Raw genomic sequence first — 144,179 nt, forward strand, 5'->3', positions numbered from 1 at the left:
GTTTTTCTGGTTTCTTTATCAAAAATCAGGTGTACACGCTTGTGTAAGTTTATAATCTGGATCATCAATTTTATTTTATTGATAAATGTGTCTGTTTTGTGGCAATACCATACTGTTTTCACTACTATAGCTCTGTAGTACAATCTGATGTCAAGGATAGCGATACCTCCAACAGTTGATTTACTATTCAGAATTGTCTTAGCCATATTGGATTTTTCTGTGGTATCTGTTCAAGTTCTATGAAGAATTGTGTTAGAATTTTTGATGGCGATCACATTGAATCTGTGGATGGCTTTTGGTAGGATGGCCATATTTTTTTATTATTTTAATCCTACCAATCCATGAGCATGTGAGATCTTTTCTGATTATCTTCTTTACCCTCTTTCTTCAAGGCCTTTTTATTATACAAGTCTTTCGCTCGATGGGTTAGTTATTCTAAAATATTTAACTTCCTACCCACAGGTCATTGTGAATGGTATTATTTCACTGATTTCTTTCTCAAAGTGACATTAGTAAATAGAGAAAGGCTACTGAATGAGCAGAAAGTCCATCTATACAGTCACAACTTATAAGGTATCATCATTCACATACTACTCTCTATAGCTCTGTGCCACATCTTCTTTAATCATTCACCAACTGATGGGCACATACATGGTTTCCAGTTCTACGCTACTGTGGTTAAACATGCTAGTGTAGAGGTCTCTCTGTATTCATTTTGTTTCCTTTGGAAACGCAACACCAGTAGAGCTGTTGAATCATATTCTAACTCAGTTTAAAAGTTGCCCACGGTCTTCAATGTCGATGACCATCATGATATAAGGATTGACCTAGCCAGGGCAACAGGGGAAAGAGGAATAGATAAACACATAAAAAGTTAGGATTGGGTAGGTTGCGTGATTTGATGGAGCTGAAGGAAGTACTTGGCATGTTTACTATGTACAGCACAAAGTAGAGTAGGATTACCTGATCTCCGTGGTCTGTCTCTGCGTGGGAACAGCCTCAGATTAGAGTTATCTGCTAGCAGGTTGATAGTTTCTACATACACTGGTTTCAGCTAAAAGTCAGTCACCGGTAAATAGCCACAGTCTTACCAGTGTAAGGTTTCACCACTCATCTGAGCTTTATCTGTTGAGTAGGTCTGAGGTATTGGGGTCTTTCACATGATCATGATCATGTCCATAATTCCCATTAACTCAGGACTTCATCTGCATCCCACATTTAATATTTTCTATGATGGCTGTATCAAATTTTATTCTGAATGATTGTGTTCATACCCTCCTGTTTCTTCATGTCCCTGTTAGTATTTTTTGCTTTAGCTCTCGACTTTGCTGACTTTTGTTTTGCAGAAGCATTTTAATTTGATACAATCAGCTTTTGTGTTCTAGGCTTTAAGGTTTTAGGAAAAGATATCACACCGGATGTTGTAGTTTGACTATTAGTGTGTACCAGGCTCTAGTGGAGTCTTGCTGCAGAAAGTGAATGTCAAGAGCTGAGCCTAGGGGTTTGATAGCCTGGCTATACTTGCTGTTCATAGCCTGCTTACTGACTGCTGAAACAATGTGACCTGTTCCAACCACCAAGCCACCATGTCACAAGAAACTGTGTCCTGTTGAACTGTAAGCCAGAATACCCCCCACCCTCTTCTCATCATGTATTTGGTCAAAGCAACAAGATACATGATGAACTACATCGGGAATGCAGCTCAGGACCAGAGAGCACTTTCTTGAGATTCTCGATTTTATTCTCAGCACCACTAAGGAAAAGTAGCCTCTCCCAATGTCCTGAGCAGAACCCTTGTGTTCTTTTCCAGGATTTTCTCAGCTTTGTATGTTACATTTGGATTTTAATCTAGTTAAAATTGATGTTTGTAAATTATGAAAAATAAGGGTTTTGTTTCATTCTTCTGCATGTAACCAGCTAATTGCAATACCATCATTGACTAAACCTGTTCGCCTTTTCCCAATGTGATTCTGTCACCTTTATCAAACACTGATTCGATTTGAAAGAAAGGTTGAAAACAGGGATATAATTTATCCGTGAATACTACTTAAAAGATCACAGGGATATGTACTTGATCAATAAATAAATGAATTAATTAAACTGTAATTTCTAAACTCACATTTTATTATAGAGGAAATTGAAGTTCTTCAGACTGTAACTTACTTGAGTGGTCAACGGAGGAATCGAAACTTAATTTAGGATCTCTCATTTGTATTCAAAACAGCAACTGCCTGTGATTCTGAAATAATGTCATATTTTAAATCATATGAGTTCGCTATTCCTGAAGACACTGCACTGAATCTTTCTGCAAAACTAAAGTTCTTTCGAGTATCTCCTGTGCTAGGTAGATTTTTTTCAGGCTTTCTAGACTATCTCTATTGTGAGGTTTTGTGTAACTCTATTTTAGAAGTGCAGAGCAGCCCAAAAAGGCAGGTTTCATTCTAGTGAAGGAGTTGGAAAGATAAGAAAGGAGTAGCGTGGCTTTTGATATCAGACAGTATTAGACTCTGAATGAGGATATTTTCAACTGACAGCTACTGGAGTTTAAGGAAAGCAGTTCACTTCTCTAGTCCTCATTTTTCCATTTCCCTGCAAAGAGAAATAATGATGTCTCCTCTCATCCCTTCACGGAAAAGTAAACACGAAATTAAATGGTAAACACGCTATGCAAACACATGGACCATTCTGGCTCAGCTGTGAATTTCCCTTTCTCCAGATCAGCTTTTATGGCTGAGACAGTTGGGGAACTGACAGGCTGTGAGTAGCTGAAGACAGGAGCATAGGCTAGACTTCAAAAGATGCCAAATATAGACAGCACTGTCAGTTGGCATCTAGTGACAATGACCACACTTATAACTGGGAAAGGGATAGAAAGATGATAATGGTTGGCATCAGGAATAGACCAGTCAAGTCTATTTTGTATTTTTCATGTTCATGACCAGTTTCATTAATAGGAATAATGAAATATTAACCAGGGACCACTGTCAGAGTAAGAAAGAGACACTGAGATGTTTCCAGTGTCTGCTCCCTAACGCCTTTAAAGTGACTTGATATTTTTAAATAGCTTTATTGACATATAACTCTCACAACACCTAATTCACACATTAAAGGGTATAGCTCGATGGTTTTTATTATATAGAGTTATACATCTATTAATATAAGTGTAGAATATTTTCATTGTACCCAGAGGGAAAAACCCATCCATCTGTCATGGGCTCTTAATTCCCCCAGTCCTATTCTTGCAGCTCTAGAAAGCTGCAAATCCATACTGTGGTTCTATTGATTTGTCTGCTCTGAGCATTTCATATAAATGGAATTATACACTATGTGGCAATCTGCCTCTGGTGTATTTCATTTTGCATAATGCTTCTGTGATTCATTGTGTGGTATGCGTCAGTATGTGTCAGTACTTGTACTGGTTATTTTTCTCATTACTCTGACCATACCTGGTAGCATGCAGTTGGTGAGAGGAAGGGATACTTCGGCTCATAATTGTGTGATAAAGAAGACAGGCAGTGGGAGAAGCTCCTGCCTATGACAGCAGGGACTTTTGGCATAGCTTCTGGGCATCCCGTGAGACTAGCAGGTGGAGAGATAGACTGGAAGTGGACTCGGATAGAATTCTCAAGTCCCTGGCTATGACCTACTGAGACAGCCCCTCTTCCCAAGATTCTAAGCCTCCATAAACAGTCAGTCCTGCTATCTGAGATCAAAGCCCATGGGCTACCATTTCATATTCGAACTGTAGCATTATTTTGTGGATAAATAATGTTTTCTGTCTTACGTCCAACATCATCTAACCTCAGTCTTCTACTTCATTTTCTACTTCATTTTCTACTTCATTTTCATAATCGTGTTTAAGACAAAAGGCTACCTGAATCTCATTTTTGCGTCATATTTTAATTTGAAAGGAAAATCTGTGTTACAAGATGCCAACATTATACATTTCTCTGTTCATTTGATAACTCAGGCCCAACTTTGCCTGAGTTAGTAGGCTATGCTAGGTTTCATTTAGGATATACTCTAAAATGTTCGGGTCGTCTGCTTCATATACTATTCTTAAAATATTTTCCTTTAATTTTTGAAGTTGTAAAATGAGTATATCATTTATCTCATTCCTTTTTCTGTCTCTAGCCCCTCTCTTATACTCCTATTGCTCTCTCTCAGATTCATGGCCTCTTTTTCTTTAGTTGTTCATATATATATATATATATATATGCATATATATGAAAGAACATATTATTTCTAATTGTGTATACATATATACATATACATATACATATACATATATACACAAATATACACATATACACACACAGACATATATATGTGTATACACACACACACACATACACACACACAACCTGCTCAGTCAGTATAATGTTACTTGTATGTATATGATTTCAGAGTGACTACTTGGTATCAAGTAACATATTAATCACTTATAAAGACATCCACCCTATGAACTCACGGTCCTTGTCTAAAATGTATGTTGGTGAATAAGAAGGAACTAAGGTGCTCATGCTCTTTGCTTTTCTCTTCTCTGCTCTCTTGCCCTCTCCCCTTTGTCCCTTCTCGTCCCATCCCCCCTTCCCTCCATGTCTCATGGCTGGCCTCCTTTGTTTCTCCCCTCTTCTACTCTTTTTCTATCATTAAACCTTTCCATGTAGGAATAAAAAAGAGAAGTAACTAGGTAACTGATATATGAGATATAACTTCTGGCCCAAATGATAAACAGATACCTTCAAATTATCTCCCAGATAGCTTGTAAAACTGACAAAAAATTTCCCTTAGACTCATAGATGACTTAGTAAAGTGTACAGTATGATGTTCTTACACACCCTAAAAACAAGATCTGTAAACACACACAACTGTCTGGGGCCCATGGCATAGCACTTCTGTGCTGACAGGCTGGCTCTGCTTTAGAGCTGTGGGAGCTCAACGTCAAAATAAGGCTTTCCCTTTCCTCCCATTGCATGCTATAAATTCTCCAAGACCTCTTGTACCAAAGTGACCCAGAGCATATATTTAAATGTGATTGTTGAAGTTTGAAAACCTGGTAATTTAATATCAGTACTGACGGGATATAATAGCACAGTCACATGATCGTTTCTACTGTTTAAACTAAAGCAAGAAACCCAGGGTGAGTAATGCTACTGTCTCTTCAAACCCAAAGGTTAAAATCTTATTTCCTTTATTAAACTCCTCTCCATTTTTCCTTCCCCGCAATACCTGTGTGACTTATTATGTCATTACTGGAGTACTCTCTGACCTCATTAACATTCTTATCTCCAAAGGGAATATGAAAGACCTACCTGGCTGTAATCTCTGCCACATAGGACTTTACTGTCATTTCCATACATAATCACTTCAAATATCTAAGGTTTCTCTTTGTGAGTGAATTATTTCCTCAAATATGTCAAGTTCTGATGTTAGTTATCTTCAAAATTTGCTTCTGTTTACATATAAAATTCATGATTCTTCTTTATAGAAAATACCACCCAAATAGTCTGTTTTGGGGAGAGGGGGTGCAAGTCAGTCTTAGAAGAGCCAGTCTTGGAGTATACATGAGAATGAAACTATAGCAAACACGTCCTGGCGTGTTCTACTGTTAGATACATGTGAAATTGAGTTTTACAGAGTAAATTAGAAAGGTTTTATTTTAATCCCATTCAAGATACTATTCATGGCTTTCATACAGCCCAAATCACTATGTTTTAAAATGCTAATTGAAGATCAACATGTACACTGTAAAATTACAAAAAGAATATCAGGCATGTTTTGAGATTTATCAAACACATCCTGAGATCCTTTTTCCACAATAATCCCATGCTTAAATCGTGCTATTTAATATAGGGACTGTGTAGACTAATGGGTCCATTCTCAGCATCATTTGCACCTTTATATGCAAGCACTATATGGGAAGACCTTTTATACAACCTGAAATGGCTATGAATGTGTACACAAAGAACAAGTGTAAGAGATGAGGAAGAAATGACATTTCCAAGCACACAAATCTACTTCCTTTATAAAATCTCCCTAGAAAGACATTCACCCTTGGAAATCATCTTCTTGATGTGAGTTCTTCATGATGGACGACAGTTTGATATACTTGTAACCTGGAATTATTCATTAATAGATACATGTGCATTGATTCTTTCAATTAAAGACTCCACCATACTTGAAAGGTTTGATATCTCTCCACAACAACTCACATATTAGCAGAGCAATACTTAAAACACAAAATGAGTAAGCCTAATTTCTTAACCCCTTTATAATTGATGTCTTAAAATTAAATAGATCAAATCTACCTGAGTGATAGCTCAAGATACTGTAGAATTTTTGGTTCTTTTTTTTTTATGTTTCCCATATATCATTACCATTTTTTTAAATTAACTTGAGTATTTCTTATATACATTTCGAGTGTTATTCCCTTTCCCGGTTTCCAGGCAAACATTCCCCCTCCCCCCTCCCCTTCCTTATGGGTGTTCCCCTCCCCACCCTCCCCCCATTGCCGCCCTCCCCCCATAGTCTAGTTCACTGGGGGTTCAGTCTTAGCAGGACCCAGGGCTTCCCCTTCCACTGGTGCTCTTACTAGGATATTCATTGCTAACTATGAGGTCAGAGTCCAGGGTCAGTCCATGTATAGTCTTTAGGTAGTGGCTTTGTCCCTGGAAGCTCTGGTTGCTTGGTATTGTTGTACATATGGGGTCTCGAGCCCCTTCAAGCTCTTCCAGTTCTTTCTCTGATTCCTTCAACGGGGGTCCTATTCTCAGTTCAGTGGTTTGCTGCTGGCATTCGCCTCTGTATTTGCTGTATTCTGGCTGTGTCTCTCAGGAGCGATCTACATCCGGCTCCTGTAGGTCTGCACTTCTTTGCTTCATCCATCTTGTCTAATTGGGTGGCTGTATATGTATGGGCCACATGTGGGGCAGTCTCTGAAGGTGAATTTTTGGTTCTTAAATCTTCTCGTTATATTCAAGATTTGAACTATTACTTCTAAAAGTTAACTTTACAGAATAGAGTGAGTTACCTTCTCTATTTGACTCAAATCCTCCCCTACTTATAGAATATAGACATAAATGAGAAATCACCAAACAGTTCTCCCGTGTTATCCATCAAAACTCATATGAATCAAAATGAAGCAAAATAAAATGTTAACTTTCAGAGGTAAGATATTATACGTTTTAAATCTAAAGCACCGTGTGCTAAAAGCAAACACTCACAATTTGCAATGAGGTTAAGTTTGTTGGTGTGTTTGTTTTTGAGACAGAGAAAGAAAGAGAGGGAGAGAAAGAGAAAACAAAGTAGGTAGGGATATTCTGGGAGGAATTCAATGGAGAAAAACATCAAAAATATATTTTATAAAAATGCCATGACAATAACATATCATTCACATTGGAAGAAATATAAAAAAAGAAAGGAAGAGAAAAATTAAATATTTCATAACTAATAACCTAGATGTTTTTTGTAGCCTATGGCTTACCATTTTTATTTGATTTTGTTTTGAGATGATAAGTTTAGATGTTTCAGTTGTTTTAAAACTGAATTTAATCAGGATATTCTCTGGACACGTTTCATACCCACAACCCATTATCCACAGATGATTTCTTTGCTTAGCAAGTTTGTGGCCTTTTCCTCTTTGAGGTTTTTAACATTTAAGCTTCACCTGCTCGCTTTGAATTCTCCACGATGGTAGGATTGCTTAATGTCTCTGAACTATGGCAGTTGTGTCCCTTTGAAAAGACCAAGCTACCATTAGAAATGGGTCATGAAGCAAAAGTCATTAACTCACGTTTAAAAGGGCAGAGCCCATCAATGCATTACTGACAGACCTCCTTCCTCGCGTCCATTTGCTTTATTAAATACCACATTTAATGTCTGCCGTCATGCCTGAGAGAGCCTTCAGGTGTATGACACCAAGAGAAAACATAAAACCATTAGGAAACGATTTTACTTTGATGCTTTTCTTTACATGAGCACCCCAATTCTTTACACAACACTGTACAGATATTATATAGTAAACTATGCATTTGTAATCCTTGGTAATATAAAACCTGACACCCGAGTGGTTGTTGGAAAACACTTGTGGGCTCTTGAAGAATGAAATTCAATTAATAAAGGCAATCATGGAAAACAGAATAAGGAAGGACCTCTCCCACCGCCATGTTGGTAGGGAAAATGACAGCAGGAAAGAGATTTGTGTCTTCACCACTTACCAAATGAAAGGTTTATTTAAAAATCAATATTAAGATAATAACAAAATGGGAGGGAATGAGATCTCTTTCCATGTGGCTAACTTCCCAGACTAACCTTGAGAGTTGCATTGCACAGCGATCAGCCTGCAGCATCCAAATGGAAATTTTGTATAATGAGCAAAGATTATCCACGCGCTGTAAATTCCGTTCTTGGAAGGAAGCTTTGCGAAGTCAATCTTTACATCTGTTTTCCTTCGTTCTAGCGGTTAGGTAATAAAGACTTTATGAATTTTTACCACTCTGGGCTGCGAAGCCCTGGTGTCATGGCAAACGAAGCTAGAGCCAGTTGGGACAAAAGCAGGATTCAACCCTGCAGAGTCCCCCTTCAGGATCTCCAGAGCAGGAGAGACGGAGGCCGTGCTGTCCCGAGTGTCACCATCCTTCAACAGAGCCTGGGACCCGAAGCCCAGGGCTGGCAGGTTGATCTGCTGCATCAAATCACTCACATCTTCACTTTTATCTATATAATTTCAGATGTATTTATAAAGAAATTAGTAGCCTTCCAGATGTGCATATCTTTATATAGAGACAACCCAGGTAGCACATAAAACATACATAGAGATATTGATAGGCAAAGAAAAATATATAATTGTGAAACATGAAATTTTTGTTTCTTAAAAATAGATTTGATTCTTAATTGTAAAATTTTCCCTCATTTTCATTCATCTTTTACCCTTCCTTCCTTCCTTTCTTCTTTTCTTTCTTTCTTTCTTTCTTTCTTTCTTTCTTTCTTTCTTTTCTATTAGTGTGTCTAGCATTATTATCCTCATTTTTATTTTACTTTCTCTTTTATTTGGGACTAGTCACATACATATGATATATTATGTATACATTATATATTATACACATATTAATAGCGGTTATTAAAATTAAATAATCCATCCTGATCCATTCTAATAGATAGATATATTAGGTATGTATGCATTTATTAACTTGTGTGCACATATGCATGCGTTATTCCCTACTTCTTATATACAGCAGGTATTATATTTTTCATTATCACTTGGGAACCATCCACAGCCTTCTTTTACTTGAGTGTAATCACTCCACACATGCATCTCTGTACTTATTTCTCTGAGCCTTTGATGGAGTCCCCTGGTCCTGGATCCTCCCAGGAGTTGCAATTTCAAACCCATGATGTCCCACAGGCGTGGCAAACCCACCATGGTAAGGGCTCTGATTTCTTTCCCAGCTGCCACCATATGCTTTCCTTTTGTGCTCTCTGACTCCACCAGGCTGTATTGCTGGCTTGGCTCCTGCCAAAGGGTCCCTGCTGGATGTCATGTTTCCTTAGACTCAGAGTTGCTCGTCTGTTTCCCATCCTTCTCATCTAACCTCCTAAGCTTCTGTTGCCACTATGTCTCTCCCAGCAGCCAAGCTTCTCTCCTGATCCAGAGGCTGTGCTCACTTAATTGGTAGGTTCGTTCCCCGTTTTAGCATGCATAATTACTATTAAATTCAGTTTTATTTCTGCCATTTTAACTCACCGTGTCAGTGTAAAGATTGAGCCACGATTACTGCAAAAGTGATATGCTTTTCTGTTGGATTTTTTTCATTTATTTTCTTCTCTTTAGAATTTCTCAGTGCCTCTTCTCTTTATGATACAATTTTCTCAAAAGCTACTCATTTTACTTTTTAAAAGGGACGTTTTTAATGGGACTAGAACTGTGTTGCTTCCTCCCTTCCATTCCCCCCTGCAGCCCCTTCCGTGTACTCTCCCATCAATCTTGCCTATGCTGTCCACTTTCAAGTTGGTACCCTCCTTTTTAAAAAATCACCAGTGTGTACTGTGTGTGCATGTGTGAGTGTGTGAGTGTGTGAGTGTGTGAGTGTGTGAGTGTGTGTGTGAGTGTGTGAGTGAGTGTGTGAGTGTGTGAGTGTGTGAGTGAGTGTGTGTGTGTGAGTGTGTGCATGTGTGAGTGTGTGAGTGTGTGTGAGTGTGTGAGTGTGTGAGTGTGTGAGTGAGTGTGTGTGTGAGTGTGTGCATGTGTGAGTGTGAGTGTGAGTGTGTGTGTGAGTGTGTGCATGTGTGAGTGTGTGAGTGTGTGTGTGAGTGTGTGAGTGTGTGAGTGTGTGAGTGTGTGAGTGAGTGTGTGTGTGAGTGTGTGCATGTGTGAGTGTGTGAGTGTGTGTGTGCATGTGTGAGTGTGTGAGTGTGTGTGTGAGTGTGTGAGTGTGTGAGTGTGTGTGTGTGAGTGTGTGAGTGTGTGAGTGTGTGTGTGTGAGTGTGTGCATGTGTGAGTGTGTGAGTGTGTGAGTGTGTGTGTGTGTGTGTGTGTGTGTGTGTGTGTGTGTGTGTGTGTGTGTGTGTGTGTATTTAGACTCTGCTGAGTCTGGTTGACTCTGTTTTTGCTGTTTTAGTATAAACTGTTTCAGAGATGACCATTCTGCATTGGACAACTAAGAAACTAAGAAAGGAGCTCATCTCATTTCTGGGAGAGTCTAATCATCTTTCTTCTAATAGTCATTAGCTGTCTTTTTATCTGGGGGCGGGATCCTGTGGAATATGTTCCCCTTTCACATTAAAATGTTCATTACTATTGCCTCAGTTCTAGTCTTCTTTATGATGCGGGTTTTTAAAAAGTATGATTTCAGATGAAAAGAAAATTACATTACTGTCCTTCCTCTACTTCCTCCCTTCAGAATACCAAGATGTTCACTGTGATACGGCCTCGCCTAGAAATGGCTAACAACATGGGCCAGGGTGTAGAGAAACAGGAGCACTCATTCACTGTTGGTGGGAAGGCGAACTGGTATGATGACTCTGGAAATCACTACAGAGAAATAAAATTAGAATTTGAATGCAGAGTGGTCATCTCTGAAATGGTTTATTCTAAAACAACAAAAACAGACTCAGCAGATTTTACACACATGTGGGCACTCGCGCGTGCGTGCGCGCGCGCGCGCGCGCACACACACACACACATACACACACACAAATAAGTTTTTTTTTTTTTGGTTCTTTTTTTCGGAGCTGGGGACCGAACCCAGGGCCTTGCGCTTCCTAGGCAAGCGCTCTACCACTGACCTAAATCCCCAACCCCAATGATAAGTTTTTTAAAAAGAGGCTACCAACTTCAAATTTCCTCCTAAGAAACTAAAGCTACATTTCCCATATGACCTGGCTTACTACTCTGTAGCATATGCACAGATATGGATGAAGATGCTTGCCCGGTCAAATCCATTGCCTTCCTAGCCATAACAACTAGGAAATAGAAATAATCTAAATGCCCCTTAACAGATGAATGGATAAGGAAAACATGGTCCACATACATAATGAAATATTTTACTTTTATTATGATGACTACTTATTTTAATATCGATGGATATAGATATCATTCTGTCTTTATGGTTTGCCCAAATTTATAAGTGTTTTCTTCTAACACAGTACTGGATCCTTCCTATGCAGTTTATCTTGCCTCGGCTGTGCCTTATTATTCTTATCTTTGTTTCAGATTGCTTAGGACAAAGTACTTCTTATTCATGTTCTTTTCATTCACAGGTACCTTTATTTGCCTAACATAATAATAAGTAGTATTACATATTTATCCATTTATGCTATGTCTTGATTCAGGTCTTAAAGAGGTATTCTAAGTTAGGACCATTTTATGATAAAACTCCCAAAACCTTTAATGTTTAAAATAATTTTAAGCCCTCCTCTTGTCAAGTCTATTGGTAAAGATCTGTAATCCCAGCCACTTCGGTTTTAGGTGAAAAGATAACAAATTCAATGCCTATCTAAGGTACAGAGTGAGTTCAAAGCCAAGTTGGGCAATTTAGTGACCTATTCTCAAAACAAAAAATAAAAATCTCACTGGGGATTTAACTCTGCTTGCCTGGGATCAAACAACAGTACCAGGGAGAAAAAACACTTTATTAATTCACTCAGTTCTAAAAGGTTAAATTATCTGTCCATATTACAACTTTAAAGACAATACTGTGGTGGTTTGAATATGCTTGGCCAAGGGAGTGGCACTATTAGCAGGTGTAGCCTTGGTGCAGTAGGTGTGACCTCGTTAGAAGTGTATCACTGTGGGGGGGTCTTTGAGACCTTTCTCCTAGCTTCTTGGAAGTCAGTCCCCCTGTATGCCTTTGGATGAAGATGTAGAACTTTCAGCTCCTCCAGCCCCAAGTTTGCCTGGATGCTGCCCTGCTCCCAGAGCTTTGATGATAATGGACTGAGCCTCTGAACCTGTAAACCAGCCCCGATTAAGTGTTGTCCCTTATGGCCTTATCTGATATCAATGAGAGAAGAGGTCCTTGGTCCTAGGAAGGCTCGATGCCCCAGTGTAGGGGAATGCCAGGACAGTGAGGTGGATGTTGGTGGATGGGTAGGGGAGCACCCTCATAGAAGCAGGGGGAGAAAGGATGGATTAGATGGTTTCAGAGAGGAAGCCAGGAAAGGGGATAGCATTTGAAATGTAAATAAATTAAATGTCAAACAGAAATCCTATACTAATACTAAAAGACAAATACTAAATGTCCTTTTTTATTAGTTTAATGTTGAGTGGTTTAATGCTAAAACTATTTATAATTCTTTGCAGATTCTCTGCTAATCATCCTTATTGTCGAAACTCTGCTTTTTGCCATTGAGGTCATATCTTATTTAATAGTACAATCTGCCTAAGGTAGCCTGGATGACATCAAACTCACTCCAGCCTTCCTACAGGGTCTGAGCCATCATGCCTAGCTCTCCTGCTGAAATTCTTTCAATTTCCCCTCCCCTTTGAAGTCTTAGCTCCCATTAAAATTGCCAAATGTGAGTTTTTCATCATTCCTCCATTTGGTTTTCTGTAATCTAGTCATTCAAAGTCTTTGGAACATCTTTAATTCTGAAAGATGTTCGTGAATTCTTCACATTTTCTCCTCTCCTTGGCCTTGCTCAGATGTTGCTATTTAGAATATTCTCTGCCTTTATATCTTCCCTTATTAACTTCTCCTCAAAGAATTCCTTAGTTTAAGACTTACACTCATTCATTTAGTTGTACTTGACGAAATATTTATACTACCTATTACACTATTAGGTCAGCCTTTCCATTTTCTCAGTTCACATTTAATTGCCATGTTACTTCGTGGGGTTTGTTCCTGTTTCATACTATTCTTGTCTCAGCTTATTATTTTAAAGCTATCACTCATATTTTAAAATCCTCAATCTACCTATCTATCAATTTAGAGAGTGTGAAGCATTAATTTTTTTCCATCTCTTTTCTTTCATCCTATAAGCTCCCAGTTATGATACGGTCCATGACCTGTGCCTATCTCGGGTGCTTTCAATGGGAAAGATGGTGATTTGGGATAGCATCCGAAGCTCTGGCACCATGATATCTCAAATGTGCAAGGACAACGTTACAAACCCATCTTCAAGGACTGGACTTTTATATAAGCCTTGCATCAGAGCTTTAGTGAGAGAGGTCTAGAACCGATGTACAGAGTGATGAAATACCAAAGAAGGACATGCCTTAGAAAGGCAGGAACTCACAACTTAAAAACAAAACAAAAAGAGCAACAACAACATCAATAGTAACAACAAAGGGAAATAAAAAACAAAACAAAACAACAACCACACACACACACACACACACACACACACACACACACACACACACACACACACACAAAACCCTCTCCTTCTAGGAAGACTTATGGCCAACCTTGCTATAACTTTAGTTTACAAATATTGAACAAGGCTCAAAGATGATTACACTATCTAAATTTATATTTTTTATAAACATTATTCATCCCCTCCTTACCTCATCCTGAACCTGTGCTCTTGTGAGCATTATTCAACATTCAGGCTGGGGTTATTTTTTGTTGTTGTTTTTTGTTTTTTGTTTTTGTTTGTTTGTTTGTTTTTTATAGTCCAGTCATTATCCCCCACCTGGTCTGTCCTCCAACAGTTCCTCATCCCATTCCTCCTCCTCTCTGTCTCCAAGAAGACATGCTCACTCTCCCAACCCCCACTCCACCAAACCTTCCTACTTTCTGGGGCCTCAAGTCTCTCAAGGGTTAGGAGCATTATCTCTCACTGAGGCTAGTCCAGGCATTCCTCTACTGTATACGTGTCAGGGGCCTTGGACCAGCTAGTGTATGTTGCCTGGTTAGTAGCATTGAGGATATTTTTTAAAAGTTTTCATTCATAAGAATCAATTCTTGCCATTTGCAACAAAATGAATTGAACTACAGGATATTATGTTAAGTGAAATAAGACAGATACTGGAGGAAAACAAATTATGTCTTCTCTCTCACACGTGCTACTACAGCCTATTATTTTCTTCTAATAAAGAAAATCTTCCAGCCATTTTTCATCTCAAGAAAAGATACTTCCCTAATCCATATCAATTCAGCAAACCCTGTAGTCTCACAAGGAATTTAGGCTTCTTTTCTTCCTCCTTTCCTTTCTCCAGCCCCTTCTCCCTTCCATCCTTTGTCCTTCCCTCTGTCTTCCCTACCATACCCTCCATAGCCTTCCTTGCTTCCCTACCCTTTCCTTTTACTTACCCCTTTCTCCTTCCATCCCTTCTTCCTCCCTTGCTTCCTTACTCTTTCCTTCCACTTACCCTCTTCCTTCCTTCACTCCCTCCTTCCCTCCTTCCTTCCTCCCCTCCTTCTTTCCATCCCTCCTTCCTTCCCTTCTCCTCCTTCCTTCCTTATTTCCTTCCTTCCCTCCTTCCTTCCCTCCTTCCTTCCTTCCTTCCACACTTCTTTTCCTTTTATTTCCTTTTTAGCCCACTTCAGGAATTGTACTTGAGAGAACTTTCTTGCCTTTAGGGCCCTACTTTTTGGTGTTAGCTCTCTTTAGGTTGCTTTTGGTGGAAGCAATGGTAGCTATATATGGATAGGGAGACAGAAAACATGCTCTTGCTTATATTTTTTAACTAAAATGTATGTATTTTGTCTCTCTGAAATGGTCATAGAAAAATCAAAAAGTAAATCCATCTTTTTTTTTCAAACCAGTCTTAAACAGATTTTGGGTTTGATTGTTCTGCTTTCCTAAGTAGATCTCAATATTACATTTAGGTTTGCCTGCATCTTCCCTCATTGTTGCTTATGTCTTCTGTCTACCTATAACCTCCAATAACCCACACAATAAATATCTGCAGGGAGCTAATACAGTGCATCTTGCCCAAGTCATCACAGATGCTCTCTCAGTTTGGAATATCCCACTCCTCTCACTAGCAGTCACTTTTCATGTCTTTACATGCTATGTTCATACTGAAGAAGCTTTTGGTGTTAATCTGCTTAGACATGTTAAAGGGAAATTTACTTGGCTTTTTGTTCCTGGGCATGCATGGTCTTTGACGTCCAAGGCTGAGATCACGCATATTTTCACACCCAGCATTGCCCCTAGCTAGTCCTTAATGCTAATTGGAAGGAACCATTCTTTGGACTTTATTGAACTGTGCTCTACCATGGATTTGAATTCTTCAATCAAGATCTTAAGGTTTAGTGTTAAATTTCACCTAAAGTTGTTCCTCCACTCCTTACAGTTAAATTATTATGGTAGTGAATTTTAGTAAGGCTCTATTCTATGGTTCTCAAATGTAACTAATTGTAGTTAATAAAAAAAAAGTCTTGAGACACTAAGTGTGTATGTGTCTCTGTGTGTGTCCACGTGCATGCATATATTCGTCTGTGTGTGTGTGTTAGCATGAGAACAGATGTCAGCACGTCCATATGGAAATCAGAGGACACCTTGGGGTATAGCTTCTTTCCCTTCACCATGTAGGATCAAGCTCAGGTTTTTGACTGTGGGAACAAAGTCTTACCCAGCACTGCTGGCCCAACCAATAACAAATGCAAAGCACTAAAGCACCTTTTTAGTAAAGGAAGTTATCAATATATAATATTGATAATAGCTGTAAAGCAAGCTACCCATAAAATATCAATTGTTATAACTTGTAACAATTAGTGATTACAATTTGAGCTCAAGTTACTAAAACAAATAGTAGAAAGGGAGCTATAATGGGGGGCTATAATTCAGCATTGAAGAGGCACTGTCAAGAGAATCAGATCTCAGGTCAGCCTGGAATATGCAGTGAGATAGATAAAGATTAACTTTGACAGTTTCAAAATCACTTCCCTATCTTTGCATTAGCTTCTCTTTATGTTCTGTGGCACAGTCAGGTGACTTCGCTTGTCAGAGAAGCCAGCACTTCAAAGAGATTTAAATAAAACATAATTAAGACTGACTTTCTGGGATATCATTGGTAATATAATGTTTATCCAAAGAAGAAAATATGCAGTTATGAATATCAGATGAATTGCAGGAAGTAGTTGGTGGCCTATTTGGAATCATCCTAAACATTTTACTATATAAGTAATTGACTTATTCATTACTGAATTCCTACTTGATCAAATATTTTTCTAGTTGTGGAAGATTTTAGGAATATTTTTTACATTTTTCTCAAATGTTCTCCTAAGTTACACAAGTTATATTGTATTTTGTATTGCTTTAATCTATACATAATGCACAGATTATAACATTTATCTTGGGATGAAGATTGGGAATTTTATTTTCAGCATTCTGTTTTGGGTTACCAAGGTGATGAAATCTAGATTAAAATGCAGTTCTCTTTAACAAAAGTCTTCTCCCAATAATAAAAATTCAACAGCTAAATAAACTTTGACAGGCATCATAAGTATCAAAATACTAAATGTATTCAGATGAGAAAAATAATCACTCTTGCAGTTAAGTTAATTCATGACAGTTTCAAAAATAAGATATTCAGTCCCAGGACCCTGGAGGAACATACTGGATACTGGTAGACAGGAAGGGTAGCTACGACTTTTTAAGACTAGAAGAAAAACAGGAACTAAAGATTGAAAGAGAGAAAGCAAATCCCCCCAAAGACCTAATGTCCCAACTGAATGGAATAAGGGATAAGGGAGGGAAAGAGGTTGGTGCTATTTCAAATACAGGTTGGAACTAGGACATAGGGAATTGTAAGTTTGTACTTATTTTTACCCAAAGCCAATAGTTCTCAATCCTGGCTAAGCATCAGAATCAATTTTACAGCATGTTTGAAAGGCTCACCCCCTGGCAGCATTCCCAGAGATTCTAATCATCAGATCATAAGGCTATGGACATCTGCATGGTTTAGAATTCCTCTATTGATTCTGCATTTCAAGCTTTGTAAAGAGCATGTGTCATGATGACTGAAACAGAGCCCACTCACTGGTGGCACACAGACCAGGATAGTCTTCAAAATGTTCCTGTCTCTGGTCAATACAAGATTCTAAAATATGGCTAGCAATCTGATGTAGTAATGTTGTAGCTCTTGAAGTATGTAACTTAAAAATACAGTGATGTTTTGTGTCTTGTCATTGATGTTCTTACCCAATTCCTTTGCTATGTCTGGAAGAGAGTTTCCATAAGAATTTGAATTTACAAACAAAACTAGGCCATCATAGAATCATTTTTTAAATGCTCATCTCTCTAAGCTATATAACATTTGTAACCAAGTATGACTGAATTAACGCTAATATGGCTCTGAGCAAACTGGATAAATGGAGTGAGGTCCAATTAGAAGTACCCAATCACAACATACTTGGATTCCATCATGTCAACAGAAAAACAAACAAACAAACAGAAGAAAAACTTAGGAATGTATGTCAATAGATTTTTCTGGTACTTCATACTTGTGAAACAAAGAAAGCAGACTGCTAATGTGATATATGTAGATACTTGAGGTGAGAACTGGAACAAGATTGATAATGGAGACGGTAAGCCAACTTTAGGCATGATGAGCATTGTACTGTATAAACATATAGAATTATATGGAACAATTGAAAACAAAAATATTAAATAACTATTAAGTTAAAAGTTTTTATCCCACAAAGTCATCTGTTGGGAGAAAGAGGCAATTAAAGTGTAACAAATAAAAAAGATGTCTGACATAGGTTGAATAGAAATGATGCCAAAGGATAGATATGGAGTTTGGATCTGGTTGGACAGAAGTGAGGAATAGTTGTCAAGGTGAGGTTTAAGGCCTGTGAAAGTAACAGGTATAAAACAACACTGACGAAACTGAGAATGGACAACAGCCATCAGCTGAGAACACGATACAGTCACTGGCTAGTCAGCCAAGAACAATGATATAATAGCAGTCGGGAAGGGGAAGGGAGGGCTAGGGCAGTCAAGAAGTGAAGCTCATGATGACTTTGTCTTTCAGATGTTAGAGAAAATAAAATCTTTAGGAACAACTCTTGACGAATGTGTGTGTGTGTGTGTGTGTGTGTGTGTGTGTGTGTGTGTGGTGTGTTCCTACTGTAGAAAAAAGATTCATATTGAAAAATGGGAGTGAAATACAAAATTTGTGTCTATCTACAGTAAGAGAGATTACTTAGGATGAAACAAGGAAATGGTAATTATTTGGAGACCTACAGAAATAGAGAAATACAGAAATTTGGAGAAATATAGAACTATAAAAATCACAATAAACATTTAAATTTAGTAAATGGGCATAATGAGGAAAACAAAGGGTACTGGGTGGTTTTGCCTGTCAATGTGACGCAAGCTGGAGTTATCACAGAGAAAGGAGCTTCAGTTGAGGAAATGCCTCCATGAGACCCAGCTATAAGGCATTTTCTCAACTAGTGATTAAGGTGGGAGGGCCCAGCCCTGGGCTGGAAGTCTTGGGTTCTATAAGAAAGCAGGCTGAGCAAGCCAGGGGAAGCAAGCCAGTAAGTAACATCCCTCCATGGCCTCTGCATCAGCTCCTGCCTCCAGGTTCCTGCCTTGTGTGAGTTGCTGTCCTGACTTCCTTTGGTGATGAACAGAAATGTGGAAGTGTAAGTTGGATAAACCCTTTCCTCCCCAGTTTGTTTCTTGGTGTTTCATTGCAGCAACCAAATCCCTAACTAAGACACAGAACAATGAGTCTTAATATGTCAAGTCTAAATAAAATGTATATCAATAAACATTGATGTTTCTATGTGGGTACTATGACCAGATGATGTCCTGCTATAATTCACGTTTTGAAGCAGTTTTCAATGTGATCATAGGGATAAGTGGGGTCATTGTGAGGTGCTTAGATCATGAGACAATGGACACTACTGTATTTCTATGGCAGTACCATTAGAATGCACCCACCTACAAACCAGAGAGTGTTCTTCAAAATTCAAAGGTCTCAGCATCCAGATTATGAATATTCCTAGGATGCAGAACTATATGAAATGAATTTCTATTGTCAATGTCATCCAGAGTACCGCCTTTGCTATAGCAAAAACAACTTAAATTCTGCATACTAGAGATGGTGAATGAGTTCTTCCTGAATAAATGCTAGTGAAAGGTAAGGTTTGACTTGGAGCTGAAGGTGGGAGAGAGCAACAAGGACAAGGATTAGGTACTAATAGCAGAGTTCTTCAGATCTAGTAATTGGAGGGAAAATTGTAGATACTGGAATCCTAAGAAATGCCCTGCAAGTGAGGAAATGAATACTTTCATGCATTCTAATGCAAACACAGAATATCCCAGTGTGTGAGAACATAAAGATCACTGAAATGAATATGCTGCGTGAACTGGACATGGCTTCTCCATAGACTGACATGAAACCAGCAAGGAGCTCAGGGACGTCTCAGCCATCCATATCCCGTGGTAGCCTCAGTGTGATGGAGGCAAATGGGAATGTTTCAGAGGTGTGGCACTGAGTTCCCTACTGAAGACACGCGCCCCGCCCCAACAGGTGGAAAAGTGTGATGTGTGAAGACATAAATAAAGGCAGAAACTTAAGACAAGGCAGGAAAGGAGGTGAACCGTTTAAGTCCCTGCCAGTTGTCCAAAAGCATAATCATGTCTTGTAGATTTTAAGACAGAGAAAAATGGAAGTGCGAACTACCTGTAGGAAGTGGGAAAGAACCTGAACTAACCTGTGCCGTGTACTAAATAGGATGTGACTTGAGGACTTTTGTATGTTCAAGGACTGCGTTATGCTGATACTGAACTTATGTCAGAAAATAATCATCAGGTCATCATGAGAGTGAGCAGAGGTAGTATTTTTTGATATTTTCCCTTTTTATTAATAATTTTATTTACATTTAAATAATATTCCCCCTTATCGGTTACCCCTCCACAACACACAACCCCTCATTCCATCCTCTTTCCGTTTCCCTTTGCCTCTATGAGGGTGCTCCACCCACTCACCCACTTCTGCCTCACCGCTCTAGCATCCCTCTATGCTGGGGTGTCAGACCACCACAGGACAAAGACCCTCTTGTCCCATTTATGACAGATAAGGTCATCCTTTGCTATATGGCTCTTTAGTGGTTTAGTCCCTGGGAGCTCTGGGTGGTCCAGATAGTTAATATTGTTCTTTCTTTGTGGTGGCAATCCACTTCAGCTCCTTCAGTCCTTCCCCTAGCTTCTTCCACTGGGGCTCTAGTGCTCAGTCCAAAAAGAGAGACATGCTAAGAATATATAGTCTCTAAGAGAATCGAGGCCATTTACACGTTAGCTCAACACTTATTTTCTGTATATTATTTGTTTTCTGCAACTATATTTTATTACTATTTAAAATTATCTACATTTTAATAATGAGGAAACTCAGAACTGCAGGTTTGTTGACTTACCTTGACTCGAAGCTGAGGTAGGGAGAGTGGTAATTTCTATGGCATCAGCAGCCCCCCCCAAAAAAATGAGTTGGTGAAAGAGTAATGTTGGTGAAAGAGTAATCCATCTTATGCAAATAAGAATTGAGTTGTACTAACTTTGGCATGGTTGGGACACAATGCTTGACGGCACAGGTTGGGGTCATGAAGATTTATGTTGGCTCAGGAATTCTGAAGATTTTGGCACATCAAGACAAGGGAAGGCTTAGTAGAGAGGCTCACTTCATGGCAGGGGCAATGTATGTCGATGATGTTTGCCTCATAGTGGTCCAAGAAAAGGAAACTGTAGGCTCATATTTTCCATTTCTCTGTTTTTATTCCATCCAGAAGAGAGCCATGGGATGTTATAGCTCACTTTCATAGTAAGTTTTCCTTCCTCACTCAATACGGTCAGTAAAACACCTCAGACCCTTCATCTCCTACATGACACTCAGTTAAGTTACACTGAGGACAGTGTTTAAATGTCACAGCAGTATATGTCTACTATGCATCAGGAAATTAAAATCAAAGTTAGGAGAACTGAGAACATCCGAAGTATTGAAAAGTAAGGTGTAATCTCTATTTTCTGCAATCCAAGTAGTCATACCAATAAATCCCTTTTACCTTCAAAGAACTAAACTTTTAATTCCCTTCCTCCCTTTTAGGCTGCACTGCCATAACGCCCCTGTGCTTATCTTTGATATTACAAGTGTCTATCATCTTCTTCTTTTCCCTTGGTTTTATGTCTTATTAGACTATAAGGATTTCTATTCTTTTTTAAAACTGCAATTACCTGCTATTTGCTTTTCATCATTTCTTTCTCTTCATAAGTAAATATGTCTTAACTGTAATTCAGAGGACTTAATGTTTCATAGGTCTAAGATTTTGGTTTAGGACTCGTGCATGTTTTGACAATCTTATCAGAAAGAGGTCAATCACTAAATAGTCTCTTACTTCTTGGCATAAGTAAGGGTCAATATTGCTCAAGCTCAAGCTCCAGAAAGAGTATGGGTTTGTGAACAGCTACTGCCAGCCTGTCCTTTCATGGGATAGGAACATGATTCTCCGAACCAAAATTCACTTTTGTCCTGGAATTGCAGCCTGTCAACAACGATCACCCAAACTATTATTTTATAAAAAGCAAAATATGTGACAATAATGGCAGCATATGCCCGGGAGCGCAGAACTCAGGAGGTAGACACAGAAAATCGGGACTTAAGACCAGGATCAGCTACTCACTGGTTTGAAGGTAGTCTAAGACCCAAAGATAAAACAATAACAGAAAAGATAAAAGAGTACATGTTCATTGAAAATAGTAAAATATGAGAAGACAGCTACAAAAATATTTGCAGAGTGTAAGTTTTAAGGAATATGGCTAATTATCATGTGTTTTAATAACCCTGAAGCTGGACCTTCAAACTAGCACCCCTAATCTAAATGAGGACATCCGTCATCCAGACAGAGCATAAAGCAATATGCAATTAACATTTCCCCAAATTAAACCTGACATGGAATATTTTGATTTACTCTAATTATACTGTTAGCTAATTTTATACCTAATACAGAAATGCCTTTGCATTTAAAAAAAAAAGAGTCCTTTAAAGGTCTCCTTCTAATCTGTAACATACTTGTGTTTCTCTCACTTAACTGCTTGTAATATTGCTAAGAAATGAAGATTACTAAGAATTCTAATCCAACAGATATAAAGTATAGATTATGGATGTTCCCACAAGAAGAGTTTACATTGCTTATGCTAAGCTGAACTGGAAGGAAACTGCACTAAGCAGTCCATTTCATCTGTCTCTAGGTACTTGATAGAAGTGTCTTACAGGAAGCTAAGAACCCATATCCCTGGATTCCCTATGAAGGGTTGTTCTTTATGCTTTTACCATTCGGTCTATTTCTGTTCTAGGTGCCCTATGAACCTTCCAGAAACACTGGTGCTGAGCACTATAGCCTATACCATTTCTAGTGCAGGCCAGAGAACACGACAGATCCTTTTGACAGGTTGATAATCTCTGTACATATGATATTCAGAGGATCTCAAAACTATCTCACTAACCTGGAAAGTTTAAGTCCTGAATTAGTAAACCCTATTGGAAATAATCAGTAGAAAGCAAAATCATGCAATGTACAATATGGAAAGCAACTGGAAGATTAACTTCACCCAACAGTATTTTGTATAATAACCACATCAGCTCTATTGAACACTTAGACATTTCAAGTCAACATGAACAAGGTTCACACATGATTCTCACTTAACGGAGGAACATGAGCAGCTTACCACATTGATCCTTGGTTTCCTTTAAAATGGAAATCCACGATGCCACATTAGATGATATATAATAATCAGCAAGTCTATGATGTCCCACAACAGTTGTAAACAGTTTTTGTCAATGAAGCTTTTTCTTCATATTTAATCCTGGAAGATAATGAAAAAGATATTACTCTGTGGAAATCGAAGTACACTGTTTATAATTTAATTAGGATGAAAATTACATTCTCAGATGCAAATTTACTAACAGCTCTGGAAGTACTAATGGAATAAATAGTTCACTTTGATACAAGCTGAGGATTATAATAAGTAACTGGAAACAGCGAGTGTTAACAAAGGTACCATAACTTTAACTAATAACCATACTCCCTTCTTAAATGCTTAGATAGATACATAATGGTCTTAATGTCATAAATTAAGTACATATATCATATATCTTGTTCCCACAGCCTGACTTAAGGTTGTAAAACATAACCAAAATAAAAACTTAATAGTGGGACTTACTATAACTAGCAAATTTACCTATTAACTATCAGTGTGTTATGTATCCTTAGTGAATATATCTCTAATTCTTAAGCATGTAAATTTGGGGATATTAAAAGGAGCAAAAAGTGATACCACAAATCAAAGAATAGACATCTCAGTAGAGCTTCATCTAGGGTCCCTCCCTTTGAGTCCCGAGATTCTCTCACCTCCCAGGTCTCTGTTACATTAGGGTCCCCCTACCCCCTCCTCTCTCCCTAGGTTGCCTGTTTCCATTCTTTCTGCTGGTCCTCAGCTTCAGTCCTGTTCCCCACAACACCCCTTCTCCTCTCATACTCTCAACCATGTCCTTCTCTCCCTCTGCCCCCTGTGATTGCTTTCTTCTCCCTCCCAGGTGGGATTGAGGCATCCTCACTTGGGCCCTTCAGCTTGTTAACCTTCTTGAGTTCTGTGCATTATATCTTGGGCATTCTGTACTTCTTTCACTAATGTCCACTTATTAGTGAGTACATACCATGCGTGTACTTTTGGATCTCATTCACCGCATTCAGGATGATATTTTCTTGTTCCATCCATTTGCCTGCAAAACTCATGATGTCCTGGTTCTTAATAGCTGAGTAGTATTCCATTGTGTAAATGAACCACATTTTCTACATCCATTCTTCCATTGTGGGACATCTGAGCTTTTCCCACCTTCTGGATATTACACTTAATGTCACTATGAACATAGTGGAACATGTGACTCAGTGGTATAGTGGGGCATCTTTTTGTCATATGACCAAGATCTACCTGGGTCTTCAGGTAGATCTATTTCCAATATTCTGAGGAACCTCCATATTGATTTCCAGAGTGGTTATACTAGTTTGCAATCTCACTAACAATGGAGGAGTGTTCCTCTTTCTCCACATCCTCGCCAGCATCTGCTGTCACCTGAGTTCTATATCTTAGCCATCCTGACTGGTGTGAGGTGGAATCTCAGGGTTGTTTTGATTTGCATTTCCCTTATGACTAAGGATGTTGAACATTTCTTTACGTGCTTTTTGGCCATTCGATAATCTTCAGCTGAGAATATTTTGTTTAGCTCTGTACCCCATTTTAATAGGGTTATTTGGCTCTCTGGAGTCTAACTTCTTGAGTTATTTGTATATTTTGGATATTAGACCTCTCTCAGATGTAAGATTGGTAAAGATCTCTTCCCAATCTGTTGGTTGCCATTTTTTCCTAAAGACAGTGTCTTTTCCTTACAGAAGCTTTGCAGTTTTATGAGATCCCATTTGTCGATTCTTGATCTTAGAGCATAAGCCATTGGTGTTTTGTTCAGGAAATTTTCCCCAGTACCCGTGTGCTCGAGACTCTTCCCCACTTTTTCTTCTGTTAGTTTGAGTGTATCTGGTTCAATGTGGAGGTCCTTGATCCACTTAGAGCCTGAGCCATTGGAGTTCTGTTTAGGAAATTTCCCCTATGCCAATGAGTTAAAGGCTTTTTCCCACTATCTCTTTTATTAGACTCAGTGTATCTGGTTTTATGTTGAAGTCCTTAGACTTGAGCTTTGTGCAAGGTGATAAGTATGGATCTAGTTTTATGTTTCTACATGCAGCCTTCCAGTTAGGCCAGCACCATTTATTGAAGATGCTTTCTTTTATTCTGTCTTGTATTTTTGGCTTCTTTTTCAAAGATCAAGTGTCTGTAAGTGTTTGGTGTGTAAGTGTGCAGTTTTCTGGGTCTTCAGTTCTATTCCGCTGATCAACCTATCTGTCTCTGTACCACTTCCATGCAGTTTTTAATCACTATTTCTCTGCAGTATAGCTTGAGGTCAGGGAAGGTTATTCCCCCAGAATTTCTTCTGTTGTTAAGAATTGTTTTTGCTATTCTATGGTTTTTTTTATTTTCCAGATGAATTTGAGAATTATTATTTCCATGTCTTTGAAGAATTATGTTGGGATTTTGATGGGGATTGTATTGAGTCTGTAAATTGCTTTTGATAGGATGGCCATTTTTACTATGTTAATTCTAACAATCCGTGAGCATTGGAGATCTCTCTCTCAGCATCAAATCTTAATGGAAAATATTTCTATAGCTATCATGTAAATTTTCAGACACCATGAGCTTAAGAACTTCTTACAAAGTACTACTCTTTCAAAAACTAAGTTTTTCTGGTGATAATTTCCTTTCCTATAAGAAAAATTAAAATATTACTTAAGAATCTCAATATTATTAACACAGTATTTTGTATAATTATATTCATACAATATATACAAGTTTTTCCAAAATATATGTCTATCACTGTATTTTAAATACTTCCCTAGATGTTAGTCCATTATCTGTTAAGTAACTGTACTTTATTTTATCTAAGTCATAAGTTACTCAATCACTTTCTGATTTTTTAATATTTTAATTATATCCTTATGATTATAATAAACAATGTAAATGGTATTATTTTAGATTATCTTTCACCAATTTCCTAACAGTTACTGCATTCCAAAGTAAAACTCAAGGCACTGTGAGAGAATTGTAGCTGAATGCTCTGAAGGATTGAATGGAGAAGCCAAAATTTGCAAAGAATTGCTATGAAGTATGACACACCCCTGTTCCAATGGATTTGTTCCCTCATCCTAAATGATAAAAGAAATTTCTAAGAGCATGTGACAAGGCTCAAGCAACTTGGGGGTCTACCTATACTGACTAATATGGGAGAAATCTAAAACATGAAAGGTGGCTGTGGGCCAGCCAGGAAAGGTCAGTGTATTGTTGGACAGAAGATGTATGAGGAATACCTTAAATTCTGTCTACTTGAAATCAAGAAAGAAAGGCTTCCAGATGTTTCAAAGGCAAGCAAAATTACTAAATCCCGGGTATAAAGATGCTCCATGAATATAGCAAAAGGTGGATCATTGAAAGCACCTAGATGTAAGTGGGTCTTCAAAGAGGACACTCAACGATGTTCAGTTTAAATACCTATCAAGCCTAAGGAATTGTTGAATCCTCTCTTAACATTGGCAGCCAAGTAAAGCTTTCTGTCTAACTGAGGAGAAAATGTGTAACATGTGAGGAATGGAAACAGTGGATAGAAAGCACAGGAGGGAGAAAAGAGCAATATGCATGGTTAAGATTGGTAAGTCTGGAATAATTTGGGATAACTATGAAGTTGAAATTACTATTGTCTTATTATTCTAACCAGAAACATCATAGAAATTACTATTGTCTTATTATTCTAACCAGAAACATCATAGGATGTTCCTTTTACTCCTGTTTATTTTCTCTCTTTTCTTTTGAAAGAGAGACTCTTTCAATGGCTCAGGCTAGCCTAACACTTCAGAACTTCTCTCAGTGCTCCAGATACTGTGACTATAGGTTTGCACCACCATGCCTTGCTTGGGCTGGACATTTTGTAAGAGTGAATAGGAGAATTGTGAGACCTGAGCCAACTGTCACCAAAGGTGAGTCACATAAGCTTCACAGGATGTTTCTACAAGAAATGGGCAAGCAGTGTGTTGATGTCTGCTTGCATGCTGTGCCTCTGGCTTTTCCAGTAAAACAGGCTAGACAGCAGACCACTTGTGTTCTGTTAATGTGTTTTCTTTGCATAGATTCATGCAAGGAAGATTGCTGAGGATTTCAAGGAGGTGCCATCAATTACTAAAAAGAGAAAAATGTTATGAGCATTCTAAAGATTGTTCTACCTGTATCTTTATGATAAACAGATACTGATTCATCTGTTTATACTGTATAATCTGATACAGATTATAATTTTACATTGTGGGTCTTTCATACTTTAGGCTCATTTAGATAAACAAATACGTATCACTGCAGTGCATGGGCCATGGTGTGTTAATTACTGTTGTCCATAATGTGCATTGCAGGTTTTTTTTAGGACATTTTCCCTCTGCTTTTAGCTGTAGCATGTTAGCATTTGTGTGTCATCAGAGTTACTTAGCATCATTAAAGTGCAAATTTCAAAGACATAAAATGATACCTAACCTTTAAATTGAATCTCCTTATTACTACAAATTATTTTCACATAAAATGTTTTACCATTATTGCCAACTTATCACAGTGTTTTGTTGTTGTTTTGTTTTGTTTTATTGTTGTTTGGTTTGGTTTATTTGTTTATTTTGGTTTTATCTTTCTGATCTCAGTATAGCTATCCATGGATCACCTTGGGATTCCCACTTGCATTTGTACAAAGAGAAAGGAAGACCAGGGTAGAAGGGAGAGTCCAGAGTGCTGCTATATAGGTTTCTTGTTACTCTGGACTCTAACAAGTACACCAGGACAATGACAAAGAAACTATTAGGAAGACCTTCTTCCTGTGAAATAAAGTCATCCCCTTTCTTTCGTAAGACATGCATTATTAATTTCATCTGTCTCAAGGAAACTCATTACTTTTATGCTAAGTTAAAAGTTAATTTTAAAAGCAGGGATTCCCCATTCACCCACCCCACAATAGATGTATACACTTTAATTACTGCAGGGATGAAGAAAACAATAAAAAAGGAATTTCACATATTTTCAGCAAAGCACATCTGATAAATTTCATCAATGTCAGGCTTAGAAGTTATTTTTCACTTGTAAAGAATCCAAGTATAATGTTGAATGGTTTCTTAATTAACATAAAATGTTGCTGTGAAAAAGAAAACAAGAACAGGAAGGAAAAAAAGAGTAACAATGGCCTTCTGAATCACAATGGTGGGTTTTTTTTATTAACTTAAGTATTTCTTATTTACATTTCGAGTGTTATTCCCTTTCCCGGTTTCCAGGCCAACATCCCCCTAACCCTTCCCCCTCCCCTTCTTTATGGGTGATCCCCTCCCAACCCTCCCCCCATTGCCGCCCTCCCCCCAAGAGTCTAGTTCACTGGGGGTTCAGTCTTAGCAGGACCCAGGGCTTCCCCTTCCACTGGTGCTCTTACTAGGATATTCATTGCTACCTATGAGGTCAGAGTCCAGGTTCAGTCCATGTATAGTCTTTAGGTAGTAGCTTAGTCCCTGGAAGCTCTGGTTGCTTGGCATTGTTGTACATATGGGGTCTCGAGCCCCTTCAAGCTCTTCCAGTTCTTTCTCTGATTCCTTCAACGGAGGTCCTATTCTCACTTCAGTGGTTTGCTGCTGGCATTCGCCTCTGTATTTGCTGTATTCTGGCTGTGTCTCTCAGGAGCGATCTACATCCGGCTCCTGTAGGTCTGCACTTCTTTGCTTCATCCATCTTGTCTAATTGGGTGGCTGTATATGTATGGGTCACATGTGGGGCAGGCTCTGAAGGTGTTCCTTCAGTCTCTGTTTTAATCTTTGCCTCTCTATTCCCTGCCAAGGGTATTCTTGTTCCCCTTTTAAAGAAGGAGTGAAGCATTCACATTTTGATCATCCATCTTGAGTTTTATTTGTTCTAGGCATCTAGGGTAATTCAAGCATTTGGGTTAATAGCCACGTATGAATGAGTGCATACCATGTGTGTTTTTCTGTGATTGGGTTAGCTCACTCAGGATGATATTTTCCAGTTCCAACCATTTGCCTACGAATTTCATAAAGTCATTGTTTTTGATAGCTGAGTAATTGTTGAATGGTTTCTTAATTAACATAAAATGTTGCTGTGAAAAAGAAAACAAGAACAGGAAGGAAAAAAAGAGTAACAATGGCCTTCTGAATCACAATGGTGGGTTTTTTTATTAATTTTTTTTACTAACTTAAGTATTTATTATTTACATTTCGAGTGTTATTCCCTTTCCTGGTTTCCAGGCCAACATCCCCCTAACCCCTCCCCCTCCCCTTCTTTATGGGTGTTCCCCTCCCCATCATCCCCCCATTGCCACCCTCCCCCAACAATCACGTTCACTGGGGGTTCAGTCTTAGCAGGACCAAGGGCTTCCCCTTCTACTGGTGCTCTTACTAGGCTATTCATTGCTACCTATGAGGTCAGAGTCCAGGGTCAGTCCATGTATAGTCTTTGGGTAGTGGCTTAGTCCCTGGAAGTCTGGTTGCTTGGCATTGGCGGGTTTTGATGACTGCATTCCTAGGTCCTGGAAGACAGAAAACCACAAGTTAGACATGAGCCCAGACTTTAGTTTTTAAATATTTATGAGAAATAACAAATCTTCTTCCCCAAAGACTGATACTATCTTAAATAGATAAACAAACAAATAAGTAGCTAGCAAAGAAAAAAGAGAAATTTTAAATCAATGTCTTAATAGATATGAAAATTTATTGCATAAAAAGAATTTGTTTTATATTATTAAACAATCTTACATTGTTTTCTAAAAGAAAAATCCATTTTTTTAATCCAAGTGAAGATAATATATGGAAACTTTGTATCTTGGTCAGGGTTTCTATGGCTGCAATGAAGCACCATGACCTAGAAGCAAACTGGAGAGGAAAGGGTTTATTTGGCCTACACATCGACCTTTCTGTTCACCAACAAAAGAAGTCAGGACCAAAACTCATACATACCAGGAACCTGGAGGCAGGAGATGATGCAGAGGCCATGGAAGGGTGCTGCTTACTGGGTTGCTTCCCTTGTCTTGTTCAGCCTGCCACCACCACACCACCACCACACTACCTTCTCCTCCTCCTCCTCCTCCTCCTCCTCCTCCTCCTCCTCCTCCTCATCCTCCTCCTCTTCCTCCTCCTCCTCTTCCTCCTCCTCTCCCTCCTCCTCCTCCTCCTTCTTCTTCAACTTCTTTATTTTATTTATTTATTCACTTTACACCCCATTCACTGCCCTCATCCCAGTCACTCACTCCCACAATCCTTCCCCTTGCCACCCTCCCCTTCTTCTCTGTGCCAGTGGGGGCAACCCTGGATATCTCACAAGCCACTGACTCTGGCATTTCAGATCTCTGCATGGCTAGGCACTTCCTTCCCACTGAGGCCAGACAAGGTAGCCCAGCTAAAAGAACATATCCCAGTACAAGCAACAACTTTTGGAAAGCTCCCACTCCAGTTTTTCTAGATCCACATGAAGATCAAGCTGCACATCTGCTACAGATGAGCGGGAGGCCTAGGTCCAGCCCATGTATGTTTTTTGGTTGGTGGTTCAGCCTCAGCCTCAAATGTTCAGGTTAGTTGACTCTGTTGGTCTTCCTGTGGAGATTTTATCTCCTTAGGGACCCACAATCCTTCCTCCTATTCTTCCGTAAGAATTCCCAAGCTCCATCTGCTATTTGGCTGTGGGTGTCTGTATCTATCTGAGTCAGCTGCTGGAAGGAGCCTCTTGGAGGACAACTTGCTCCTATCTGCAAGCACAACAGAGTATCATTAATAGTGTTTGGGATCGATGCCCATGTGATGGATCTCAAGTTGGGCCCATTATTGGTTGGCCATTCCCTTAGTCTCTGCTCCTTCTTCTGTGCCTGCATTACTAGTAGACAGGATAAATTTATGGTTGAAAGTTCTGTGGACAGGTTGGGGTCTCTATCTCCACTGGAGTTCCTATCTACCACATCCATAGTAGGTGGCTACATCCCCAATGTAGGGAGTCACATTTAAGGTCACCTACACTGATTCTTGGGCACCTTCCTTTTCCAGGCCATATCTCATCCTGGAAGTGCCCACCACCTCCTCATCACTGTCAGTTGCAGATTTCCATTCATTTTCATGGCCCTCTAGCCATCTCTCCTGTCCTTCCCCACACGTGATCTTGAATACCTCATTCCCCTCCCCATTACCCCCCTTCCAGTTTCCTCCCTCCTTCTTCCTCTTAGGACTATTTTATTCCCCCTTCTAAGAGAGTTTCTAAAGTCATTGTTTGGACCTTCCTTCTTGTTTATCTTCTTTTGGTCTGTGGAGTATAACATAGTACTTGTGTTTTATGGCTAACAACTACTTATAAGTGAGCACATACCATGCATGTCTTTTTTTTCTTTTATTTTTTAAAACTTTATTTATTCACTTTACAGTCTCATTGCTGCACTCCCTCCTGGTCCACCATCCCACAGTCCTTCTCCCATCTCCATCCCTCCCTCTTTTCTTCCCTCCCTTTCTCCTCTAAGAGGGCGGAGGCTCCCCTGGGTATCCCTTCACCCTAGCACATCAAGTCTCTGCAGGGCTAGGCATATCCTCTCCCACTGAGGCCAGACAAGGTAGCGCAACTAGAAGAACACATTTCACAGATAGGCAAAATCTTTAGAGTCAGCCCCTGCTGCAGCTGTTCAGGGCCTACATGAAGACTGAGCTGCACATCTGCTACATATGCATGCATGTCTTTTTGAGACTAGGTTACCTCACTTGGGATGATATTCTCAAGTTCCATCCATTTGCCCGCAAAATTCATGTTGACTTCTTATAGAACCCAGGATCACCATCCTAGGGATGGCACTATTCACAATGGTCTAGGACCTTGATCACTAATTGAGAAAATGCCTTACAGCTGGATCTTATGGAAGTATTCCCTGAACTGAGACTCTTTTCTCTATGATAATTCCAACTTGTGTCAAGTTGACACAGAAAACCAGCCAACACATTTTGGAAATATTCAAAGCGCAATATTCAGGATCTCACAGATAAAAATCTGCAAAACACTGGAAAGTGAAGAGATAATGATTCACAAGTGATTAGAAAGGCTCATCATGATAACATCCAAGGAGAATAAACACTTCATTGTTATTGAGATCATGAAGCAGGAAACATGTAATCAAAACTCATGATATTTACCAACCATTTCACTCTTAGTTAATGATATGTTTTTAACCAAATGACTGTTACAATTCTATCTGCATGGCAGCTGCCAAACTGGGCTAGGATGAAATTTAGCTTCTGTGATTGGCAGCTGCTGATTTATTTAGTTTCGGTAAATAACGAAGACCAGAAATAGCAATTCCAGAACATGTCTGGTTTGTAATGAGCAATGCTCACTAACTGTAGTTTGCATTCTTAGACCTGTTCATAGTTCCGAACCATTAGGATGCAACCATAGAAGCTGTAATTTGCCCTGGGGTTTGCCTGCTAAGGTGCAGAACTGTCTTCTATCACTTTTCCTTAGGTAGGAGTGGGGAGTCTAAGTAAGGTAGGACGCAGGGATGAGAGCAGTTTCCAAGAGTTTTTCTATTTCAGGACTGGAGTAGGCTTGTCAGCTTGCTTAATTCTCTAGAATCTCATCGGCTTCACCCAGTCTTTTTGAGTTTTAGAGATTAAAAACAATTGTAGATAATTGTATGCATTAAAAACCAACAACAAAAACAAATAAAATAAAACCAAAACCAAACAAACCATACAAAAAGAACTTGCCCTGTTTGCTAAATGCAACAGCAATAACAAGCCTGGCAAATCATAAAGCAATTATTCAGTAAACAAAGAGAAAAAGGCAACCTGGTAACATCATAGCCACCAGCAACGTTTAATCTAAATTATGCATGACCCAAAATATTAGAAACACCATTATTCTGTAGTTTAGCAACAAGATACATATGCTGTCCACCTCCAAGACTCTTGGACAATGCATTAGAAGTCTCGAGAAATAAAATGTAAAGATGTGAGTGACAGTTACCAGAAACCGAAGACAAGGTCTGTCTGAAAAAAAGAGAAAATTAAGAAAAAAAAAGTCACATACTGATAAACAATTGTAGTCAGCCATACACAAATTGAAAATGTAGCTAAAGAAATTCAAATTATGCTAGCAATGCACATACTAAAACAGGGGAAAAAACTAATTGTAAAAGCATGGATCTCCGTAAAGCAAATTATAACACTCCACTTCAAAACTTAAGGGAAGATGCAAACAAATGGCTGTATATTCCCTATCATGTTGAGTTCAGGGTGATTGAAATGCCCATAATCCCCAAATCCATCAATTCAGTGAGATCTTTTTTAAAATTAACAGTGCTCTAGAAAACATTATCAGAGATTGCGGGCTTTGTCTAAAAGACTGAAATTTAAAACATAGAAAATGGAAATTTTAAAAGAGACCTAGAACTATGAAAATGTCGCATGAAATTATAAAAACTAATTGTTAATATTTTTAGAAGTGTAAATTTGACCCAAGCAAAGAACAACAAAGGAAGCAGAAGGCGGACAAAGGTAAATGTCCTCACACGGAACCCACCTGCAGGATGACAAAGGGCTCTCCAATAGTAAGAAAGGAAGACAAGAGAGACTTGGGAAATCTACTAGCAAATGCAGTTACCAATGTTACCTCACATACGTGAATAAAGAAGTAATATTGCCAAGGAAAACTTTATATTATTTAAGCTATATTTTACTATAGAAAGCCTTTTTAAACCACGAAAGCATAAAACAATAAAGAAAACTGCTGACAACTCTGTCTTTATCAAATATAAACTTTTTATAATCATAATGTTCTATAAAGGCAAGAGGAATGGACTTGAAAGTTCTACCTTATAAAGCACATAGGTAGGCGATCATTTGGATTTATTTTGTTTTGCTAGTGATGGTCTCATGTGAGTTCAAACTGGGCTCAAAGCCCCTGTGTAGCAGAGGCTGGTCTTGAACTCCTTGGCACTCCCATTGCTCCAGTGCTGGGATCACAGAGATGCACCACTATGCCTGCTATACACACAATGTTTAGAGAATGGTAGTCCTATTGACTGTGACCTCCATCAAGATCATATTACAAGTTTGTTGAGTAGAGATCCTGCTTTGACATCTATTCTTGGAACCAACCACATGGTTTTAGAACTTTGGCATGCTGGTGACCTTTGGTGTAGTGCAAGCATCCCTTACTGTGTTCTTCTTCATGATACTGTGGGCTTATTCCTTACTTCATGGATTTATAATACACCTCCTAGGTTCTGAATAGTGTGACAGCTAGAGAGTCATGTAAATAAGATCTTTCCTTTACAGACGTCTTAAAACTAGTAAGTATCACCTGTGCCCATCCAGGACACTACCTTTGGACCTTGATAAAGGCACAGTGCCTTGGGAGGTTTTCTTTCCCCATTCCATGTTTCTTTTGCTATACCTTTTTCCTGGTTTTTCCTTGATATTGTGGACCTTCTTGTGTGCCAGGCACACCATAAGGGCCTATCTCCTATAATCTTTAAGACCTGAAATTGTTCCATTAATTTATGTGTTCCATTAAACTGTCCCTTCTGTATCCTGCTCATCAGCTCACTTGAACTTAACTTCCTTACAGGTCTGTGATGTCCTACAAGGTGCTTCTCTAGGTAACAAAACATTAGATACAGGCCAGTTACAAGAGTGTGAGCCAGTATCAACATGCTTCTTGTGAAAAGGATTACAAATTGGACATTTAAGCTCAATTCTGGTCATCTACCAAGATAGAGTAGCATACAAAAGCCCACTGTAAACACACATGACCAACTTCCTTCCTTCAACAGAGACAGCTTCCTGAGCCATTCCAGCAAAACATCTTCCAGACCAATTAGAAAAAAAATCCAACAACAACAACAGAGAGAGCAGAGAGCAGAGCAGAGGAGAGCAGAAATGGGGGAGGGGAAGGAGAGGGAGAGGGAAAAGGGAGAGAAGGAGAGGGAGAACAGAAAACACACAGTAGGTCTTCTCCTCCTTTAGCTCTTTCTTCTTCTTTATAAAATGGAGAAAGATATGTCCTGTTCATTAAAAGTAACTCTATAACTAGAGCAGAATAGGAATTCAGAACTTCTAGCTGCTTTTGTGATTGCTGTATTCACTGGTATTATGCAAGGTTTGGCTACATAAGCAACTTCTGAAATTTATTTTCAAAGGAATAAACAATAAAGGCAATTCACACAAAAAGAAATGTGGAAAATGTATCCATAATTTAATGAAAATAAAGGCACAACACACTCAGACTTATGGGACACAAGGAAAGCAGTGCTAAGTGGAAAATTCATAGCTCTGAGTGCTTCCAAAAAGAAACTGGAGACAGCAGACATTAGCAGCTTAACAGCCCATCTGAAAGTCTTAGAACAAAAAGAAGGAAATACACCCAAGAGGAGTAGAAGTCAAGAATAATCAAGCTCAGAGCTGATATCAACCAAGTAGAAACAAAAGACTGTACAAGGAATCAACAAAACCAGGAGCTGGTTCTTTGAGAAAATCAACAAGAGAGATAAACCCTGAGCCAGTCTAACCAGAGTGCAGAAAGACAGTATCCAAATTGACAAAGTCAGAAATGAAAAGGGAAACATAACAGAACCTGAGAAAATTCAAAAAACTATAAGATCCCACTACAAAAGCCTATACTCAACAAAACTGGAATATCTAACTGAAATGGATGATTTCTAGACATATACCAAGTACCAAAGTTAAATCAGGATCACATAAACCATCTAAATAGTCACCTAAGCCCTAAGGAAATAGAAGCAGTTATTAAGTCTCCAAAATAAAAAATAAAAATAAAAAAATATAAACCAGAATCAAATGATTTCAGTGCAGAACTTAATCAGACATTTAAAGAAGACCTAAGTATTTCATAATCTAGAAACAGAAGGAACACTACCTAGTACATTCTATGAAGCCACAGTTATACTAATACCTCCACCCAACAAAGAAAGAGAACTTCTGATCAATTTCCCTTATGAATATTTATGCAAAAATACTCAATAAAATTCCTGCAAATCAAATCCCAGAACACATCAGAATGATCATTCATCATGATCAAGTAGGTTTCATCCCAGGGATACAGGGACATTTCAATGTATGAAAATCCATCAATGTAATCCACTATTTAAAAAAACTCAAAGAAAAAACACATAATCATCTCATTAAATGCTAAAAAAGCCTTTGACAAAATATCACACCTCTTCATACCCTCAATACCCTAAAGGTATTGGATAGAATATGAATTCAAGATCCAAACCTAAATATAATAAATGTAATATACAGAAAGCCAATAGCCAACATCAAACTAAATGGAGAAAAACTTGAAGCAATCCCATGAAAATCACAGACAAGGTAAGGCCCTCTCCTCCTATCTATTCAATATAGTACTTAGAGTTCTGCTCAGAGCAATTAGGTAACAAAAGGAGATCAAAGGGATACAGATTGAGGAGAAAGTCACCATATCACTATTCGCAGATATACATAAGTGACCCATAAAAACCACAACAAAACTCCTACAGTTGATAACTCCTTTAGCAAAGTGGCTAAATACAAAATTAATTCAAACAAATAAGTAGCTTTCCTCTACTCAAAGGATAAACAGACTGAGAAAAAATTAGGGAAAGGATATCCATTGTAATAGTCATAAATAGTATAATATTGGTGTGATACTAACCAAGCAAGTGAAAGAGCTGTATGACAAGACCTTCAAGTCACTGAAGAAAGAAATTGAAGAAGATCTCAGATGATGGAAAGATCTCCCATGCTCATGGATTGGCAGGATTAATATAATAAAGATGGCCATTTTACCAAAAGCAATCTACAGATTCAATGCAATCCCTATAAAATTTTGACTCAATTTTTCACAGAGATAGAAAGAGAAATCTCAAATTTATCTTCTATAACAAAAACCCAGAATATAAAAAAAAATTCTCAACAATAAAAGAACATCTGGGGGAATCATCATCCCTGACCTCAAGCTATACTTCAGAGAAATAATGATAAAAATTCACATGGTATTGGTACTCAGCAGACCCAGACATGAATCTACACACCTTTGGTCACTTATCTTTAACAAAGGAGCCAAAACCACCCAGTGAGAAATAGACAGCATTTTCAACAAATGATGCTGGTTCAACTGGCGTTCAGCATGTAAAAAAATGGATCTATCTTCTTGTACAAAGCTCAAATCCAAGTGGATCAAGAACCTCCTCATAAAACCAGATATGATGAATCTAATACAGGAGATAGTGGGAAAGAACCTCAAACACATTGGCACAGGGGAAAATTTCTAGAACAGAACACCAATGGCTTATGCTCTAAGATCACGAACTGACAAATGGAGCCTTATAACATTGCAAAGCTTCTGTAAAGCAATAGGACACTGTCAATAGGACAAAACAGCAACCAACAGATTGGGAAAAGATCTTTACCAACCCTACATTCAATAGAGAACTAATATCTAATATATACAAAGAACTCAAGAACTCAATATGTTAGACTCCAGAGAACCAAATATCCCTATTAAAGAATGGGGCACAGAGCTAAACAGAGACTTCTCAACTGAGAAATCTCACATGGCTCAGAAGCACTTAATGTTCAACATCCTTAGTCAACAGGGAGGACATTAGAAAGGGGAAATAGAACCCATAGAGACCATATCTAATGGTTAGGTATGGTCCCCAGTTGAGCAATGGGGCCACCCTCTACCTTAAAAATAATAACCCAGAATTCCTCCTGTCAAAAGGAAATGCAGGGACAAAGAGTGGAGCAGCACCTGAAGGAAAGGCCAGCCAGAGACTGCCCCACCTGGGGATCCATTCCATGTGCTGACACCAAGCCCAGACACTACCTGATGCCAAGAAGTGCTTACTGACAGGGGCCAGGTATAGCTGTGCCCTGAGAGACTCTGCCAGAGACTGACCAATACAGATCAGAAGCATGTAGCCAAACATCAGACTAAGCATGGGGACCCCAATGTAGAAGTTAGGGCAAGGACCGTCGGTGCTGATGGGGTTTGCATCCCCATAGGAAGAACAGCAACATCAACCAACCAGACTGCCCAGAGCTCCCAGGACTAAACCACCAACCAAGAGTATACGGGGTGAGGTTGTGGGGGGACCTATGGCTCCAGCTGGATATGTATCAGAGGATCGCTTTATCTGGCATTACTGGGAGAGGAAGCCCTTGGTCCTGTGGAGGCTGGATGACCTAGATGGGGAATGCTAGGGCACTGAGGCAGGAGTGGGGGGAGGGGCACCCTCATAGTCGCAGGGTGAGAGAGGAGGGTATAGGGGGCTTGTGGAAGGGAAACTGGAAAGGAGGATAACATTTAAAGTATAAGTAAATAAAATAACCAATAAAAATGAAAGTAAAAGAAACAAGGGAACTGAAAATTAAATAGCAATGAGATACCAATTTGTGCCAAACATAGTAGTGTATGCCTTTAATCCCGTCACTTAGGAGGCTGATGCAGGCAGGTCTGTATGAGTGTGAGACCAGCCCATTTTACATTGCAACTCCAGGCCAGCCAGAGCTATAAACAAGAGGATGTCTCAAAATTGATGATAGATAGTTAGATAGATAGATAGATAGATAGATAGATAGATAGATAGATAGATAGATAGACAGACAGATAGCTAGATGATAGATAGGTAGAAAAGGAAAGAAAGAACAAAAGTTGATAAATAGATACCAATTTGCATCCTATTACTTCCTATAGAATAGCTATTGTGCTAGGGAATATATATAGGGAAACAAAAGTCAAGTCCAATATTAATGCCTACAAAATGACACTTTCTTGTCTTGAAATACTTGATAGAATCCTTTAAATGTGTAACTCTTTGCCCAAACAATACCATTTCTTAAGGTCTGACCTAATAAAATGTTCTAACCATATAAAAATATAATTGAGTATAATCAAGAAGGAAATTATTCTCTAGAAGCTCAAAAAACTAAATACACAGTAATTTGAAGCTTAAGGTATGTCCACTCATATTGCCAATTAATTTTCCTTACATTTAAAGATCAGTTGAATAATACATAATCATGTGTACCTTTAATTCCCTCTCTCTCTTTCTGTCTCTATATATAGTATTTCATATACATATAAGCAGATATAACATATAAAATAATTACAGAATATCTAAAATATACATACATATAAAAATTTATGAACAGATAAATCAATATTTAAGTCTTAAATACAGGTATATGAGAAAGGGATTATAGATACAGAGACTTACAAAAGTCGAACTTTATGTTCAGAGACTAAATTTTATTTAGAATGCATGAACTTATTTATTTTGAAAAATTTAAATTAAAAATAACTTAATATATATTAAATATATATATAGAATAAAATATATATTCTGCATGTAGAAACATTCGATAAATAATTATTAATACTATATAAATGGATGATTACACATCATGAAATTGTAATAATCTTTTGATTTTACACACTAAGAATCTACTTTTCTAAAATTCATAATCCAATCCAACATATTAACACATACTTGACTATGTTTAGTTTAACGAGAGCATAAGGGGAGCTTTAGAAACTTTCCTAGTGACCAGAAACATTGGTCTGGATTGAAGTAAAGCTTCCATTTCACTCTACTTGAATACACTTGCACCAAGTAATGTAGAACTTGATATTTGCAAAGGGCAAGGTGGGAATTAACATTTTAAGGGTTGTGTATTTTTCACTTTATTTATTCATGCTTTGTTATTACTCTTAAATGAATCATGTTAATATCTATTTATCAGCCATCGATGTAATTTATTTGAGAAAATCAAAATCATATTGTCATAGGTTATTACTTTGTTATAAGGATGGTACACCTAACACTGACTTGAGGTCTAAGCAAGTCCAAATTATTTCTCTGTTAAATGTTAAACTTTCTATTAAGAAGTACCTCAAAAAGATCAGTAGTTCTGGGTCTGCTCTTCAGCTCCTGTGATTAAACCCCTCAGGCTTTTCTGTGATCTGTCCTTCAGTAATTGGTTGTAAGGTCAACAGTTTAGCATATTATACTTAATGTAATGCTTATATTCAATTGATGCCTTCCTCTTCTAATGATAATTCTTAATAATGTAAGTACATGGGATAGATGGACTCAGGCCAATCATAAACTCCCTTGACTGTAGTTCTGAAAAATACTCTACCTCATAATGACAGAAAGTCATATCTGGAAAATTCCGAGGGTGTCTTCAACTTGGAAGTTAACTTCTTCAAGTGAATTAGGACTGTCCTTGGCAAATGGTGAAGGACCTCATTGAATGAAATTCATAATTAGATTTACAGTGACATTAATATATGTCTCTCTGCTTCATTTTTTTAAGTGAGGTTTGATTAGATCATCTAACCCTGTCTTCCAGTTACAAGGGAAGAAAATCTAAATATATGATGTCCTGTGGAAAACATTCCAAATGAGCTTGCAATGGTGATAAATTAAAAGTCAAAGAAAAACACAAAAGGATGAATATCACTCTGATGAAAGGTCAGAATAGATCTGGTGGGCAGAATGCCCATGAATAGTTGACAAGTAAAAACAAGTGATGGTAAAACTATAATAAACAGTGGTAGAGCGCTTGCCTAGCAAGCGCAAGGCCCTGGGTTCGGTCCCCAGCTCTGAAAAAAAAAAAAGAAAAAAGAAAAAAAACTATAATAAAGTGTCTGTCCTACATGTAGGAACTCTGAACTCAGGACCTTCCAACTCACATAAAAAGCCAGGCATAGCAATGTACCTGAAATCCAGCCTTGGGAGGTTGAAGCCTGTTCACCAACCATCTTGTCTGAAAATTAAATACATGTGAATATACTTAAGAACTCACAACCACACACCACACATTTGCCCAATATTGTACACACACCCAATATAAAAAACAAATATAAGTATTGCATTCCTCTAAGTGATTGGCACAATTAAAGGTCTTTTTAATTAGACTATGGGCAGGGAGGAGTTAGAAGGTGACTTGGGGCTTGTGAGATGGTAAGGTGTTACCCAGTTGGGAGGAAGAGATAAGATTTTCTTCAAGATTCTTTGTCCAAGGCCCTTATTCACTAGCTACTTTTTCGATAATAGTTTGAAAATGCAGAGCATGAAACTTAGAGATTACTCAATTTCAGGAGTCTTGGATAGTACATGCAGTTACAAAACTGGGATTCAAAGCATAGTATCCTTAACGCATGACATTGAACCATCCAAGCAAGGGGGTTGGAGAGAGGGTACAGCTGGCTGCTCTTCCACAGGACCTGGGTCAGTTCCCAGCAACCACCTTGTCACTTACATCTGTCGAAAACTTTAGAGTTCCAGGACATCTAATGCCCTCTTATACTCTGTGTGTGCATTACATGAGTGCACACACACACACACACACACACACACACACACATACACACACACACACACAGAATACACATGTGCAAAGGAAATATTTATGCACATAAAAATGTAAATAAATCTAACTTTAAAAAATAAGATCCAGCCAAGCAAAACGTAGAAGGAATAATTTAAAGCAGTGGTTCCCAATGTTCCGGATGCAGCATTCCTTAATTCAGTTTACCACGTTAGGGTGACCGCGAACCATAAAATTATTATTGTTGCTACTTTATAACTGTAATCATGCTACTGCTTTGAACTGTAATATATATCTATGTTTTTAGATGGTCTTAGGTGACCATTATGAGAAGGTCATTCAACCTCTACCAAAGGGTAGTGACTCATAGGTTAAGAACCACTAACTTAAAGGCCTAGTCATTATAACACACTGCATCCTGGCACATTATAAACCATTCCCATGCACAAGACACTGCTTTCTTTGTTCCTAGTATATGAACCATTGCACTTTTGTTGCTTCTTTCCAGCACTAAAACAAAGACTGTGATTTAACCTATCATTATTCAGGATAACATATGTTTATTTATAGGGACTTGGTGTACATCTGGAAATATATTTCCCATATTTAAAGTCATATTGTACATACTGTTAGAAAAGGGTGGTTTTAAGCTTGGAAATTCGATGGAGAATGCGTCACAGATAGAATTTACAAACACCTTTTAAGCTAAAGCTGTGGGAATAAGGTGTATGCATTTGGGAGTTTGCATACGAAAGATCTCCTGGAAGCTCTCAGAGTGAGCATTTATCCCCTACCTGTCAGCACTTTGGAGAGGTGATTGGATCATGAACATATGAACCTCTTTATTGATTAAGCCAGTCGTGAGTTCACAGTTGAATGAGATCATAGATGATAGAAGTAAGACAGTGGTCAATGAAATGAGTGTCTTTGATCCCCCTTTGATTTCTTATTTTGACACAGGTCCACAGCAATGAAATCAAACTGCCACGGATTGAGACCCTTCATCTGTGAGCCAAAACCCACACCTCCTTTGTTCAGTTGCTTTTCAGAGATGCTTTATCATGGCTGTGAAAAGCTAACATCCCACAGGTTGTGTGAATGCCTTTGGAGAAGTTAGTAGTGACACTAACTGCAGGATAAAAAAAGAGGGGAGGGGTCACCACAACAGAAATGCCCTCCAGGTTATCTCTTTAAAAACAGTTTTGTTTTACCTTTTTTTTTTTTAATTTTTTTTTATTAACTTGAGTATTTCTTATTTACATTTCGAGTGTTATTCCCTTTCCCGGTTTCCGGGCAAACATCCCCCTAATCCCTCCCCCTCCCCTTCTTTAGGGGTGTTCCCCTCCCCATCCTTCCCCCATTGCCGCCCTCCCCCCAACAATCTAGTTCACTGTTTTACCTTTTTTAATCTTCCCCTTTTGTGGCAAGAAGACTTGATCTTGAGTCCTTCCTTATGCGATGTATTTACTTTGTCACTTCAGTCCACTTATTTTGAGACGAGATCTTACAACGTTGAACATGCTGACTTGAATTCACTCTGCCGCCTAGACTGGTTTTAAACTTCTTATCTTCATGTCTCAGCCTCTGGAGAAGCAGGAAATTAAGTCCTGTGTCAACAAGCCTATCTTATTATCATTCCTTGTTTTAAGAGATGCTTATTTATTTTTCTTTGTTCAAATATGCAAACAGCGGTTATGAAAATATGCACTTAGTAAATTAGGAGATAGCAAAATAATAAGAAATGTGGATGGAAATAGGTGACATAATTGTCCATAATTTAAGCATAGTCACTCAAGGGAACTTGGGTTGCAAACTGTCTTGTCTATCAGGGAGAGAGGTTAATACAAAAATGTAAAAAGGCTGAAATTTATGGTAAGAGTTTGGTAAACCCTTTCTGCATATATAAGTGGATTATGCCAATTTGACTTTATTTGCAAAATCAGAATGCCCTTAGAAAGGAAACAAAATATTTAATTTGAATGGTAATTCACTGTTTCTCTTTTGTCGTGAACCACTGACTCCTTTCTCCAGTTTTGGCAATGTACCCAGCCATTAAATTAGACCATTTTAAAGCAATATTTAGATATTCCACTTGGAATTTTCACCTATATAATAATTTATTTTCAAGTGTAGTTGGTCTCTTTTCTCCTAAAAGTGTTTTGATGAATAAGCAGCTATCTTCCAACTCAAACTTATTCACTATGTTCATTCTAAGACTTCTAATTCTGCAATTTAGAAGTTATGTTCTCTTCATTTCATTTTTCCTTCTGATAAGCAAATAAATTAAAGTACTTAAGCAATATATAGATATTATTGGGAAACAAATGTGGTATTATTTGGTCCACTAAGCTAGGAACTATTGCTAATTGGATATTGGGGGAATAAAACTTAAAATAGCATTATGCTTGTCCCTGGCTGTTGCTAGGTAACTGTTGGTCAGAGCCTAGAGGAAATGCTAACATTGAGAAATTGCCTAGGTTCTATATCTAGTTCAATTTAGATCAATAATAAAATATTAAGTAACTTTAAGAATTTTATAAGATTATAAATGCATGTGTCTTTTCAAAATTTTCCTTTGAACAAGTTTTCTAATCAAAGGTAAATCGAAAATGATACAAAACTTTATTTTAAAACATAAAACAAAAAAAGTGGTAAATCTTTGACTACATCAGCAAAAGTTTAGGTGTAAAATCAAAGAACATTTTGATGTTAGTTTTTATTAAAATTTAAGGATTCTTCTCTTCAAAGGACATTTTCAAGAGAATGAAAAGAATAAACTAGCAGGCTAAGAGAAACTATTTTTTAAAAAATGTAATAAAGATTGCATAAAACACAACCTACAAGAAATTCTAAGGGCATTTAAACCTCAAGGGGAAAAGAATAACACAGTTATAAATATTGGCAAAAAAAAAAAAGCAACTGTGAACAGACATGTGTTCCAAACAAAACAAAGCATCAAAGAGGCTCAAGAAGTGATGCTCAGTATGATGTCATCAATGGAAAATGTCACTAAAATGCCACTGCCATTGCATGCCCATATGCATCGGGATGACAAACACTAAGTAGCAGGTCCTGCAGTGCTTGTGAGCAGGTGAACACGTGGCTTCCATTCATGTCCACTGGGAATCAGAAAGCTTAGTCACCTTAGCCGGCAACTGACAAGCTAAACATAGCTCCAGTATGCGTCACACTATCAGGTATGCACTCATCTCATTGGGAAACCATACGTCAACACAGAAATAGTAAGTAAATATTTATAAGAGGTTAACCGGATGTAGATCTCTCCTGAGAGACACAGCCAGGATATGGCAAAATACATAGGCGAAAGCCAGCAGCCAACCACTGAACCGAGAACGGGACCCCTATTGAAGGAATTAGAGAAAGGACTGGAAGAGCTTGAAGGGGCTTGAGACCCCATATGAACAACAATGCCAACCAACCAGAGCTTCCAGGGACTAAGCCACTACCCAAAGGCTATACATGGACTGACCCTGGGCTCCAACCTGATAGGTAGCAATGAATAGCCTAGTAAGGGCACCAGTGGAAGGGGAAGTCCTTGGTCCTGCCAAGACTGAAACCCCAGGGAACGAGATTGTTGTGGGGGAGGGTGGTAGGGGGGAGGATGGGGAGGGAAACACCCATATAGAAGGGGAGGGGGGGAGGTTAGGGGGATGTTGGCCTGGAAACCAGGAAAGGGAATGACAATCGAAATGTAAATAACAGGCCTGAGACACCGCTGGAACCTGAAGGAAACAGACCGGATAAACAGTTCTCTGCACCCAAATCCCGTGGGAGGGAGAGCTAAACTTTCAGAGAGGCAGACAAGCCTGGGAAACCAGAAGAGACTGCTGTCTGTACATACATCTAGGACGCCAGAGGAAAACACCAAAGGCCATCTGGAACCCTGGTGCACTGAAGCTCCCGGAAGGGGCGGCACAGGTCTTCCTGGTTGCTGCCACCGCAGAGAGCCCGTGGGCAGCACCCCACGAGCGAACATGACCCTCGGGACCACAGGTAAGACCAACTTGTCTGTTGCAAGAAGGCTGCCTGGTGAAATCGGGACACACAGAGGCAGAATTCCTCTAGGACTGGGCACGTCCTGTGTTTACTGGAAGTCCCACACCTGCGGATCCCGGCCAGCAGCAGCTCTCTGCTCCCAGACCCCGTGGGAGAGAGACCTCACCGCCTGGTCAGGTGGGCACTCCTGAGGCTGCATAAGCTCCCGGAAGGGGCGGCACAGGCCTTCCTGGTTGCTGCCTCCCCAAAGAGCCCGTGGGCAGCACCCCGCGAGCAAACTTGAGCCTCGGGACCACAGGTAAGACCAACTTTTCTGCTGCAAGAAAGCTGCCTGGAGAACTCAAGACACAGCCTACAGGAACAGCTGAAGACCTGTAGAGAGGAAAAACTACATGCCCGAAAGCAGAACACTGACTGAAAGCAGTCCCCTTAACTGACTGAAAGAGAGGAAAACAGGTCTACAGCACTCCTGACACACAGGCTTATAGGACAGTCTAGCCACTGTCAGAAATAACAGAACAAAGTAACACTAGAGATAATCTGATGGCGAGAGGCAGACGCAGGAACACAAGCAACAGAAACCAAGACTACATGGCATCATCGGAGCCCAATTCTCCCACCAAAACAAACATGGAATATCCAAACACACCAGAAAAGCAAGATCTAGTTTCAAAATCATATTTGATCATGATGCTGGAGGACTTCAAGAAAGACGTGAAGAACTCCCTTAGGGAAACACAGGAAAACATTAATAAACAAGTAGAAGCCTACAGAGAGGAATCGCAAAAATCCCTGAAAGAATCGCAAAAATCCCTGAAAGAATTCCAGGAAAACACAATCAAACAGTTGAAGGAATTAAAAATGGAAATAGAAGCAATCAAGAAAGAACACATGGAAACAACCCTGGATATAGAAAACCAAAAGAAGAGACAAGGAGCTGTAGATACAAGCTTCACCAACAGAATACAAGAGATGGAAGAGAGAATCTCAGGAGCAGAAGATTCCATAGAAATCATTGACTCAACTGTCAAAGATAATGTAAAGCGGAAAAAAGCTACTGGTACAAAACATACAGGAAATATAGGACTCAATGAGAAGATCAAACCTAAGGATAATAGGTATAGAAGAGAGTGAAGACTCCCAGCTCAAAGGACCAGTAAATATCTTCAACAAAATCATAGTAGAAAACTTCCCTAACCTAAAAAAAGAGATGCCCATAGACATACAAGAAGCCTACAGAACTCCAAATAGATTGGACCAGAAAAGAAACACCTCCCGTCACATAATTGTCAAAACACCAAACGCACAAAATAAAGAAAGAATATTAAAAGCAGTAAGGGAAAAAGGTCAAGTAACATATAAAGGGAGACCTATCAGAATCACACCAGACTTCTCGCCAGAAACTATGAAGGCCAGAAGATCCTGGACTGATGTCTTACAGACCCTAAGAGAACACAAATGCCAGCCCAGGTTACTGTATCCAGCAAAACTCTCAATTAACATAGATGGAGAAACCAAGATATTCCATGACAAACCAAATTTACACAATATCTTTCTACAAATCCGGCACTACAAAGGATAATAAATGGTAAAGCCCAACATAAGAAGGCAAGCTATACCCTAGAAGAAGCAAGAAAGTAATCGTCTTGGCAACAAAACAAAGAGAATGAAAGCACACAAACATAACCTCACATCCAAATATGAATATAACGGGAAGCAATAATCACTATTCCTTAATATCTTTCAACATCAATGGCCTCAACTCCCCAATAAAAGGAAATAGATTAACAAACTGGATACGCAACGAGGACCCTGCATTCTGCTGCCTACAGGAAACACACCTCAGAGACAAAGACAGACACTACCTCAGAGTGAAAGGCTGGAAAACAACTTGCCAAGCAAATGGTCAGAAGAAGCAAGCTGGAGTAGCCATTCTAATATCAAATAAAACCAATTATCAACTAAAAGTCATCAAAAAAGATAAGGAAGGACACTTCATATTCATCAAAGGAAAAATCCACCAAGATGAACTCTCAATCCTAAATATCTATGCCCCAAATACAAGGGCACCTACATATGTAAAAGAAAACTTACTAAAGCTCAAAACACACATTGCACCTCACACAATAATAGTGGGAGATTTCAACAGCCCACTCTCATCAATGGACAGATCATGGAAACAGAAATTAAACAGTGATTTCGACAGACTAAGAGAAGTCATGAGCCAAATGGACCTAACGGATATTTATAGAACATTCTATCCTAAAGCAAAAGGATATACCTTCTTCTCAGCTCCTCATGGTACTTTCTCCAAAATTGACCATATAATTGGTCAAAAAATGGGCCTCAACAGGTACAGAAAGATAGAAATAATCCCATGCGTGCTATCGGACCACCACGGCCTAAAACTGGTCTTCAATAACAATAAGGGAAGAATGGCCACATATACGTGGAAATTGAACAATGCTCTACTCAATGATAACCTGGTCAAGGAAGAAATAAAGAAAGAAATTAAAAACTTTTTAGAATTTAATGAAAATGAAGATACAACATACCCAAACTTATGGGACACAATGAAAGCTGTGCTAAGAGGAAAACTCATAGCGCTGAGTGCCTGCAGAAAGAAACAGGAAAGAGCATATGTCAGCAGCTTGACAGCACACCTAAAAGCTCTAGAACAAAAAGAAGCAAATACACCCAGGAGTAGTAGAAGGCAGGAAATAATCAAACTCAGAGCTGAAATCAACCAAGTAGAAACAAAAAGGACCATAAAAAGAATCAACAGAACCAAAATTTGGTTCTTTGAGAAAATCAACAAGATAGATAAACCCTTAGCCAGACTAACGAGAGGACACAAAGAGGGCGTCCAAATTAACAAAATCAGAAATGAAAAGGGAGACATAACTACAGATTCAGAGGAAATTCAAAAAATCACCAGATCTTACTATAAAAACCTATATTCAACAAAACTTGAAAATCTTCAGGAAATGGACAATTTCCTAGACAGATACCAGGTATCGAAGTTAAATCATGAACAGATAAGCCAGTTAAACAACCCCATAACTCCTAAGGAAATAGAAGCAGTCATTAAAGGTCTCCCAACCAAAAAGAGCCCAGGTCCAGACGGGTTTAGTGCAGAATTCTATCAAACCTTCATGGAAGACCTCATACCAATATTATCCAAAGTATTCCACAAAATTGAAACAGATGGATCACTACCGAATACCTTCTACAAAGCCACAATTACTCTTATACCTAAACCACAAAAAGACACAACAAAGAAAGAGAACTTCAGACCAATTTCCCTTATGAATATCGATGCAAAAATACTCAACAAAATTCTGGCAAACTGAATTCAAGAGCACATCAAAACAATCATCCACCATGATCAAGTAGGCTTCATCCCAGGCATGCAGGGATGGTTTAATATACGGAAAACCATCAACGTGATCCATTACATAAACAAACTGAAAGAACAGAACCACATGATCATTTCATTAGATGCTGAGAAAGCATTTGACAAAATTCAACACCCCTTCATGATAAAAGTCCTGGAAAGAATAGGAATTCAAGGCCCATACCTAAACATAGTAAAAGCCATATACAGCAAACCAGTTGCTAACATTAAACTAAATGGAGAGAAACTTGAAGCAATCCCACTAAAATCAGGGACTAGACAAGGCTGCCCACTCTCTCCCTACTTATTCAATATAGTTCTTGAAGTTCTAGCCAGAGCAATCAGACAACAAAAGGAGATCAAAGGGATACAGATCGGAAAAGAAGAGGTCAAAATATCACTATTTGCAGATGACATGATAGTATATTTAAGTGATCCCAAAAGTTCCACCAGAGAACTACTAAAGCTGATAAACAACTTCAGCAAAGTGGCTGGGTATAAAATTAACTCAAATAAATAAGTTGCCTTCCTCTATACAAAAGAGAAACAAGCCGAGAAAGAAATTAGGGAAACGACACCCTTCATAATAGACCCAAATAATATAAAGTACCTCGGTGTGACTTTAACCAAGCAAGTAAAAGATCTGTACAATAAGAACTTCAAGACACTGAGGAAAGAAATTGAAGAAGACCTCAGAAGATGGAAAGATCTCCCATGCTCATGGATTGGCAGGATTAATATAGTAAAAATGGCCATTTTACCAAAAGCAATCTACAGATTCAATGCAATCCCCATCAAAATACCAATCCAAATCTTCAAAGAGTTAGACAGAACAATTTGCAAATTCATCTGAAATAACAAAAAACCCAGGATAGCTAAAGCTATCCTCAACAATAAAAGGACTTCAGGGGGAATCACTATCCCTGAACTCAAGCAGTATAACAGAGCAATAGTGATAAAAACTGCATGGTATTGGTACAGAGACAGACAGATAGACCGATGGAATAGAATTGAAGACCCAGAAATGTACCCACACACCTATGGTCACTTGATTTTTGACAAAGGAGCCAAAACCATCCAATGGAAAAAGGTAGCATTTTCAGCAAATGGTGCTGGTTCAACTGGAGGTCAACATGTAGAAGAATGCAGATCGATCCATGCTTATCACCCTGTACAAAGCTTAAGTCCAAGTGGATCAAGGACCTCCACATCAAACCAGACACTCAAACTAATAGAAGAAAAACTAGGGAAGCATCTGGAACACATGGGCACTGGAAAAAATTTCCTGAACAAAACACCAATGGCTTACGCTCTAAGATCAAGAATCGACAAATGGGATCTCATAAAACTGCAAAGCTTCTGTAAGGCAAAGGACACTGTGGTTAGGACAAAACGGCAACCAACAGATTGGGAAAAGATCTTTACCAATCCTACAACAGATAGAGGCCTTATATCCAAAATATACAAAGAACTCAAGAAGTTAGACCGCAGGGAAACAAATAACCCTATTAAAAAATGGGGCTCAGAGCTAAACAAAGAATTCACAGCTGAGGAATGCCGAATGGCTGAGAAACACCTAAAGAAATGTTCAACATCTTTAGTCATAAGGGAAATGCAAATCAAAACAACCCTGAGATTTCACCTCACACCAGTGAGAATGGCTAAGATCAAAAACTCAGGTGACAGCAGATGCTGGCGAGGATGTGGAGAAAGAGGAACACTCCTCCATTGTTGGTGGGATTGCAGACTGGTACAACCATTCTGGAAATCAGTCTGGAGGTTCCTCAGAAAATTGGACATTGAACTGCCTGAGGATCCAGCTATACCTCTCTTGGGCATATACCCAAAAGATGCCTCAACATATAAAAGAGACACGTGCTCCACTATGTTCATCGCAGCCTTATTTATAATAGCCAGAAACTGGAAAGAACCCAGATGCCCTTCAACAGAGGAATGGATACAGAAAATGTGGTACATCTACACAATGGAATATTACTCAGCTATCAAAAACAACGAGTTTATGAAATTCGTAGGCAAATGGTTGGAACTGGAAAATATCATCCTGAGTGAGCTAACCCAATCACAGAAAGACATACATGGTATGCACTCATTGATAAGTGGCTATTAGCCCAAATGCTTGAATTACCCTAGATGCCTAGAACAAATGAAACTCAAGACGGATGATCAAAATGTGAATGGTTCACTCCTTCTTTAAAAGGGGAACCAGAATACCCTTGGCAGGGAAGAGAGAGGCAAAGATTAAAACAGAGACTGAAGGAACACCCATTCAGAGTCTGCCCCACATGTGGCCCATACATATACAGCCACCCAATTAGACAAGATGGATGAAGCAAAGAATTGCAGACCGACAGGAGCCGGATGTAGATCGCTCCTGAGAGACACAGCCAGAATACAGCAAATACAGAGGCGAATGCCAGCAGCAAACCACTGAACTGAGAATAGGTCCCCCGTTGAAGGAATCAGAGAAAGAACTGGAAGAGCTTGCAGGGGCTCGAGACCCCATATGTACAACAATGTCAAGCAACCAGAGCTTCCAGGGACTAAGCCACTACCTAAAGACTATACATGGACTGACCCTGGACTCTGACCCCATAGGTAGCAATGAATATCCTAGTAAGAGCACCAGTGGAAGGGGAAGCCCTGGGTCCTGCTAAGACTGAACCCCCAGTGAACTAGATTGTTGGGGGGAGGGCGGCAATTGGGGGAGGATGGGGAGGGGAACACCCATAAAGAAGGGGAGGGCGAGGGATTAGGGCGATGTTTGCCCGGAAACCGGGAAAGGGAATAACACTCGAAATGTATATAAGAAATACTCAAGTTAATAAAAAAAAGAGGTTTATTCATAACTGTCAAAACTAGAAGCAAGCAGGAAATCCTCCCATTGGTGAATAAACAAACAGCAGTAGATCCACACAGTGAGCTGTTGTTATTCAGTTACAAATAGAAACGTAGGCATCCAATTACAGAGACAAAGGAAACAAATACTGCCCCAGTTTTGATAGTGGTCCCAAAAGTTTCTTCTGTTTGCAGGGTTCATCATCAGCGGGGGATAAGTTAGTGGAACAAGTTAATTTACTGAGGCTGCCTCCTTGGAGGGACTACAGAGGCCCAAGCCTCTTCTTTTCTGTTGTTACCAGAAGGTATAACCATGCTCTTCCACAACCACACTATAGTGTGTCACCTTACCACATCCTCATGAACATGGCATCAACTCATAATAAACCTCCAACCATGAGCAGAAAAATAATATCTCCTCCATATGAGGTTGTTTATGTCAAATCCTTAAAGTGGTGTTTAAAATTGAGTAAATAAATGGATATTGCTCAATGAAGAAATCCAGGTCTAGCAAGCAATGTACCGTTTGATTACTATTATATGATGTTTATAATAGAAAAATATACACCAACAGCAAATAAGCAGTGTTCTAGGAAAGGCGTGGAGGTGGACAGGTACATGGACAGGTGTAGTACAGGGGAAATTATCCAGTGGTGAATTCATTCTGAGCAATAGCATAAAAGAGAATGCATATTATTAGAACGCTCAAAGTTTTAGCCCCGAGTGAGTTCTCACATATGCACATTGAAAGATATGAGGGCCCGCTTGTGTTAAATGACACCCTGTTACAAAATAGTGAAAGAAAAATCACATCTAAAACGTAGCCAGAGTCTATTTAACTCATGCTAAGGTGGGGTCCACAGTAGGATTCTGGAGTAGCACTCTAAATGAAAAATCAAGGCAGCTTGGGCAAACTATCAGTTAATTTAATATGGATCTTATGTCCATATCTCACTTCTCTGGGATGCCATAGACTGGGAGAATGGTTCGGTAGTTAAAAGGACTTGCTGCCCTTACAGAGGACTTGGCTTCAATCCCCAGGAGTCTGATGATGGCTAAATCCAGTTCCAGAGGATTTAATGTTTTCTTTTCTTTTTTTTTAATTACTAACTTGAGTATTTCTTATATACATTTCGAGTGTTATTCCCTTTCCCGGTTTCCGGGCAAACATCCCCCTAATCCCTCGCCCTCCCCTTCTTTATGGGTGTTCCCCTCCCCATCCTCCCCCCATTGCCGCCCTCCCCCCAACAATCTAGTTCACTGGGGGTTCAGTCTTAGCAGGACCCAGGGCTTCCCCTTCCACTGGTGCTCTTACTAGGATATTCATTGCTACCTATGAGGTCAGAGTCCAGGGTCAGTCCATGTATAGTCTTTAGGTAGTGGCTTAGTCCCTGGAAGCTCTGGTTGCTTGACATTGTTGTACATATGGGGTCTCGAGCCCCTTCAAGCTTTAATGTTTTCTTCTAACCTTGGTTGGTACTCAACACATACAGTATACAGATAAAGATGCAGACGAAGTACCCAAGAGATTCTGTTCTTCTCAGGACTTCTCACACATGTCCTCTCCCTAGAACACTTATTATTCTGCCCTTCAACAATCTCAGCCCCAACTGTATTAATCATAGTAATGTTTAATCACTAGATCTAACCTAAAACCAAACTCTTCAGAGAGACTTAGCTGTTTTCAGTCAAAGCCATTGCCTTCATCCCTTCCTATAATTCTTTCTTCCCAAGGCACACTGTATTTATACCATCTGTTCTGCTAATGAATTGAGATCTATCACTTCTATAGATGATATGCTTCAGAAAAGGAAGAGCCACATTGGTTCCCTTAATCTAGACTGGAAAACTATAATCAATATTCAATAAGTTTAATGAAAGAATGAGCAGGTAAATTAATCTTGACTTTTAAATGATTATTTACTTAATTTTGCTTCTTTCTTGAATGACTGTAGAATTATTTACATTTTAAACTATTTGTAACTGACTTCCTTATTGTCAATGAGGACTTTAGGATGTATCTGAATAATTCATATACATCTTAGCATTCGAATTAGAGATCTGTAAGCACAAATGCCCACTTACAGTCTTCTTAAACAGGAAGTATTTTAGTTCATATTTTCTATTATGTTAGTGTAAGCACTGTACTGAAACAGAATAGGATACTTTTCTAAAGTGTTCAAGTGTTTTAGAAATGAAAAACTTTAATTTGTCTACCAAAGCAGCAACCGATCAATGCTAGAGTTGTTAATTAGAAAATAAACAGTATCCATTTTTTTTCAAAACAAAGGAAACAATTTAGTCAGATCATACCAAGGGCATTTTATTGTATAACTATAGCATTCAGTAGGCGTGAATTTGTTTAGTGGCAATAATAATATTGCTAAGAGAAGAAAATTTTCTACTACGAAAACAGTTTTTGAAATTTCTGATATCTGTTTAGTAAGAATATGTTGTTTTCTTTCGTCATTTCTCTTAGCTTAAGATTGGGCTAATTCTAATAAACCACTAGGGATACACACATTCCCATTCAATTATTTAACTATCAAATTAGAATTCTTTATATATCCACAACCAAGTGTCTTTTGGTTATTTTTCTTGGTGTTGTGATAAAATGACTGACTAAAAAAGCTTAAAGAAGAATTGGCTCACACTGAGGGTGCAGCCCATCATGATGGGCAAAGTAAAGACACAAGGGTCTTAGGTCAAGTTGTCTTCACAACTAGGAAACAGACAGACACGAACGCTAGTGCTCAATAGCTTTCTGATTTTTCCTTAGTCTGGGACCTCAGTCCATGGCTTGATGGTAGTCACAGTGAGCATTCGTCTTCCCACTTCAATTAATGTAATCTAGGAAATGCCTCACAGACATGCACAGAAATGTGTGTGTGTGTGTGTGTGTGTGTGTGTGTGTGTGTGTGTGGCGTGTATAAATCCCATCAAGTTGACATTCAAGACTGTCACAGTGAACTACTGTTAACGCTTAGAACCATGTGTCACATTATTGTTAGAACTGAATGTGGACTACAAAAAGGAAAAAGAAAAAACCAAAAAGGGAAATTGTATAGCTTGTGAGAAAATAGAATTGTTAAAATTATGTAATGACCACTAAAGCCTATGCTATTAGACAACATAAGTAGTTTATATCAGAAAAAATCTGTTGTTTGCATGTGATATGACTTTAATCTGAGTGTGAGTAGTGACGTGATTTTGCCGGCATCAGGATGTGGATCTATATTTAATCCCTTTCGGGCAAACATTGATTTACTTAGTCTTTTCTACAAAGGATATATAATAGTCTTTCTTTTTTTAAAAGAAACACCCACAACTGAAAGACAGGAAATATGTCATTTTTCTCCCCTGAGGATTTTTTATGAGATTAGAGCAGAAGAGGTAATGTTAGGCTGAAGGAAATTATAATGGGCCATGGTGTTGCAAAAAATACTAAAGGAAGCATTCAGACTCTGCCTAGGTATTAGGTATGAGCACACTTATTATCTGTCCATGCAACAGATTTCAGACAAAAGACGGAAGCTAGGGGTTGGTAGTCTTTTTGTGAGAAAGCGAGGTGCACAAAATAATATTCAAAGTCAACACACTGGCACACTTTTAGTCTTTGCCTATTCCTATCATGTTTCTCACTCAGCCATGGAAAGCTTGGCTCTCTACTGGGGCTGAACACAGCATTCTTCTGCCATCCTGTTCCTACCTGCTCCCAGTGGGCGAAGCCTTTCTGCTCCATAGTCTCAGAAGCACTTCCTTCTGCACAATTGCAATCTTGCTGTCTTCCGTATGTCTCCCAGCAAATCATGCTTAAAGCTCTATGTGCCTTTGCAGCTAAACATTGCAAAATAGTTGAGGAAGAAAAGGGAGACTTTGAAGTTCTCAGTGCCGCACTTGCTATTGAACAAATTTCGCAAGTCAATGATTTAGAATTTGCCTGGTTCTCAATTTAAAAGCGACTCTGATGATAGATGATCCCAATGAACTACAGGTTCAAAAGCAGAAAACTTACTTTTCCTAGATTAAAAAAAAAAAGGATTACGAGCAGTTCTGGACTCTTTACAGTGATAAGTAATATTTCAACAGTTCTTACTTCCTGGGATGGAGAGGCTAAAAATACCAAAGGAACAATACTCATTTCTAGAATTAGCAAACACCACAGACTTAGCGGCTGGACGATGGGTTCCCACAGGAATTCACAAAACTGTGTGGCATACCATTGCCTTTAAATGGCCCCAAATCCTTTCTTAAAATGGCCTCATGTGGTCTCTATTTGTAGAATCCTTCTGCACGAAGTGCTGTTGTGGGGCGGTATATGAATATATCCTTAATGACAAGTTGCCAGTTTGAAAATGAATACCTTATACATGAATTTGGGTAAACTCAGTTCCATTGTCCAGACATAATACAAATTTTTAGGAGTATATGCGTTATTATTTTGGGTAGCTAGATCCTCGGGCTTTTGAGTACCATAAATTTTAATTTACAAGTCTAAAATTAATCATTTAGCATCAATAATAATTTTGCAGTTTATAGTTTGGACAGTAGAGAGAAATTATGGTTGCAGATCAATGTGTGTCTTAGAGCATATTTCTTTTTCCTAGAAAACAATTTTTTAACCATTAGCAATGACAACAAGCATGTGACTTATGAGGTATGAAACAGTTCGAAGTAATCAAACAGATACCTTTGCTTCGGTGTAGCCCAGTGATAGATTGCTTGCCTAGCCTCCACATAGCCCTGGGCCCAAATTCCTGGCACCACCAAACAAACAAACAAACAAACAAACAAACAAACAAACAAACCAAAAAGCCAAAACCCCTGCTAATTTCACATGCGTTATTTTTTAATGTAAAATTCTAAACTATGTTATCTTTAAGCAATTCCCTGTATTATGCATGAGACTTCAGCATGAGTCTTGGCTCTCTTGCTTGTGGACCTGAATAGTGCCCAATTTATGACTGTGGATTAAAGATGTCAGTACAGATGAGTGTGCATGCATGCGTACATATGTGTTTGTGTTCATACATGTGTGAAGAAACACCCGATCCCCTGGAATTGGAGTTACACGTGCCTATGAGCCATCAGTCCTGGCTTCTGAGAAGTAAACTCAGGTCCTATCTAAGAGCAGGTCCAGAATGTGTGATGATTTTTAACTTAATAAATTTTGTACAGTGGTATTGATGATTGTAATAGTGCTAATAACTTTATTTCTTTACTTTCAACAATTTGTGTAATATTTAGATTTTTTTCCAATTCTTGAGATAGCAATTGCTTGGAAAGACATTGTCCAAGTCTGAGCCTGTTGCTTTTTAATTTTTCTGGAGCCTTGCCTTGTCCCTGTCTGTGGTTGACAGTTGCCTTGTTGGAGGTTGTCTGTTTCACAAATAAGACAAAATGATGCCTCTCAATGAAATCATCAAGTCTGGCATTCAAAATGATGGCTTGCTAGATTACAATTCTTGTGAAGAAATAAAGAGCATTTTATGGCATCTTAAGTAGTTTTAGATTAGTGACCTTTATTGTACAGTATTGACAACAAACACCCTGGGACTGTTCTTTCAAAAGTACATTGCCAAGTTTGGCTTTCTCATCCACTTTTCTCATTAAAATCATTGATAGCTGTTTTCTTGTCCTCTTCTGACTCTTTTGTGCTGCAATGTGTACTTTTTACATATCTACCCTACCATTTTATGTTATTTTGTGGACATTTTAAGACCATCTTCTAAATCTATTCTAGTAATTTATGCTTCAGTTTTACAGGATAAATTATCATCATAATTTCCTATAAAGTATATCATGGCTAAAGTCAGATATAGACAATCAGAGGTTATATATTTCCTCTAAGATATTTTTCCAACACAGAGAAAAGTCAATAATTTTTCTAGCTTGGTGTAAAGTGCACTAGCTTTAACCACAATATTATATCAGTGACAGACAGAGAATTTGCCTAATGTAGTTCAAATATGTTCCCAGTTCCCAGCATCAAATATAACACACACACACACACACACACACACACACACACACACACACACACACACACATCTACTTTGCCAATGTGGTAACCCTCTGCAAAATTCCATGGAACTAAATTACAACTTCAACAAGCATTTCTGCCACTTTCAGTATTTCTTCTATTGAAGATAGTTTAAACAATTCTACTCAGTCTTTTCCCTTTTCTATGAGTGCAGTAGCCATGCTATCTCTACCCACCTTCTGGCTGCCACTGCAAATCTCTCTGCTCACCATTGCCTGGATGCAACGATTCATCTCCATTGCAGTATTTTATCTGAGCTTCAAATAATTCTGAAATGCAAGCATTCACTAAACATTTTAAGGAAATTCCTCTTTTGAGTATTAATATAGATGTCAGTATCCATAACATATCTGACTGAGTAGTTTATATTTCATAATTATAGATTAATAAAGGGCCAATCAAAACATGCTTTAAAGTTTTTATCAAGTATAGAGTTTATTGCCTAGAATGTAAGATATTCTGAAATACGTTGATAACTGTGGACAAAGAATTTTCTCCTGAAGAAAATTCTAGTTAGCCTCTTCTGAATTCTTTCTCTACTAGGCTCCACCCTTTGTCTGCAAAGACTAACAACATCTCTCATGATGTCTAGCAGCTCAAGTCTTCATGCCTTGGTTGACACTATCCTTCCTCAAATGCCTACCTTAGAAAAGGCTGCCACAAGACATTTCTGTTTGAAATGGCTGCTTACTCTTTGTTACCACCAGTACCTGTCACTCAACCTCTGTGGGAAGATCGGAAATTTCTAGTTAACAGATTCCAGTTGGTCATGAACCATTGTTCTCTTCCTGTTTTTTGTAATTTTTAATCCCTTAGCCCTGCTGAGTAATATTCATATTTTTGAGTGTAAAATGTTATTCACCTTTGTACAAATCAGTGGAGCTCAGGCCACTTTGGATCTTTGTATTGTTGAGAGAGTTGGTTACCAGGTCAAATCAGTTGTTGCCATGGTAACTACTCATCTTCGGTTATTTTTGAAAGTATGCAGTGTATCTCACCAATACAAGATCCCCTCTGCTCTTTATAGACAATAAAATTAGGAAACTGAACCAAGAGTTTTGTCATAGAAATCTCCCTCTGGACTCCCTGAAGCTCTGCTTCTGACAGTTTTCAAAAACAGAATTTGGATAAACACAGATTGGCAGAGTTCATAATGGGCTGAAAAGATGAGAGTGGACAGTTGCTAAGGGGACCATTGGGCCAATCTGCTAGTTAGGTGGGGTTTATATACTCTTTCTAAATATTCTGGAGCAGAAAGCTTTTCTGTGCATTCTTTCTGTGCAGGTGATTGACGGGTCCACTAAATCTGGTGGACATATCAATGTCATGTAATGCCTCCTGCTAGATCATTCATTTCATAAGGTTTAAGGCTTCTGGAACCAGAGCTAGAAAGCTAACAATTAAATGACCATCTGGGTCGGTCAGAATCCCATATCTCCTCCTGGAAGCAGCGATATAACTTAGGCCCCTATTTTGAAGAGTCACTAGAACTCTTCTTTCTGTTCTTCTTTCATAAACTGTGGATTATAAGTCACATGCCAGATATGGTGTCTTTTAAGCCTGCTAATATCTCTCTACCAAACCACTATAAATAGTCCAAATTCTCACTGTGATACACTTCAATGGCTTTTGTATACCCTGGCTAATTATCAGGGTGCACAATAAAATGAAGATTAACCTGTAATTTTATGTACGTGGTACAGTTACCTACCTGGAAGACCTGTTCAGCAAAGACTCCTTTGAAGATAGGACTGGAACATGGGAACAAGCCTAGGCAAGCATGATTTTTGTGGGTACAAAAGGAAAGAGTCAATCAAGTTGACAAGATTGAAGAAAAGTATTCTTTCTAACATTAAATGACAACAAAAAAAAAAAGAAAAACAACCCTTGCTTAGAGAGTGTGTTTCATGCCCTACTCATTGTGATTGTGAGTTTTCACTCCTCTCTTAAAGTTTATGGAATTTGCCCTTCAACTCTCTCTCAAGTTTACAGCATGAGGGGTGTTGTTGCCCAGTCTCTGGTTTTCATTGATGCAAATTTAGAACTAACCTCTTAAAAACTGAGATAAATCTGGGGAAATGAAGTAAGACAGGAATGAAGAGGGCATAGGCACAATATGTTCTTCTAAACTCTCGTTGTGGGTCTGTCACTGCCTACCATAGTGCTTCTATTCTATTACTATGATAAAAGACTATGACTAAAAACCATATGAGGAGAAAATATTTTATTTCACCTTACAGCTTAGGGTTCATCATAAAAAGAAGTCAGCACAGGAACCAAATCAGGAGTTATAAAGGAGTGCTGCTTACTTTCTTGCTCTTCCTGGTTTACTCAGTTTGCTTTCCTGTGTACCCTAAGAGCAATCCTACTGTATAGGATTGATGCCACCCATGGTGTAATGGGCCCCTCACACATCAATCATTAAAATCCCACAAACTTTCCAACAGGCCAATCTAATGCAGGCAGTTCCTCAGTGGAAAGTCCCTCTTCCCAGGTATGTCTAGGGTTGTTGACAAAAATCAACCAGTACACCAGCTTAGAGTAAAAAAATCTCCAGCAAAATTATCATCTGCTCTGCTGTTTGCCTAGAAGGAGATAGTATTCATTTCGTACAAGCATATTTCCAATAATCTTAAACTAGCAATGAACCATGCTTCAGGCCAAAACACAGATGGCCTTTCTTCTTTTCCAGCTATAAACTTGCAATTTCTGGAAATTTCACAAATAGGACTATAAAGTTCATTTACAGTATGATTATGCTTGATTTCTCTTGTGTAGCCCATGTGACCTACAGTTTGCCTTCTCAGCTATAACTCTACTCAGTGTATCTTAGAAATCCCTCTATGTTGTCATTTTATCAAAGAAAAACATTTTTCAGCAAGCCTTTGAGACGTTATTTCAGGAGCCACTCAAGTCATTTATATGATTACTCTGAAGATGCTCTACTGAAATGCTCATACCTCTGCTTGGATATGGTGTATCCTTTATGTATCTTTTTTCTATTAATCTCATGTTTAAATGTATGTCAAATCTCCTCCCAATACATCTCAAGTCTACTTCATGCTGGCTGATCCTGAAATACATTTCTACAGCACAGCCAGCAATCCCAGTTTCACTTGTGTAAAGATCACTGAAAAACAAAATCTCATGCTGCCACAGCTGACAGCATGGATCTGGGTCTCCAGCTGCTGCCCCCACTGCCACTAAACTATGGCTCTCACTGGACAGAGAGTGGTTAATGGCAAGCAAATATAAGCTTAGTGTCTAACCACAGAGGATCAGGGACGGATGCCCTCATTCCCAGTGGTCCTTCTCGGTCAACTCTGCTGTGCTATGAGGAATAGACACAAAAGCAATTGGCTCTCAGTTTCTCCAGTTTGCTATTTCCTCTTCAAAGTTGATTCTGTCACTCAAATCTAGCGAAAATTTTCATCTCAGTAGCATTATATGGTCAAACTATCAAGGAATAAGTATCCTTATATACTTGCTCTATAAGGTCAGGTATGCTGGGGCACTTCATTCATGCCAGTACACAAGAGGCAGGTGGATATTCTGTGAGTTCAATGCCATCCCAGTTTACATAGCAAGTTCCAAGTAAGTTAGGGCTGCATAGTGAGACCTTGTCTCAAAAAAATTGCTTTTCCATTAATAAGCCTTATGAACTTACTCCACCATTCTAAAACAACAAGGGTCGATTACCAATCCCTATCCGGTATTGGTCTATTCGTACCTTCTAAGCCTGTAGTGAGCCTGTGGTGTTCTGCACCTCTCTTTTTCAATGGATAGTTGGATAAGAAGACATTAAAAATTTGGTCTTTTGCCAAATGCTGTCTCTCTCTGTACCAAATGAGATCCCTCCCTTTCTTTCCCATGTGAACAAAATTGAACTTATCTCAAACAGAGTATTTGAACTAATTAAATAGCTGGAGTCCCACAGGGATGAAAATTTATTCACACTAGAAATACTGTAAAATTTAAAAGAACATAAGCTCTCAAAATAAAAGACAGAAAGTGCAGGCATGGATAAGACATTGCAAGTGCTGTGAATTATGGTGCTCAGGTTCAGAAACAGAAGTATTATTACAATGACAAAATTTGATTCCTATGTATGTGTTTGAAGGGCGATGCTAATGAGACCTCTGGTGGCTCTATATATTCATGTATACATTCTATACCATTTAAATAGTTTGTCTAAGGACATCTGGTGAGTCTATTGGCGACGGAGTATAAGTTACTAGAGAAACTAGGTTCCTGCATTACATTAATTTGAGCTGTAGACTCGGATTTCTAGGTAGACTAATCCAATATTCCAAGATTTCTACTCTAACAGGTGTAAGTGAAGAAAAGAAGGTGAAAATCTTATATTCATACTTTGAAATCCTTGAAAGTCAATGAATACTAAAATGCTTCAGTCTGGATTCAGAAGAAGGGGTTTGTTCTCCTAGAGGGTGGCTCTGAGTTATTGTAAATGAGGTGAAGACACAAGACAGCCAGCGGCCTCCTGTTATAAAGAAAGTTAGAACTTGGCTGTCTTTTCACTGGGGCAGGTGGCAAAATGTACCCCTTATGGAAGAAAGTGGGGATGACAGGTGTTGGAGTGGAGGAATGGCTTTTGGATTTGAACGTTCTCCTTGGCTGCCACGTTAAGATCTTCCACAAAAGCATCTGCTCACCTTTCCTCTTGGCTAAGAAAGGGATTGTAGCAAATGCTTGCGGCTTGAATTGGGGAGGGTGTCGAGAATTCAAGCAATTAGGCAATTCTGTGTATCTGGCAAATAAGGAGGGAGAGAACGTTGCCCTGGAAAAAGAAATGTGTGGATTTAAATATGATTTTAACACTATAAATCACATTTTAGCTTTTGAAAGTTTTCTCTAACAAAACTTCACCAAGAGCAGTAGAGTTCCAGTGGCTAGGGCTTTGACGTATTCATCGAAGAAGTTCTTCTATCTGATAATTAATGGTTTTGCAAAATTTTCATCTTTGTTCAAACACTTGGAATGTGAATCACCTTCCTCAGGTTTCAGTTATCATAGAACTATATTATTTAGACTTGTAACAATTTACCCCAGGATTTTATTTTATGTCTTCATAAAATAAACTAGAATTTGTATGAGGAAAATATGATATTTAATTTAGGTGATGGGAATTATTTTTTGTCAACTGAAACAAGTAAAAATTTACTAAGCAATATACTGAGATTACTTATAGAAGTCAAATATGGCTTTTTTAATCCTATAGAAATCTTACTGCATCTTTGTATTTTATGTAAAAACTTTCTTTAATTATTTTTGTTGGTTTGAAAGAAGAAGCATTCTTTGCTTATATTTATTGTTTTGAATAGAAGATTGGATGATTTCTACAAAATTTATAGCTTTACTTTTAAACTTAACAATCCACTGTAAGGTTGAGGATGTCTCTTAGTTGGTAGAGGTGTTAGTTTAGTTCCCCAGAACTAGATAAACTAATAGGGAACTCCTGAATACTAGTATTTAGGAGGTAGAAACAGGAGAATCAAGAGTTCATGGCCAGCCTTAATTAAACAGCCAGTTTGAGTCCAGCTTGAAGTGCATGAGTGAGAGCTTGTGGCTTTGTCTTTGATGCAGAGAGGACCAAATATGTATGGATTTCATTAATGAAAGAAAATTAGAGCAGGAAGTTTGGAAGGAAATTCTCTACCAGACCTCCTTTTCACATTCTCTTAAAGAAACCTGGAGCAATGAAAGGAACCATACTTTTGATAGCTCAACAAAGCACTTGAACTTTCATGGTGAGTGTAGTTCATTCCCTTAGAAAAGAACATCAATATTTTAGACTTGAAGGAAATGGGCCCCTTGGGATTATTTAAGGACTGTGGGATTAGAAGAATCAACAGAAAAGACTGCTTTGTGTAAATAAGGAAGGCCATGTTAAGCAGATAATGCCATTCTCTTTTTAAAAGAAATGCATGGCCAGGTTCGTGTAGCACAGTTGACAACAAGCTAATGTGATTTCTAAGTAGTTCACAAAATAGGCACGGAAAAACACAGTGACGGAAGACGGACTGTGCAGGTCAAGCCCACATTCTGCAGGCTTGGAGAAGCCGTTGATCTTCTGTTTCTGGCTCCTATGAAAGTTGTCAGAGGAGAGTGACAGTAATATTAACTTTGAGGGAATTTAGTTGTGGCGACAGCATAGATAAATGCACCATATCAGGGCCGTATTCATCTTTGCAATCGTGGCGCTCAAGAATTCAGCAGTCCTGATGTACTTATTTATTCCATACCAGAAAGGATGACTTGACTACAGGTTTCCCATTTAGAAGAAACATGATCTTTTGGAAAATTTGCCACCAATTGCTTATTCTTCGAATTCTATCTATCAATTGAATGAACTGTCTATACTTGTAGAATGTGCGTCTGTCCCTGTCAGCCCCTCGGCAGCTCTGTAACCCCATGAACTTCTACTACTATAAACCCTGCAAGTGAATGAAGGAGCAACGTCTGTGCCTTGTCAGGTCTTAAATCCTCACATAGCTATGAGTCAACCTGTCATGGCTTATAAGTATTTAGCAAATAGGCATTGTCAGCATAAATTAGAGGTTGATTTTTAGTATCATATTTAATTTTCTTTGAAACATGTGAAAATGGAGTTGAGATTTTTGAATATTACTTAGTGAAATCAGAAAACTCAAAAAAATCAACTAATAGATAGATAAAAGAAGATGTGTGTGTGTGTGTGTGTGTAAAAACATTAGTTACTGTACCTTAAAAATTGACCCATACTTTAAAATACCTCAAGAGGCATTGATTCTTTAAATATAAAAGCTTCTAGTAAGAGTGCAAAGCAAGGTCATTATGGCTTCAACTTTAATATCATCTCCCATGCTGGGGTAACTAGTAATGTATCAGTTTCTGCTGTGGTGGATGGGGCTTCTGTACATTTGAAATTATGAGTAATATCTCAATACCATGATGTTCTTGATGGTCTTAAGAAGTTCAAAAGCCTCCTTTGAGAATTCTTTGTCCAAAAGGATATGTCAGAGAGTAGTTCATGTTTTAGGGGGCATCTATCTGTTGACTGGGGGATAGAAAAAGATTGTAGTAAAAGGTGGGCAGGTAGCATAGGACTGCCATTTTAGAATTCAGGAGGCAGAAAAAGGAAGAGCAGCACAGTCCAATGCCAAGGGGCTCTACAAAGTGAGTTCCAGGCCAGGCAGGACTATAGGTTTCAAGCAAAAGACAGAAAGGATGAAGGAAGAAGTGAAAGAAGGAAGGAAGGAAGGAAGGAAGGAAGGATGGAAAGAAGAAAAACAAGAAAAAGGAAAGAAAGAAGAAATTGAAGAGAGGGGGAATAGAAGCAGAAGAAATTGCTAGTTCATTCTATACCAAACTCCCAAAACGTACTAAGTTAATGTCAAAATACATATTATATGTAGAGAAGAGTAGATATTCCATGATTTATATTAGTACTAGGTTTCCTGACAATAGAAATGTATAAACAACAAAAGCAAATCAATGGCTGCCTAGAGATCAAGTTACCTATAAAAAGAGCACACACCTTTAACCCCATCACTCAGAAGACAGAGGGAGGGAGATTCTGTAAGTTGAAGGCCAGCTTGAACTACATAATGAAAATTTGTCATGGTTATGAAATAAATTCTAAAATTGGTTTGGCTCATGGATGAACAACTTCATAAATTAATTCATACTCCATGAACTGGACTCATGATGAGCTCTGGACATAATGATCACCCTTGCTAAGATGTACTCTAGGTCATTCACTAAGCTCTGCCAGGCTACCTCATGGGGCATCGGGAAAAGAAGTTGGCAAGTGTGGTTCAGAGTACAGACCCTGGCATAGGGAGGCCATCCCAGATTATCATGGTATAACTTTATTTTATTAGACAAATCCTGAAAAAAAAATAAAGACAAAAGTAGATCTCAAAATTTCAACCTGAAAATAACATAATCCTTTATTTCCATCTTTGAAAATTCAAAGAGGAGCAAGAAGTCAAGCAATATACTGTCTACACACTTCCAATGGCCGTGCTGAAGCCAACAAGGACTCAGTTCCCTAAACATCTGAACTGAATTGTCCTGGAGAGCCTCCATGAAGGGGCATAGAGCACTGACACTTCCTTTTAGTTTGGTGACATTTGAACTAGATTTCTGATCAGGTAAACTGTAACAGAGTAAATTTATGTCTTTGGAACTTCCATGTTTGTGATAAATATGCAAATGTAGCAATGGGAAAATGGATACATGATAGAATAGGGAAAAGTTAAGAGTAGTAAAGAACTTTAAATAAATGAATAAATAAGCCATATTAAAATGACGTGGCATGTTCTCCATGGAATGATTAGGCTATTATATACTCTTGAGAATAATATTTCATCTATTTATTTATTTATCTATTTATCTATCTATTTATTTATTTATTGTGTCTCTTCATTAATGTGCATCCATGATATATGGCAAACCTGTTGGTCCCAGAGATTCAAATCAGATCCTTAAGGTTGGTAAAGTACACCATTACTTATTAAGTCATCTTGCTAGACCAAAAAAATTCTTTATTATATTTTATTGTTTAGTCATATTGAGTAATCTAATAACATTCATTTAGAATAAGCCATGTTTAACATTTAATTAATTAGTTAATTATTTAATCAAAGATCTTGTTGTACAGCTCGACTGGTATCGAACTCATGATTCTTCTGTCTCATTCTAAATTTTGTGCTCAAAAGTATGTAACCTCATTCCTATCTTATGATTTTCAGATTTTGAAGCATTGGAGCTAGACAATCGTAATACTCTTAGGGTTGAAGCAAGTTTGAGATGAGCTAAATTACATTCACTGTTGAAAAACAAATGAGAGTTAACAGATAGTTTTAGATGAACAACATCTGAATAAAAACAAAACGAACACAGTTTACTTGATGCTTGAGCAGAAAAACTTTGATAATTTTGCCCAGAATCTCACCAAGTATGTGCATTAGCTTTAATACTTTCATTCCTATCTGTGAAGACAAGATAGAAGAAAGTGGCACTGTTTGAAATGAAATTGGGAAAATAGAAGTAATGGGAACTTTAACCCTCAAGAGATCTGCTGAAGAGGTGATGGCTTAGCAGCTAAGAGAACTTCTTATTTTGTAGAGCATGTGGTTTCCGTTCCTAGCACCCACATGGTGCTCATGGCTGCCTATCACTTCAGGTCCAGAAAATCAAACTGCCTTCTATGTTCTCTGTAGGCACTGTCTGTATGTAGTGCGTATGTATGTATGTATGTATGTATGTATGTATGTATGTATGTATACACATACACACACACATACAAATACATATGCAGGTAAAACACTAGCACATATAAGAAATTATTTAAACAAATTCAGAAAGCATTACAGGTAGATAGTTCTTGTGGTGCCAACATGATAATTGTGAAAAATTCTGTTACTCACTAACTTCTTTCTAAATGTTCAGAGAGGTCTAGAGGTCTAGGTAATAATTTCGACAATTTCGATTTTTCACCATGATTACTTCTCTTTTGACAACAGCTCCCCCAGCTCCCAGCTATTGTTTCTGTTCTTTTTCTCTTCCTTCCTTCCTTCCTTCCTTCCTTCCTTCCTTCCTTCCTCTTTCTCTTTCTTTCTTCCTTCCTTCCTTCCTCTTTCTCTTTCTTCCTTCCTTCCTTTCTTTCTTTCTTTCTCTCTTTCTTTCTTTCTTTCTTTCTTTCTTTCTTTCTGTCTGTCTGTCTGTCTGTCTGTCTTTCTTCTTCTTTTTGTACTTTAGCACATATCCACCGACATGTGTCTTTTTTGTGTCTGTCCGGTCTTTGGTTTATTCTGCTTTCTCCCACAAACACGCCTCCTTTTCCCTCCCATCCCTAACTCAGTCCCCTCTCTTCGTGGGTGTCCTCTGATGAACGTATGTCAAGCTAAGTCAGTGTCTCAAGCCCTGGAAACTGAATGTCCTTTAACTTATCCACTGTGCCCATCTATAGAGAGAGACCCATATGGCCACCCTTAGGATGAAACAAGTCACTAAGAAAAAAGTCAGGGAATTCTTTTCTACCGATGAAACTTCCATTTTAAGCCAAGCTTGTCTCCTCTTGGACTACCATGTCTATGCTGCCATTGTCAGCATGTATCTCATCCTCACAGGGTGCCTGAACCATAGGGCGTTCCATCCTCAGAGCTAGCTGTCTTGTTAACAGGGTTGCCTGGCTCCTGTCACACCCACAGCATCCATATCCAGCTCTGTCTGATTCCTGAAGATCTTCCATTTCCATCAACAGAAGCCATATGGGAAGCTAAGGCTCTGGAACAAGTCTGGGAACCAGAGTCAACTGTCTTTCTACATGTTCATTTCTTTAACACTAAACAGAGTGTATCCAGACTGCCACGACACATGTGAATGTAACATACTGGGCTGTGTTTGTAATGTGTCCAGTTTGTGCTTATCACGAGACCCTCTCCACATTAAAGTTCAGACATATTTACTCCTACCTCAGGGATTTGCTTTTTTTTAAAAAAAAACACAAACAAAACAAAACGCAAACTAACAACAAACCTACCTGTATCTTCCTACTAAATCCTTGTAATAAGAGCGCCAGAGGATTTACCCCAGACTCTTATCTGAATGCATTCAACAAAGTCACATTTTATGTTGCAAACAAATACTGGAATGTTAGGTTAGAACTTCAATTAAAATAAGCAGTAGGAATAATCACTTTAAAAGTCTCCATCAACATCAACACATTGTGTGGAGAGAGACACAATCACTCCCGCAAGCCTCGCTCAGTTGAGCGCTGGTTGTTTAACATATACTAAATACAGAATAATTTCTGTTTCCGTAACTTATGAAAACATTGCAGGAAATTAGAAAAGACAAAATAAAACTAAAGCAGGAAGGAGTAGATTGTGGTACATTGAAAGACTCCATACTGAGAGGCAAAACAACCAAAGCCAAACCAAAACAAACAAAAAACACTGCTTGAGATTGGACTTGAAATAAGCCACACGGACACGCGTAGAGGTGGGTATAGCAAAATGTGATTTATGTGCAAGGTGGTTTTCCTTACATAATTTATGAGACAAAGTGTGGAATCCAGTCCACGTATGGTGACTTAATTTGCAAGAGAAAGTTTAGGTGTAATAACGCAGCCTCTAGCTGATGACATATTTGAATAAAGTGTGTGTCTGTCCTGTGCCAGCGCACTGGCGTCCTTGCGCCTCCTGCACCGTCTCCACTACTTTCATTATTCATTAGTTCCATCCTTTCAAAGCAACGCTCTCTTATTCTGCACTTTTCTTTGACACAAGCGAAGCAGAATGTACTACCCTTCAATAAGATAAATAACTTGCAGGGCTGGCTTGTTTTTATTTATTTATTTTAACATCTCAGCTTTCTCCGTGCTCTTTGTGAGGGAAGGAGGAAGAACAGACAAAGCAGGTTCTGGCAACTTGGCTTCATTATTTCAGACATGCCTGGCCTCCTACATAATTTGCTTATTGATCTCAGTAATGAAGACCAGAAAATTACATCCTCTCTTGTGCACGCAGCTATGAATCACAGATTGCTCACCCTCTGTCAGATTAAACAACTCGACTGACTGCGAAAAGACTTCACCGAGAAGCACACTGATCAGGAGCCCTTCTGTTCAGCCAGCACCTCACCCTTGTTAAATACTGTCACCGTCACTCTGGACAGCTGCACCCTCCTTCAGTCAGTTCAGATAATTGACTTCAGACCCTTGTCCTGCCAGTGTCTGAATCCTAGCGTACAGGAAGAAGGTTATACCAGGTCCTTCTCAGTGCTGGAGTGAGAAAACTGACAATGCAAATCGAAAATAGAACCGAACAAGGGACAGAGAACTGTAGCTCCTGTCTTAAAGCTCTAATTGATATTATTTTCTAAAGTAACACTTGAATATGCAGAGTTGTAGCAGTAGACATATGTCATCTAATCCTGACGGCAAATTCTGACTCAGGCAGACCAAGAGATGCTGATTCTCATTCAAAGCAACCTAAATGTTTATAGAAGCCCCGTCTTATCTAGTGGCTGAGAAATAGCACGGACCGTGGACACCTAAAGCATGTTTCCTACAGTGCATGCCAGAAAGGAGAGTGTGTGGCAACACCCACCAAAGGGGTGAAATCTTAAGCTTCTCTGATCTTAAGCTTCTCAGAACATCTGGGATAAGAAAAGAAGTTGCAACGTTCTTGCATTTTCCCCTTGAAACTAGAAAATCATTTGAGACAAGTTTATTGGAATCCTAGCACTTTGATTTCCTTCTATAAATCCAAACTTTTTGATGTCTTAGATGCTTGAACACTCAGGACTTTGTATATTTTGTGTACCTTATTCTGTAAGGATCATCTGAATTTTATAATTTGAAATAATTCTAAGTTAAGATGGTAAGCTTCATATTAATATTGACACTTGTTTATTCAAGAAACAAATTTAAACATGTCTACCTCTTTCAAAAAAAATCTCTAATTTGGATATTCATTGGCACTGGTTAGTGTTCTTAACCAATTCATTGGTATCAATGAAACCCAATAATATCTAGAAACAGACTTTGTTCTAGTGTGATTTTTGTTGATGTGATAGAGCAATGTGACTAAACGAAACCATGTGATTGTGAGGTGGGGATAGGAACTTGAAGGGGTTGTGGGTGAGAGGGCTTTTTCAGCTTTATACTTCATTGTGAAAGGAAGTCGGGCGGGGCAGGGTATGGGGAAATACGGGGAAAGCTTTACAGATGTCCATCCAGGTCAATGTGATAGAAGCATTTTCGCAGGTGAGGTTCCCTTCTTCCCAGATAACCACAAGCCTGTGTCAACTTGATTTTTTAAAAAAAGCAAAGCAAAACAAAACAAACAAATAAAGCAAAAACAAAAACAAACAAAACATATCATCTCGGTAAGGAAGTTCTTCTTTATTTGTATAAATTTCTAAGTTTCTGATTAAACTTCTTTCCTGTGAATGATGATTATTTATCACTGTATTTCCAGATCATTATGTTTACATTTCTTTGGTAATTAATTTATATGTCCTAGTTTATTAACATAACACCATCTATTTAATGAAATAGAAACGTGATATTTTAAGATGAGCCTCATAATATTAAAAAGAATTGTAATGAGGAGGATTTGATTGCTAGGCAAGTTAACAATTTTAGAGGTTTGAAGACAACAATGACTTTTAAAACTATTCAAAAGTACCAGTAATCAGAAATTCTTCACAGCCTACATGCTAATCTTGATTTGATACCATTTCCTGTCTCTGTAACGAAATAGTCTAAGCATCTTTTTTTTAGAAAATTGTTTGCTATTTAAAGCTTGACATTTTAGTTGCCTAGTGACATGATTGGTACTGATCTTTAAGCTGCAAGAGTTATGACATCATAGGCTATATTATTAAATTCATATTAAAGATGGTTTACTTGCTGGGCAAAGCCATATTTCTTGAGTGCATCTTGGTGAACAATCAACTTAGAGGTCTCTTGTTATGACAAACACTCCTTAATTCCTAGACCCTACATAGCCAACTGGAAAACAGTGTGATAGATTCTATAAGATCTGACTGAAACATGATTTTATGTCAGATTATGTTGATTATGTGCGTAGTATGCAGGAATAGATTACAAATATCCCTGAAAGGACTGACCCTACTGCTTTATGAATCTTTCTTCCATTTGCATATGTTAAAATACTTACCTAATTCCACCTGAATGGTAAATGGGGAATGTAATTCCTCTATACTGATTTTGAGTGATTTTATTATTATTAATTATTATTATTATTATTGGTAGAAGTTGTGTTCTCTTTCTTGCTTGCTGTATTTCTTTAAAAAACAAATAAGTTCAGATATGTACATCTCACTCCTGCTCCCAAAGCTCATGGATCATTGCAGAAAAGTGGGGAGAAAGATTGTAAGATAAAGAGAGGCTGACTTGACTACCGTGAAATGTTTCTAGACACAGCAGGGCAGTTGTACCGATGACCTCACCAATTGTGACAGCATCCACAAGACCTGTGCAAGATGAGGTGAGATAAAATCCCAGAGTGGAGGAGGCAAATTGGTCATGCATTGCCTGTTCTAGCTAAAGAGCCACTACAAATGATGGCTGCTGGTACAGACAGAGACCGTTTCTTCAAGATTTCCATCCCCTTCTCACAAAAGCTAGCCACATCCCCATGGTTGCCCCTACCCCCAAGCATATGGTAGGTGTCCTAAGTGAACTCTGTTGTTTTTAAAGGAAACAACCAGAAAAACACAACAAAAGCCATGAAGCTGATAGGAAAGAGTGAGGCGATAAGTGGAAGAAATAGTGGATGTACTTGATCAAAACACATCATATGTGTACAGTAAATTCTCAGACATCAACAAAACTTCTCTTTTAAGTCACTAAAAGTAAAGTTGAAGTTGAGAAGAGCTAATTTAAAGAAAATGGTAATCAAGTCTTCATCCAAGTCCTTTGACTCAACTTTTTCTCATTACTAGTTATGTTCATTTAAACTTCCTTATCTGCCAAAACAAAGAAAATGAAATTTCATTCTCCTTTATTTCTTTATAATATTCGTTATTTTTTGTTCTTATATAGTACATCCCAACAAAATTCCTCTCCCTCTACTCTTCCAGCCCCTTTCTCACCTCTCTTCTCCCCCAGATCCGCTCCTCATCCATTTTCCTTCAGAAAAGAGCAGGCCTCCCAGGAATATCAGCTGAACACTTAATAACAAGATACATAAAGACTAAACACAAAGTCTCACGTCAGGGCTGGATCAGGCAACCTGTAGGAGGAAAGAGTGCAGCTAGTAGATAAATTGAGATGCTTCTAAATAAAATTTTGTAAGAAATAATTAGAAGTGTTGTTTATATTTTTGTTTTTTAAAAGAATTGATTGCTTGTCCTTGCATGTTGGATGGGTTCTTTGTCAATGGGAACTACTACATAGTTCAAAGAGGTGGTTTAATTAGCATCCTCACTGGCCAGGACAAGACAGTATAGGATATTGGTTTTGGTTTTGGTGTTTTGGATCCAAACAGAGAATGAAAGGGAACATCAGTCAAAGTGTTTTGCCTATTGCTATCTAACTATATAAAATATGTCCGTAATTATAAAAATATTTTATTCATAACAGTGTTTTGCCTTTGTATTCCTAATTATTGCATGTATTTCTATTTTTTGTTGGATAAATCCCACAGTTTTAACTAAAGAGAAAAACAATATTAAAAATGTGCTTCAAGACAATACAAAGGGGCCTGAGGGATGGGTTCATACTGGGCGAAAATGTGATAATTGTCTTTCTGAGTCTGGACTGACACAAGGATCCCCACTTTCAACATTCACTTAAAACATTCCTATTTTAGGTAGCACCTGTGGTCTTAGCTTGAGAATTCATACAAGAAAATAAAAGTGAATAAAAACAGGGAAACGAGAAGCTAAAGTCTCCTTTAATGGTTCTATAATTCAATGCCTCGTAGTCTGACACACCTCTTTAACCTGCAAATCACTTTTACCAAGTACCACACAATGAAGGAGAGCCACTTAGTATGAGGAGGAGAAGAAAGACCCATCAGATCAGTCTGGAAGGATTTTCAGGAAAATTCATGGACCAGTTTTCATGGGAAAACACAAAAATGACCAACAAACATTTATAAATTAGCTTATATGGATATAGAGCATTTATAGAGGGTTTGGATCGAGGGTCATTAGTTTTTTTTTTATTATTATTAACTTGAGTATTTCTTATATACATTTCGAGTGTTATTCCCTTTCCCAGTTTCCGGGCAAACATCCCCCTCCCGCCTCCCCTTTCTTATCGGTGTTCCCCTCCCCACCCTCCCCCCATTGTCCCCCTCCCCCCAACAGTCTAGTTCACTGGGGGTTCAGTCTTAGCAGGACCCAGGGCTTCCCCTTCCACTGGTGCTCTTACTAGGATATTCATTGCTACCTATGAGGTCAGAGTCCAGGCTCAGTCCATGTATAGTCTTTAGGTAGTGGCTTAGTCCCTGGAAGCTCTGGTTGCTTGGCATTGTTGTACTTTTGGGGTCTCGAGCCCCTTCAAGCTCTTCCAGTTCTTTCTCTGATTCCTTCAATAGGGGACCTATTCTCAGTTCAGTGGTTTGCTGCTGGCATTGGCCTCTGTATTTGCTGTATTCTGGCTGTGTCTCTCAGGAGAGATCTACATCCGGCTCCTGTCGGTCTGCACTTCTTTGCTTCATCCATCTTGTCTAATTGGATGGCTGTATATGCATGGGCCACATGTGGGGCAGACTCTGAATGGGTGTTCCTTCAGTCTCTGTTTTAATCTTTGCCTCTCTCTTCCCTGCCAAGGGTATTCTTGTTCCCCTTTTAAAGAAGGAGTGAACCATTCACATTTTGATCATCTGTCTTGAGTTTCATTTGTTCTAGGCATTTAGGGTAATTCAAGCATTTGGGCTAATAGCCACTTATCAGTGAGTGCATACCATGCATGTCTTTCTGTGTTTGGGTTAGCTCACTCAGGATGATATTTTCCAGTTCCAGCCATTTGCCTACGAATTTCATAAAGTCGTTGTTTTTGATAGCTGAGTAATATTCCATTGTGTAGATGTACCACATTTTCTGTATCCATTCCTCTGTTGAAGGGCATCTGGGTTCTTTCCACCTTCTGGCTATTATAAATAAGGCGGCAATGAACATAGTGGAGCACGTGTCTTTTTTATATGTTGGGGCATCTTTTGGGTATATGCCCAAGAGAGGTATAGCTGGATCCTCAGGCAGTTCAATGTCCAATTTTCTGAGGATCCTCCAGACTGATTTCCAGAATGGTTGTACCAGTCTGCAATCCCACCAACAATGGAGGAGTGTTCCTCTTTCTCCACATCCTCGCCAGCATCTGTTGTCCCCTGAGTTTTTGATCTTAGTCATTCTCACTGGTGTGAGGTGAAATCTCAGGGTTGTTTTGATTTGCATTTCCCTTATGACTAAAGATGTTGAACATTTCTTTAGGTGTTTCTCCGCCATTCGGCATTCCTCAGCTGTGAATTCTTTGTTTAGCTCTGAGCCCCATTTTTTAATAGGGTTATTTGTTTCCCTGTGGTCTAACTTCTTGAGTTCTTTGTATATTTTGGATATAAGGCCTCTATCTGTTGTAGGATTGGTAAAGATCTTTTCCCAATCTGTTGGTTGCCGTTTTGTCCTAACCACAGTGTCCTTTGCCTTACAGAAGCTTTACAGTTTTATGAGATCCCATTTGTCAATTCTTGATCTTAGAGCGTAAGCCATTGGTGTTTTGTTCAGGAAATTTTTTCCAGTGCCCATGTGTTCCAGATGCTTCCCTAGTTTTTCTTCTATTAGTTTGAGTGTGTCTGCTTTGATGTGGAGGTCCTTGATCCACTTGGACTTAAGCTTTGTACAGGGTGATAAGCATGGATCGATCTGCATTCTTCTACATGTTGACCTCCAGTTGAACCAGCACCATTTGCTGAAAATGCTATCTTTTTTCCATTGGATGGTTTTGGCTCCTTTGTCAAAAATCAAGTGACCATAGGTGTGTGGGTTCATTTCTGGGTCTTCAATTCTATTCCATCGGTCTATCTGTCTGTCTCTGTACCAATACCATGCAGTTTTTATCACTATTGCTCTGTAATACTGCTTGAGGTCAGGGATAGTGATTCCCTCTGAAGTCCTTGCATTGTTGAGGATAGCTTTAGCTATCCTGGGGTTTTTGTTATTCCAGATGAATTTGCAAATTGTTCTGTCTAACTCTTTGAAGAATTGGATTGGTATTTTGATGGGGATTGCATTGAATCTGTAGATTGCTTTTGGTAAAATGGCCATTTTTACTATATTAATCCTGCCAATCCATGAGCATGGGAGATCTTTCCATCTTCTGAGGTCTTCTTCAATTTCCTTCTTCAGTGTCTTGAAGTTCTTATTGTACAGATCTTTTACTTGCTTTGTTAAAGTCACTCTGAGGTACTTTATATTATTTGGGTCTATTATGAAGGGTGTCGTTTCCCTAATTTCTTTCTCCGCTTGTTTCTCTTTTGTATAGAGGAAGGCAACTGATTTATTTGAGTTAATTTTATACCCAGCCACTTTGCTGAAGTTGTTTATCAGCTTTAGTAGTTCTCTGGTGGAACTTTTGGGATCACTTAAATATACTATCATATCATCTGCAAATAGTGATATTTTGACTTCTTCTTTTCCTATCTGTATCCCCTTGACATCCTTTTGTTGTCTGATTGCTCTGGCTAGAACTTCAAGAACTATATTGAATAAGTAGGGAGAGAGTGGGCAGCCTTGTCTAGTCCCTGATTTTAGTGGGATTGCTTCAAGTTTCTCTCCATTTAGTTTAATGTTAGCAACTGGTTTGCTGTATATGGCTTTTACCATGTTCAGGTATGGGCCTTGAATTCCTATTCTTTCCAGGACTTTTATCATGAAGGGGTGTTGAATTTTGTCAAATGCTTTCTCAGCATCTAATGAAATGATCATGTGGTTTTGTTCTGATAGAATTCTGCACTGAACCCATCTGGACCTGGGTTCTTTTTGGTTGGGAGACCTTTAATGACTGCTTCTATTTCCTTAGGAGTTATGGGGTTATTTAACTGGTTTATCTGTTCCTGATTTAACTTTGGTTACTGGTATCTGTCTAGGAAATTGTCCATTTCCTGCAGATTTTCAAGTTTTGTTGAATATAGGCTTTTGTAGTAGGATCTGATGATTTTTTGAATTTCCTCTGAATCTGTAGTTATGTTTTTTTAACTCTATAAATTTGTGCCTCTAATGATGTAATCTGTCGAGTATTTCCTCTGACTCCATAGACTGTCTCTTTACTGATTGCTTTACTTGCTATACAGAACATGTCCTTGTAACAGCTCAGTGTTAACTCTCAAATTCAGATCCTCAACATATTTTAAATTTTTTTCCAAAGGGATAGATATGAATCAATTTTGTGCATTTATACTTGGATATCCTAGGGGTATTTGTTGAAGAAGTTGTCTTCTTTTCATTGCATGTTTTGATATTTTGGTCAAAGTTTAGGTAGCTGTGACTATGAGTTCTTTTCTGCATCCTTGACTCTAGTCTATTGATCTACAATCTGTTGTTGTGTTGGTACCACACCAGTTTTCTTTCTCTGGCTCTGTAGAATACTCTGGAAAGTATTGTGGTGACACCTGCATTTTTCATTCTCCTTGGGATTACTTTGGACATTCAGAGTATTTTATGCTGCAATATGAGTTTGGAATTGTTAGCTGTGTAAAGAAGTCCTTGGAATTTCGATAATCATTGGTTGACTCTGTTGACTTTTTTGGTAAAAGTATTTCAGAGGATTGAGCCTGCCTCTCCTTGTTTATAGGAGGTCTTTCATCTTTTATAATGTGGGGGGTTGTTTTTGTGTTTTTTTGGTGTGTGTGTGTGTGTGTGTGTGTTATAGTTTTTCTTATTGAGGTCTTTTTGATTTAGCTTATTTGCATACTAAGGTATATTTTAAGGTACTTGAAACTGGTATTTTTACTGATTTCTGGTACACGAAACGCCAGTATTAATGACCATGTCCTAAACAGAAGGTCTCTAACCAGATAAATACAAAGATTGTTATTGGGTAAACTGAAACCTAAATTCAGCATTCTGGATTTGGAAATCTCATATGGTATATCTCTTTTTACCAGGAAAGGAGATCTCTGTTTTATGTAAGATCTGTGTTTTATGTCTAAGAAAATTTCTTAATCCATGAAAAGGTCAGATACCTCTAGCAAGAGCATTATTTTCCCCAATCGCCCTCTCTCAGTTCAAAGACCCTTACCCTGCTGACTATCACATAAAATCCACTTGTGTTTCTGCCATTTTGCTCTCACCCTCCCAGAGGCAGTCTTGCAAGTTTGATTTCCAATAAACTTTCATTCTGTCCACTCACTGGTCTGGTTTGGTGGTCTCAATGTGCCTCCCTTACAATGTTCTTCTCACTGAATTTGCTATTGCTATACAGAGAAGCTTCTGAGTTTTTGAGCATAGCTTTGATGTCCTACAAGGCTAGAAGTGTTTATCAGTTTTAAGACTTCTCTGGTGAATTACTTAGGATCTTTTAGTTGGAGTTTCATGTCATATACAAATAGACATAATTTGACTCCTTGCTTTCTTGTTTGTATGGCCTTTATTTTTATTTCGTCTTCATTCTCTAGATGACTTCAACTACTATACTCAGCAAAAGTGATGAAAGTGGGCACTTGTGCCAATTACTAATTTTAAAGGAGATGTTTTGACATTTTTCTCTTTGATTAAAGTTGATTACAGGTTTGTCATATATTGATTTATTACAGTCAACTAAGTTTCTTCTGTTTTCTTTGGATTTTGTCATAAATAAAAGCTTCTCTTTCTAGTTTTTAGGGGGATTTTATCATGAAAGAAAGTTGACAAAGATCTGTTCTATTTCTATTAATAAGAAAGTTTGTTTATTTACTACATACACTTACCTATTTTCATGTTTCATTTCAATAATAAAAAAATTGGAACATGAGGTGAGGGGCTCCCTGCGGGTTTCCAGGCAGTGAAGCAAATCACTCAAGGAGATAAAAATGAAACCCTGTGTAGATTGACTTTATCAACCTAGATCAGATTTGTGGAAGTCTAATAATATGTGGTTTATTTCCAATGTATTTAAGTCAAGTATAATTTGGGAAACACTTTCCTGTAGTAATACAATTCCCATTGCACAAAGAGTAATTACACTGATACTATACTTGGGATCATTTCTTCCAAAAATATGGGTTTTAGATGAGAGCCTAAGGTTCTGGTCTCAGTCACACTGATAGCATAGAGGTCAATTTGGGCTATTATCCACCCTCTGGTCCTGGTTGGGGGATCCTCTGGCTATGAGGGTCATTTAGATTACTAACCGCTTCTGGGCCTAGTTGTAGGAGCTTGATATAGCTTGGCTCAACAGATAACACAGACTATTAATTACCTCCAAATCTCAGCCTTCTGGAAGAATAGGTATATATCCATTCCTTTTGAAGGCAATCCAGTGTGCTTAACATTGCTGGTTTCTCTGGAGAACTGTGTGTGGAGTAACATTCATGTTATGGTCCCACAATGGAGTATGTTCCTTAGAACATGTTCTTGAATTTTATGTGAAATAGTCCTAGTGAGAACTTCTGTGTCTATGTTCAACACAGTAATTGTTCTGTATTTTTCTTTTTAGCTGTGTCTATATCTAGTCTTAGTATCATACTGATATCATCTAGTCTTAGTATCAGACTGATATCATCTAGTCTTAGTATCAGACTGAGAGCATACTGATATCACAACTGGGAACTCATAATATTCCTTGCCTTCTTATTTCCTGGAGCACTGGCATTATATCATCTTGAAAAGTTTCATAGAATTAACAGTGAATCCATTCAGTTCATGGAGTTGGTGGAAGGGTTGTCCCTCCTTATTCTTGTGTCAAAATTTTTGTTCATATCCTCTTGTTTCATCTTGTTTGGTCCTGTGTCTCAGAATTTATCTACTTGTAGATTTTCTGATTTTCTGCAATATAAATCTTCAAGACATTTTCTAAGGATCTCTGAATTTTTCTCCAGTTTTATTAATTGGGGTTTCCCTCTATGTCTTCAATGAGATTGGCAAAAGTTTGTCAGTATTTTGAGCTTTTTTCAAAGGACAAGCTCTTTGATATGGAGTTCTCTTGGTCTCCATTTCATTAAGTCCTTCCTTGATGTACACATTATTTCATGCTGCCTACTTAATTTTAGTTTGGCTTGATGTCCTTTTACTATAGTAAACTCTCATATTTATGAACTTTACCTTTAGAAGTGCCTTCAATGTATTCCAGACCCTTGGTGGTACCTTCATTTTATTTTTATTTTTTTCTTGGAAATTTTAAATTTACTCTCTGATTTCTTCAGTCACTCATCACTCTTGGTCAGTAGTTCTCAAGCTTCCTTATGCTGTGGCCCTTTAAGAGACTCCCTCATGTTGTGGTAAACTCAATCATAAAAATTATTTCATTGCTACTTCATAACTGTAATATTGCTAGTCTTATGAATTGTAATTATAAATATCTGATAAGCAAGATGTCTGATATGTATCCTCAAAGGATATGTACCCCAAAGGGATTGTGACCCACAATTTGAGAACCACTGTTCTAGACTGCACAGTTCAATTTCCTAAGTAATTGTGGGAGTTTTCTTGATAGACATTTCAACTTTCCTTCCATCCCAATCAGGAAAGATGCTAAGGACTATTCTGATACTTCTGTATTTGTAAAGATTTGTTTTGCAGCCTAGAATGTGATATATAAGCCTCCATGGGCTGCTGAGAAAAATGTATATCAAATATCATATAAATGGTATGATCTATGCTATGGTTATACTGAATTCCTTAAAACCTAGTGAAATTGTTTTGCTTGTTTTTTGTTTTTTTGTTTTTGTTTTTGTTTTTTTATATTTTTAGTGTGGATGACCTATCTAAAGATAATAGTGAGACATTGACGTTATCCACTATTATTCTGTCAGGAGATATCTGACCTTTTACACCCAACAGTGTTTGTATTGTGAAATTTGGAACGAATACATTCAATGACAATATATTCACAGTTGTATCTTTTTGATTAGGTGGTCTGTTTTAACAGATGAATAGCCTTGTCTTCTACTTTAGCTAGTTTTGAAGGAAGTTTAGTTCATCTGAAATTAGGATAGGCCAATGAAGTTGTGACTTCTGTTGCTTAACTGGATATCCCCAGTGTTCATTTACATTTGAGTGTCTTTGTAAGAGAGATATATGTTTTTATGTAACATACATCTATTATCCATTTAAGTGCATAATATAGACCACGACTTTTTGTAATTGGAATGCTATTTGGTTTTGAACTTATTTTTTCTCAATGATTTATTTATTTTATTAACTTTACAACCCAGTCTGAGCATTTTGGAGATATCAGTACCATGGAGTGACCAGCCAATCTGAGCCTGTAAACTGTGTGACATATATTGCAGATGGCATATTCATATTCAGAGAGGAGGAGCTATACAAACCTTTCGAAGCCCAGAAGATCACGAGTCCCAGACCTCTGGCACTGAGCTTTACACTGTTTGACTTTGGTTTTACATTGATATGAACATAACTCTGTCTTTGTTCTTCCCTCAGATTAAGAAAGCACATGACTTGTTTTGATTTACAGGAACCCATAGTTGAAAGACTGAGTTTTGCTAATAGATTGATTTTTTTCAATGTTTGAATTTTTTAGACTTATAAGTTTTAAAAGTTGGGAAAATGGAATGTATATTCTTATTTTATATAATTAATTAATTGTTATCTAATTGTTCAATAAAACAGATATATTATAAAAAGAAGTTTTAAAAGTTGGGATATTTTATTTTGTGTTAATTGGTATGAGGATGAAACCTTCATAATATACAAGGAAAAAGCCATTGTTTACTAATGCTGCATTCCTGTGTCAAGTAGCCTAAGGATCAACATAAGCCTAGACATGATGGGGAAGAGGAGCCTCAGTTTAGAAAATGCTTCCATCAGATTACCTTTAGGAAATTAATAGGACACTTTGTAATTAATGATTGATATAGGAGGGCTTAACCCCTTGAGAATCATGTCAGTCTTGGGAAGGTGGTCTTGCGTTGTAAACAAGAGCAGGCAGAAAAGGCCACAAGGAGCAATTCAGTAATCAGTGTTATTCGATGGCTTCTGCTTCAGTTCCTGCATTCTGGTTCTGGCTTTGAGATTCTACCCTGACTTCCATCAGTGTTGGAATGCGATATTAGATTATAAGATGAGATATATCCTCCCTCCTACCACCAATGTATTGCTTGGGTCATGGTGTTTTACTATACTGGAATACTTGGTCACTTGAGAATATCCTGGTGTTCTTAGATATTGTGGTCATAGGCACATCTTATTTTCTGGATGGAGGGTTGAATGCAGCATTTCTTTGAGTTTTCTTAGATATGGTAGCTTGAATGAGAAATCTTCCCCATATCCTCAGCAATTTGAACATTTGGTCTCCAGTTGGTAACATTATTTAGGCTTGTTTATAGACTCTTTGGGACACAAGCCTTTGTCGAGCAAGTGCATTATTGGATGTAGGTTATGAGAATATATAGCTTGACCCATTTACAGCTCACCAACTCTGCTTCCTGTTCATTTGTAGAAATGTGATCTCCCAGCTTCCTGTTTTGGCCATCTGCTACAGTACCTCCCCATCATTAGGAACTTCCTGTCTGGAACCATAAGCCAAATTAAACTCTTTCTTCCATAACTTATATTTGGTCATGATATTTTATAGAGGAACAACGAGTAATTAAGACAGTGGCCTAAGTTATAGTGTTGAGAAGGTCAGTTTTACTCACAAAGTTTTATACAAGATATTTTAGGCTCACAGTGGATTTACTAAAATGCAAGATTTTAGTAGACAATAGGGAGGTAACACTACTATGGAGCTATGGACCAGGTGAGAGGAAGTAGATCACTAGGGGAGTGTTATTGGGGTTATATGTTCCCTCTGTCATTTCCTATTACTGCTACAATGTGCTTCCTGCCCACTGTAATACTAGCTTTTCTACCAAAACTTCCCTGACACGATGGTTTAAAACTAGGAGCAAAATAAATCTTCTCCTATGTTTTTTCTGTTGGCCATTCAGTCACAGCAATAATAAACCCAAACAATGCAACCTTGACAACAGGAGAAAAGAAAAAGAAGTAAAATAAAACCAGAAAAAGAACATCTATGAGATTATTAAATATGCGAATATGTGGTAAGTGTTTTATGCTACTTATTTAAAAAACACCGGCATTTAGATCCTTTGGGGTCAAGTTTTAAAATAGACAAAGAATTTGATGAATATTTAGTGAAGCAGCCTGTGAAGGTTTCCTTGAAGACAAATAGCCCAAGAAAGTTGAGTACGAAATTGAACTAAATGAGCTTTGATGCCAGTAACTTTCAGCCAATAGGTAGAGAAGAAGAAAATACCTTTTGTAGCTTTTTATTTATTTCTCTTTAAGTTTTGCACATGTATAAATTGTACCTGAAAGCATATTCATCAGACCCAACTGAAGCTCTGTAGATTTCTATATTACAGATTTTTCCAAAAACAATTATATATAATATTTCAACAGCATCGTTCACAGAGCCTAACAATTTTGGAGTAGAATAACTTGCAATCACCAGGCCTCACTGCCTGGCTCTGGTGAAGCATGGGAATCATTAACATTAATAAATTGAAGGGTCAACTAACTCTACCTACACTGACAGCTAGATGCAGCCCACTAGGGACTGTGTACACGCCACTAGTCTATGCGAACGGTTAGTATCCTCACAATGAATTAGTAATACTTAACAATTCAAGAGCAGTTTTATCTTGGACATTAGCTACTCAATAGATCATTCACTAGTAAAGATATTTACTAGTTATTCCTGTTTACCTTCTAATTAATTTGAAAAGATTCCTGCTTGATTTAGCTTACCTGTATATGCTAATTTTGTATCATTTTTATTTTTCTTATTTATTTGGTAATTCCCTCTCATGGTTCTCTACTCCAATCTTTTGCTTTTTCTACATCAGTATTTTAGGGAACTCTACCCGCCCCTTTACTGTTCCATTTTTAAAATATTATCTGAGTAGCTATACACTCAATTGGCTTTCATTTAGCTCCAATGTACAAATCTCTATTTACATTCATTTCTGTTTCTTACAAGCATCTTATGTTCAGAATCTTGTTAGAACATATGTTAGTCAAGTGGGCAGTGTCTCTTATAAATCGTGTTAATAAATTTAAATATACACACAGAAAATAAAACCGTATGTCTGCAATGGAATAGAATTGAAGACCCAGAAATGAACCCACACACCTATGGTCACTTGATTTTTGACAAAGGAGCCAAAACCATCCAATGGAAAAAAGATAGCATTTTCAGCAAATGGTGCTGGTTCAACTGGAGGGCAACATGTAGAAGAATGCAGATCGATCCATCCTTATCACCCTGTACAAAGCTTAAGTCCAAGTGGATCAAGGACCTCCACATCAAACCAGACACACTCAAACTAATAGAAAAACTAGGGAAGCATCTGGAACACATGGGCACTGGAAAAAATTTCCTGAACAAAACACCAATGGCTTATGCTCTAAGATCAAGAATCGACAAATGGGATCTCATAAAACTGCAAAGCTTCTATAAGGCAAAGGACACTGTGGTTAGGACAAAACGGCAACTAACAGATTGGGAAAAGATCTTTACCAATCCTACAACAGATAGAGGCCTTATATCCAAAATATACAAAGAACTCAAGAAGTTAGACCGCAGGGAAACAAATAACCCTATTAAAAAATGGGGTTCAGAGCTAAACAAAGAATTCACAGCTGAGGAATGCCGAATGGCTGAGAAACACCTAAAGAAATGTTCAACATCTTTAGTCATAAGGGAAATGCAAATCAAAACAACCCTGAGATTTCACCTCACACCAGTGAGAATGGCTAAGATCAAAAACTCAGGGGACAGCAGATGCTGGCGAGGATGTGGAGAAAGAGGAACACTCCTCCATTGTTGGTGGGATTGCAGACTGGTAAAACCATTCTCGAAATCAGTCTGGAGGTTCCTCAGAAAATTGGACATTGAACTGCCTGAGGATCCAGCTATACCTCTCTTGGGCATATACCCAAAAGATGCCTCAACATATAAAAGAGACACGTGCTCCACTATGTTCATCGCAGCCTTATTTATAATAGCCAGAAACTGGAAAGAACCCAGATGCCCTTCAACAGAGGAATGGATACAGAAAATGTGGTACATCTACACAATGGAATATTACTCAGCTATCAAAAACAACGAGTTTATGAAATTCGTAGGCAAATGGTTGGAACTGGAAAATATCATCCTGAGTGAGCTAACCCAATCACAGAAAGACATACATGGTATGCACTCATTGATAAGTGGCTTTTAGCCCAAATGCTTGAATTACCCTAGATCCCTAGAACAAACGAAACTCAAGACGGATGATCAAAATGTGAATGCTTCACTCCTTCTTTAAATGAGGAAAAAGAATACCCTTGGCAGGGAAGGGAGAGGCAAAGATTAAAACAGAGACTGAAGGAACACCCATTCGGAGCCTGTCCCACATGTGGCCCATACATATACAGCCACCCAATTAGACTAGATGGATGAAGCAAAGAAGTGCAGACCTACAGGAGCCGGATGTAGATCGCTCCTGAGAGACACAGCCAGAATACAGCAAATACAGAGGCGAATGCCAGCAGCAAACCACTGAACTGAGAATAGGTCCCCCGTTGAAGGAATCAGAGAAAGAACTGGAAGAGCTTGAAGGGGCTCGAGACCCCAAAAGTACAACAATGTCAAGCAACCAGAGCTTCCAGGGACTAAGCCACTACCTAAATACTATACATGGACTGACCCTGGACTCTGACCCCATAGGTAGCAATGCATATCCTAGTAAGAGCACCAGTGGAAGGGGAAGCCCTGGGTCCTGCTAAGACTGAACCCCCAGTGAACTAGACTATGGGGGGAGGGCGGCAATGGGGGGAGGGTTGGGAGGGGAACACCCATAAGGAAGGGGAGGGGGGAGGGGGATGTTTGCCCGGAAACCGGGAAAGGGAATAACACTTGAAATGTATATAAGAAATACTCAAGTTAATAAAAAAAAAAAAAAGAAAAAAAAACGTATGTCTGTTTCTTCGTACACATAAAAATTAACTCAAACTATATTGAGGACGTTAAATATTTAAAACTAAAAAAATCAGCATGAGTTAACCCAGAAAAAATGTTTCAATACTATTGCAGTACCACAAAATAGCCACAAAATAGATTATCTCTCTCTTCCTGCCCAATAGATTCTCTCTCTCTCCCTACATGCTCTTTTTTAATACTATTGAGCCACAAACACATGAAGTTTTGTCAGCTGTGATATTAATATACTTTTTCTATGGTAAGTGGTGTGAACCATGAACAAAAGCAAAACAACCCAACCCCTCATTCATGTGAAAAAAGTTGACCTTGTAGAAATTTGGACTAGAGAAGTGATAGCCAGAGGCAAAAATGGTGTAAGAAGTGGAGGCCAGAAAATGACCCTTATCAACAGGCACTAAATTGAATTGGATAGAAGAAACGGGTTCTTGTATAGTATCCCATGCAATTATAGAAAACTGTGTATATGTCTTTTAAAAGACAAAGGATTTGGGAACCAAGGAGAAGGCATGCTTGGTAACAGGCTTGCTGTGGCAAGCATAAGGATCTGTGTTCAAGCCTCAGCAATTGCTGAGGAGCGAGAGGCAGATTCCTGACACTCACTGAGCTGCCAGTCTAACCAAGCTGGGGAGCTGCAGATCTAGTTGAAAGCTTGCGTCAAAAAAATAAAACAGAGAGAGACTGAAGACGACATGCGACATCACCCTCTGGCCTACACGCATTCATACAAACACACACAAACAGAAAAGAAAGGGTGTTAAATGTTCTCACCAAAGGGACATAATAAATATTTAAAGAAATTTTTAGCTTGATTTAAAACATATTCAATATTTCCATGAATTGAAATACCATACGATATTCCATATAAATGTGTACAATTATGCAATGATCTTAAAGGACTTTAAAATGTTCTGTGAACTGCATGGATTATTTTCTCAAGAAATACCTTTTTTTACCCAGAATTTGGTAACATCACTTTCCATTAACTCAGCCTATCCTCAGTCCCCAGAAGGATCACAAAGTTGCCCATCACTTCAATGACGAACAAGGGAAAGAGTTGTAGACAGACTCAGGGAAGTTCCATTTGTTCCTTGTTCCCTGTTTTGGGCAAATACATCTTGGAGAATACCTTCCTGGTTGATTGATTGATTGATTGAGTGATTGATTGATTGATTGATTGATTGATTGATATCCCAAATGCTGCTCCCCCTCCCGGTGCTTCCTCCCTCACTAAATCCCTCCCCTGCATCCTCACTCCTCTTCTCCTCTGAGAGGAATGACTTCCCCGGTACTCCACCACCCTGGCACTTCAAGTTGCTGCCAAATTAAGTTCATTTTCTTCCACTGAGGCCAGACTGGGCAGCCATGAAGACTGAGCTGCTTGTCTGCTACATAAGTGCGGTCCAGGATTCATTCCAGCCCATGTATGTTCTTTGGTTGGTGGCTCAGACTATGAGAGTCCCCAGGGGCCCAGATCTGTTGATTCCATTGGTCTTTCTGTTGAGGTTCCCATCTACTTCTGGGCCTTCAATCCTTCCCCCAACTCTTCCATAAGTGTTCGTGACCTCCATCTAATGTTTGCCTGTGGGTGTTTCCTTCTGTTTCAGTTTGCTGTTGTCTCTCAGAGGACAGTTATTGTTGGTTCCTGTTTGCAACCATAACAGATTATCATTAATAATGTCAAGGATTAGTGCCTGCCAATGAGATGGGTTTCAAATTAGGCTGATTCTTATATATTAGTCTCTGCTCCATCACTGAATATCTATTAGACAGTACAAATTTTGGGTTGAAAGTTTTGTGGGTGGGTTGGTGTCCCTTTCTTTCCACTGGGGTCCTATCTGGCTACAGGAGGTGGCCTCTTCAGGTTCCATTTTCCCACTTTTAGGCATTTCAGCTAGGGTCACCCACATTGACTCCTGGGAGCCTCCCCTATCCAAAGTATATGGAACTTTGTTGCTGTAAAATTATTTTAAAAAATGCTTTCTTTTATCCCACACTCATCCAGCACCATAGTGCCCCAAGATATCTGGTAGATATCTTCATCTCAGTCAACAAAGCTTCTCACCTGTTCTGCTCTATCCCATATCACAGTTCCGATGGCTTCTCTCTGAGCCTGGCAACAATCTCTCTACCCATCTAGTTCCCAAGGCAGGTTGCCACCATGCCAGAAATATACATCCCAATTTCATGGCGGTCTAGGGTCTCCAGTCACTACATACTCTCTTGAACTTAAATCTCCACATGAAAGAACACACAACACAATAACCTCTGATCCAATTGATAAGATATAATTGCCCACCTAGACATGCAAAGCCCTGTACACATCCATCCTTAAGAATATTCATAACAACTTGTGAATGTGCAGAGAAGAATCTTAACATCAGACTCTGTGTTCTTTCAGTGGCTTCTCCTGCCTTGCTCCAGTCTCCTCTCTAAAACTTTTCTCCTGCCCATCCTTCCTTCTTGTCCAAAGACAGGTCTCATTCTATCTTGTAACTGCCTTCACCTGTATGACATCCTACAGGACTTCCTACAGATTCTCCCCCAACCCCACCCCAGACAGATGAAGATTTCCATTCATTCTCCTCTCTCTTTCCTTGATACCACCACCACCACCAACACCCAGTTTCCCACCTTCCTCTGCCTCCTATGACTATTTGGTGTCCTCTTCTAAGTGTGATTCATGCTTTCATGCTTTGGACTTCCTTCATGTTTAACTTCTTTGGTTCTGTATGGTATATCGTGGTTATTCTATACTTTATGGCTAACATCCACTTTACCACTGAGTGCATTTCATGCCTGTCCTCTTGGGTCTAGGTTACCTCACTCATGATGATATTTTCTAGTTCATTTGCCTGCAAAATTCATGATATCCTTGTGTTTAATAGCTGAATAGCATTCCATTGTAGAGATGAACCACATTTTCTGTATCCATTCTTCAGTTGAGGAACATTTGGGTTGTTTCAGTTTCTGGCTATTACAAATAAACCTGCTACGAACACAGTGGAGCATCGTCCTCGGGGTACAGCAGAGCATCTTTCAGGTTTCTGCCTAGGAAGGAACAGGATAGCTAGCTCTTCAGGTAGAACTATTTCCAGTTTTCTGAGAAACCGCCAGACTGATATCCAGAGTGGTTGTACAAGTTTCCAGCCTCACCAGCAATAGAGGAGTGTTCCCCTTTCTCTACATCCTAGCCAACATGTGCTGTCCCTTGAGTATTTTATCTTAGCCATTCTGATTGGTATAAGGTGGATGCTCAGAGTCTTTTTGATTTGCATATTTCTGATGACTAAGGATGTTGACCATTTCTTTAAGTGCTTCTTGACCATTTGAGATTCCTCTGTTGAGAATTCTTTATTTAGATCTGTGCCCATTTTTTTATTGTGTTATTTGATTTGTTGGGGAGTAGCATCTTGCTAGTGAAAACCCATTTTTACTTGATTGATCAGATGATAACATGGGGCTTAATGTTAGCTAGATAAAAAAAGGACTGTGTATGTTTTTTACCTTGTGTGGAAACACTCCAAGTTTTCTATAATTCTCATTATTAGAATTTGTTTGACAATGGTTTTGATAATCAATTAGAAAAATGATATTCAAAATTTTTTTAATTTTTTTCATTAAAAATGGTAATGTAAGATCAGTTACTAGATATTGAAAAATGAATACAGTTAGAATTTCTACAAATCTCAAAGTATGAGAGAAAAGAACTCCAATTTTCAATGTTTTTAATACATTAACTAAAGCCTTCCTGACACTTTTTGAATTATACAGAAGTTAGTGTTTGCTATATTATCAAAGTTTGGCTTAGCGATAAGTATTTATCTTAAATAGTATGACATAAATGAAGTTTGACTTGCCAACAGTGTTTCTATAAACAACCAGAGAACTAGGAATTCTCAAAAAGCACTCAAGTTATGCTTTGGATTCACTGTTACAGAAATAATTCATGTTCTGAAAGGCTTCTGTCTGAACATTGGAACCTGGAACACTGAAGTGATACTATCCACCATATATTTGTGATATATATCACAAATGACTTGGACAGTTTTATTCACAACTCACTAGATGAAGTAGAAGATAGAAAAGATATTCCATACAAATAAAAATGAGGAGATAATTATGTTTCCTTAATATAATATAGAGTATAAGTTCAACCCAATCACCAGAGAAAAGGCTAGTTCTATAATAAAAAGGGTGAAATTATTCAGAGTATATGATAATTCTAAGCATAATCATCCCTCGGTAACCATCAAAAATTGGTTCAGGGATACTAAACTTACTATATTCTCAAATCCTTCTTATACAACTATGCAAAATTTGCCTACAACCTATACACACCCATTTTCTGCTTATGATCATGTGTCAAACCAATCAAATATAGTGTATTAAATAAATAGATTTGTGTTGCTTAGGAATGATAGGGACAGTACAGTCAATTCAGTATAGATAACATTTGCTTTCTGAATATTTGTAACTTTTGGTTGCCCTGTACTAATGAAGAATACACACATATGAAGGGCCAACAATACACACAGAGAGACATAGACATAAGCACACAAGCACACAGACACACACACACACACACACACGAAAACACACACAAACATTCAACCTCTGCAAAGAACATAAATATTTAAATCAGACATTGCCTTTTTTCATTCACAGGTGGATGCTTTCTTTGAATCATTAGAATCATTAAATTGGTGTATTCAGAGAAGGCATAAACCTAATAAGGAGCCATTATGGAGGGCTTTTAAGAAAGGAGAGATAGGTCACAGATAGACTGAAGAGGGAGAGATTTTCTGTAGGGGCTGTAATGCCTTTGGGCTGCTGGAGGGGTGTTTAATTCTCTTAAGGCAGAGCTAGCTAATGGCAACTCAGGAGGCAGACATGTCATAAATCTACAGGAAGTCCCAGTGCAGATAGAGCCGAGCATGTGATATAACGCCTAGAGAAAGTTAATTTCATTCTACTAATTATTCCATCAAGGATTCAGGCCCTGAAGATGTCACAATACCCCTGGTTCGCAATTCTGTGCTACTTCAGTCTGCTCTTGAACACATTTCTTTACACTTCTTCCTGGAATTCAGTGCCAAGCAATCATCTCTGTCTGACACATTCAGAAAATACAAAAATATATTCAAATGCCAGGAAGTAAAAATGACAAGAAAATGGAAGAGGTGGTACCAACTTACCAACGCTAAATATTCCCCAATTTTTCAGTTTCCTGCCATAGGAGGTGCCATAGATTCACCTACAAGTTGCACTTTTAATACGGCAGTGTAGTGCAATTCTCGTCCTTAGATCATTTTCCCCATAAAGGTTGCTGCACTTTGTCCAAGCTGCCTTCTATTCAGACATGTGTGTGCTAGTACACAGACACTAGCACACACACACACACACACACACACACACACACACACACACACACACGTAATAAGTAGTTAAGGCAGATAGAAACCCATAAGAAGAGATTACTGGGGGATCATTGGCGGGGGCATCTGGAGTGATCTCATGAAGATAGAAGTATGGAAGTTGGCACTCTCTGGGAAGACTTTAAAATTGTTCTTTCACATCTTCATGTCCAATAGAACCCATCTATTGTAAAGGAGATATGGGCAACCAGGGTGACAGAGTGATTGGGCTAGCTGATATGAGCCGGTTTTGTTCACTGGTCATTCTCAGGCTAACACCACAAAAATATGAAACGGGGATATGGGGAGCTTTGAACTTAGACGTGGAGACCATGCACAGACTCCTAGAGCATATGCTCTCCTTCATCAAAGCTATCTAGCTCCGTGCTGCCAGCCTCAGTGGGAGCAGACTGCAACTTAGTATTTAATCACTCATCATTCCTTGAAAGACTACCCAGTGGCTTGGTGGCAAGTTGACAGCAGTATGTTCCTTCCATCTTGGAAGAGTTAATGATTTCATTTGACAGGAAGAGACATCTAGTTTTGAAATGGATTTGCATTTCCTGGCCACATGGTCTCAGCCAACACCACTTTCTGAGGGACATATGCAAATATATATTACTTATCACTATTTTAGATCAAGGGAACTCACTGCAGCAGCAAGCCCATAGGACTCACAGCTGTGTCTGCATTACAGCGTCTCAGATCATGATGACTTGAAAGAGTAACACAGCAACCCATGGAAAGGCAGTGGGGTCATGAGCTCATAAATGTTTCCTGTGAGAGTACAATAGCATCCTTCCGGACTACCATGGTCTTCGGTCAATGACCATCACTAGCTTTGTCCTACCAAAAAAAAAAGACATCAGTGAGAAACACGAAAGTAAAACATGCCTGCATCAATGTTCCAAATGACCTGTACACAATATTAATTCTTTTTGCTCCCGTAACTGTAAAGTTGTGATTTAACAACCCTAGTTCCTAAAAGAAGAATAAAGAGTCTGCATTTTGGCAGAGTTAATGGACCATGTTGTTGTTTTTTGTTTTTTGTTTTTTGTTTTTTGTTTTTGTTTTTGTTTTTGTTTTTGTTTTGTTTTGATCTTCTATCTTGCAATATGCCATGGTGGAGAGATATCCCTTATGTGTTCTACTTTTGGAACATTTCCAACTGATTGCATAGTAAATGGGTATGTGTAGCAGCCACAGCTTGAGAAAGTTGTAGTGCCCACTGTTTCACACCACTAGATGACCTGCACAAGCGCAGAGGTCATAACTGAAGGAAGTGGCCATCTAGAGTAAGGTGTAGAAAGAAAGCCTGAAAATTATCTTCACCCCTGGGACCAATGGCAGCATGAGGACTATAAATTCCACCAAGGAGACCCAAAGGAATACTGGGTACTGCCTTTGGTAGTATACAAAGAAGCAAATTTGGAGTGTCTCAATTATGAACTGCAGAAGACCTGATTGTGTCCATGAATTCTCTTTCTAGGCCAAGTCACCTGTTTCACTCCATCCACTCCTAAACTCTCCAAAGCACTGACAGGTCTAGGATGTATAAGCACTCAGAAGACCCTCTTTTTGGAGCGTGAGCTGCAGCGCCATGGTCACTAACATATTCAAGGAAAAATGTGAGAACTGGTGATCCAGTCAGGAGTCAGTCATAGCACAGGTGGATAGATCTTGACTCTTCTTGTCCTTAGATGACATCCTTGTTGTGACTCATGAAAAAACTTACCTCTGCAATAACAGAGGGTTAGACCTCAAGGGATTGTATGGCCATATCAAACACTGCCAATCATGTGATATGACTTACAGGAAAAATAAGGATATTGAAAGAAAGTTTGACTCTATGTTAAGTGATTTCTGGGTGCTTACAAATACTTATGAAACAAGCTAGGTGTTTTTTTTTAAGTCTATGACTATTATTTGTTGAGCTTTACAAACTTAATTTAAAAACTATAACTGTGTACAAAACAAATGTACAGAAATACACTAGATCTTATGTTATGACTCCAAAGCCATATTTATTGGAACATATTTAAGTATCAATGGTAACAGTGCTCAAAATTAATGGCTATCTTTTTTGTATCCTAGGCTATATAGTATTGTGACTTCCAGTTAATGACCTGTAGAAAATGGAATTTACCTCTAGGTGGAGACATGTCTTTGTCTCCTCCCTTAAGGTTTTAGTTATGGCGCAGGTCAGAGACCTGGCTGGGGGCAATGTTTAGGAAGTGGGGTTCACATTTAGACAGCTTACTCTTTCTTCAAAATTCCTCCTTCTTTTGTGAAGTCCCTGTGAACCCAGACAGCATAAAGGGTCAGCTGGGTCTCTGTGACTTTTAAGGTTTAAGTCTGACTTTTAAGGTTTAACTACTTTTCATTTTTTTCCCTCAGATGTTGGCTAGAGCCTAAGGGTGCATTTAAACTCCCTAACTAATGATTCCGCACTTCTTGCTTTTTATTCAAAGGCTCCCTGTCCCATGGTGTGGCTGCCTGCCTGCAGCCAGGGGGTTGACCTCCATGCCTTCTTACTCAAGCCACATGTTTTTTCTGTTTTTGTTTTGTTTCTTCTCCATTCTCTCCATTCCTTCTAGGCAGTTTTGAGATTCACAATTTACCTGTCTGGGGCTTTTCTTTTAAACTCGAATTGTCCTGAAGCTTCTGTTTGCTTTTCATAAGTTTTGTTTTAATTAATGAACTTTAGAGGGACCTCAATTTGCTAAGTTTCATCTGATGGTGCTGCTGAGACTTCCTCGGGCATCTGGTAATAGTTCTTTTGTGCTTTTTCTTTAACTGGCAGAAAAAACAAGCCAGTTTCTATACCTCTACGTGACATCAAACCTAAACTGTGCTACTCCTGTCTTTGAGCATTGGTTTGAAAGGCATATGAATCAATAGGCATAAGGCATTTTAGTAGCACTTCACAGAGTGAAAGTACTCAAGTCACTATTATCTTAATGTCTTTTATATATCAGAGACAGCGAGAAGATTTTTCATGAATAGTGGTGTATATATTTATTATTCTAATAGAGCACTGGTTCTCAGCCTTTCTAATACTGTGACCCTTTAATACAGTTCATCATGTTGTGGTGATGCCCAACCATAAAATTATTTAGTTGCTACTTCAAAATTCTAAGTTTGTGAGTTAGGAGTCGTAATGTAAGTATCTGATATGTGATATATGTGCTATGTGATCCCTGTGGAAGTGTTGTTGGATCCCCCCTAAAGGGATCGTGAGCCTCAAGCTGAGAACAACAGTAATAGAACCTCAGAAGTGATGGAGCCTGTTACAGATCTACTGTCTTCATGTATATGAGGGAAGTCAAGACCAGAGGAAGTAGTTAATGCCCCAGCATCACATAGCCAGGCAGATTTGCTAGAGAAGCAAAGTCATGCATGATACAGAGGCCAGTGTCTTCAGAGTCTGTCTTTTTTTCAGATTTATTCTGAAGCCACCAGTCTTACCACGACATTGTCTCTTCTCCTGAAGTTTCCAGATAAGAACTGAACCTAGACAGCTCCATACCTGATGCACTTGGAACAGAAGTCTTTATTCCAAAATCCCTTCTCAGAACATTTGTCAAGACAAAGCTTCATTCTTCCACAAGACCTATGGACCAACTATGATGATGCTGATGAAATTCCTGTTTCAACTAGCCAACAGTTCATACGCAGCTCTTTGAAAGAAATAACAAAGTGTGTGCGTGTGTGTGTGTGTGTGTGTGTGTGTGTGTGTGTGTGTGTGTTAAAAGAACTTTTACCTTTATCAATTTAAAAACAAAGTTTTGGCAAATTCATGCAAGCACTGTAGTGTACGTGTGTAGGTTTCATATTAAAACAAGTTGACCATATTGCCTTCAGTCATCCTCAAAATCTCTTCTTTTGTTAAATGGCTGTATATATATATATATATATATATATATATATATATATATACACACACACACTCACACACACACACACACACACACACACACACACACACATATGTGCTTTGCCTGCATTATGCATGTGTCTGGTACCCAGAGAGGTCACAAAAGGGTGTCGAATTCTCTGAAATTGGAGTTATAGATGATTGTAAAAATACCATGTGAGTTGTGCAACCAGAACCCAGGTCCTCTATAGGAGTAACAAGGTGGAATTATTTCCTCTACAAGGGGCTTTAACTTTCTCTGCAAATACATTGCTTGCCACATTGCATTTATTTAAAATTATGTAACTATCACTTCATACTAGAGATGGTCCTTCATGCTGCATATTAACTGTGAAGCTCTAAGTTTCTAATATTTCCAGCTCTTACATTTTTCAATTACCATGTGAAAATTCTTGATATTGTATTTTTAAAGTTTGCTTTAGTGAGTCTCAGTTTATTTGAAATACAGAATCAAAATTCTTTAATAAATCTGTATAATGAGTCTTTTATGGAGCTTCTACATTACAGTGTTCAAATGTAGATTTAATCATTTTTTTCCTACCAGAAGCAGCAGTTCCCTTAATTGGGCTATCTAATACCTCTTTATTAATGTCAAATGATCAAAGTTCAGTAACAATTCTTTATAAATTCATAAATGAAAACTATATGCAGATAAAAATAACTATGTTTATAGCAAAACAAAATAATAGCTATATCAGCTAGTGGAAAATACAATAATTTTATACATTTTTGAAAAATATACATCTACAAATGAGTTAAATGATCTAATTTTAAAAATTTATTTTAGTGATTATATGAAATGTTAAAATGCAAAATAAACAATATAGAACATGTGATTTTGATACACATGCATATTGTATATATTTAAATCAGGTTGATTGTGTCTGTCTCTTCACATTTTATCATTTCTTTAGAGGGAACATATTCAAAATTCTATATTTTGTAAAAATAAGCAATGCTATTTCAAGCAATAAATTAAATGATCTAACTATTGTCTGGAAGTTCTTTGTCATCATCAATATATTACCAGTAAGAATGAACAGAAATATTCTTGTAGTCTGAATTATAATTTGTGAGCCAAAATAAGAGATGACTCAAATACTAATTTTGTTAAAATTTAAACAGTCTATGAATTAAGTGCATCACTGGACTATTATTTAGCAATGAAAAGAGAAAAGTACAGGACAATATTATAGCATAATTAATCTTGAGATTGTTCTTTGTATAAAAAAACAGAAATACTAAATATTTCATATCTCATTTATGTTAAGTGTACAAAATGGATAAACCTTAATAGAAAAAAAACTGAACTAAATAACAGCCAAAAAAAACCAACAATAGCAACAACAACAACAACAAAAAGGAAATAGAGGTTAAGGAGTGCTGAATGAGGGCTTGACTAGGGCTGAACCCCCAGTGAACATGATTGTTGCGGGGAGGGCGGTAATGGGGGGAGGATGGGAAGGGGAACACCGACGAGGAAGGGGAGGGGTTAGGCAGATGTTGGCCTGAAAACCTGGAAGGGGAATAACAATCGAAATGTAAATAAGAAATACTCAATAAAGATAAAAAAAAATTAAAATCTTTAATTATGTTGGCACAACTCTGAACATATTAAAAGTAACGGAAATATCCTCTTTCTGTAGATAATTATATAATATATGGCTTTATCTTGAAATAGCTATTTAAAGTGAATGGGTCAACCTCTCAGTGGGGAGAGTGAGTTGGCATTTTAAGGAGATTTGCACTTACAGCTAAGAGTCACATGTGCTGTGCTCTGCCTCTGTCGCTCTGATGGCTTCTGACATTCAACACCAAATCTCTTCTTTTTATCTTTAAAAAGAATTACTTCCAAAACAGCAAATTTAACCTTTTCCCCCCATTTTTGTTGTCAGGTTTGTGTCAGGTAACTCTTATTCAAGGGTTCAAATAGTTAAAATTCAAAACCCCCAATAAAAAGAAAGGCTAAAGTCACACTATGCCGTCTATAAAAATTGTAAGAAACTGTGGGACCAGGACCAGTTTCTTTTTTTTTTTTTCTTTTTTTTTTCCGGAGCTGGGGACCGAACCCAGGGCCTTGTGCTTCCTAGGCAAGCGCTCTACCACTGAGCTAAATCCCCAACCCCCAGGAGCATTGACTCAGTGTATAAAAGCTGAATTTTCCAATTCTCCAAATTTGTCGATGGCTTGATGTCTGCAATGATGTGAACTGAATCTTCATGGTCAGGGAGGTGAATCAACAGGAAAATTCATGGGCCTGCAAGCCTGACGACCTGTTTTCTGGGACCCACATGTGTGCAAACACACACAAATGCACACCTACTCTCTCTCTCTCTCTCTCTCTCTCTCTCTCTCTCTCTCTCTCTCACACACACACACACACACACAAACACACATAAAAGTGTAAAATATATTCATTTCCCTACAGATTTGCTCAAAAATCTTGTTGAGTTGCGTTGGGTATAATAACTGATCTAGGATAAAGGGTCAGAAGAACACTAAGTTTTAGTCCTACTTTAGTAACTCATCAAACTCCATATAGGATGGTGCTTCCCAATACGTACTCTCTGAACAGATCCATGTTTTGGTAACATTCAAATATTATACTTAATACAAGCTTAAAATGAATATTCTACCTAACATGTCCCCTGAGAAATTGAGATTATATAAAATATTTTCACTTCAAATATGCTTGTTAGTGATGTTTCTTAGTTTTAAAATTTAAGGTAACCAGCATGTCAAAAACAAAGTACTAGGCGAAGTTATTCTGCAGTATGCAATAAATATTCTCCCACTATAAAAAATGTTATCAAAATATCTATTGATATTGATATGAATGTGCTTATGAAATAATATAGTTAAATGCTAAAACAGATTTTTAAATGAGCATGCACAGTGTGAACTCCTTATTTTGCCTTTCCTTTGTTTCTCCTTTCTGATGTGCTAAGGATCACACAGGGAGTCTTGCACACTAAGCCAACACCCCACCACTGGTGGTAGACAGTCAAACAAAGCAAGAAACAAGTCCTTTTATTGGGATGAAGACCGTTCATACTCAACTACCTAGTGTTGGCTTTCATGAGCTACTTTCCTAATACATAAAACAACCATAATCATGCCAACCTCACTATATCTAGGGCATTGAAGAGATGATATATGAGAGTCTCTGCCAGTAGCAAAGGGCCAGCAAATGATCCCATTAGCGTTATCATCCTGTAGGGAGAGCACTGACAGCTGCTAATCAGAATGAAGGGGAATGGAGGAATAGGCGAGAGGCTAGGTAGAAATGCAGGGTAATGATGAGCATGGCTGTCCCACTTAAAACACCGCCTTACTGCTCAGTTCTATGTTGGAATAACTGTCTCCCGTATAATCTGCACAATTTCCTTACAATAAATTTTCAGCCTTCTTTTGGTCCTCCCATAATCTCAATATACTCTAAGCAAATAGTTAAGTACATTCAAGGATTTTACAGTGAACATCAGAGGCTCAGTTAATAAAATGATATGTGCATCCTGGAATAAGGCCACATGGAGCTGTTTTCCACTAATGCTCTGGATTTACAATATTTTCCCGTTTGGCCTTCAGAAGGCAGAACAACATGATATCTGTCTACCTGGCTTGCTAACAAGGAAATACCTTGGGAAAGAAGAATGAAAATACCCATATGTGTGCGTAAGAAATAGGAATCGTGTTGCCACTGAGTTTAAAAAAAAAAAAGAGCATCTCTTTATGAATGATCTACTTATCACCTAGACAAGTTGCACAAAATGGTTAAGAATTGGTTTCCAAGGGAAGTTGGAAAGGGCAAGGAAAAATATAACACCTAATAGGAGGTAAAGATAAAACACGGTTCTGTTTTTGAGAAGAGATGTATCCAAAGACAGCGCTGTCTTGGGCAGATGTACAAGCTGTACAAAGACGTTCAACCTAGATGTGAAAGAAACTGGAGATATTCTTTTCTAGCAGGTAAAAAATAAACTTTAAATGTTTTTTAAATTTAATTTAAACTTAGATAATTTTTTAAAGTTATTTTTGAATAAGATGATTAGGAGGATAGCTGGGAGACCCTTAGGTGTACCAGAACCATGAAGGTCAGGTACAGAGAATTACTGATTCCTACAGACTCCAGACTTCACAGATTCCCCTTCAAAGTAAACAAGTTCACATGAACTACCATTTTATGAAAATGAAAGGTTAAGACAGGGTTTAGAATCATTTTGGTAACTGCCTCCTCTCCTAAATAAAAACTTTGGTTTTACTTTATATTGTTTAGTGCTAGTATTTAGAAAAGAAATGTTTATAAAATATTCCATTCACAATTGATATGTTGTCAACCACTTTGGTTGCTAATGTCCTCCCTTTTTCTCATCAACAAAAGCCTATTAAATCTAATTGTTCGGATGAAGGCAACTCTTGAATATATGATAGTTATTGGAGTCTTGATGGACATTTTGCTGTACACAAGGTTCTGTTCTTATTCTGGTGCCCACATAGTAAGACTTTATCAGTGAATGTCTTCATGAGTAAATTGGCAACCCCAGGCTCTAGGGCAGCTATTTCTTTATTCCTTATGATAAAGACCCTTTCAAGTAACAGAATCTTGCTCAACCCACATGTGCGTGACTTAAGGACTTAGGTACCGTATGCAGACACATCAAAAGTAAGCAAAAGGACAGACCAACATGGAAGACTAAAAGGCCGTCTGTCTCCTGGCCCCGCCCAGTAATAGAAGCGCACTGATGCAACTGCCATGTGCTATCTGATTTACAGGCTGTTTATAAGAATTAGGATTGGAATAGGCAAGGGGCGAGGCATCACTGTAATGCTTGGTTAATTCTCTGAGCCAATCAGTGGGGGAGGTATAGTATGACCAGTGCATGCTTCCTGGGCCCAAATAAGGAGATGATTCTCTGTTCTCAAGTGACATGGTGACCACTCCCTTCTCACCTCCATAGCTATTGACTTTGACATCTACAAGGAGCTAGCCCTGTGCGTGTTGCTAGTCCCAGACCTTGGCTGGTATCCGGGTGGTAGATGGTTCTTTGTGCTAACGTGTATGTGGTCACCATGAGTCCTTTTCCTTCACTGCCTACAGAGAGCTTACATGGGGCTTACTCAAATTATCTTCCTGCAAACCACTATGAGCACACAGTGCAGGGCATGCAGGCTTCCTTCAATTAATTGGTCCTTACTCCCTTTATCATCACGGATATAATGCAACTGACCTCATCAAGTCTGAGCAACTGTTACAGTACTCGTTGATGGCTATCACATAAAAGAAATGTATTCTAAAGAAGAAAGACTGGATGAGTGCCGTGGATCCTTGGGTATCCAGTGTCTTTCCAGAAGAAGGATGTTTAGGATGGTTGTATTTCACATATAGTAAATAAAAATATCTCAGTGTTGAGTCATATTTATTCTTTAATTTTGGTTATAAAAATCAGGTAAACTCTAATTTTTATTATTATTTTTAATTTTATTTTTCTTGGATATTTTATGTATTTACATTTCAAATGTTATCCCTTTTCCCACCTCTCCCATACCCCCTTCTCTCTCTCCCATCTCCTATTAAGATGCTCCCACTCCCACCCACTCACTTCAACCTCAAAGCCCTAGCAGAACCCTACATTGGAAAAACGAGCTTAACAGGACCAAGGGCTTTTCCTCCTATTGATGCTGGACAATGACATCCTCTGCTACGTATGTTTAAGTTCTGCTCATTTATACTTTTCTCCTTAAACTCTTAAAAGTAAGTTTTGAAATAAGTCTAAATATTAATAATGTTCTGTCTTGAAATTAAATAAAAATAACAAAAAGAATGTTGACAAAAGCAGATAAAACCAATTATTAAACAAGAACTGTGAAGGCATGACAACTTACTGTTTTATTTTGCTCATTTCCATTTTTTCTTTTTACTTTTAAATTTTATATTTTCTGTATTTACATTTCAAATGTTCTCCCCTTTCCCCCCCCTTGCCTGTACAACTTTGCCCCTCCTCTCGTTCTATGAAGCTGTTACCACTCCCACCCACCCACTCTCACCCACCCACTCCCACCTCAAGCCTTGGTATTTCCCTACACTGGGGAAACAATCTTTCACATGACAAGGGCCTCTCCTCCTGTTGATGCCAAACAATGCCATCCTCAGCTACAAATGATGCTGGAGTCATGGATCCCTCCATGTATACTCTTTGCTTGATGGTTTAGTCCCCACCCCTTCAGCTCCTTCAGTCCTTTTTCTAACTCCTCCATTGTGTTCTCTGTGCTCAATCCAATGGTTAACTGCAAGTATCTACGTCTGTATCAGTAAGGCTATGGCAGAGTCTCTCAAAAGACTCTGGTTCCTGTCAGCATGCACTTGTTGGCATCCACAATAGTGACTGGGTTTGGTGACTGTATGTGGGATGGATCCCTAAGTAGGGCAGTCTCAGGATGACCTTTACCTCTGTCTCTGCTCCACCCTTTGTCCCTGTATTTCATCCTGTGAGTATTTTATTTCCCCTTCTAAGAAGAACTGAAGCATCCACATTTTGGTTTTCCTGCTTCGTGAGCTTCATATTGTCTATAAATGGTTTCTTGGGTATTTCAAACGTTTAGGCTAATATCCACTCATCAGTGAGTGCATATCATGTGTGTTCTTTTGGGATTGGGTTACCTCATTCAGGATGATATTTTCTAGTTCCATTCATTTGCCTAAGACTTTTATGGAGTCAATGTATTTAATAGCTGAGTAGTACTCCGTTGTGTAAATATACCACATTTTCTGATTCCATTTCTCTGTTGAACGACATCTGGGTTCTTTCCAGGTTCTGGCTATTATAAATAAAATCACTATGAGCATAGTGGAGAATGTGTCCTTATTATATGTTGGAGTATCTTTTGGGCATATTCCTAGGAGTGATATAGTGCTATGCCCAATTTTTCAAGGAACATCCAGACTGATTTTCAGAATGGTTGTACCAGCTTGCAATCCCACTAACAATGGAGGGATGTTCCGTTCCTCTTTCTCCACATCCTTGCCAGCACCTGTTGTCACCTGAGTTCTTGATCTTAGACATTCTGACTGGTGTGAGGTAGAAGCTCAGAATTGTTTTGATTTGCTTTTCCCTGATGAATAACGATGTTGAATATTTCTTTAGGTGCTACTCTACAATTCAATATTCCTCAGCTGAGAATTCTTTATTTAGCTCTGTACCCCATTTTTGATAGGGTTATTTGGTTTTCTTCAGTCTAACTTCTTGTTCTTTGTATATATCTGATGTAAGCACACTATCAGATGTAGGATTTGTAAGCATCTTTTTCTCAATCTGTCAGTTGCTATTTTGTCCTATTGATAGTGTCATTTGCCTTACAGAAACTTTGCAATTTTATGAGGTCCCAATTGTTGATTCTTGACTTTAGAGCATAAGCCATTGGTGGTCTGTTCAAGAAATTTTCCCCTGTGCCTATGTGTTTGAAGATCTTCCCCACTTTTTCTTCTATTAGTTTCAGTGTATCAGGTTTTATGTGGAGGTCTTTCACCTACTTGTACTTGGGCTTTCTACATGGAGATAAGAAAGGGTTGATTTACATTCTTCTACATGCTGACTTCCAGTTGAAACAGCACCATTTGTTGAAAATGCTGACTTTTTTTCCATTAGATGGATGTAGATCCTTTGGAGAAGATCAAGTGATCATAGGTGTTTGAGTTCATTTCTGGATCTTCAATTCTATTCCATCGCGCTACCTGACTGTCTCTGTACCAATACCATACAGTTTTTATTACAATTGCTCTGTAAAACAGATTGAGGTTAGGGATGGTGTTTCCCCAAGAAGTTCTTTTATTGTTGAGAAGAGTTTTCACTATCCTGGGTTTATTGTTATTACAAATGAATTTGCAAATTGCTCTTTCTAACTCTTTGAAGAATTGAGTTGGAATTTTGATGGGGATTGCATTGAATCTGTAGGTTGCTTTTGGCAAAATGGCCATTTTTACTATATTAATCCTGGCAATCCATAAGCATTGGAGCTCTTTCTATCTTCTGAGGTCTTCTTCAATTTATTTTTCTTCATAGACTTGAAGTTCTTGTACAGATCTTTCACTTGCTTGGTTAGAGTCATACCAAGGTATTTTATGTTATTTAGGATTATTGTGAAGGGTGTCATTTCCCTAATTTCTTTTTCAGCCTGTTTATCCTTTGAGTAGAGGAAGGCTGCTGATTTGTTTGAGTTAATTTTATACCCACCCACTTTGCTGAAGTTGTTTAACAGGCTTAGTAGTTCGCTGGTGGTATTTTTGCGGTCATATAAGTATACTATCATATCATCTGCAAATAGTGATATTTTGACTTCTTCTTTCCAATTTGTATCCCTTTGACCTCCTTTTGCTGTCTGATTGCTCTGGCTAAGACTTCTAGTACTATATTTAGTAAGCAGGGAGAGAGTGGGCACCCTTTTCTAGTTCCTGACTTTAGTGGGATTGCTTCAAGTTTCTCTCCATTTAATTTGATGTTAGCTACTGGTTTGCTGTATATGGCTTTTACTATGTTTAGGTATGGGCCTTGAATTCCTGATCTTTCCAGTACTTTTATCATGAAGGGGTGTTGAACTGTATCAAATGCTTTTTCAGCATCTAATCATGTCATTTTTTTCCTTGAGTTTGTTTATATAGTGGATTATGCTGGTGGATTACTGTATATTGAATCATCCCTGCATCCCTGGGATGAAGCCTTCTTGATCATTATGGATGATCATTTTGATGTGTTCTTGGCTTCGATTTGCAAGATTTTATTGAGTATTTTTACATCAATATTCATAAGGGGAATTGGTCTGAAGCTCTGTTTGTTTTGTTGGGTCTTTGTGATCTAGGTATAAGAGTAATTGTGGCTTCATAGAAGGAATTCGGTAGTGCTCCGTCTGTTTATATTTTCTGGAATAGTTTGGATAGTATTGGTATCGGGTCTTCTATGAAGGTCTGATAGAATTCTGCACTAAACCCATCTGGTCCTGAACTCTTTTTGGTTGGGATACTTTTAATATCTGCTTCTATTTCTTTAGGAATTGTGGGGTTATTTAGATAGTTTATCTGTTCCTGATTTACTTTGGTACCTGGTATTTGTCTAGAAATTTTCTGTTTCTTCCAGATTTTCCAGTTTTGTTGAATATAGGCTTTTGTAGCAGAAACTGATTTTTTTAATTTCCTCAGATTCTGTTTCTATGTCTCCCCTTTCATTTCTTATTTTGTTCATTTGTATACACTCTGATTTCTGGTTAGTCTGGCTAAGAATTTATCTATTTTGTTGATTTTCACAAAGAACCAGCTCCTGGTTTTGTTGATTCTTTGTATAGTCCTTATGTTTCTACTTGGTTGATTTCAGCCCTGAGTTTGATTATTTCCTGCCTTCTACTCCTCTTGGGTTTATTTGCTTCTTTTTGTTCTAGAGCTTTTAGATGTGCTGTCAAGCTGCTAATGTATGCTCTCCCCTGTTCCTTTCTGGAGGCACTCAGAGCTATGAGTTTTCCTCTTAGCACAGCTTTCATTGTGTCCCATAAGTTTGAGTATGTTGTACCTTCATTTTCACTAAATTCTAAAAAAAAAGTCTTTAATTTCTTTCTTTATTTCTTCCTTGATCAGGTTATCATTGAGTAGACATTGTTCAACTTCCATGTATATGTGGGCTTTCTGTCATTTTTGTTATTATTGAAGTCCAGCCTTAGTCCTTGGTGATCTGATAGGTGCATGGGATTATTTCTATCTTCCTGTATCTGTTGAGGCCTGTTTTGTGGCCAATTATATGGTCAGTTTTGGAGAGGGTACCATGAGGTGCTGAAAATAACATATCTCCTTTTGTTTTAGGATGAAATGTTCTATAAATATCTGTTGAGTCCATTTGGTTCATAACTTCTGTTAGTTTCTCTATGTCTCTGTTTAATTTCTGTTTCCAAGATATGTCCATCGGTGAGAGTGGGATGTTGAAATCTCCTAATATTATTGTGTGAAGTACAATTGTGATTTGAGCTTCAGTAAAGTTTCTTTTATGAAATGTAGGTGCCCTTGCATTTGGAGCATAGATATTTAGGATTGAGAGTTCATCTTGGTGGATTTTTCCTTTGATGAATATGAAGTGTCCTTCCTTATTACTTTAGTGACTTTTCATTAAAAGTCAATTATATTCAACATCGGAATGACTACCCCTGCTTGTTTCTGTGACCCTTTGCTTGGAAAGTTGTTTTCCAGCCTTTTACACTGAGTTAGTGTCTGTCTTTGTCTCTTGTGTTTCCTGAATGCAACAAAATGCTGGATCCTCTTTACATATCCAGTCTGTCAGTCTATGACTTTTTACTAGGGGAGTTGAGTCCATTGATGTTAACAGATGTTAAGGAAGAGTGATTTTTGCTTCCTGCTTTGTTGTTGCTGTTTTTGTTGTTGTTGTTGCTGCTGCTGCTGCTGTTGTTGTTGTTAGAGGCGGAATTATTCTTGTGTGTCTTTCTTTTGGTTTCGTTGCAAGGAGATTACTTTCTTGCTTTTTCTAGGATGTACTTTCCCTCCTTGTGTTGGAGTTTTCCATTTATTATCTTTCATAGAGCTGGGTTTGTAGAAAGATATTGGGTAAATTTGCTTTTGTCATGGAATATCTTGGTTTCTCCATCTCTATTAATAGATAGTTTTGCTGGATGTAGTAGCCTGGGCTGGCATTTGTGTTCTCTTAGGATCTGTGTGACATCTGCTCAGGATCTTCTGGCTTTCATAATCTCTGTTGGGAAGTCTGGTGTAATTCTGATAGGTCTGCCTTTATATGTTACTTGACCTTTTTCCCTTACTGCTTTTAATATTCTTTTTCTGTTTTGTGCATTTGCTGTTTTGACTATTATGTGATGGGAGGAATTTTTTCTGGTTCAATCCATTTGGAGTTCTGTATGCTTCTTGTTTGTTTATGGGCATCTCTTTCTTTAGTTTAAGGAAGTTTTCTTTTATAATTTTGTTGAAGATATTTACTGACCCTTTAAGTTGGGAGTCTTCATCCTCTTCTTTACCTATTACCTTTAAGTTTAATCTCTCATTGTATCCTGGATTTCCTGGATGTTTTGGGCTAGGAGCTTTTGGTGTTTTTGTGTTACCTTATCTGTGACTCTTCCTTTGATGTTTTCTATGGTATCTTCTTCCCCTGAGATTCTCTCTTCTATCTCTTGTATTCTGTTGGCATAGATGGCACTAGATGATTTCCTCTTGGGTCAGAAAGGTGGGCAGAAAGTAAATGTCTCCTCTGAGTTTTAAGGAGTGTCCGCACTTCTGAGGGTCCAGTTCTTTTCCCCACACTATTTGAGTGCAGGGAGCTGTGTGACCAGTTCAGTTCAATTCCTGTCACAGGCAGAAACCAGCAGGTTCCTGCTGCTGACTGCTCCTTTATTCCTGAATACAGAGGCACTATCAGTTTCCTCTTGGGCCTGTAGTGGGCTGATGTGGGCAGAAGTGGTGGTCTGTCTTGCGACCTCAGGATTGTGCACACTTCCGGGAGTTCAGCTTTCTCCCCACTAAAAATTTATTCCTACAACCACAACAAAAAAGTTTTCTGATATTACTATAATTTTTGAAATTGTAAGATTTTTATTTTAACATAATATTGTAACTTCTTAGTTGAAAGGGGAGTTTTGAGACTTCTGACATAATGTAATCAAATACTTGTGCTTTATTTTCTTTGGATTGTTTTATAGGTTTTGATTTAACCATTTAAATCCCATTCTTTCTCAAATCTTATTGAATTAATTTTTAGGTAGCTCAGATCTGTCATGGATAAAAAAAAATAATACTCATTTCCCTTTCTCCCAAACTCTAAATCTCCATGTGCATTTTTGTTAATGAACAGCAGAGTAGTAGCTGAGGACATTTGCCAGTGACCTTGGAAATATGCCAGATTGTTGCTGATACACACCTCCTGAAGTGGATCTATTCTGAATCCATGTTCAGAATCAACACCTCACAAATCTTAATCAAAAGATCTGAACTTTCAGAATCCTCAGTTTCTTTGTCATTGAAATGAGTCCATGCACCTATTCCATAGGATTAAATAAAATGATAGTTTTAAAATATTTAACATACAGCCAAGACTTTTAACCATCACAGGTTAATATTCTTGTTTATCATCTTTATTGATTGCATTATTTATTTATATTACATCCCAATTGCAGCTTCCCCTCCCTGCCTCCATATATCCCTCCTCCCCTTCTCCTCAGAAAAGGGGAGGCCTCCCATGGATTTCAACCAGTCTTGACATATCAAGTTGCAGTAAGACTAGGCCCATCTTCTTATATTGAGACTAGATAACACAGCCCAGTTAGGCAAAAGGGATCCAAAGGCAGACAATGTAGTGAGAGACAGGAGTCCCACATATAAGTCCAGCTTCACAACTGGTACACATGTTCAGAGGGCCTAGGTTTGCCCCATACATGCTCTCTGGTTGGCAATTCAGTCTATATGAGCCCCTATGAGCCCAGGTTAGTTGATTTTATAGATATTTTTATAGATATTTTGACCTCTTTGGATCCTTCAGTCCTTCTTCTCCCTCTTCCACAGAATTCCCCAAGTTCACTTAATGTTTGACTGTGGGTCTTTGCCTCCATTTCCATCAGTTGCTGTGTGAAGCCTCTCTAATGTGAGTTATGCTAGGCTCCTATCTGCAAGTATAGCAGAATATCAGTAATAGGTCAGGGTTAGGCACCCTCTTATGACACGGGTCTCCAGTCATTGGTTGACCCTTCCCTCAAATTCTGCTCCATCTTTTACCCGTGTACAACTTGTATGCAGGATAAAGTGTAGTTCTAAGTTTCTGTGGCTGAGTCGGTGTCCCAATCCCTCCATTGGAAGTCTTGCCTGGTTACAGGAAATGGCTGATTCCTCATTGCAAGGGATCTTAAACAGGATTAGGCTCATAGATTTCAGGGAGTTTCCACTGTTCAGCTGGTCCCCAGAGTTGTCTCTCCCAATCCAGTTGTCCTTCCAAGTACTCTCTCCTTCTGTGCCCCCCCAACTCCTGTTCCCACCCCCCCAGCTCACCATGTCTCCTCCCTCCATCCATCCACAATGTCTAATCTATTTCCCTTTCTTGGTGAGATTCAAGTGTCCTCCCCTTGGGCCCTCCTTGTTACTTAGTTTTTTGGGGTCTGTGATCTATAGCATGGTTATACCAGTGATTATTATGCAGGATGCAGCCCTTCCTTGTTTCATGTTTTCCTGTTAGTTTTGCTTTAAGGACCATGCATCCCTTTGAGCTCTGCTTTCTCTCTCTCTCTCTCTCTCTCTCTCTCTCTCTCTCTCTCTCTCTCTCTCCCCTCTCTCTCTCTGTCTTTTCTTACGTTATTTTATTTATTTATATTTCATATGTTGTCTCCCTTCCCAGTCTCTCCTCCACAAGCCCCAATCCCATCCCCCCTCCCCTTTTTCTCTATGAGGGTGCTGCTCCACCCACCCACCCACTCACCCATCCCTGCCTCAATGCTCTAACATCCCCCTACACTGGAGTATCAAGTCTCCACAGGACCAAGGGCCTCGCCTCTCATTGATACCAAATAAGGCACTCCTCTTCTTCATATGTAGCTTAAGCCATGGACCCTTCTATGTATACTCATTGGTTGGTGATTTATTCCCTGGAAGCTCTGGTTGGGGAGGTCTGGTTGGTTGACATTGTTGTTCTTCCTGTGGGGTTGCAATCCCCTTCAACTCCTTCATCCCTTCCCCTAGCTCTTCCATCGGTGTCCGCAGACTCTGTCCGATGGTTAGCTGTGAGTAGTATTAGTCAGGTGCTGGCAGAGCCTCTCAGGGGACAGCTAAACCAGGCTCCTGTCAGCAAGTGCTTCTTGGCATCAGCATAGAGCAGTCAGAACTCTATTTTAAGCATGTATTTGGCTGTATCAATGATCTATTTTAACTTCTTTCAAGTGTTCTAAAAAGACACCTTTACAAAACGCAAAATCTTTTGATTGGCACCCAGGTCCCCTCACACTTTATTTGTCTAAACTTATCCCGAGTACTTTCAACATTTTCAATTCCTGCCACAGTCTCTTGTACTTTGAACCCCTCCAGTGAGTTATGCAGATCCTGCCTTGATACATGCCACCTGGAGGCCCGAGGCATGATCTATTGTTCTGATTTATTGAGCTAATACCTACTCGGATCTGAGTGAGTTTCCTTCGTGAGTTAGACTCCCTGTATCATTATTCCTAAGCACTGTGCATGTGCAATTGTTGCTGGGCTTTTTGCCTTTGGTGGGAATGTAATTAGCCTGCTTATTTCTCCCTAGTAATTAAACCATGTCAAATTCATCTTTCAATTCTACATTGATTGTGTGACACTATGTCTGATAGCTAATGAACACACTGTGGATATTTGTTCAGTAGACAGTCATGCTCAAATGAGATCTACGTTACAAAGATAATGAACTTCTCTTTGTCAGCTCACTCCAGGATTTCTTATTGTGACTGACTTCTAGGAACCATAACAATAGTATAAAAATGGCTGGTGTACTGGAAACAAAGCACTCTGCTTGATGACTTTTTCTGGAACTGAGGAAAAACCTTTATTCATCACAGGATGGGGGGACACTAAGAGCAGATATGAAGAAATCATTTCATGCAACTATAGATAATGTGACTAGTACATCCATTGGTTTATTGCAGGAAAAGAGAAAACAGGCACTTAAAGGAGACCAGGTCACAGAAAGACAATTGCATTATCAGAAAACCTAAGTCAACTCCTGGTACCAACTTCTGTCTTAGTTAGGGTCTTAGCGTTGTGAACAGACACCATGACTAATGCAAATTTTATAAAGGACAACATTTATTTGGGGCTGGCTTACAGATTCAGAGGTTCAGTCCATTATCATCAAGGCAGGAGCATGGTAACATCCAGGCAGGCCTGGTGCAGGAGGAGTTGAGTACTACTTTTTCACCCAAAGGAAGCCAGGAACAGCTTGAGCACTTTCCAGCCCCTAGGAAGAGGGTCTCCACCACCACCAACCCTACCAGTGACACACTTCCTCCAACAAGGCCACGCCTTCTAATGTTGCCACTCCCTCAGTCAAACATATGATAACCACCACAGTCAACTCCTTGGCTTCCATAGGCTTCTGAGTTATCTCTTCTTCTTCAGCAGTTTTTCATATTCTTTTGGAAGAACTTCATGGGTCTTGTTGCTTTCTGAATCCTTTAAGCCTTGTAGGGTTCATCAGCTTCCTGGGGCTTATTAGCCTCCTTCCTCCCTCTAGGAGGGAATTTTTCTGTTCAGAAGGATTGGCTACACAAGACAGTTCATCTCATCATAAACAAAAGCTATCTATTCCAACCTAGATCGGAAGTGAAGCGAAAAGATGTCTTAGGAAAGATTGCCAGTACTCTGATACTTAGCAAGGTAAAAGCCATTGAACACCACTGAGCACCATATGCAATCTGCTCCTTTTTTTAAATTTTATTTTTCTTGGATATTGTATGTATTTACATTTCAAATGTTATCCCCTTCCCTCCCTCTGCTATAGCTCCATCCCTGCTTCTTTAAGGATGCTCCCTATCCCACTCACCCACTCCCACCTCAACATCCTGACATTCCCCTTCACTGGGGACATGAGCCTTCACAGGACCAAGGGCTTTTCATCCTATTGATGCTGGACAATGCCATCCTCTGCTATGCATGTGGCTCAAGGCATGGGTCCCTCCATTTGTACTCCTTAGTTCAATGCAAGTTTTACCACTATATTTTACATCTAGAGCTAGTAAAATTCACAATGGGTCACAAGGTAAAAACCTCATGGCAATGACCTCAGGTGTCAGGAGGCATCAGTAGTTTCATTTTTGCAGGATTATTCCTTAGTTGTAAACTTGGCTTAAATAAGTTATATCTAGTTTGATTCTTTCTTTTCTTTTATGCTTGTGGGTCAGAGGGATTTGGAGTGGATCAATAGATGGCCTGCCCCCATCCCTTCTTCAAATACAACAAAATACTTTTGAAAGGGAAGTAGACAACTTAGATAAGTTCAACAGGTTTCTTCATCTTCTTTTGGATCAATAGTTCAGGATTTTCTATATTTGCCAATATGTAAAAACGTTCAGGATAGTTGCCATAATTAAACAAAAAGTCTATATTTACAGTGTGTCTTGTGATTTGGAATTCAAAATGTTTTCTTCCTCATTTATGTTTTGGTATTAGTTTTTGACCCTAACTCTGCTTGCCAGGTTTAAGGCAAAGCAGCTTCACACAGGTCTCATTTAGACAGCAGCTCTGAATGAGCAAACAAATGGCCACTCAGCTGCAGTAGAATACTTAGGCTGTTTATCAAATCTCAGCACTTCCACAACCACTGCTTTCTGTCAGGTGGGAAGGGCTATCCTCTAGAGAGATCAAGGACCATTAGCTATAATTAACTTCCCCCCTTCTTTTTCTCATAGGAGATGGATTTTAAACTACTTCAAATCACACCATGGTTTGTGATTACGTTCTATTAAATGTGATGAAGCATCTTCCAAGAAAAGATCCATTATTATGAGTTGAGTTTAAAAGCAAAAATTCCCATGAGATCTGATAATTATCTCTTGGGGTAGAGATTATATGCCCACAGCAAGAGGATTTGTTTCATCAGTTCCTGTATTTGTAATGATAGCTTACAGTACCAAATAAAATGGCGAGAGTGAAACAAATACAGGAGAACAGAGATATGATTTCAGGTCTGTAAAGGAAAACAGTCACAAGAAGACAAAACCAGAGCAGACAATTGCACTTTGCAAAATAACCCTAATTATCTTTTATGGTTCATGCTGACATAATTAAGCTAAATGCAATTCATTGTTGATAGCATTTGGTATCTCCGGCTTTGATTTCCACTCACGGTCTTGAAGTCAGCAGATGCTTTTTGAAAACTGCTTCGTAACTTTCTTCCCCAGATAAAGAATTAATAAAATGAAGCACATAGGAAAAGAGAGAAATGAGATAGTGTGCAGGAAAGGAGCTGGCTTAATCGTGTTCCTGTCATGAAATGGACTCAGGTCTCTCTCATGGAACATAATATCAGGAATAGCTTTCCACACAAGGCAGCTTTTGGCCATTGTGATAAAGTAGCTTCAACTTTAAAACAGGAAAGGGTTACTTGACTCACATTTTTGAGTTTCCAATGCCTTGTTAGTCTGTCATAGCTTTTGAGTTTGCCAATGTGAAGCATGTGGTAGGAGAATTTGCCCATATCCTAGTATCAAGGAAGTATAAGATATAATGGCACAGATTGAGGCCCTGGTGTCCCTTGCAAAGTCATGCCTTTTTGACCTACAGTCCTCCACTGGGAACTGTCTCTGAAAGGTTTCAGCACTACAGAGAGTACCCTGGTTGTTAAAAAGTTCTCTAAGATTGGTAGGATCCATGAGTCACTGAAGAATGATATCCCAGACTCAATAGTATCCAAAAGAAAGAAGTTATTCCAGCATGCAGGGGCCCAAATCCATTGGAATTGAAGGACCCCAAACATTAGGGAGGGATAAGTCAACTATATCTTGATTGGTTGGATCTATCTCTGGGAATTTGGGTAATGATTTAGAGTAACTATTCTTGCTTAATGCCAAGGAAGGGTAGCTCTTGACCTCTTGGCTGCAAGGTTGGCTGACGGTCCTTTTCTAGTAACTGACTTGCCCAGTTCTGGGAAGTTGAAACTCAGCTTAGTCTCATCAACTGCTAGCTTTCAGCCTGTCATGGAGTCAGCCTGGCTTAGGCCAATTCACTCCTTTCAAGGCCAAGTTCTCAGCACAAATTTTTTTTTTTTTTACCCAAGAGGGACAAAGGTCAGGAAACAAGAGACAAATGGAGGAGATAGAAAACTTAGGCAGAAGGTAGAGGAAACAAGAAGAGGGAGAAGAGATATTTGCCCCTCTATGAGCCAGACATGGCTCATAGGCAAATGGCCGTTAGTAAAGGGGGAAACCCGTGTTCAAATGAATTGGCTAATTTTGATAGGGCATGTTAATTAGGTGAGCTAAAAGGCACTTTTGATTGCTGGACTTCAGTACTTTGATAGCTGACACTATTAGTCAGTCTTAAGGGTAGGAAGGGTCCAATAAGAGCATAGACCTTTATTGCTAGCTCTAGGAATGTAATCTAATAGGTTTTAGCAAGGAAGAGAGAACGGGGGAAGAAAAAGGCATGCCAGAGTCATGTTTGTCATGCCCAGGCTGGCTAGAGTCCCTTTAGTGGTGACCCACAGCCCTTTGGGAATATTAGATATTTCCCACAACAGACAACCAAATGCAAGTACTTCATCATTTTGTTTATATTTCCAAAACCTTGTAATTATATTTATAAGTAAATCACCTTCTGTAGGCTCATATAAGTGGACTGTGTACTATATACCACTTCTGATAAGTAAGTAAATACAATTACCATAGGAAAAGGCATAGTCTCACAAAGCTATTCAGATCTAAATATCAATTTGATTTTGACTTGGTCCTAAAGGAGTATTTAATTTCACCTTATGAGTTTTTCTAATGAAAAATGAATAGGTCAGAAATGTGTATGACAATGTTGTTATATTCAAACTTCATGTTCTTTTCTTGGTAAGTTATGCCAAATTATATCCACATAATATATGATGCAGTTCTCTTCACCACGACGACCCTCGTGGGTGTGTGTGTGTGTGTGTGTGTGTGTGTGTGTGTGTGTGTGTGTGTATGTGTGTATGTGTGTGTGTGATATTCTCTTGGTTTTTATAAGAGAAAATTTTCCAGAAGACAATTGTGATGGGACTTTCTCCCTACTGTAACTTTGCATCCTAGTTTCTTAAACAAAGCACTTGCAATGTTAGGACATAAATAACTCATAAATCTCAGGGTCTTTAAACTTACAAGATTCACTAAGCACTTCTCCAAAGTTACATGAACAGTATCACTGGTCAGACGGAGGAGGAGGGGAACTCTCCACTGACCCATGCTACATGTATGTCATTCAATGAGCTATAAGGACATAGCCTTCATGATTTATTTATATGCTGGTCTGGGGATTTCGATGAAAGGGCTTCCTTTGATTCACCAAAATCACCATAAATCACCCTTACATACTCCTGTATACAAACCCAAGAAACTCACTGGTTCACTAAGTTGGCTTGGGTAGAATCATTACTTACTTTGTTTCCCTATCTAGCTGACTAGATGTTTGTTCATGTCTCATCATGGAAAAGTCACACAACTGTTCACAGTATTGTGTGTCTTGGAATATGAAAATTGATTAAAATACTAATGTTTGGAAATAATATCATTATGTTAATTACATAAAGGTAACCAAATATGTATAGTATAGGCATCACATTTTGTTCCCAGACAACTACAAATCAAATCATCCCTGATCCAGGCAATGATACTGAAACTTCAAACAGTTAAGGATCCCTTTATACCGATGAGGCAATGGCAAGACAAGCTTAAATCTGGTTAGTTGAGAACCTAGTGTGTGGGACCTCATTTTCAACCTCCTTCTGTTGTCTTCAGCAAATCCACTAAATTTGAAAGTCAGAAAATCCTATTTATGAAGCCCAACATGAGTTTTACAATGTTTGAAGCACCAGGAAGTAAATAACATTATCCTAACATCCAACACATGACTTTTCATGATGAACCACTGGCGACATTGGTCACATTGTGAATGATCTGAACAGGACTCAAACAAGCTCAGTAGCAACTTCATACATCTATCTTCTTAAGTGTCTCTTCTGTACATCATACACATTTATAGAGTGGCCCAGCTTTTCTCAAGAGTAGTCATCATGTCTCTTGAGGGCTGTTATCCTAAAAGGACAGTGAAGTTAGAAGTTTTCTTTGAAGCTTGTTCACACATGCCTGATGTTCCATTTAAGCAGAAGGTCATGATAGATTTTCTGATGATGTCTCACTTGCAAATAATGAAAGAAACAAGGTGGTCTTCATTGTTTTCTGAAAGAGAAAACAGACAAGTTGGCTGCAAGTCTGACGCTACAAAGAAGAACTTATCAGGTGATCTCATGTTGGAACACACAGTTAAGAGTTAAGAACTCTCAAACTTTCTCAGCACTCATTTCCACTGGCAAATGGATGCACATTCTGTCTGCAATGCCAGCCAAGACATTTCATGGAATTCTACCGTAGAAAATGGGTACCAGACATGAGTTCATTTAATCATTGTCCCATTACCTGGGGATACTGGAAAAAATGCTTTCCAAGTTAGTTATCTTCGTTATGGGTATTCAGTATATTAAAAAGAGATATCCAATCTGAAATCTGTCTGAATTTTTAGAAGCAGGCATCTAAACTTTTTCTGTGATGTCAGGCACATTGGCACAGGCCTAAGGTTCCAAGAGAGCCTTGGCTACATGACAAGTCTGAAGCCATCCTGGGACACACGAGATACTGTCTCAAAAATTTAAAAATTAAAAAAGGAAAATAAACAGTTTTTGTAAAAAAAATATGAAAACCGTATTTTAGCCAAATCATGAATCCATGTCTGTTCATTCATAGATCTTGGAAAATGTTGAGTATTTAATATGAGACTGTCTTTTGTTGCAGATGATCAAGAGCAAGTACAAAGATAATTTGGAAAATTGCCTGAGAGGATGTGCCTTTGAAGGGGTAAAAGGCCTTCCAGGATTGCTCTTTCTTTGACATGTGGTTTCCTCTATCACTCCAGAGAGACAATAACGAGTCTCAAGAAAAAACATTAGCACGGGAGATCTACTAAACCAGAGTGTGTAAGGGTGAGTTAAATAGTACTCAAAAGTAATGGGATCCACTGTTTCTCTGTCATAGCTGCCTGTTCTCTATCTCTGTCTGTTCAAGAGGATACAACCATGTCACAGGATAGTTTATTTTTAAGGCCCGTGTCTACTTCCAGCATTCAATTTATTCTCAAAGTCACTCATTGTTTTGGACCATCATTAGAGGATATGCTTTATCGTATAAAATATCATTAGACGATATGTTATTTTCCATTCAGTTGGCTTGCTTTGGGGGTGAGTATGGCTACTGCTATAGCTTATCGCTACCTTTTGTCAAGTAATGTCTTACAGTAGCCTCAGACATCAAGAGACAGGAAATATTGTGGGCTTTCAGATGCAGATAGTTCCACCAGCTATAGAATCACAGTTTCCATTATCTCTTTGCAATCATAGATCCAGTTACCTCTAGAATCAAATTGATCAATAATTTCTATCTTCTCAGGCATTTGTGAAGAAGGGAGAGAGTATAAGGGGATTTGTGGGTATAATCTGTGGTCACCAGAGACTCATGGGGGCAACTATTGGTGTTCTAAAAAGGAAAGGTGCTATGAATAAAACTTTATCAACTCTCAATTTCTTGCAAAGAAGCTGAAGCTAACGGCACATATCTGTGTGGCTTCTTTCTCTGGAATTACAGAGTTCTGAAACTCATATTACGAATCATTGAGAAGAGGTATTTCGCTTTCCATACCTTACATTTCTCTACCTTGAGTCATTATTCTTCAATAAACTAAGTTTCTAGAAAGAGTTTGAAAGGCAGAAACCCCTCCCAAGTCTTGGCTGTGCCTCTTTGCTGCTAAAATATTAAAAGATTTAATGTTGAACATTATTCTTCTTGGATTGTGCCCATATTATATTGTTGGTGATGGTACAACATTCTTTTATTTTTTTTATTTTGGGTCCAAACATTCTTAAAGGCATATATTTAGTGATATAGTTTCTTATGAAGGTCATAAGCCAGCATTGGTTATGAAAATTTAAAGCAGGACCCCTGTATCTTAAGGGACAGCAAGTGTATGCAATTAAAAATTGCCTATCTTACTAAGATAGCTGTTGAGTTTATCACCATTCACCTCATTGTCACTCATGAACCTCTTGATAAACTTGTATTAAAAAAAAAGGAAAAAGTTACTATATAGGAGTCTTAACTTTCTACACACCAGAGTAAGCTGTACCTGGTGGGGAAAGAAACAAACAGGGAGATCCATGTGTGAGTTCTTACTCAGGCCTATGAATGTTAATCAGGAAGCAGACTTAGTGTTCAAAAATGAGCATTGCTGGTCCTTGCCTTGTGGTCTGCAAGCTGCAGACAAAAGCATCCTTGGTAGCTTAGACCTAAGGCTAATTCCAAGTCATGTGTCCCATCTTCTCCCAGGAATGTCTTCTGTAGGGAAAAATAGGATGAATAAAATGAACATTAAAAATTGTCTTGGAGGAAAAAGAAACTAATGAAGATTGGTCCAAAATGTAAACTAGAAAGATGGAGCCTGGGCCGTGCACAGAGGTCAGGAGCAAAGCAGATGCACTGGAGTCTGTGTTTTCTCACTGTACTGTTGACCTCTCAGTCTGAATGGCTGCATCACTTAAAGGTTCCCTAAAACAGACAGTCTGGGCAAAACAACCTGTTCCACCATATCCTAATAAGAAACTCACCCTTGTCTTAAAACCCGTTCTTTCAGCTACAAAAGATCCCCTCAGTGACATTTGAACACCACTTGGAAACTAGTCGCACATGCAAGAGTGGATTTATACATTTTGGTTTGGCCTATGTAAATCATGTGCATTTTTCTATATCATAAAGTGAATTCATTATTGATGCATGAAGGACATTATTTGTTCAACTATCCAACATTTTCTTTTCAATGTCTTCTTTTGTCTTTCCCTTGCTTTCTGCAAGGTAGCACTGTAAAACTCGCTATATAATTCATGTGATAAATACAGAGCCCGGTTTTGTTCTCAGTAGCCTTGGAAATACGTGCCAGGAGGTAGTCTCATCTGCATGACAATACTCTCTGTAAAGGTACCTTTATGTCTGTGGGTTCTATTTATCATTTGTGACTAATTACGTTTTCCATAAACTTCTATTTTAGTGCATCTTGAATGGCCAACATGTTTCTCTTTAATTCTTAAATAAAAAGAAAAACAGTTGTTGAAGGTAGTTTATATACATATATATGTAAATGTACATATATATAATATATATTGCTGTGTGTAAAATCAAAAGCAAATAGTTAGGAGAACAGGCAAAAATATGAATGTAAAGACTGCTACCTATGACAAAACCAACTCTGCTTAACAGAGGCATATTTAATGTTTTCATCTTTACAATAGAATATGAACTTGTAACTGAAAATCCTATTGTGTAAAGCTCTCTGTTATGTTATAGGGATATTTGGGAGGAATGTAGTTTTTAAACTCTGGCATAATATGATAACATTCTGTAAATATATCTATAACAACAACTGTGTTTTTTTTTTATTTTTTTTTTTGTTCAGAGTCGTAGGGTTTCCTGAGAACTGTACGGTTGGCAAGCACTGTTTTCTTTCTTTTGTTCATCTGACATCTTGAGCTACACTAGTTGGTCTGATAGTGATTGATAAACAAAGGAAAGATGATGCAAATAATTGGAAGACATGATCAGTATGTCCCTGATGTCCTAATGTGGAGACCCCTGCTGGGTCATGACATGGAAAAGACATAAAAAGGAAACTGACTACATGCGGAAAGGGCCAAGCCTGTATGTTAACTGTAACAATAACTTGTTATTGGACATAGTTTTTAGCATACAACTTTAGGATTCAAATCATATTAAATCATAATTTTCACACCTTGAAAATTTCATAAGTAAATATATATCATATATGTATAAAGATTATATATAAACATATATCATATAAAAACATCATATATAAATGTATATATCTATATATCATATATAATGTTTAGGCATTAAAACACATAATATATAAATGTATATATACTATCATCTGTTTCTATAAAGATTTATATATACATACATTTTTATATGTAAACATATATAAATATTTTTAAAGCTTTTCTTCCAAAAGTTAGTGATGCTCTTTGAGACAGGGTATACTTGTTAATTCTAGCTAACCTAAAACTCTTTGTGTAAACCTAGGTAGCTTACCTAAGCTTCAAGTTTGTAGCAATCTTCTTAGCTTCGGTCTGGCCCCTAGATTCTTTTGTGAGACAATATCTCCTTAAATAGACTAGAAAGTCTCAAATTTACTAGTTTCCCAATATGCCGAAGTAAAGAGAGATTTCCTTCAAAGTAAGATTTCCCTGACATACATGGAAAAGTTAATTAATAATCTAATAATAGAAAGACCTTAATTCAACCATTGATAGAAATGTCATGAACTAAAATTACTATCTTTTATTCAGAAAATGAAACAACAGGGTTTGTATTAAAGAAGAATTAATTCAAGTCCGATGCAAACTAGAGGCCAGGGAGGCTAACTCATTTTGAGTAAACAACGTAAGAGCAATGGGTACTTGGCTTTTTGATTGTTTTATCTCATGTATTAAACACTCAATGCAGTGTGAACAGAGGAGAGTACGGGTAGGTACAGACTTCTCTCAGGTAATCAGAAAGAACTAAACCAATGCAAATTTGTCATCAAGCAGAGAGTGTCGCTGCAATTACCTTAAGCGTTCATTTTTCTCTAATGATACATAATCATTGCTAATGTATCTCACAGTCAACCTTTTCACGTCTGGAAACAGCTTTCTGCCATGCTTTTTTGTTTGTTTCATTTCCTTTTTCAACTGAGTTCCACAAATCTCCCTCAAAATCTGCATTTCATCAGATAGTGCTTAGAGGGAGGGACAGAGGGCAAGAAAAAGTTCTCTCTCCCTGGTCCTGAAGTGGGCTGTGCAGGAGAACACCTGGGCTTGCCTGATGAGAATGCTTGCCCCACTGTAAAACAGAGCTGGTAAAATAGAGCAGAATCAATACTTACCTCTACCCCAGGGACAAGATCTATCCTCAGCAAACAACTCCCTTTGTTGCTGACCTTTGGCTAGTGCAGTCTCTCAAACTTTTCTCCCATTGATTGATTTAATCTTCAAATGCTTTTACTCCTGCCAACATGCCAAGTACTTTGTTACGTTTGAAGATAGAGATAAACAGCCAGAAATTGTTTCTTGCACAGGACCACAAGATTGCACACAGATTACAAATCAATTTTTTAAAAGCAGAATAGCAAAACAAAACAGTGATCAGATAAATACACCTGGCCGCTCAGTCCTTTTGTTTTTCTTTGTTTGTTTGTTTGTTTGTGGTTATTGGTACTTTATAACTGGAAAAGTTCGTTTACTTCATGAGCTTTTGTTTCTTCATCTTTTGTATATAGATAAAATTTTTGGATTAGAAGGTTCAAGGAGAATGAAAGTCAAATGAAGAGTAAGAGTAAGACAGCATGGTAATGGAGGCAGCCCTAGGGTTGTTACTGAGTTGTTACATGCATGTAACATATAACATACAACCACTTCCCAGGTCTGGCCTGGTGGATGTATGATGGTCAGAAACAGGCTTTCACTCATGGTTATGCCACAGAATTACCAAGTTTGGGGAAGGCCAGAAATCTTTTTCTTATTATTTTTCACAGCACTTGAGTCAACTCTCTGAATTTTTGTTTCCAATCTTCAGTGGCTGTCCTGTGACAGAAAGTGGTCCCCAGAGGGTCAGGGATGAGCAACCATGACAAATATATGGGGACAGAGAACTTGTGAAGTAAACTTTTATGATCCTGTCTCACCACTGAAGCTCAGACTGAATGTTCTGGAAAGAGAGTCCCTACATCTGTCTGGCAGGGTCATGAAAATCTCACCAGAGAAACTGTTCTATACAGTACAAACTAAGCTTAGAATAGCGGCACGTGCCTTTACAATGAGAGTCTGAGCAGAAAGATCATGTAAGTTCAAGCCCAACCTGGAATATATAGTGAAACTCTATTTCTATAAATAAATAAATCTAGGAGAGTATTCAAACTAGCAGGTCTGTAGGGAAACAGACATGTTATGACATGTAAGGGAGCCCATTACATGTTGAATAAATCATGGAGCATCACTGAAGCACACTTGCACTCACGTGTTTGTATATAACTCCTTGCCTCTAGCTGGTGAGTTCAAATTAAACTATTTATTACTCATAATTCAGTGGTCTCTATTAGCCAGAAACAGATGTTCCTCAAGGGTTCTCCATTTACCCCTCTATATCTATCTGGAAACCTCTAGGAATCCATCAAAGACATGTAGAGAGAAATCCAAGTATGTTTGCCACGACTGATTCTGCCATAGAAAAATGCTCCCTGCTTATCACTGGCTGAGCCCATGGAGGCCATGTTCAGTGCCACTGTGAATCCTCCACAGCTGGGGAAAGAGCTGTTATCACCCCCCCTCAACTCTGTGCCTCTTGAAAGAAGCCAGAGCATTGCTTAGGTACAGAGAGTGATGGTGTTTGTATTGCGGTGATGTCACATTTTACTGGGTTCAGGAAGACAAGTGAGAGCTGTTCCTAAGATCCAGGTACAACATCCCAGTGTCCTGAGGAGAGTAGTGGCAGCTGTGATGGAGAGAAGTGATTTGAAAGATACTTAGGACAATCGATAGTGCTTGACAATCGATTAGAGACTGGGAGCTACAGGAGAGTGCAGTCATGGATAGTCTGTCAGATTCAGAATTGCAAACTGAACACGTGTGGTGCTCAGATGAGGACTTCGAGGTAAGTTTGTGTGGGAGAAGGTGTGGGGTTTGTGTGGAACTGGAAAAACTGTGACGCTGGGTAATGGTTTAATCTCAAAAGTAGAAATGCTCAGGAGATGTTTTAGTAGAAGTTATTTTGCCAACTGTAACCACGGTGTCCCATTTTCCTCTGTGTGACTCCACAGGATTAGAGTGAGCCTGCTCTTTTGAAAACAAAGCATAGACTTTTTTTCTTTTTTTCACTTTTTCCAAATGTACATTTTCAGCTAAAGCATAATTACAACACCTCCTCCCTTCCTTTCCATGCTTCTAGCCATTCCCAGGTCTGTCTGCACCCTCCTCACTCTCAAACTGATAGCCTCTTTGATTTTTATCATTACACACACACACACACACACACACACACACACACACAACCCTGCACACATATACACACATATCATATTACATATATATGGAAAATACATTGCTATAACCTGCTGACTCAATATCAGGGTTGACAGTTTTGTTCTCAGACCTGAACAATGACTGTTTTAGCAGACACGTTAACACAGAAGGGTAAAAAGTAAAAATCATGGATCTAACCCCTAGACAAACAACTACAGCACTTATGGCTGCTGAGAGCACAGGGATCAACAGCTTGAAGGATTGTCCAAGGGCCAGAATTTTGCCTTCAGCATCCATTCTCCCTCTCTCAGTGGCCTCAGGTCACAACTAATCTTAAGCAGTTAAGTTTCTGTGTCTATGTGCCACCTTCCAATGAACCTATCTGCATAGCTAATCACTTTGTGATGTACCCTCGCTTTTAACATTAAATATGGTTGCAGTCACACCGTTCGGTTTTTTTTAGAGAACTATTTTATTTTTAATTATATGTGTGTCATATTTTGGGTCTCTGGTGGAGTGAAAAGATATTATGACCACACCAATTCTTATAAAGGAAAACAGTTAATTGGGGCTAGCTTACAAACTGGAGAAGTATAATAGAGCTCTATGTTATATCAGCAAGCAGGAGAGAGGGGGGAGGGAGGGAGAAAGAGAGACAGACAGAGAAAGAGGGATGGGTGGGGGGGCAGGGACAGGAGTATCTGAAACCTCAAAGCTCAGTTTGAGTAACACACTTCCTCTAAAAAATCCACTCTTAGCCCAAGGTCACACCTAATAGCATCACTTCCTATAAGCCTATGGGGGACATTTTCATTCAAAGCACTACAGCGTGCTTGTGCGTGTATATGCATTTGTGAGTGTGGGAGTCACTGGACAACAATTGAGTAATTTAGACCCCCCAGAGCAGGACAGAGAGTTTGGAGCACATTAATACTGAGACTTGTGGTCTCTGGAGGAGCAACACAATCTCTCTCCTTCTGCCCTACCTCTTCATTCCCTCACAATTGGGAAGTTTTCAGATAAGTACAATCCTTCATCTTCATCAAAGGAACTTCTCTTTACAACAGAGACTACAACAGGAAACTCACAACGGACGAAAATGCAGTGTAGTGGAGCCCAGTCCCTCAAAATGGACACATGTGCAGCCCAAGTCCTGCACCTAACTCTTGGAATCATTGCACAAGAGGGGCTGAAAAGATTTGTAAGAGAAAGGAGACCAGAGAGCACAGTGAAATTGTATCTCTCCAAATGTTAGAAGCTACACTCATAAGCCCCCATCAACATGGCGACCTAAACATGATATGAACAAGGAAAATAGACATGCTAACATCAACGAAGAATTGCACAAGAGGCCATAACCCCACTCAAGGAACTACAGGCAGCCAAGGAATGCTGAGAGTGGGACAAATCATCATCCCCAGGGAGGAGCACAGTAACTGGTTATCTTTTACCAAATAGTCAACCCTGGAAGCATATACATACAAGAAGTTATACAGACTGAGCAGTTACATTTATATATATATGTATATATACATATATGTATATATATATTTATATATATGCACATATATACATATATGTATGTATATATATGTATATATGTATATATATACATATACACACACATATATCAATAGAGAAAAAAAGAGGTCGTGAATTTGAAAGACAGAAACACTGGGGTACATGGGAAGATTTGGGGGAGAGAAAAAAGGGGGAAAGGATATATTTATATTATAATCTAAAAAATGTTAAAAAGTTTTTTAACTATAATGTTTAGAATCCCCAGGAAATTTCAAAGATCTAAGTAACCTAATGGGGCTCAACAGATAGTATCTGACTTCTCCAGGGTTAGAAGTGAGAGCCATTATATGTGAGTGGTATTGGTAACAGAACTCAACATGGGATGTCTATAGCACAAGAATCATTGTCGGCATCTTAGAAGGCAAAGCAATGTTTTGTATATAAAGCAGATATATTGGTAGATAGGTAAAATATAAAGATTGAGGGGAAGATGTATTTAAAAAGAAAGAAGTAAAGATTATTGTAAAAGGAGCCAAAGCAGTGTGTGGCAGTGCACATCTGCAACCACGTGACTCGGGAGGCTAAAGCAGGAGGAGTGTAAATTTCAGGCCAGTCTGGGCTATCTTGTAAGAAACAGCAAAAAACTTATCAATGATGTTGATAACTAACATCACGGAACGCTAGCTCATGGTGGGTGTTGTTCTTCTACAGACGTTGCAGATCTCCCTGCTGTAATCACCACAGTAATCCTTTACTTGCGTATCCATGTTCATTTCTGTTCTACTCACAACGGCTAGGTAATGGAATCAACCTAGATGTTCATTAACTGAAGAGTTGATAATGAAAATGTGGTACATATATGTGACAGACTATTACTGAGCTATAAAAAATGAAAAAAGAACTATTGTCATTTTATCTTTAGAAATGATTAAATGGACATGGAGAGAGTTTAGGTCATTTTCTCAAAGTTTGGATGCAGAAAGCCTAATCTGCGGATTGAACATCATTCGGGACTTGGAGAAACTGTGAGCTCTGCACCCATTCAGCCACTCATAGATTTTAGAAAGATGAACATAAATAGAAGAATCATTCCTAATTCAGATAAGGAGACTGCAATGAGGCACAATTAAGTACACTGGGGCCTTTAATGAGGGCTCCTGCTGAGTAATCTTCTCACCCAAGAAACTCAAAAAACCCTGGACCTCTGGGAGCTCTCAGAGCACACAGGGTCTGGAATGAGACCCCGGCTACGTAGGTAGCAGAAGAATGCCTTGTCCTGCCTCAGTAGGAGAGCGTGTGCCTTATTCTGCAGAGACTTGGTGCACCGGATTGGAGGAATACCAGGGTAGCCCCACCCTCTAAGAGGTGAAGGGAAGAGGGAATGGGGGACTGGAATGGAGTGCAGCATTTGGCATGTAAATTAATTAATTAATTAATTAATTAATTAACTAAAGTAATTTATTAAAATAAACAATCTAAATTGAAAGTAAAAAGAAACCCCATCCAAAAAAGTTAATCGCAGTAACCCTTATTTATTAATACATGCTTCGTATCATGAAAATTGTACCTACCTTCTATGTATTATTTATAACTTTTAAGAGATCTATAATATAATTATTAGTCCCATGTTGTATGTAAGAGAATTTTTTTGAAGCAGTTAAACTATTTGACTCTAACAAATGAAATGGTAGAGATGAAATTCAAATCCATAGCTGATGGATCTCAATATTCAAAGCACTTATGTCAACATTTCTCTTTAAAAACAACCTTCTTCAGTTCAAGGTCTAGAAAACTAGTGAGTTCACCGTATTTGCCTTACTGCCATTGTAAGCTCTTGAAGCTTAACCAGGCCTGCATTGCATGTTGGAAGGGCACCAGAGTTTCACATGCATAAGGAAACTTCCTTTCTGTGTATTGTCAGAAATCAATGGTCTGAGCAAAGGTGGCACCTAATATAGACAATAAATGGCATTACTTCTGGAAAGAATAAATGGCAATATAGTTATGTAGAGTGTGAAGGCTAATATATGGAAATTTTATTACTCCTACTACATCAGAGAACTCAAACTTCTTATAGCAAGAACATGCTGCACTTTCTGTCAATGCAGAGGAGACAAAAGGGACTAAAACTTTTAAAATTGAATGTCATCTTCACTTTTAGCTCAGGTGGATGGTGGGAAACTGCTGCATGAATCATATGAAGTAAATGGGGAGAAATGAAACACGTTCAAAATTTTAAATGACAAGTTGGGGTCTTTCCTGTGACCACAGCAATTCAGGTGTCTACTCAATGCTAAGTAAACATGATGTATTTGACTGCCAATTATAGGTAACAATACTTATGTTATAAAACAAGCAAATACCTTATTACATGGCTATGGAAGGATGTACCAGGTCTCCATTGTGTGATTACTATTCTATGTACTTAGCTTCTATTTTCATTGTTGAACCTTGAAAATGGCTTAATGCGAATCATTTTGTTTAACCACACAATACTGTAAGAGTTTAAATATATGTTCATGGTCTACAAAATTCCCAATATTAACATTTGTAAATAAGAACTATAATTTTAAACCATTTAGCTCTTAAAAGAATAACAATACCTCTTAAGACTATTCGTGGCTAGTTTATATATTTCAGCACAGTTTTGCTGTTAACTTAAATCCATGACACAGTTTTGACAGTTTTTGATAGGTTTTTAGTTATTCATTTCTGAAAGTCATACTGTTATGCCTTCAACTGTTCATTTCTAGATATATCTATCATATTGTAAAAGACAGAATATTGTTTTTTGAGAAACAATAAAGTACTCTTATCTGAGAGCTTCTTACAAATTTTGTTAATTGGACAGGGAAATTAGATTGCCCCCCAAATGATTAATGAGTTAACATAGTAGGTTTGGTCTAATGCTGTTTATATTATGTTAATTTGGGTCCCCAAAATTGTTTGCACAAGAATCTGCCTTCTAAACGTAAGACACCGAGGGACCCTTTCCCCAATTGGCTCTGATTGGTAAATAAAGTAGCTGGTAGTCAATGACTGGGCAGGGCACACAGCGATGGAATTCTGGGTGAGGGATGAAGGGAGAGAGGAAAAAGAAGATCCACCATGCCTGGGGAAGGAGGAGAGAGATGGCGTCCCTGAGAAGGGGCATGACAAAGCGCACGGCCTCCATGTAGGAGCCAGGGGAGAGTGGCGCTAAGAGGGCTTCCCAACTGTGTCCAGGAAGGAAAAGATTAAATATAGAATTTAGTAAGTAATACTTGGCAATATCGTAGGGAATTGGAATAGCCACTTGGTGGTCAGGAAGTGGCCCAGCTATTGAACTGTTTTAGGTATATCAAAATATAAAGGCGCTCTCTCCCTCTCTCTCTCTCTCTCTCTCTCTCTCTCTCTCTCTCTCTCTCTCTCTGTCTCTGTGTGCGTGCGTGCGTGCGTGCGTGTGTGTGTGTGTGTGTGTGTGTGTGTGTGTGTGTGTGTGTGTTTCATTCAGAAACCCAGAACATTGGGGCTGGTAGCAGTAGCAAGGAATGCCACCACTGCTAGGATGGGATCAATTTAAGTTTTTAATTTGATACTGCTATAAATTAGCAAATACAACCCAGGCAAAGGGCTGACACAATTGTATTGGATAATTGTAAGTTTTTCTAGAAAAAAATGAGATTTAATAACTATCTTAGATGACATCCTACAATATCTTTATCTTAATTTTCTTATAGATAAAAACATTAATTTTCTATATTATGAAAGATTTAGATTAGAATAAACTGTCCTTTGACAGTACTTTTCTAGAAATGTCACAACGTAGCATAAAGACCTAGGAATAGGAAGTCCTTGGTTGGGTCTTTAATCTCTGCTTCTTAATCAGTGCCTCCTCTTGAACATACTTCACAGAGCCTACCCTTGCATTTTTGTTACTGGAGTGTGTGTGTGCGTGTGTGTGTGTGTGTGTGTGTGTGTGTGTGTGTGTACATCTTGCTTCACACTCAGTATTTATAGTAGTGAGGCTCCAAATGAAAAAAGTGAATGGAAAGAAAAATCCTTGTAAACTCTAAGAAATAAATAAATTAAGCTGTTATTGAATATGGGAATTGGTGGCAAATTTTTGTTTCTAAACTTCAAGCACATAGGTCAGAACTCCCTTTTGTTGGGGCAAGAGGCTATGTTCAATCTTCTCCAAATGGAGGAAGGACAGTGTTTGGTGAATCTCTCTGTAGCTACCTCACTTGGAGGGTTTGTTACTCCATTTGTAAATGTAGCTGGCAGCTCAGATGCTCTTTTTGCATTGACTTGACTGGATGTTACATTGCCAGCATTCAATTACCAGCACTACATATATTCTGAGGATGCAGCTGTGGAACATAAAGAAAAGAAGGACATGAGTGCTTCTAAGGGGTTGAGGTTTTTCTTGTACATATAAGGGATAATCCAGGCAGGGGCAGAGAGACATCTGGGAGAGTCCAGAGTGAACATGTCCACTACAATGAACCAGGCCATGTGAAGAGACAGGGAAGGGAGAGGGAAGAGCCAGGTTTAAATGGTTAAAAATGCCCACTTAGCCAAAATGGCTGGATTACTTAGGGAAGAACAGTTAGCGGAAAGGCAGTAGCCACTGAACTAAGAGATCTGGGTAGAGGGCAGTGTATGATAGCCAGGAGGACCCTGTAACAGACAGAAACCGAGGGATGCCGGAAGTGCCTGCAGAGCAGTATCAGCTTCGATATCTTAGTAGGCATCTCAGTCATGCGTCCGGTTTTAAACCGTACGGACATCTTACACAGCACCATGCCAGGGCACGCTGCTGTGCTGCAGTTACTGCATAGACTCCATATCTTATGTCGTGTTTCCTTAATGGCTGTGTCCTAGCTGTGGCTTCTCACTCACTCCTGCCCTGTTAGTCTTAGCAATGCTAGGTTCATTTCCTCTTTCTATTGCTCACTTCTGCAGGAAACGCTGGGTACTCTGAGACCTACAAACTGATTTCTTGCCTACCTCTATGAGAATGTCTCACCACAGCTCTTAGGCTCTCTTCCCAGAAACCTGGCAGTTACATAATCTTGACTCTGCTGAGAATTGTTTACTGTGAAACTTTGTTGTCACGTTAAGTACTGGAAGGCTGTGCTGTAAGATATGTGCTCTAGGCTGAGCTAAGCAATGTTTTTGTTTTCTTGTCAATCTGAAATTAGCCTCTGATTTCACTCCAGCACCAAGATGCTGTATCTGAAATTTTGTTTATTGAAGTGCATTTCACCGATGTTCTCAATTCTATAAATTACACATCAATTACACAATCAATTACAAATCACACTCAAGAATCACAATCAATATGAAGCAAAAATACTCGTTATGACATGGTTGGTCACATTGGAGCCAGAAGAAAAGAATTTTGCTATTTTTATAAAAAGATAAAGTTATAAATCACATTTCACTATTCTATGGTGCATGGAAACTTTTGCCATGAGCCCAAAAGTCACAAAACCATATGTTAAGGATTTGACATTTAGACCAGAAACATGCCAGTAAAACCAGTATCTGGGGAACTGTAAGAGGAAGATCTCAAGTTCAAGGCTAGTTTGAGCTATGCACTGTCACCCTGTTATGAAGACAAAGAGATCTGGCCTTCAGTTTGATGGCAGATAGAGGTAAGGCTTATGAGACACAGTTTTGACAGTAAAGTATGAGAATATGGTGCTCATGATGGAATTGTTTGATATATTGCAAGGGTACAAGAGAAAGAGCCCTTGGAAAAATCAAAGCAAATAGAGTCAAGGACTGTCACTGCCTGCACCCCAGGAAGAACTCGTCACACTGACACACAACAGTCTAGCTTTCAGCCTCCAGAGCTATAAGAAACTAAATGTCTGAAGCGTAAGCTGCTCCATCTATTATACTCTGTTATAACAACTCAAGCTATTTTAGGCAAAGCGATTTAATTGTATTATAACTTCCTTGTTCCCTTGGGGTTAAGCATGCTTGGGATTGGAACCACTTCTTGGAAGGGAGACCTGTGAAACATCTCTGGAATTGTAATTCCTTAATTTGAATTCATCTTAAGTTAATTATAACATTTGGCTTCCAGGCATCCACCCAACACTAGGGTCACTCTATTCAATTATCAGTCTCCATATACTAATTATTCTAGGGCTCCAGAGAAAACGTGTTAAATATTTCATTGTTGTGGTAAAGAAATATAATTTAGGAAAATGTATTGAATAATGTTCCTCTCTCTACTGTGGAAATGTATTTTTTTAGTGTAATGGTACCCCAAACTTGTTGAACGCCTATGTGCTTTCATTCACTATTTGTAAATGCTTGAAAAACCCCAAAAGACAAGCATTCTTGACAGGTAAGGAAACTAAACATTACAGATGGAAATATTTGCCCATAGCCTTCAGGCAAATTAGTGGTTGAGCTGTGACTAGCTAGCTCTCTCAGTTCTCTGAATGTGAAGCGTCCAAGCTTTAAGTAGATTTCATAGTGAAATTAGCTGAAAGGCAACTGGAGTCTTATTAGAAAACCATATATCTTTTCATGCCTTGGGTTTAGTTAAATACATTTCTAAGGAGATGGAGAGTTTAGATGATGGCAGACATATCCTTAGAGTCACCATTCAGATGGATAACTTACGAGTGAGTGAATGAGTTCATAGAAGACTCAATTCTTATGTTACCGATGTTGTATAAATTAATAGAAAAATCTCTACATTAGTATTTGACATAATAAATATTAGGACATGAATAATTATCTTTGGACCACATGCCATGCTGTCCAACAATAAATACTCCAGTAGAAATGTATCCTCCTGGTGTTTATTTGAATGTATTTGGGTACATGAAACTTATTAGCCGTTCCATTTTCTTTGGCGCAGCCATTCCAAGAAAAATAAACTTCCAATGACAGAAATCAAAGCTTCTCTGAAAAATACTCATATTACTTTCTAGACTATAAAAAATTATATATGCTAAACTTATTTTATATTTTGCATAATAATATTCACAATGCCTTAAGATTATGAGGTTGTTCTAAAATAACATTTTTTAAGAGATTATTCTGGATATATGCAGATACAGGTAATAGAAGACCTTATGGCAAATCTACATACTTTAGCCTCAATCAACAGCAGTAGAGAAAAGGGAAAATGCCTTTGGATTCTAATTGATCTGTCTTATATACATCTGTTTATGGGGGGTGTAGGTATTTAATACTTTTATACAGATTTTTTCCCATTCTCTGTGTTTTGTCATTTTCATTCTAGAAGATACCACAACATTTCAGGAGGCACATGATAAGAGGTGCAATTTTAGGATGACTTAAAAAGGTTTTGGATGAGACTATATATATTAGAAACTATATGTATATTTAAATATGTAATACATATTAATTATAATTATAATTAATTACATTCCTTCTGTAATGTTTAGTTTCCTTACCTGTCAGGAATGCTTGTCTTTCAGGGTTTTTCAAGAATTTACAAATAGTGAATGAAAGCACATTAGCAAATAATTAATAATTAATATAAAAATTAATGTATATTAATATATATATTAGAATATGCATATTAGAGATTGATTTTGTAGCAACCAATAGGATAAAGTGGCTGTTTTTTATGAAAGATTCAAAATACTGTAATGGACAATGGGTAAAATTATAAATATAATCATTTTGGAGTCAGATAAGAGGACAAAGGCCTCCATTTCTGGCATTGCTTCCTGGAGAATATGAGCTTATAAGGGAAGATGGGCTCAAGCAAGAGCTCAAAGAAAGAAACAGGAGTTTCCAAAGTATTTCCTCATCCCAAAGAGGCAGAGAATCAGCCAAAACTGTGTTTCCAGGGTGACATACTGGATGAAGCTACAACAGTGCCCTACATGCTGTTCTTTCAAGGACAGCTTCCTGCCCACATTCCACTTCCTTGACAACGTTATAACCTTAAACCTATCCAGGCTCCCAAACTATTGTACGTAGGAAGAGTCTACCCAATAGAGGCCTGGTGTTTTATTGGCCATATAAAAGAGTAGTTTCATATCAGATATTAATCTGTTCTTAAAAATAGAATTAAAGTTGGGGAAATTGCATCCTGACTAACGAACTTGCTGTAGCAGCATGATCAGAGTTGGGATCTCCCGAGTCAATACGTGTCAGATGGGCATCACAGCATCTTTCTATAATTCTAGCAATGAGGAAGCTGAGACAGAGGACTCCCCTAGAACAACTGGATAGTTAGACTATGTTCAGCAGGAGGCCCTGCATCTGAAAAAAAGAACATGGAGAAAGACATCCAACATTGATTCTAACCTCTAATCACACACTTGTGTTCTCACACACATACACTCACACATGAGCACCACATACATGTGTGTGCAGAATAATACTCAAGGTTAGATAGTGATTTCTGTGTTCTTGTTCAGTCTGCGAATCCTCATATAAGTCAACACATTATTCTTATGTAAAAGTAACATGAAGTTTGTAGAATTTAAATAACTTGACAGGGTCATACAGATGAAAGCAGACAGCAGATGAGGACCCAAGTTCATTTGGCATCCAGAACAGACTAGAAGCTCTCTGGGGTTTCCTATAATCCAGCATTAGGGCCATAATCATAAAACAGAAACCACCTGCAGAGCCACTGCCTGGACAGTTGTCCCTGGGAATAGATGCATTAATCTGATTTAAAAGAGCGGATCCCTAAAACTGAGTTCTCTGATTCAGTTTCCAAGTCATAAAGCTGATGTTTTGAGCTACAATTGGTAAAGGAAGTCACACATTTCAGAGAAAGTGACATGGTTTACATTCCCATATTCAACCTAACAATATATTTATACGCATTCTATGCTAAGATATTCAAAACAATATAAAATATTAGTAATAATTAATAGTAATAACAATAGTAATAATACCTCATGGTTTAAAATTTCTTACTTTTGTGCTTCAGCCAGATAAGAAAACGTATATATTATTTTACAGCATTAATATGAATGTCTGTCTACAGGGGGTTTATGAACAAAGCTGCCTCTTGTCTTTGCTGCAATTCTAACGCCCAAGATGCTTTCGTTACAACAACCCTGTGTGCGTCCTTCCTTGGATGTTTAAAAGATATTTTAGCATTTTTTCCCTTAAATGCTCTACCTTCATTTTCAAGGGTGTTTGTTTATTTATTTCACTTGTTCTTTTCTTTCTTCCCTAGCAGTGCTTCATTGTCAATCTGACCTTTGCCGTGATGTTTAGGCCACCTTTAACTGGAGTCTTTCGTATTTTGCTAATTCAGTGACTTCAGTCAGTTTTTAAACCTATATATATGGGGATTTACTGTTTGTAATTTCAAGTCTCAACCCAGTTCTTTGTCTTGGAGACCACGAATAAAAAAACCTCAGCTTTTTGGGGGATGAGCCTGCTGTAAAGACAATGGGCCAGTCAGAGTGTTAACACCAGAGTAATATGGTTCAACTAGTGCATTGACTGTAAACTGCCACAGGATATAACTTAGAATAATTATTCACACCATAATATTTATTGTGTCAGAAACAATTTGTGAAGAATTAATTATAGCTGTTAACTCCGAATTTGCAAAAGTAAAAATTTACACAAAGGTCAGACAGCCAGCAATCAACATCATGTATGTGACTCAAAAAAGAAAAAAAAAACAAAAAACAACAACAACAAACAAAACAAAACCCTAAAACTAAAATTAAAAAACAAACAAGAAAAAAATTCTCCTTTTGCATATTTGATTTTTGGGGGGGTCAGATAGAGTCACACAATCTACAGTCACATAAGAGCAAAGAATCCTAATATAGTCTCCTGAGTTCATAGTGTAATCTTCGTACAGATGGTGAGTCACATTAAAAACACTTGAAAGAACTCTTGGCATATCTAATAATGTAATGGATATTTGAGCATAAATTTCTAGAGAGAGACAGTTTTCTTGTGTGATTTGATGGTATATTTGGAAATCAATAGTAAAAGTGAGCATTCATCAGTTACTGGTGTTATTCTTTTTAGTTTTTTTCCTTCTTGCTAAAATAAAAAAATAGACTATAGTAAAGAATAGGAAAAACACAAAAGCAGTAGGCATCCTTTTGTACTAGAGGCAGTATAAGCCACTGCCATCTGTAGAAAGAACTATCAAAGCACATTTAACAAAATACAAATTCAAAGAAGCTATCAGATAGTTCTCTCTCTCTCTCTCTCTCTCTCTCTCTCTCTCTCTCTCTCACGCACAACACACACACACACACACACACACACATTTTTAGTTTAGAGAAAAAAGATGATGACTCTCTGGAGAGTAGCGTATCTAAGATTTAAAAAAAAGTGTTATTTTGGTTCAAATTACCTGCACACAAAAATCAAACTTAAATTTTATTTTTAGAAACTCCATTCTTCAAGTCCAAAATCTTTTGTGTTATTAGATTATATTGCTTTTCTCAAAAAAAAATTTCTTTCTGGTGGGGTAGAAAAATGCATTGGCAGTCAGGAACTCTTGCTACTCTCCCAGCAGACTCATGTTTGGTTGCCAATACCCACACCAGAAGCAGCACCTACTTAGAGCTGCCACCAACTTCCAGACTCCCCAGCCATCCAGGAACCTGCTAGAATAGTTGAGACACTTTGTCGAGAACTCTGTCATTCTTGTGTATACTCCAGATCTTGCTTGCAAGTGTCTATGAAAGGATCAGATTGCAAGAATCTCAGAAACATTAAAATTGCAACACTCAAAGGCAATATCTTCCCACTTGAGGAACTACAGTTGACTTACACCTCACATAAAATCCCCTACTGATCATTTCCCCATGTAGAGTCATCAGAGTCCACTTTCTAACTCTCAGGGTAGAGAACATAGGAATTTATTATAAACATGAATTACAGTGTCACTATGCTAATACCTTGTTCCCCAAGCCCTTGCTCCCTACAGCCTGGGAGAAAATGACCATTTATTGCATACTGAGTGTGTGTGTGTGTGTGTGTGTGTGTGTGTGTGTGTGTGTGTGTGTGTGCATTTGTATTCGGGATATTAACCTGAGAGTTCTATACAAAGTATTCAAGTCTGCCTATACACATGAAATAAATTTACCATCCTGTGGCTGACTTCCTTGTCCCACCTATCTTACAGACTAATGTGGGCTATTCTGTAGCCAGTTCAAACACAGCAATCACCATTATTTGTGAAATTTTGGAAATTTTGGTTTAAACAAAATGGCTTGGATATTGGAGTGTTTCACTCCTCAGATACTCGATGGAAGGAACTATGAAACATTATCAGCTTTTATTTCATTTTCCCAACCTTTTAAGTTGAAAGTAATGAGAACAAAATTTGAAGTCATGGTCACTTTCTTTAAAATGTCTTCAGTGATCATTGTTTTAAAACATCACAGAGAATTTATTATGAGTCTTCTTGTATAAGACAGATGTTTAAACTTGGAAGTAATAATTACATCATACAATTTGAGAAAGCCTAAATACCTGAGAGGGCCTAGTCTAGTTCACAGACATGGAGATCAAAGTTTACATTCTGTGGGGGAAAAGAAATCTGCAAAATGTTACTTCTCACAAATCATACACAAACGTGTCAAGTTTGGCAGCTTTTCTAGATTGTCTTCCAAGAACCAGAGTCAGGCGCCACAGAGAAAGACTCCGTATCCTTACATCTCAGCTTTTCAAAGACTGTCGCCTAAGAAATTTTGATTTGTTTCTGTGTAGCAGAAATCAAAGAGATTAACTTCCAGAGAAGTTGCTTTGTTCAGAAAAAGTAAACTGCAAACAGGAGACCTCAAAGCAAGGTGTGTCCCACAGACATCATTTCTGACCACACTGCGAAGGTTTAACAAAATCAAATACTACCAAACTAAATTGGATTCCAGGAGGGTTTCTGTGATTATACAACTGTATCTGCTAGTAAAAAGATCTGTATATCTTTGGGAAAGAGAAGGAACTTGCTAATTTAGATAAATAAAAATAATTTGAGTATAACATACATGCTATCCTTCGTAAGTGCTGAATTACTGTGAAAATTGTGAAGATTCTTGTTATTTAAAGATACCTGTGTAGTAGAAGCAGTGTGTACTAAGGAGATGAAGGGATATTGGAACTGACAAGTTAATTTCTATGACTGAATTGTCATCTTTGTGGATCTGAGGAATAGGTTCATTTTAGACAGTTTTAATAGTTGTTTTTCCTGTTCTGTGATAAATACCATGACAAAAGCAACGGAAAGGAGAAAGGGTTTAATCTGGCTCATAGATTTAGTTCAGTTGGTCATGGAGAAGAAATCACAGCACAAGCAGCTTGAGTTACATGTTATACTGCATTCACAGTCAGGAGAACGTGATGAACACTTTACCTCAGCTTGCTTTCTCCTCTTATATAGTCAAAGAACCCAGTCATTGGAATGGTGCTGCCAAGTCTTTTGACTTACGTGAACAAAATACATTCTCCAGATGTTCCTGCAGCCTTATCTCCTAGCCTAGCTGGTCCTCTAGATCTCCTTGATCTCCTCGATCCTGTCAGGCTGGCAATTAATATCAACCAGCGCAATATTACTCCTCCAACAGTGAGCAATCAACATCAGCCATCACAAGAGTGCTCCTCAAACAGTATTCAGTCAATATCAACCCAAACAAGAGTGCTCTTCAAATAGGGCTCAGTCAATATCAACCATAGCAAGAGTGTTCCTCAAAATGTGCTCAGTCAATATCAAACAGCACAAGACTGCTCTTCAAATAGTTCCCTTTCAGGATTCCTTCGCACTGTTGTTGAGGAATCCACAGAAATTCTGTATACATGAGATACATCTGGATACACGCCTTGCTGAAAATAAAAATTTGCACACTTTGTTGTCTTAATTTTTATGTCTCTCAGTTTATATTTATAATAAAAATTACATCACCTTTCCCCCTTACTATTACTTCCTCTAACTCCTCTCATGTCCCTTTCTTTCAATTCCCCATTGACCCTACCAATTCTCAAATTGATATCCTTACTTTATATTGGTTGATTGTTATTGTTTTACACACACACACACACACACACACACACACACACCAAGAAAGAGAGAGAGAGAGGAAGAGAGAGAGAGAGAGAGAGAGAGAGAGAGAGAGAGAGAGAGAGAGAGAGAGAATATCTGTGGATAAAAATGTAAATCCGGCCATTGTTTTGCATGTGTGTGGTTTCAGAATTGACTCTTTCCTATTATATAACTCATCCATGGCAAAGGCTAATTCTGCACCTCTCAGTACTCATTAATTACCTGTAGCTCATTGTCTAGGTTGTGTGATTTTATCCATTGATACTATCATTATTCAAGTCTTGGTTTGGCAGCCATTTTTAAAAGAGACATTCAGCAGCAGACTTCCCAATATTCTAGCTCTTACAGTATGTTGGCTCCTCTCCCACAACGATTGCTGAACCACAGTTAGCAAGAACCACGCAAGCACTGTGCTGCAGATGTATCCACTGGTGCTGGGCATCTTGAAACCCATTGACTTTGCTGTGGTCTTCAGTAGTGGTCTCCATTTGCTATAGAGAGAGAGGTTTCTTTGATAATGGTTGATAGCTACATTAACCTGTAGGTATTCATGTAGGTATCCAAATGATAATGTTATTAGTTATGTAATTTTCATAAAACTACAATATACAAAGAATAATGAAATCAAAAGTGGCAAATAATACCTTATTAGAAAATAATTTGGTTTCAGAAAGGCCTTGAAATTTTCTGTAGATACTTAACCATTTCTCAAAATTCCTAAGATTTTATGACCCAACAAAGGATACTAAAAAATTCTATACATTTGATGGATGGAAATCAAAATAAACTATCATTCAAAGTCAAAGTCTTTGTATCTTATGTGGTATGTATAATACTAAGTATATATATTATGTAAAATACAAAGCATTGTCATTGAAGAAATCATATCACATCTTCAAGTTTTAGCCTCATTGGTTGAGAACCAGTCAGTCTGAACCTGGCAAGGTGATTGCAAAGTTATTTTTGATATATGCATTGTATACTGTATACACTTTAAAATGTCACAAAAATACTTAACTTATTCTTTTAAGTAGCTATGAAGCAAAACTATGAATAGATATTTGCTGCTCAACCAGAGGATCCAAGTTTGGTTCCTGTAGTGGTTTGAATATGCCTGGGCCAGTATGTGGCACTATTAGGATGTGTGGGCTCATTGGAAGTAGATGTGGCCTTGTTGGAGAAAGTGTGTCACTGTGGAAGTGGGCTTTGAGACCCTCGTCTTAGCTGCCCATAAGACAGTATTTTCCTGTTTGCCTTTGGAATGAGATATAGAACTCTCAGCTCCTCCTGCATCATGCCTGCCTGGATGTTGCCATGTTAACTGCCTTGATGATAATGGACTGAATCTCTGAACCTGTAAGCCAGCCCCAATTAATTGTTGTCCTTTATAAGAGTAACCTTGGTCATGGTGTCTATTCATAACTGCAAAACCCTAACTAAGACAATTCCTGATCGCTATACCAGTCAATTCACAGAGATGAGTAACTTACTTAAGATCCATGTGATGTGATACTCTTTTTTGGTCTCTCTGGACACCAGCACACATGTAGTACACATACACACATATACATAAACTTATATATATGCATATCCTTTTTATAATTTTATCGCATGGTTTTCAGGCACATGTTTTGCAGATGACAATGTGATAAGATCCAATATGAGATATTCTTGTAGGACTGCTCAAGAAAAAGAATGGTTCAGAATAAATGAACTATGGGTATTGGACTTGAATATGTATATTAATAAATTTAAATTGGTAAAAGAGCTGGCTCTCCTAACTACTGTATGGTTAAGTCGAGCAGGTCCTGGGTGCAAAGAATTGATCAAATTTTATAGTATATAATCTTGAAGTTTAAATAGTGACCCCGAATTGAGAATCACTAAGTGCTTGAGAAGAGCCTCATATATATAAAATAGAAACCAAATTCTTCATACCCTACAAGCTGGACAATCACTCAGATAAAAGAGAAACAAACGTGTAGACGTGAATGGATTAGACAAGTGAATCATGGATAGATGATAGATTATACATAGATGAGAAATATTTAGATAGATAGATAGATAGATAGATAGATAGGCAGATAGATAGATACATACATACATACATAGGTATATAGATACGTAGAGAGATACATAAATATGTAGATACATAGATAGAGATAAACAATAAAAGACAGGTAGATAGGCAGGCAGATAGGTGATTCATCTGTAGATCAGTGGTTCTAAACCTGTAGGTTGCAATCCATTTCGGAGTTGCATATCATATATCCTGTATATCAGACATTTACATCACGATCCAGAGTAGTAGAAAAATTACAATTATGAGGTAGCAATTAAATGATTTTGTAGTTGGGGGGTCACTACAGCATGAGGAATTGTATTAAAGTGTCACAGCATTAGGAAGTTGAAGATCATTGCTCTACAGTCAGGCTGTATAGGTTGTAGCATTGCCTATGTCTGTGACCCCGAGCAAACCTTAAATATGCAAACTTTAATTTCCATCATCTGTGAAATGAGGATAATTGGTTCTACCTAATAAAGGTGATTACGTGCAATCCGACTGGGCAGACTAAGTTCTCAATAAAAGACTATATTTCAATTAGTAAAAATTGGGGTTTGCTTAAAGAACGGGGATTTTAACTTTGTTGAATTGCAAATAAAATAAAGGAGAAGAAGCCAGATGGTGAGATAGCCTGACTATAAAATATATGAAAATCCTTTACAGAAGACTAGCAAACAAATAAACTGCAAAATCATTACTAACTTCTTTCCCAATACCCAAGAAAGTGCCCAAAGTTCATTTTCTCAAACTCTCTTCTCAACTTTTGCCTGTATAGTGTTTAAAAAGCAGCAGCTTGATATGCCTAAGTACATTTGATTGTTCATATTAAATTGTGAGCAGTCAACAAGCATAGAAGTAATATAATTAATTAAAAACAACAGAATGCTCATCTCCCTCTCATTTGAACAGCAATTCACGTCTATCCAGGGTTCCTTTCCAAGACCCAAAGATTTGATAGCATGGCAATCATTTGTTTTAAAGGTATTATAAAGGATTATGGTGAGAGATAAACATGAAACATAATAAACACTTGGTAACCAATTTATTTTTAATAGCAATTCCTCTGCCAAGCCAGCATTTCTTTTATAAAACATAACTTGCTTCCAAATTCAGCTAAGAGTGACTAAAGAAACAGTGTTTAAATATACCCAACCCAATATCCTCTATAGATTGATGAAAGGTCATGACTAAATCATTTTAGTAGCTTGGCCAAAAGATTGTTAAGTTTCTTTAACTCTTTGGAACATTAAAGACTTGAATTTCTAATATTAATAGCACTGATATCTAGTGTTCCATTAAAACCATTAGCAAAATACCAATAGTAATGGACATTAATAAAAATTCATAACAATGCTGAGGAAACATTTCATGAATGATTAAGAATTTTAATTTTCTCTTGCTCTATAGTAGAATGTTATTCTAAAGACAAAATCAGCAGGAGCAAGTGTACCCTGAGGTTATATTGATCTCAGATGCTTCCTAAAGATACTATTCTAACAAATTATTTTCTACTACTAATGTGACTCCTAGACTCCTGGGCCTCTGTGTTTCTTTTCCTTCAGACAAATGCAGAAGGGAAATGAATGTAGCATGGTGGTAAATCCATGACAGATAATTAGTTACCTTTCTATGAACCCAAAACCTTGCTCAAGAGAAGGTAAAGCAATTAGAGAAAGATTTCTATGCAGATCAAGTTAATAGAATACATACATGTTAATATGTATTAGTGTGTATGTAAATTTATAGGAATTATATAGATGTAATTCTTACTCTAGCTTCCAGCTGTCCTTCAGATGAGAACCCTCTACAGTTCTGTGTTTTTGTCATGACAAAAAGTAGAATAGCATGTGGGCAGAGATAATAATTGTCGAGCATATTATAGGTGTGCATTTAGGAATTCATATGTATACACAAGTACATATGTAGATAACAGTTAATGAAAAAAACTAGTCATGAATTTGAAATAGGGCAACCAAGTGTATTTGGGAGAATTTTATGTGAGGAAGCAAGTTAGAAGAGAAAAGTGACATAATTATATTACATCTCAAAAAATAGGAATACTTAAAAATTATGGTGAATACAGGTCCTCTAGATAAGCCACCATGTCTGTTCACCAAGACCAGACAACATTATCTTGCTAGGAATCAATTTATCACTGACCAGTAAAGTATCAGTCATAAATGAGTGATCTCAATGCCTAATGAGAAATGTATTGCAACTGTGTTAACAGCAAACTCTGCATACAAAGGCATGCATTCAGACAGGGCACCTAAAGGAGGTTCCTTTCCCCAACCTCAATAAGCTTTGTCAGCACAAAACACTTGAAGTGTTGATTTTTGAAACTGAAGCCATAAGAATAGTCACGTAGGTTACGTGTGGCTGAGTAAGACAGGCTCGTAGCAGTAACTGTCCTGCAGCACTGTCTTCAAGAGCATGGCTTCTGCCTATGGGTATCTTGTTCTGTGTAAAATTCTTTGAATTGTTTCCATATTTTAATATTTATAATAATAATAGTTCTAAATATTACACATGTATTGACCTTTCAGAACAGTTCTTACAGGCATAATAAATAAGGCAAACTTGTAATTCTTGACTATCATTGACTAAAGTTAGCAGGAACGATCATTGCAAATACTTTCTCTGAAGCCAAGTTTTGTCCTTAACCACCTCTCCATTGTTTACACAGGACTTCTGTCTAGAACAGTGGTTCTCAACCTTCCTAATGCTAGGACCTCTTAATACAGTTCTGCAGGTTGTGGTGACTTCCAAACATAAAGTTATTTTGTTGCTGCTTCATAAATGTAATATTGCTACTGTTATGAAATATAATGTAAATATCCAATATGCAGGATATCTGATATGGGACCCCTAAATGGGTCATGACCTACATACAGGTTAAGAACCACTGAGTTAGAGTGAATGGCTTCATTTAAAATAGCATGTGTACACATAGTATTTTCTAACTCTTAGGAAACTGGTTTTTTTTATGAATCTAGAATTCTCCATGGCAGTTCTAATTCCAAGTCCATTTTACATTTCTAGACTACAGCATACCGTATACACGTCCTGTTGAGAGGGATCTGCTGTTGTGTGCTTAAACCCTATATTCTCAGATGATTAAAAAATTAAATAAAAAGCTCTTTTAATATTTCTAAGCAAATTTAAAAATTGACATAAAGTCATAAACATTATTATTTGTGTGACTCTTCCTAATTGCCCAGCGAGTCACTATCTATTAAACAGCAACCGAATAGAGACAATGTGCTATAGAAAATTATTTTAAAAGAAGAGACATTTGAGGGCAGCAGAAAATCCTCCCATGGCACATTTTGTCAAAGAAATGCCTCGATACAAATTGGAGTTGACCTATAGCTGATGATCTGTTCTGACTGCGTAACCCAGTGTCTCGATGTTAGCGATCTTGACAGCACAACAATTCATTTTCCGTTCTTTTCAGATTTCTTTTATTTCTAATTTGGAGAATGGAAATGCCATTTTATTTCCTGCTTTCTATGGACTCAAAAGTCATAAAACTGGAGAGAGGTAAAAAAAAATAAAAATGTCAGTTTTTTAAAGGTTAAATGTGAGGAAAATGAGACTGCCTGAAAGGGCGGCAGTCACTGGATCCGAGGCTGAAAGGCAGATAACGGGAAGGAAAGCTGAAGGAGGAGCACGGAACAGAAACATCAGGCCGGGTAAGTTTGTACAAAGAGCTTTGGTGACAGCATCTTTAATTATTTCTCCTAGTTTTGTGATTGTATTATCTGTGCACGTATGGCCATCCTTTTGAGCATATAGTAGAAAAGAAAAATAGGAGCCATTGTGACACCCCCTACCTTTGGCCGGACATTGTAGGGTTCAGGTATAAGGTGAAAGCTGTGAATTTCAGAAGGGCATGGTGAAAGGTGGTTTCTAAGTGTGTGGTGTCATTAACGAGCATACTTTTCTGAATTTTATGTGGTATAGGTCTTTTCAACAAACACCGGAACGAAAATCTTCAGTGTGGACAATGGATGTGAGGTTCTGGCCAAGAAGTAGTTTTTGTTCCGACTATTGGTTGAAAAAGAGTAGAACATGAACAAAAGGAGGATTTCTTGCTGTCAAAAGAATAGATATTGCATTTCACCATCACATATACACTTAGGCACCAATGAAAATTGAAGCTCTGGAAGATTTTCTGCCTGTGATGAGCTCAGGCCGTGAGCCATGCTGGCTCGTTCGTTCCTTCTACCTGGGCCTGGCAGTTGGTCCTCATGCATTCTCATTCACCGCAGTGCTGAAAGCGCCCTTTGTGAGCATTTTAAAACCACCAGAAGAATAGTGTTTGAGTTTTTTTTTTCTTGCCCAGTGCTAAAGACATTGGAGAAGTAAGCGACTTATACATTTTGTTCAAAGTCGTCATTTTACAATTATTGAACAAATTCGGACAAAACAAAATAAGTATCCATTTTTAAAAAGCTAGATGCTTCAGGTGTCTAAACTATTTCTTGAAAGTAGAAGGAACCTGCAGAATAGCGTCCTAACTCCTACTACATATTTCAAAGTTCTGATTTTACTCATTAAGAACTAATTTTTAAAAAGCATTCATAGCGTCTGAATTGATGGATATGGGCAAGATGGGGCAGGGTCAGTTAAGGCTTTCATCAGCATCACAGAAGTGGTGTGTGGAGGGTGGCCTTCCTATGAAGGTTCTGTGTCACAGTGCTCTAAGAAACAGCAATAGCCTGAGATGGGGCTCGCCTTTGGGCGATGTCCCTCCTAAGATTTCGGTTGAGTATAAGATGCAGCCCCGAGGCTGGGGGCGAAGACGCATGCTCACAATCGTGGCACTTAGCACGTGATGCAGGAGGATCTGAAATTCAAAGTTATTTCCAAATGCATAGAAGTTTGTGGGTTTTGAGAAAATCAGTCTCCAATAAAAAGAGAGAAATGAACAACAAAAAGAAAAGAACAAACATATGAAAAGCAAATGGTTCAGAGAATGAATTTTAGAAATCAGAGATAATATATAACCTCAAGATTGGTAATGAATGGACTTTATACGAGTGTTCGATTTTATTAATGGAACACCATTTTACCAGGAGCTATATAAGTATTCTAAAAATATATATTGATGATATGTATTTATTGATTCTCACAGTATTTTATGAGGTGTTTTTTCAAATGAGGAAAATAAAACTCAGAAATAGTAACTTATGCCCAGCTTCACAGTAAGTGAGAGAACAATGATTCAAACATAGGACTTTGCCTCATCAATGGAAGGGTACCTTCTCAGCCCAAGTGAACTGTAATAAAAATGCTCACTGACAATTTCTAGGGAATTAGTATATTGCCTATTTGTGATTGAGAGCTACCAAGACCAGTAAGTTTTTATGGAAGTGAAAGTTATAGAAAGAGTCAATAAATTCAACTAATTCAATTGGAAATAGAAACTTTTAAATTCAGACATACACACACTCACACACACACACACACACACACACACACACACACACACACACACGATTAAAAGTAAACCAAATCATGAACATATAACTTTGAACTGAATTTATCCTCTGTAGCTAGAACCGCAGTTTGACAACTGGGTTATATTCTGAAAACCTTTGCTTCTGTGACATTTTAAAGGATAATTCAAATACTGAGAAATTTATCAAAAACTGAAGGCAACATAATCTATAAAGCTATCAATGTAACTACATAGGATTTTAGTTCATGAGTGAGTGACAAGGGGTAAAATGACTATTACTGACCATGAAACAGAAATTTGTTAGTTTGAGGATATATTTTCCCCTTCATTTTGTGTGATACTCATCGTTCATTCTCAGTTTTATCTCTTTGCTTGTTCGCTGATTTACTTAATTTCAAGGGCAATTATGTCAGCCCTAGTCATGATTCTACGGACGTGTAAGTAT

The sequence above is a fragment of the Rattus norvegicus genome, chromosome 16 (assembly GCF_036323735.1).
Source record: "Rattus norvegicus strain BN/NHsdMcwi chromosome 16, GRCr8, whole genome shotgun sequence".
Classification (NCBI taxonomy): Eukaryota; Metazoa; Chordata; class Mammalia; order Rodentia; family Muridae; genus Rattus; species Rattus norvegicus.